The sequence below is a fragment of the Phalacrocorax aristotelis genome, chromosome 2 (genome assembly GCF_949628215.1).
Source record: "Phalacrocorax aristotelis chromosome 2, bGulAri2.1, whole genome shotgun sequence".
Lineage (NCBI taxonomy): Eukaryota > Metazoa > Chordata > Aves > Suliformes > Phalacrocoracidae > Phalacrocorax > Phalacrocorax aristotelis.
Genome location: NC_134277.1, coordinates 120,560,954 through 120,694,462, shown reverse-complemented (window position 1 = coordinate 120,694,462; position 133,509 = coordinate 120,560,954). Strand labels below are relative to the sequence as shown.

At 42.9% G+C, this 133,509-nt stretch overlaps 1 protein-coding gene across 1 annotated transcript; it reads left to right on the top strand.

Moving 5' to 3' along the window:
* The first annotated feature begins 66,786 nt into the window (after positions 1-66,786).
* KLHL14 (kelch like family member 14) lies at positions 66,787-133,228 on the top strand. The gene is made up of 8 exons (XM_075084953.1): positions 66,787-68,999; positions 83,829-83,950; positions 115,618-115,707; positions 120,233-120,311; positions 126,684-126,874; positions 127,030-127,188; positions 129,903-130,060; positions 130,533-133,228. Exons 1-8 carry the CDS (start codon positions 68,062-68,064, stop codon positions 130,671-130,673), a joined length of 1,878 nt encoding a protein of 625 aa, XP_074941054.1. The 5' UTR covers positions 66,787-68,061; the 3' UTR covers positions 130,674-133,228.
* Positions 133,229-133,509: the final 281 nt, after the last annotated feature.

Below are 133,509 nucleotides of genomic sequence, written 5' to 3'. Positions count from 1 at the left end.
AACACTTTTTTGGTGAAATATGGAAAGGAGTACCTAAAATGTTCTTACAGATTTTATTCGGTATCCATCCTTTCTTAAGAATGTTTACCATACACACAAACCTCTTACAGAATTTATTAGTTAACAGCTAAGAGATCTGGGGACTTTGACACTGGAGACAGATGAAAATCAGGAAAGCAGCATCAGGAGACTATGACTATTTTCTCTCACACACTGGCTTTTCCCAATGCCCCAGCATGGTTATAGATTATAACCATTCAACCTTCAGCCTTTCCCACTACAACATGCCATCATATCCGTGAACATACTCACGTTCCCTCCTTCGAAAGGAGGCGAGGACATGGTGTGTCCAGCCACTGGGCATTGCACCAGAGCACTGCTCTGCCCTGAGAATTTTTGCAGCCCCCTTCTGTACATCCTACATATTAGTCTGAGGAAACACAACAGCGCAGCTCACAGTTAGGACACCTCTGTGCTTTATACACCAAGCAGCTGGGCGCTACCTCAGTACTCACGAGGATGAAGAGAAAGTTAAAAGGCTGTCCTGTAAGAAATAAAGCCTGGGAAGACCAGGAGTCATCACCAGGGGTGAAAGGGTAAAGCAGTACAAGTGGTAATCAGGTGCAGCAACTTGTGTAGGCAGATTCCCAATAGATGCTTTATGAGGCTATGAGGACCCATCAGAGGAGCTGTAGCTCCGTCCTCCAGTCTCCTGCTCATTGTGGCTACAAATATTACCAATAAGAACTACCATGTGCGTGATAGCAAACTGCCAGAAAAGGCTGAAGAAATAAGCAAAATCTTTGAAAATGCAGGGCATATCTTCCTCTGATACATCACTTTATCAATGCAAGAGTAATGGATGTCATCCTGAGCTAAAGTTTATGGTCTGTATTAGGCAAAGACCAAGTGAAAATGGACACATCTTACTCCTAAGGACAGACCTTCAAATACAGAAAAGATGATTGACTGAATTTTCTGTGGATTTCTGAGATCATGGCAGAATTTTCGAAGGAGTAATTTTCTGGCTGAAGTTACCAAGATCATGGGCATTCTCAGATAATGATTATTAATTTAAATTAATCTGGATCAGGCCCCTCAGTGAACATTGGGAAAGCTCCCTTTATTGCATTAAGTGATAACTTAATTATTTAGGAAGTTACATAATTGTCATGAGATGGAAGAATTACATAGAAAGCAGTTTGACTCCCTGTTACTGTCATTTAGATCTAAACTGCATTACACAAGGATTTTTGACAGAGAAGAGAAGAAGGTAGGAGAAGAATGAGTGTGATTTATAGAAAATAAAAGGTTCACCTGTTTCCTGATTATGGTCATTAACAGTGGTATAATTGTGCATAATCATTGGTCTCATTCCTAGTGTTCATCGCTAGGGGCTGACTAAACTTTGCATCTGCATAGAAATTAAGCTGCCAATATGAGTTCATGTTCATTGGTATGACTAGTGTAAAGTAAACAAAGGGTATTGCTATTCTATATTTAAGGTTGAGAAACCTATTTTGTGAACAGCATGCTATCAGTGAAGACTTCACAGTTATTAAGTAACTGCAGAAGGACATGGTCAGGTCAGTGATGGGTAAGGAAAAAGGTATATATAAAGAGCAGAGCAGTGTTGGGTCACTGATAGGCACTTGCGGTTGTCTCCATCTGGGAAAACTACAATAATTCTCTCTGTATCACGATTCCTGTGTTTTAAAACAAAACAAAAGATGTTGTGTGTATGGGGAAGAAGGGCTGAATGCCAAGCGGTAATTTTAGGATGAAGAATATAGAAAAGTCAGAGCAAAATGGATGATTTAATTTCTCATCATTATTCTACTGAAGAATTAAATTTGCAAGGTCATGTTGCAGCTTATTCAGTCAGCAGCATATCAGTGAAGGTAACTGGATTCAGATGAGTTCCCATCCAAGAGATATTTAAAGAAGCGACTGTTCTCTAAATATATGTACAAAACAGTGTTGTCTAGACTCACATTGCATATTAAATCAAAGCTTGGCTTCCTGGAGTTAAAGGACCTTGGTTTAGGCTCTCTACAAAAAGCCAGCCCAAGTCCTGAGATCTACCTTCCCAGATTTACTTGATGAGATAACACTGTATTTAATTTTCTGTGGCTTATGTACTATGCATTTACTGAACATATTAGATGAGTACTTTCTCTAATTCATGTATTTAATATATAGCTGTATTTCAGAAGTCTTTGCAATCAAATGTGGGAAGAAAAATTCGGAACATGGAAGAAAGGAAAGAAGGGCAGTTTAATTATTGTAGAAAAATTCTTATAGGATAATTTATGAAAAATCTATACTGTAAATATTTCAGGTACTAACAGATTTCCCCTATTAACATTCACCTTTTATTTTTTTATTTTTCTTGACTCCTTCCCTGAATTGCAGAGAAAGGTACCATTTTAGATCTTTTGAACTACTTGAGAAATGTCTGTCAGCTGATTGTGATTGAATTTGTTATTAACAGCTGACAGCCTTAGCTTTAGGAATCCAACTGTGATATGTAAAAGTGATATCTCAGGTTTTCCTTTTAGCCAAACACCTAATTTGCAGAGTCTTAAATGATTCAGTTCTTCCTTTTTTCTTTTTTTTTTTAATTTTTTTTCCCCCAAATCTATCCAGAACTGCTGGTAGAAGAGCAGCCTGGGTACCTGCAATATGTAGAGAACATCTAGATTTTTATCATCTCTCACAGGGAGAAGAGTTTCAAACAAAATCCAGGTTAGCCTCTGAATGAAAAGCAGAATCCATGTAACAATGAATAGGTAGAAGGGGATGTATCCATCAACTTTATTGCTCTGTAACATCTCCTGCTATGCCCTCATATGGCTAAAACAATATAGAGCTTTGGGATAGTTTGTGGAAAATAATATACAAATTCACATGGCAGAAAAAATGCCATGGGGGCAGGAAGTCTTTTTGTCTGTGAGAAAAGGCTGTCTGACAGCAGTGTCCCCGATTCAAGGGGTTCAGGTCTTTCCCTTGTCAAGGTCAGACAAAGGTTTAGCAAACAGCTTTGAAAAACAAGCAGTTGTGAAGGACTTGCAAAACAGAATGATACCACTTCTTCAGCTACCACGTGTATTGTGAAATTTAGTTTGCAAATGATGAGAGCTCAATTTTTTAAGATTACTTGGTGTAAAAATTTTAATCTTAAAAATGTTATACCCATTTGATTTTGTATATACGACAATCTGGCTTTTTATTTCTGTTTTTTAAAAAAAGGAAACATTGAAGTGGGGTTATAACAGCTTCTTTAATTTTTTTTTTCTGTATTCTAAATTATGCTTATTCACCCATACATTCCCTCTCTGAGTATTCATTTAGAAGGAAGGTTTTGCAATAGTCACATTTAATTTATCAGGGTGCAATAATTTGTGTTTCCCAATCATCTTGCAGACTTTGGTTCATTATACTATTGTTTCACATGAGTAAGTTAGCAAAGTTTGGATTGATTGACTCTAATTAACTAAAACTGGTTCCAGGCTGTGCATCTATTGTCATGGTAGCTAGCCACAAAGCCCCAAACTGTTCAGTAATGGCAATATAACGTATTATCGATATGAAAACCCCAGCAAATGTTTAATGTTGGGCTTGTCAGTGAATGAAAAAAGCAATAGTGGAGGAGGGAGTAAAGGGACATTAGGACAAGCATGTCTCCTAAGGCTTGGGGGAAATGCAGCCTTCCAGAGCTGCTGGTGCCTTGATCTTTTCACTTATTGTCATCTGGGCCTCTAACATGGAAAGAAATGCAAGCCAAGCTTGCACACCGCTCTGTAAAAGAAAAATCCAGGTTTTTTTCTTTAAGAAACCTCAAAATGGATGCCTAACTCTAGGCTAAGACCTTCTTGAATAATGTACGTGGACTTCTCCCTCTGTATATTTTAAAGGTAAAAGTATTTTCCCTTGTTTTTGTTAGTCCACTTGCATGAAGTCAGAATCTATTTTCTCTCTATTGCCATCAAGGAGGATCTAACCACTATTAAATGCATCCCCTTACACGTGACATTGGAGAACCTGCTGCACTGAAAGCTTAGGCTAACATGCAAATATTCCTCTCTTGACTTGTTCTTCAGAGTCTTTCTGAAATTAAGCAAAAGCAATGAGGACCTTAGAGGATGAGCTGCCTCCGCTGGCAGTGGTGTGTGGCACATTGGCACGTCCAGAACGTGTAAGTCTGAAAGTGTAAAAGCTTTATACCATCTTTATACTATAGGCTGTCTGCTCTCCAGAGAGGCATCACCTGAAATATCAGCGTCTGTATATCATTACATGGAAAATTATAGTTAGGAGAACACTCGCTGAAGTGCCAATGTCAAGCAGAAAACTCGGCAATGCCACGACCAGTTTCCTTTGCTCGACGTGCCTGCGTGACTGCATTGCTGCAGCCTCCAATATCTTGCTCGGGAGCTATTTCTAAGACAAGACCTATGGCAGTCAGTGTTTACTACTCCCAAGGAGCAATTCCTCAGTGTGATGTTTAGTCCTTACTGTGCAACATGGGGCTGTCTTCCCTACTTTTAAAGCATGTGATTCAAACAATGATTCAAGTACTGATACGCCAATAGTTTCTAATTTTCCATGTCCTGTAACTGCAGGATGTGCCATAACTGCACTCTTTATGGCGGGGAGTGCAGCCTTCCTTTTACTGATGCTTTTTGTCCCAACCTCGCACTCTTTGCAGCACCTGCAGCCTGCACCTGAACAGAGCCAGTTTCACTTTGCGGTGCCTGGCTGCCCTTGGGGCTGTGCAGGAGGGTCACCCCATCGTCCGCCAGGTTGCCTGCCCCTTGGCAGACTGCGGCAGGCCAGAGCCCCGGCCTCATCTGCTCGGAGGCTGAGTCCCCCCTGCACAGGCAGCCTGGCTGCCTCTCGTCTCTTGTCTTTTTTTCAGGCAAAAATTTTCTGCATTCCCATTTGCCAAAATAAGGGCTTGGATTTTCATGGCACAACCAGTCTCAGCCTTTAACACGAATAGGCACTAGGGCGAGCAGCACCTGTTATTTTTCCAAAGCGGCACAACTCGTCACAGGCCGTTTCCAAGAAGCTCTTTGTAGTTTCATTTCATCCCCAGCCTGGACGGAGGGATTGAGAGCAAGGCTCGCAGGTAGGAGCTGCGGGGGGCCCTTCGGTCCCGTCGGGCACACGCACGCAGCTCCCATTGACTTCAGTGCAATTTACGTCCCTGGGAGTGATGGAATTGGGTCCCGGAGCCTGGTACCGGCCCCGCTCTGACTCACTGTGCGCCTCCGGGCGAGTCATTTAACACCAGGCTGTGATACCTCTCATTGAACTACACATTACACCAAAAAGGGTCTTGTGGAAGTCAATGGAGCTACTTGTGGAGCGCTTGTACTTAGTAAGTGTGTCACAATCTGGCCTTCGCTTAAGTTTCCCCTTTTGTAGGAAATTACAGACTCATTTCCAAGGTTGTGGGGCTTAATTAGTTTATGTTTGCAAAACACATCTTATTGCCGGTGAAAGGGAATAACCATTATTATGATGATGATGTGTTCAGTGCATGGCAAGGTCTTGGGTCTGTCTAGGCTTTGCTTCATTTATTCTGTATAAAATAAAAAAAGAAGTCCTTCCTTTGCAATCATTTGAAAACCTATTTCTAGGAATGGAGCACTCATTCTTCTGTCAGCAGTGTTAGGGGGGGAAAAAAAAAGCAAACTCTTCTTGGGCAAAGTTCCCCGGAGCCTGAGCCCAGGGCACAAAGCCAGTCGCCGCTGCAGGGCGACGGGGACTGACCTGCAAGTGTGGTTCAGATTGACTTGCCGTGCGACACTTTCCCAAACACAAATGCCATTCCCTTTTCCAGACTCAGGATATATTTTTTTATTAACCCTAACATGCATCAGACCTTTAAAACTTGGCATTAGCAAACAGTTTGTTTTCTCATCAGCTGTAATCGGTTTTTTTGAATTCTGTTTTTTGTTGGGTTTTTTTGTTTTTTTAATCCAAGTATGGTTCTCATGGTGTAGTAAATGACATTAGGCTTTTGTAAATTCTTGCAGAATATAACAGATCATTGGTTTTATAACACAGTCACTGCTTTTGCATTCTGATGAGATTATTAGTAGCAGCCTAGAATACAACATCCCTGCATACTGTTAGTTAAAAAAAATAAAAGTTTACTAAATGGTCTCTTGTCAACTGTATCTGAAAATCATTATAGTTTCTTTGGTTTCCTTTACATGGAGGGCTTCTTCTGTGAGCTGGTGGGTTACATCAGTATGAAGTTACAGAATTATTGTAGAGATGCTGTTTATTTCTCTATAGTTCTGTTTTTCTACAGAAAACCAGTTTTTAAAGTATTTATAAATTGGTTGTAAAAATTGTTCACATGCCCAAGACAAGCAATATGGTATCTGAGCTCAGTAAATATATTTTTCCTTTCATATTTTAACTGCAATTACATTAGACATTTTTATCTCATGTCAAAGCAAATACAAATCAAGCCGTTTTCTGATCTTTTCACACATCCTGTCTTGCAGCCCTTAGGCAGTTTCATTTGCCAATGAAGACACGAACCATCTGATTTTTTCAGGCCAAATTCCCTCTCTTCCACCCTGCATTGCAGCTCCCCGTTGCACATCCGGCTTGTGCCTCCCCCCGATCGCGAGCTGGTGACCCACATGCAGCACCGACCTGGGGCCACTCTTCAGACCCTGCTTACCGGGCAGCGGGGAAGGGAGAATTTTAGCTCAAATATATTTTTAAGAGGATAAAAATGCTGGAATTAAAAGCTGGCTACTGAAATGCAGCATTTTCTCTGCTTCCATACTGTTATTAACATACATCTGTATTAACGCCATGACAGTCCACCCTACAAATTGATACAATACCAAATAAAGAGCCTGCACTGTGCACTGTAATGACTCTACAGGAGCCATTACATCTGATATAGTCAATATTATACATTTTTAAAAAAATGTATGAATGCATATTTAACTGAGACATCTGATCTGCTCCAGCAGTTCTGGTCTATCAGAAACATAATATGCATTTTAAAAAACGGCTTGCATACATTTTACATTTTTACCTGAGAAGCTGAACACGAGGTCACATACAAACACTTTATTTTCTATGCCTGCCCATGACTTGTTTGTTTCAAAACAAAACAATAAGTGGGAAAGCTGATGAAGTCCTGGCTCCGTTGCCTTGCTTTGCCACCAACAGCTCTCCCATCCCCTTCACACCTCCTTCCAGCAGATTTTGCTCCATGTCCCTAGCACGGCATACAGGTATGTTTGGTTTTTGTACAGCTGTGAGGAGTGACTGACCTGCGCCTCAGCAGAAGGAGCATTGCCAGGCCTCTGCTGATTTACACTTGTGCAGCTCACAGCCGTGCCACCATCCGCCCGCACCCAGGGCGAGCAGCGTGCACCCACATACATGCACACAGAAAGTGGGGGTGTGGGATGACACCAGCGCCCACAGGTTACTTGAGCTGTGCAGGACAGGGGTGAAAGGGAGGGTAACTCAGCTGTAAAATCCCAGCAGATGCATTTCTCTCTTGAATGAGATCATACCCTGTGGTTTTGCAGATAGAGCAAATGGTGACGTGGCCACATACTTGTGGGGTACATTGGAGTAGGAGCAGCTGATCTGGGGAGATGTTTTTGGGATGCCACGAACGGCATCATCCCAGGCTGGGGTCTGGACTTGAGCATTGGGCTTGCTTTTGCACACATTGCTGGTGGGAGGCCTTGAACAGTCCCAGGCACACCCAGCTCTTCTGAACGTGCCGCTGTTCTCCACTGCAACTGCTGGTCCACTTGACCTATTTTGAGTGCTGTGAGCAGAGGACATACAAGTTCAGACATCCTCATCATGAGAGAAAGGGTAGAAAGAAGGGGTAGAGAGAAAAGGCACCTACACATTTATATTTTGAAAAGCAACCTTTGCTTTTATTGCTACTATGAAAATGTTTACATGTTAAAAATACATGCAAGCAGTCTCACTCTCTTCCCCACCCCTATATGCATGCACAAGTGTCCCCGTACTCTCACCAGGCTAACGCAGAATGCAGTTGAACTCGGTGACTTCCTGGGGACTTGCAACTATTCCTTGTCCTCAGGAAGCATTCCTCCTTCTCGTCACAGCCCTCTTTGGCTTCCTCCTTTTTACCACTATGGAGCTTTCACATTCTCACACACATATGCAAAAGTACTAAACACTGCAATCAGTAGAAGAACATACGTTATTAATTATTCCTATGCATCCCATGGATGCGCACGGTAGTTTTGAGGCTAAATGTAGCTTACCCACATAACTAGGATTTGGACTGCAATGTCATCAGCGTTGCCAGCTCTGTCACAAATCTTACCCATGGATTTTCCCTTAAAGGACCCGTTTCTGGAGTCAGGTGGTTATGCGAGCATCTTGGGTTTCTAAACAAAAGCTGGTTTCTGTCACATGCAGCTGTGGTTTGAAAACATGTAGCTGAAAAGCTCTAGTATCACGATATTAAGAGTCAGATATGCCTAGCTGTGTTTGTGGTTCTTTCATCAGGCAACATGTGGAGGGGTATACAGGCACACTTTAAGGGGCATGTGGAGGTAACGTGTATACTGTGGGCAAAGTAGGCTGGTGGAAGGCATGCCACATCAGCTCTTCAAACACGTACAAAGGCATATTTCAGAACAGGCTGGCTGGAGATGACAGCTGTAGCTATTTCAGGGACTGTGGGTAAATGTGGATTTCAGAGAAGCAAATAGAGGTGGTAGGGGATTTGGGGGCAGTTTTGAGTGGAGGTGCACTTTCTTAAACCCTGTGCTTCCTTTGCTTCCTGGGTGAGAGGATCTGGGTGTGGGTGCACATGCTATTGGGATATGGACTACTTTAATACTATAATAAAAAAGGTACTAATGCAAGTGCTGAGTGTTTGCTCAGTGCTGTGTAAGACTGAAGGATGACTGTCCTTTACTGACAGAGCTTCAACCCAGAGACGGCTACCAGCTTAAACCAGTGAGCAACTCAGGACAGCACAGAAGAAACATGTTTTACAAACAGTCCCTGATCTTACAGTTATCTCCCGTTCTCTTATCAGAAGAGTAATTCATTGTGCAAATATTATTAAAGAAGAAATGTATGAAATAATGAGGAATAATTTCTGTCAAATGAATATAAGATGCTAATTGGTGATGTACTGAATCCCAGAGATGCTTGACATGCAAAAAGTGAGTGAAGTACGGCAGAGCATTTGTATAGGCCATCTGGAGATGTACACCATACTCTACACTTGATGAGAAAGTGGCATTAAACTGAAATTTGTGATTCCAAGACCTAAATATGCATCACTCCAGGCTTCAAATTTCATAGATTGCTGGGAAGATCACAGATAAACAGCAATCTGGCACATCTCCGACTAGAGGGAGAGAAATGTTTTGCGCTCCATTCCTTACAAAATTATTAATGATTTGAAGAACTTCCATAAACTTAAGAAGTAAAACTTCAGAGCTCACGTTCCCATTTATGCACAGTTCTGGCTCCTGGGGTAATTTGGCTGTGAAGTCTCTGTGCAGACATGGATATCCAAAATACTGTATCAGCAAACAACGGTACCATTACAGAGGGAACAATATGCAAAGCACAGCCAGAAACATCATAAAAACCTGCATGGTGAGGCCCTCAGTTCTTTCATGACATCAGGATGTCTCTGGCAAGAGAAGGTATATGTTGTAAAAGCAGGTAGTAGCAGTAGTTGTTCAACAGCTCCTGTTTCTAATTTCCAGAAATCTGTAACTTATGTCACTAAACAATGTTTGTTCTTGCTAAAATTTGCTCTTACAAAGTACTTATATAGCATATTAAACCTTAAGATGATCCAGATGGTAGTGTCGAAGACATTATATTGCAAATGTATACACTGCTACTTTCTTCATACATTGCCATCAATTCTTTGCAGTGCTGTTGTCCCTACAGGGTATATATGTCCTGAATATTAGACGCTGTACCAACACAGACCTACGAGTGATTCACAGGCCAGATAGCCCACAAGCTAAGAAGAAAGGGGCAGCACATGGCTGGAAGATGCACAGGGCGGGTCTTTCAGATACAGGCAAAGCAGAGCTCTCAGCATAGCAGCCATAGAATTAGTGCCACTTTTTATAGGTACAGGAGGAAAAAAGCTTAAAGAGAATGAAGTGCAGTGTGGCTGCACTCATCAGGAAGCTTCTCTTCTTCATGTGTGTGACCTGCATAGTTTCATTATATCAATCCTCTCCACAGTACATATGCTCTGTGGGATGTCACTGGGGGCAATGGAGGCTCTGGTGTTATCCACGTGTTCATGATGTCCAGCTGCCCACTCCACTAGATCAAGATCTAATCATCTTCTAACCGCAAGTGCTGAGTGAACCAGAAAAGCAGCTCTGAGAACGCCGAATTCAGGTAAGAATTAACTGTACTGTACAAAAAAGCAACAATTTCTAAGGAGCTAGTCATAAAGGTGATCCTATATTTTATTATGCTGTTACCAGTAGTATGTGAGGCATGTGGTCTCTGAATTATACTCAGTTCCTCATCCCTCTTGAGTACCTAGGTGGTCCAAGGTTTCCAGACAACTGGCCTGTATTTGCCCAAGGCAGATTCATGGCAATGATTGATGCAGTCCAAAATACCCCACCACAGTCCACAACCTACACATCATGCAGAACATGTTGATCAAGGCCTGCCCTAAAGGCTATTCCAGGTTGGCTTCCAATCAGTTTGACCTTTCTTCTTGGAAAATATTTGTATGGTTTGAAGTGGCACAGTATCCATAACTAACAACTTGTCCTATCTTTAAGACCAAACCTTATTTGCAATGGCCACGTCTCCTGGTGGGACTCGGCATAGACCTGGCAGCATTTGGAGGCAGGGTATTCTTGGTGCAAGGTCTGTCATTCTGGCAGTGGTATTATAGCGATAATTCAAAGAAATTAGTAGATCAAGATAAATTAGATATTAGACCAGCTGGTATGTTCAGAGTAAATAGTCTCTGAAGTATTCTACAGCTCTTTCTCAGTATTTTGTGTTGGGACAAAATATGGTGCCAAGTATCTTCTCATACAGCCTCTGGCATGTTGTAAGGAATCATTGTCATAAGACTGAGAGATATTTCACTTCTCCAACATGTTACGGTGTTTGTTTGTTCTGAATATGCAGTTTCATATCTGGTTCCAAAGTATTTGTATCACACCTACTATGATACAAAGCACTGAGCCAGCACAAGTTCATTCAGTTGCTCCAAATTTGTTCACAACTGCAACATAACCCAGATCCTGATGGATCAGGTACTTATACACTGCTCTAATTTTATACTGGATCAGACGTTATCTGTCCTCCTGTGCAAAGCTGGTAGAAACATTGTGTTGTGCTTTCAAACCAGGTCTACAGGAGTGCAGCTGTGTGCTTTGCCTGCTTCACATCTGACCTTTGCAGTTTGGGGATCTGCTCCTAAACTGATCCAGGATTAATTAATGTAAAACCATGCTCTATCAGCAAGGACGGCACACTAATGACTCACCAGCCTGCCAGGTGGAAGAGCTCCAGAGATCACCATGTCTGCTCCTCTGCCACATGACGGACGAGTGAAACTAGAAAAAAAATTGGAAAATTTGCCTGAGTTCTTCTTTAAAATTCCCCAGTGGTGGCAACTCCATAATTTCCCTGAACAATTTGTGACTATGCTTCACTGCTCTTGTTGCCAGCAAGGTTTTCCCAATGTCTAAGTGTAGTCTTCATTAATACCTATTGAATTTATCACTTCCTGTGGTACCAGTTAGGTCATACTCTTAGTATTAGGCTTTGATCATTTATTGTTAACACAGATTTTAATGGATTTGTAGAGTTGTCAGACACAGTGTTTGTGAACAACTTTCAGTTGGGTAATTAATCATTGCATCTCTTTTCTGTTATTGTGATTCCAATTCTGCATGTGTATACATGATTGATTTTTAGGCACGCAAATGGTCCCATTAAAGACAATGACACTTGTGAATTTACAGCTGAGCACATACCTACAGGCTTGCAGACTCAGGATTATGGTAGTAATTGTTTAGTTGCATTAAAATACTCTAACTTCAGTCCTGGACTTCAGTTATCTCAGGTTATAGGTAGTCCTTCAAACCAGAAGTGCTGAAAAGTCATTACTGACATTCAGTAACTTTAAAAGTCAGCAACTGGTTTATGGCTACACCAAAATGATCACGGTACTGATACTGCCTCAGACAAAGGGTGCTTTGACAGACACGATCATCGTTAGTGGGTCAGTATATGTAAGAATAAATCACAAAGTATTTCACACTTAATATAGTTTTTATATAGATGATCTACTAGAGATACTCAATATTCCTCCATAATAATTGCAGAAAACATAAAACTTTTGGAAATTAAATATATTATTAAAGGCTGATTTAACTAAGACAAAAATAATATTAGGTTATGACTTCAAATTAACACTTTAAAGTGGCTGACTTCAGGGAATGGTTTTGAAATATGTTTTATTTGCCCATTCCATGGGCATTGATTAAAAAGTATTCAGACTATTTAGGAAAGTTGCTGAGAGAGATTATTATAAAACATTTTATTGCATTTTGAATGAAGAATACAATTCTATAATAAAATTGCACTAACTGAACTGTCTATTCACTACGCTTTTTAAAAATCTGATCATAAATTTTTAATTTCCTGAGAATCCTAGGTTCTTAATCCTGGTGAAATTTGTCCAATTAATAATTTTGTAGCAGATGCTACGAATGGTTACAAGGTTAGGCAAGGTGCAGGTGCCTTGCTCCCAGCTCAAGGATATAAGAGTTAAACGCCACAGGGAAAAACAAAATCCTGGAGAACAGAAGGGATGTACCTGAGAGTGACCCTGATTTTCTTTGCAGTGGGCTCCGTGACTCCTCAGAAAAGGCCCACCCTTGAACTGGAAAATTGCTCAAAAGGCCAAAGAACAGTCAGTCTAACGGCTGATTTATTCAGGGCTTAGGATCTAAATCAGAGATTCAATGCGTTGGAAGTATCTGCCACTACACCCAAGAGAAACTGCAAGAACTTGTGTTTCTGCGCTTTTCACTTCTCTTTCAAATGCAGGCTGAACCCTTGCCAGCAGGGAGGGACAACACCACAGTATGCAGCAAGGAGCCAAGTCCCTCCTAATCCCCCCAGTGAAGAATGTGGGAGGGGAGAGCATGTGGTCAGTGTTGTTTTCTCCACGTTAAGGACAGGCAGCTTCAGGGGCTCTTTTACTGGGGAGCTGCCTCACTCTCCCTGACCTCAGCTTCCAGCTGGCCAAGGCAAAAGACAATGCCATTTTCCTGAGTTTCAGGACGTACCTCTATCTGTGCACCAAGATGTGTGTGCCTTTGCCTGCGGTGAGCTTCACAGAGCACGTGAACAGCCTATGCTATTTGTCTCTTGGCACCATAGTACACAGCAGCATCGCGCCGCAAAAGCACCTTGCCCCTCTCCTGTGGCTCCAGGACATTCCCGCATGGCACCAATGCCACAGCCCCTTTGCCCTGAATGGGGTGAAGGATGTCACTGAGGCTGAGGAATTAGTAGGACTAGCTACTGCCCTCTTCTTTGGGCAGCACTGATGGTGGCAGCAGGACACACTGAACCCAGTGTAGTGGAGCTTGGGCTGAGCTCCTTGCTTTCCTGACAATTAGCCTGGAAACCATCCTATGCTGATCATCTGCTCCCCTTATTAACTCACTGCAGGAGAAAAGCTGAGGGGAGAGGGAGAAAAGAGCAAACTGCTGTTTCTCTGTGGCTGTTCCCTGCCCCACGGGAACCCTGGCAAAGCCCATGTCCTTTCTTGGGCTGGCTGTTGTGGGACAACGCCAACTTCTGCCAACCTCTTCCTGCGAGTTCTGGCACATAGCTGGAGTCCCCATAGGACCCACTGCTGGAAGACATGCACACATAGCCAGAAGCAGCGCAAGGCACATCCTGACTCGTTGCCTCTTGGTGGAGACCTTGCAGCTCACCAGCTGGTCTGCAGGTCTCTGAATTCCCAACACAATTTCTGCACAAGACCTGCAGGAGGGACAAATGCCATGGGGGCCACCAAGTGCAACAGGACTCCCACCACCATCTCCCTCCAGGAAAGCACTGTCCCAGCAGCACTGAAGGTGCCAGCCCTAGCGGTGGTCTGCCCATCTAGCTAATCTGCTCAGCAGCAAAGACAACCCCACAGCCACATCCCCTCCCCTGCTTGCTGAGATGGTGTCCTATCCCCTCCTGACACTTACTAATTTGCTTTTATCCCTGGTTTTCAATGCTGTGATGGATATGACTGCTGCTTCCAGCTCCCTCAGCAACACGCTACCTTGGCTTTCGATAGTCCGCTGCTGAGCTAACATCTCCCTGTGAGAAAGGGGAGAAGTCTGAGAAAACAGAGTTGAAATGGAGAAAGAAAACTGGTGTTGCCTATTAAAGCAGATAACATACAAGATTATGTGAATGCAAAAGGCCAGGTAATATAGAAGTTAGGCCCCTCACTTTTAAACAAGCAATAAATAATGTATTAAATTGCAAAGTGGCAATACAAAATATTCTGTCCATCTGACATGACCTCTGTTCATCCATTACTTTGGTACATGTAAGTGAGGCCAGGAGGAGAATCTCTTGGAGATTTCTGTTAACATTTCTTCTTCTCTCACCATCACTCTTTCTGGTTTTATTCTGATGTCTTTTATACTTGCCATTTTCTTGGCAATAGTGGCACAGCATCCATACGAGATTCAAAAGCAAGCAGTCTGACAGCTTTAGATACCTGAGTTCACTAATAAACATCTACCCTTTTTTGGTGAATTGCACGGTGCTACATGCTTCATTTGGATATGCTGGATTCAACCTTGCTTTGGTTAAAGAGGTGTTTAATTAAAAGGACAAAATGTTAGCAATTCAGTAAATATCAAATTAATATCAAAGACTGTAAGTACTAAACATGCATTAGTAAAAGAATCATAAATTATACTCAGAGTTGTTATTTAAAAACTTGCTTAGCTCTTAAGAATGATTTTACAGTGGTTACAGTTTGTCTTGTGGTAGACACATTTCAAGCATTTTACAGTGGGTCCCTGTTCATCGCCATTCATCAGACCACAGCATCTGGGGTACATCAGTCCCTCCACTCTAGTCGCCATTAAAACCTTTGCTGCCATGGTGCCTGCAGTACCTGCCAGGCTGCCTGCCTGCCTGCAGGTCCCTTCCTAGCACAACAGACACGCTCCCAGTGTTCCCAGCAGTGCAATGTGGAGGGGTGCTGTGAGCAGCGGTAAAGATTGCTGGTGAGGACAGGATCATGAAGGTGTTAACAGTGGCATCATAGCAAGTGTGAGGTGGTTATGTATGGGTTTCTTAATGCTGCTCTTCTGGAAAAATCTGACATAGTGATGCCTCTTTCCACAGAGAGTTTGCATCACCCTATGTCATTCCAGAAGAAGTGTGTGATATAAATGTTGCTTGGTTCAATAGGTTAGCTTTTCAGTTCTCCAGAATTTAAATAATTCTCTAGTAAATCCCATCTGTTATTCAGAGTAATTTCTATTGAATCCCATTGGTTTCACCCCTATTATCTTCTCCAAGTTCCACTGCTCATGGTGAGTCAGCATGGTCTAAAAGGCTGAGTGCAAAGAGCCAGAAATGAGACTTTTTTCCAGGAGGAAAAGTACATAAGCAGGATGTCCTTTCCAGATGCTGAGTTAGGGAATTTCATTTCGCTTAGCTAAATTCCTCTTGCTGTTTCTGGTAGGTACAAAATTTTCTTTATGTTCTGTCATAAACTCCTCTTCGGTTGTGCACTGCTGAATACTTACCTCCAGCTCCAGGTTGCATTTCAGTGGTAAGAAGAGTCATGTTTGTTTCTGTTTCTTTATGTTTGTAAATGCTTTGGAGTCCTTCTTCATAAAAGGAGCTGCATAAAGTGTAAACTATATTTTAGTATTATGAGCACCATCACTTGCAGGGGAAGTTCTAAGTATATTTCACTCCCATTGTAGTCTATCAAATTAATGTAATGATGAACATTAAGGCTTTTTATATAGAAGCTGAAGGATGCAAATATTTTTTTCTCCAAATCATATAGAATTTAATAAACCCAAATGCAGAGATAGTCCACAAAGCCCCATCTTAGTCTCTCTAAGATGTCTCTCTAAGATTTTTGTTGCTCTTCTTTTTCTTACAAAAGTACAAAAAGACATGCAGTGGTAGTTGGTTTACAGTGTGGCCAGGTAGATGGCAAAAAAATTTCACCTCTGGAATTCTCCAGTACAATCCTCAAGGGTGAAGAGGTTGGGTTGGGTTTTGGGTTTTGGGTTTTCGGTTTGTTGTTGGTTTTGGTTTTTGGTGGGTTTTGTTGTTTTTGTGGGTTTTTTTTTTTGGTAAATTGGGTGTATTCAATTCTGTATGGTTTGGAGAAAAAAAACTCATTACCCATGGCCAGCTGAGGATGCAGAAGTGTGTATTTGAGCTCTAGCAATTTTTCTATTCTGCCAAATCTGTAAGCAAGTAGGAGTAACCCTCTTGCTACAGGTTGTTAGAGACTGTAGAGATCTTAGAGACGGTAGAGATTATGCTCAAGGTGGTCAATGGCCCCAGAGTGTTTGAGAGCGCCATGTAATAGCTATGCTGTCCACCTGAAGCGGAACCCTACATGATTTGCTTGGGCCACATTTTTTACAGCTGAACTTGATGCAAGTAAGGGATAAGGTTGGTTTATGACAGTAAGAGGCTGAAGAAAGCTTGAAGAGCTGTATGGGATGACATGAAAATGGCTGCTAGGACTCAGGGCAAATTCAAAATCTGTATTCTGAATAAAACAGGCCAGGGGCTGTTCTCCAGTCCCAGAGCCACACAGAATGTCACAGCTTGCATCCGCACACCTGGGCTCTCTCTGCTCTCTTGTCCATGCAGGACAGCATGGCTGTACCCAGTAATGGCTTCTGGCTCATGATACGACTTCAACTGCACTGGGGGACTGCCTGGAAACGCACTCGCTAGCATTGCCCTCATGCCAGAGAGCAATGAAACATGATGGACAGGAGTGGGTAGTGCTTGAGCCAACACCCTGGCTCTGATTTAATTACTGGTACAGACAGAGCTGAAGTGGACTTCAGTGTACTGTGGAGACCTTCCCTGGTCTCTGCACAGTGACAATGGATAGTTTAGAATAGTAAAACTAATGGTATCTGTGGGTAAGATAGCCAGAGCTCTTGGTAATGGGGTAGACTAAGGAAGCAGCAAACCTCTGGCAAGACTTGAGGGAAAAGTGATCATGGCACCATGATGCACTGCTGCTTTGATACCTCCTGGCCCAAAGCAGTAAAACAGCAGCTTCCCAGCTGTGCAAGCAGGTCAGTGTGCTACACAAGTACTTGTCATCCTTGAAATCTGTCAGTTTTTTCATATCCACCCTATACTTGCCTGCTCCCTGATAGTGCCCTCCCCCAGTACAGGAAAGACATCATCAAACTGGAGGAAGTTCAGTGGAGGCTGGTTGGGGGCTGGAGCACTTGCCCTGTGAGGAGAGGCTGCCAGACCAGTGCTTGTTCAGCCTGGAGATGCAACAGCTTCAAGGGCATCTAACAGCAGCCCTCCAGTACCTATGGGGAAGTCATCAAGAAGGTGGAGCTGGTCTCTTTATAATGGTGCATGGTGAGAAGACGAGAGACAGCAGCCATGAGTTGAAAGTATGACATCTTCACACTGATATAAGGAGAAAAATTCCCCCAGAAGCACAGTAAGGCAGTACCACAGGCTTCCCAGAGAGTTTGGGGCTTTTCAAGACCTGACCAGAGAAATCCCCAAGCACCTGATCTGGGCTTGTGGCTGAGCCTGGCTGAAGAAGAAAGTTGGACTAGAGACCTGCTGAGGTCTCTTCTGACCTAAATTATCCTGTGATCCTACTGAAAGCTTCTTCCTGGCAGAAGCAGTAAGACAACTGCGGCAATAATTATGGCTAAACAGACTGCCACATCACGTTTACAAAAAACATTTTCCAGGATCAGGAAGGTTTCAGAAAAATTTTCTTTCTAAAACCCTTTTTTGTGACTTGTCGAAACTTTCTAAAAAAAAAAAGTTCTTCTGTGAGATGAAATGGAAGCTGTGAGAAAATTGGTTTGCATAGAAAGAGGGGGGCAGTTAGAGGAAAACCAAGCACCGGGTGCTCAGCAGGTACTAATTGGGTGGTTAGTTGTGAAGAAACTGTTTCCCCCAGGTACTGGGATAAGGCAGCACAGAAATGACTTGAAATATGGATGTGACCCAATACCTCCCTTTTAATTCAATCTTTTTCCAGCCCATCGCTGGAATTTACACAACGTTTTATTGACTATGGTATCAGAAGCTATCAATTTGCTGCAGCCTCATAAAAATAAAATAGTGATACAGAAGAGAAACTGCTGTGTCAGACACACTTCAGCTATTCCCAGCTTTCCTCAACCCCTTCATCTACCCTCTCATCATAAACATCACTATTCCGTTTGCCTCTTGCTTTGCCTAACCATTAAAACAGGCAAACAAAAACATAGCCCAGAAGCTGTTAACACAAGACCCAAAAATGTGTCAGATATTCCGTGTCTGAAATATTTGTTGGCATCAACTAGTAGGAAGGAACAAACAAGCAAGCAAATGGCATAAAACCAGGTGTGTCTGTGGGTAAGAGAGAGATAAAAGCAAGGCTATATATTTAAAATGTAGCAAGAGTGTTGTACCATACCATGATTGCTGTGGTAATTACCCATTTTAACGCATATTAGTGCAAACAGCTGTGCAAAATTCATATAAATGGTGGAACATAAGTAATACTCTTTAATTTAAAAAATTACAAGGTTTTTCTTTTTGAAGGAGTTAAATGTATTTTTGCTCATCGTGCTTCGTCCCTTATGACATTAATATCTCAAAGGAACAGTAACCAGGGGTGCACAGTAACCATTTACCTCTTGGTTTAATTCCACATGTATTAAAAATACCTTGGTTTGGTGAATTCAGTAATATGTTTTGGAACAATACCTTTGTTTTGGCCCTGAAAATCATAGACCTTCTGCATTACCAATGTAGTTTACCATACTTTATGCATGGCCACACATCAAAGACAGAGCATTTAATGAAAAATAAAATAACTTGGGTTTGGGGGAGTTATAATGTTTGTGTTGTGACCGTGCAAAGGGGCTTTGGTAAAATATATTTAATAGCAGGAGCTCCAGGTATTAGCCCTGGGTGACTGGAAGCCATGAGGAACCACAACATATTATTTTCCATAAAGAGACAAAAATGTTTAGGACAAAACATAAAATGAGATCCTAAAGGTATATTTTAGGGTCTGAGCCTAAATAACTTGAGGGGAAGCTCCAGAGCATGGAGCCCCTGTTAACCTCATCACTCAAACACTTGGGCATACAAACTTCCCCAGGAAGTTTCAACTCCTTCAGTGCATGCATTTGCTAATGAGAATTGTTCCCTTAAGTATATGCCCAAAGAGATAAACTTTTTGCTGTATGCCAACTTTATGACGTGATAAAAGTTTGTGTTTGAGGTACCTTACTCATTATCTATTAGGTGGAAGAAAAAGAATAAAACAACCAATTAAACAGTAGCTCTTGCATCTGTATCTTAGCTAACCTGGTAATTGAAAAATGGCCCCCATTTTTCCCTCCCCCACCCATTTCCATGTAGCATTTCAAGAACTCTGTCCAAGAATATCACTATATGAAAAAAATAATCTCAAAATTATTAAAATCTCTGTGGGAATTCATGATTAATTTTAAGGCCTGGCAGATTAAAATACATTATTATATACACTCTAGTGCATCCTTTCAGATATTTTCAGAATCTGATTTTGCTCTCTTGATACACACCAATGATTCTACATGTATCTAGTAGATTGCAAGGAATAGATTAGCATTAAAGAGGCAGTATTGTGTTGTTAGGTTGTTATGTGTAACTTGTGCTCATACATTAAGAAAAATGTAGCTGGCATTCCCTTGGACATGACCAGACCCCTTAAAAAAAGGAAAAAATTATTAATAGTTGGTTGTAATGCGTTTGTAGAGCACTTCTGAAATTTTGACCTTTAGTACATTAACTGGCTGGTTTTATCCAGCTCCCAGGCGGAGTAAGATCTACAGTAGCCTGCTTAGGAAATGGAAATAATGGGCTTATTAGTAGGACTTGTTAAACCTTCAGTTCCTGAACGCTCTACCTTTAGCTCTGAACCTAGCTTTGCAATGGATCTATTGCTCTAAACAGCAAAACCAACAGCACTCAATGTCAAGAAGAGAGGAAAAAAAAATGTTTTTTATTTGGGACAGACTGACCGAACCGATCATTACTGCAAAGACATTCATTCACAGTTTAGATTTATAAATGTTAAGGATCTAGCTTTGGCTGCAGCAGCTGGGTCCTGTTATATGCCTGACTAGAAGACTGAGGACCCATCTAGTATCAGTTTTCCACCATTCAGAAACATCTTTGTCCTCCATCCTGACAAGGTAAGTAGACAGAGCTCCTTAAGTCTTTCTTATTAAGGCATGTTTTCTCATATAATTCAATGTAATTATCTTTGACACTCTTTCATGTTCCACCTACAGCTTGGTATCAACCTGTCTGATTTGTAGGCACATAAACAGGACAAGGGACTTTAATGGCATTATGGCTGACATAACCAAACCCTCTGCCACTGCAGAGTCTCCTGTTTATACGCTCAGAGACCACACTGGGCGTGGGACCAGACTGGAGTTCATGCTCAGTTGACCAGTCATCATGATACCCACCTTTTTCACTGTCACTGTTACAAAGGTGTCCCCTCTCTTTCAAGTATTTTCCCTCAGATTTTGCACATACAGCCTTACAGAAATTATACTGTTTGTTGTACTCGTTGTCCTAGCAATCAGACCATCCTGCAGCAGACATCTCTCCAGTTCATTATTTAACATGGCCCCAGATGTCACGTCATCTGCAAATCTTATTGTAATGATTTAATGTTTTCTTCCATGTCACTGATAATGTTAAGTGATATACAGCCAAGAACCAATCCCTGCAGAACCCCACTAGCAACAAACATGGACAGGGGTGATTGGTGCTTATAATTACATTTTGAGACATACCCTTGAACCAGTTTTAATGCATATAATATGTGCCATATTGGTTTTGTATTGCTGTAGTGTGTTGATCAAAATGCTTTGAAGTATCAGGTCAAACACTTTACAAAAATTGAAGTATACTATGTCAATATAATTATCAAATAAATCAGTATTCTCATTAAAAATGTTAGAAAGTTAGTTTTACAAGAACCGTTTTCTATAAAACCATGTTAATTGTCACTAATTACACTACATTATCTATTAATCAAATCCTCTGCCAATGACCCCATTTCAAAACTCTGGACTGACAGCAGACTAAGAATCCTGGAGCTAATGGGATCCTAGTATTTACTCTTTTAAACAGTGCCACAACACTGCCTTTCTGTTCCTCTTCTGCAACATCTGCATTGTTTCAAAAAATACTGAAAATCAATGTTAACCATCTAAAGTGGTCCTTGGCAAGCTCTAAATAAAACATCTGATGATTTTAAAGATCTAACCTTAGTAATGGCTGCCTGCCATCAGCCTGACATGCTGTTGGGAATGATGGGATTTCAGCAGCAATTTCATATCATATGAATATAGATCTACCTCTTTCCCAAAAGAAAAAGAGAAAGATTTCTTTAATGCTTCCACCCCTTTATATTAGAAATGTTTATTTTAACATTTCCATCTTCTTCTTGAAAAACACCCTTCAGTTTGGATGCTTTTTATTCTTCAAAGTCTAAAAAGATCTTTCTTTTATTTTTTATTTTAACTCCTCTATCGGTACATTTCCTCTTTGAGTCCACTAGCTTTACTACTCAGTTTTCTGTATTTCTCTGCTTTTAATGTATGTTCATTGTTATTGGCATCTCATTTTTTCCCTTTTTGTTTTGGTATTTATAGCTGTTTGCATTTCCATGCTTTCTTAGCTCATACAGCCTTTCTTCTGAGGACTTATGTGAATTTGGTGAGGTAGCTACTTCTCAGTTTACAGTTATTCATATTTTTCTGCTTAAATTTTTAGGCTGTGTAAAATACACCTTTTCTATTGCACCAGATAGATGTATTGGGGGTTCAGGCTGTGTTCTGTTTTCACATAACACAGCCAATTTAGAATCCTGAGCAGCTGTCAGATTTTATTTCAGACATAAATTTCTCTTCTTCTGTTAGATAAGCTCCAGTATAAATTTCACCATGTTGGATACAACCAGCATGAGTTTTTTTTTTTTTTTGAAGTTATGAAGTTGTCATCCATGCTTTTAAAAAATTCTAAGGATATTTTAGTTCTGCCAGCCAGATACTTCCTGCACATGTCAATCAGATTGAAGTCTGTTCCTCTAATACAGCTTTTTTTTCCCCCTACATCTTATATATAGTAAGATGTTTAAAGGACTGGCCTTCTTGTTCTCTTGTGTGATTTGGTAGCCCAGAGTAGTTGTCAGTTGTCACTTCATCTTGTTCCTTCTGTGCTATACCTTTGATCATGAGTATTTGAGATCATTTCCTTTAGAGCTGCCAGTAACTTAGAAGCAAGTACTGGTGTAGTTGATGCAGAGTGCTTTTCTTTCTATTCCTTTGAGTGCTTTTCTTTCTTTTTTCTCCTTTGTTCATCTGATTCTTCCTAAAAAAAAAATTTAAAAACCCGAACAAACAAACAAACAAAAACAAACCAAAGAAATCCTAACATACCAGGGATGAAGTCCTTTCTGTTTCATAATAACCACTAGGTCAAATAAAAGCGCTATTCGGTAAGAGGACTGGGGCTTAACACATGTGCTTTGATCTCATTGCACAAAGATGTAAGTAATAGCAAAGTGCAAGACAATGCAGAATCAGGCTAAAATGTGGGTAAATTACACACAGTGTTATTTTCAAAGGTGGCTCCCTCTCTGAGTGCCTCAGTCCCTGGTATGCGAGCAGCATGAGAGTATCTACACTGTCAGAGGCACTGCACATCCCATTCCCCCTGTAACTTATTAAGATCTCTGAAATGCAGCTGGACTTCGCTCCCTCCTTTCTGAGCCTTAGGTGTTCTCAAGGTAGAAGTCAAATACCAGCTATTTGAACTCCACCTCCAATCCCTACTCATGAACCCAGAGACTGTTTTTGCTAGTGTGGCTGTTTTCCTCCCTACACTTCAATGCACCTGCTTCTATGAAGCAGAAATGGCGATAATGGTGTGGAGACTGTACTGTAAGGGCTCTGACATCCGGAGGGATGAGCACTGTAGAAGTATGATTATGGGACATGCTCCTGCAGCTCCAGTGGTACCTTCTGAAAAATGTATAATGTCTCCTGCTGTGAAGGTCAGGAGTGCTGATGACACTTAGCATCTTGCAGGAACTGACCTCCTGTCACCCAATAATTTTTTTTTTTTGCTTTCCATTACCTTGGAGATAAGTTGTGTCTGTGTCTTACCTAGTGCAGATCTGAAGAAAATCTCTCCCTCCTCTGCCTTTCTAATTGCCTGAACCTTGGAGGTCAGTTGGGTAGCCTCAGCATTTTGGAAGATCCCCACAGCTAAGCAGATAGAAGGGGCAAGGCATCTTTGTATCTCCCATAATGACCAGATTGACTGTGTGGGCAAAAGCAGGGAAATAGCCTACGCCTCTTCAGTCAGAGAAATAATGTATGTATTCCTAATGAAGGGGTGGAGAAGCTACTCTGCAAGGCATCAGCTCTTGGGTTAGAATAAATCTGTGACACTTGCTCGCTACCCAGATCTGAGACTTACATCCTTACTACAGTTGTTAAAAGAAAGACAGAACAGCAGGTTGATGGGCTGATGCAGTATCCTGCACCACAGGGCTCATCTCACCAGCAACAACAAGAGAACTAGAAAGCCACGAAAAACAAAACGGCAGGGCAGTGATAAAAGGTCAGTCTAGACACAGGAAAGAAAACAGAAAAAAATCGACAAACAGTTGTAGTGGTCACTTCTTGAGATGTGTCTGAAGGTTTGCTTTTGAGCTATACTGCAAATTAACTGAAAAGCTCTTTCTTTTCATTTTCTTGCTTATGTGGGTCAGAGGCTGAAGAAATGTACACAAGAAAGTAAGAGGGAAAACTGAATGCAATCAGTCACAAAATGGAAATGAAGATTTAGAAGAGAATCACATGAGAATCTGCCAATAAGTCTTAAAATCACTTTGATTTATAAAAAAAATAATTCTAGCATTGGTGTATATTTTGTTGCCCTTGAAATATTTTGAAGATTTTTTTTTCTTTTTTTTTTATTAAAAAAAATCCTGCAAGAACTCAAACAGTTTGCAGTCTGGATTCTTTCCTCTGCAACAAAAATGGCTGAAATTTTTTCTTTGTGGAAAAACCCAAATCAGGTGTTGAACCATCTGTCTGCTGCATCTCCAGGACTCTCTCCACCTCAGACAGACCTCCTCTTCCTGCCAAACATGTGAGACCTCATCTTATCCACCAACCTGTCCATGCCTGGGTGGGAGGTACCATTATTTTGTGCTGCTGCTTTGCACCAAATTTGAACCTCAGTTTCATCTGCCAGGTGGAAGAAAGAAGTCTAAATATACAGCATCTGCAGTGACTCAATAGGTGCATTTAGTGCTTAGCAGCTTAAATATCTCCACAAGGAGTTTCATACTGGGTACTTATCTGTCAGTGACCCAAATGGACTAGAGAGGAGGGATTTGGGCATAGAGGAGGTCAGGGTGTGGAAGTTATACTACTCGTGTCAGGAGGTGATCAGAAAGCTGATGCTGTGCACTTTCCTGCTCCTCAGTGAACTGATTCACTTTGAATGGTTCATTTATTTATGTGACCATCTAGGGGGAAAAAGTCTTTAATTGCAGGCTCCATAATGTGTTCTTCACATTAAATTCCAAAGTGCTGATTTCAGTTGATTCTGTTTAGAGGTCCATATAGTTTCGTTGGCGAGCTGTGCTCATTCTTTAACTCTCTTGGTTTTGGTGACATTATATTCTTTATAACAACATAAATCACCTCTGGAAGTCAGCTAAATATTATTAACCCCTTTGTACAGAGGAAAAAGAAGTTTAAACACTTAAAAAAAGTAATGTAAATTTGCCCCAGTGCTATCTAAGTAGGGATAAAGCATAACTAAATATAGGAATGAGAAGCGAATTCTGTGTTTTGGAGTAGAGATCACCTTATTAAGCCCTAGTGTTCATGAAGGAAGATCCATATTTTGGCAAGGGTAGATATATTTCCTTCTTTCGTGAGCCAAACTTGGATGCATCAAGCAAGACTTGTTTCTCAGAGGTGACCTGTGATTAGTTGCTTTGAAATTCCTCCCATGAGCACTTGAATATCCAGGACCTGTGCAGTGCTGTTTCCTCCTCCCTCTTCCCACCCTTCAGGAAGCTGGTTTTTGGCCCTCAAAGATATTATCTTCCCACTGCTTTTGTAGATATTCTTACAATCACCAGGAACTACTGTGCAAAAAGGTCATCCAAATATTTACTGTCTTTTACTGCAGCCAGAAATCAGTCTCCAGGGTGCAGAAAGACCTCCATGAGGACTGAACTGGAAGATCAGGCTTGGAAGATCAGCTTTTCCCAAAGTTAGAGATTAGTCCTTCAGGAAACAAAGTCCTGCCAAAGACTGTTCCAGCACAAGGATGTTTATTAATGAGCAAACTTGCTCACATCTCTTTCCCAGAAACCCAAATGTTGTATATGACACGTGACCCACCTTCTAGGTTGTGAACTACACTTAAGCCTCTTTCAGAGGTGCTAACCTCAAGGGTGACAGGAAAAACAGTAAGGTGATCTTGCTCTGCAGCTCAAGATTTTGAAAGCATAATAACTGTAACTTTTTAGATAGTCAGAACTTAGTGAACCATTGAAAGTGACCCAGTTCATTGAGCGGAGCTGAACAGATGGAATTCCAGCCTCGCCATGCTTGGGTGACTCTCCGAACAATACAAAATCTTCTTTCAAAGCCGTCTCCACCAAGCTTCCTGCCTCACGCGCGTAACATTTGGGGATGTTCTGGTCACTTCTCAGTTCAGCTCACCATGTTTTGGGGTAGAGTAGGTGACAGACTCTTAGCATTGGACTGTTGCTTGGGGTTTTTCATTAGGGCTTTTAAAACTTCTGTTGTTTTGTTTCAGACTTAAAGAAAACAAAAAGAATCCTATAGTATGGTCTTTGCTGGAAAATGTCTCACCAGGCTCTAGCCCCTGAAATTCAGTGGCTATTTTCCCTTTTTTCATTTGACTTGCCTACCACCGAATACTGACAAAACATATTTACTGCATTTTTTGTGATTTACAAATCACATGTGATTTACAAATCACATGAGCCCCTTGCTCAGCAACTCTGAGGGACATGGTGGCCCCATGGCTGCCAGACAGAAACCACCAGCACCACCTGTGAGCTGGCTGCTACAGCAGGGAGATGAGAGGGAAGATAAAATAATTGTGGGGAAAATAGGAATAAATATGGCCAGAAAGCTGCCATCACTTCTTATGGGACAAGAGCAGAGAAAGATGATGGATGGAAGGCTTTGGGTAAGGTATTGATTTGCTAAATCAGAGCTGAGTGCGGCAAAGTCCTCCTCTTGGAGCTGTAGTATTGCAAGTTCTCCTAAGAGCAAACTGTCCAGGGCTCTGATGCTTGTGGACTGACAGCGAGAAGCAAGCTTGGGTGAGGCAGGCTTCAAGCTAAGTGCAGGAAGGTGTGCACAGAAATACTGTAGGGCTTTAATCTTCCCACATAACTCAATACCTTAGAAAACTGGCTCTATTTCAGATTCATTTTGAAGTGCCTCTAGCAAGCTCTCCACTTCTCTTGGTTAGAAAAGTTTCAGGGGCTCAGTGTTTGTTTCTTTTATAATAAACTGGGAGCTTATTGATTAGATATGGCTTGGGAAGAGAAGAACCTGTATTAGTACAACAAAGAGTGACTACAAAAAGCCAGTACGCTGAAAGCATGTAACCTGGAATGTATCAGATCAGCAGAGGAAGGGCTGTCACTCAAATGCTTTTCACCTGCACTTTGTTCACTGACTTTAAGTCTGTCTATGTGGTAATGGGAGACAGCAGAGGTACCTGTAATCTAAATAACCCCAGTACCAACAGTTGCTAATAACCTTAACTAGGTCCTTGGCATCTGGGCAAATTTCTACCTTCCTGGAAAGGTTTTAATCAACTTGTACAAGTCTCTCCTTCTCCTGTTCCACTTTGTGTGTACAAGACTTAGGTTACAGATAGCTCTGCTGTATGCAAATGGCTGCAGCCACATCTGTAACAGCACTGTTCATCGCACAGCCTTGGTCAGCAGCCTGTCCTCGGACAGGCACCCAATGCTGAGTCATGAGCACATCTGCTCTTTTTTGGAGAGTTGGCAGAGATACCTGCTGTATTACCTCCTAGCTGAACCAAGAAGGGAAATGAAATGCAATGAACTTATTGATCATCAAAAATAGTAACTCACAGGAGAGGAATTCTCCTCTGGTAGCTGACAGCTCAGACTATAAAACACTGGAGGATGCTCCAGTGGCTGGGTGGGTTTTATACCCATCCTCTGACCTCACCAAGTACTCCTCTTTGGGCTACTCCGGGATATATAAATGGTAGGTGAGCCACACTGTACCCCTGTGGTAGGCAAGGATCATACAGGTTTGTTACAATACACTGTATGGTGTGGCAAAGCTGAGGGTAATGTGGCCGGACAGGTTGCTGGTCTGAACCAGGACACTTGACAACAGGCTATCCTGGCTATGCTGCTCCATGCAGACCCTGAACCTTGCAGCAGGCACCCTGCAGTCTGGGGGCAGCCATCCCCTGGCCCCCACCATCAGCACAGTCGGGGTTCAACTCACCGGCTCATAACCACTTGGATGTGATTTCCTTGCCAGACAGAGGGGAGGGGAGGCAATACCAACAGCTCCTGCCCAGGGCACCTTCCCCTCTTGGTAAGCTGTAGATTCTCTTCTGGAGGCAAATAATCTTATCTGAGCCTTTGCCCCAGCCACAGTGACATCCATTTAACCGATAGAGAGATGCAAAAAGCAATGAACTTTTTTGATCCAGCAGGAAGTCGGACAAGGAGAAACTATCCCCAGTATATTAATGCCTGGCATGAGCCTAGTAAGTGTTATAATTATGTGGCATTAATTAGTGCTGGAAGAGACTGTCATGTTTTATACCAAGCCTTTGGTTAAAGGATAGGAGCAGAATACTTTTCTTGAAAAAATCCCATGTATATTTTCTTGTTTTACTAGTAGGGATTTTTAATCAGTTGAATGAACTTGTATGTACTAGTTAACTTTGCTGGAGTTTAGTGGTTGTATTTAAAGCAGATTTTATCCTAGAATGATATTAATTTGATAGGATCCCTGATCTGTAAAACCATTGGTTATCTTGGTCTCTCCTGATAAGAAAAAAAAAGTGCCGAGGGTTTCCAGTTGGTGAGCACATTTGGGCAGAATCTTTCACACGTCACAAATTGCAGATGGGAGGCAGTGATCTCGAACATGCAGTCACATTGCGTGACCATCTGACACCTTCCATTTAGAAAAATAATACTTTCCTCACAGCATACGCTCCCTGCTGCAACCAGCACCAAAAATTATGCCTGGGAGAGCTGTTCCTCCTAGACTAAGGTCTTAAATATTTCTTAGGCTGCTTTTAAAAGATTCATGCAGCAGCACCACCTCACTCACATCCTGCTAAACCAGAGAAAATACTGAAATTCTTCCCCAGACAGTGTTAATCACAAAATAGCTGAAAAGAACAAAAGGGGGAAAAAGACAGCAGGAAAATTATATACTCACACTAGCGAGGTGAACAATGGAAGGCTCTTGTTGTGTGTGTAATTCAGACATGCCCATGTAAAACACTGCATGGAGTTATTTCCTATCACCTCCAGTTTCTCAGCTGCATAAAATCCCACAACTGTGGGGAAGTTCAGCTTTCAAGCACCCTGGTTTTGTGCATAATTCCTTTTGACAATGTGGTGTACTGATGCTCATTCATTTGAAATAGCAATGACCATTTCAGGGTGTCCTTTGCTATATATTGAGGTGTCAGTAGTGATAAAAAAAATATCTTTACTATTTAAGGACAAAGCCGTGTGAATTTAAAGGCTGGCATCTCCCTCTAGCATATTGTGTCCTCTTTGTTACTATGTCCTAGTAAATACCAAGAATGAAAATTAACCAATGTACATTCTTTCTACCCAAATCACAAGACTGACTAGGAACACATTTTTTAACCCATGGTTTCATCAGAGTAAGGTGGTGAAACCCAAAACAGGAGGCAACTCCTGCTGTCCTACCTGACCTTACCAACTGTAGCTATCTTAAAGACTGGGCCATGCTTTCCTGTTCATCTGCCAAGCAGATGTGCCCCAGCAGCCAAGCACTTAATTTCTGCAGAGTGCCTTCCTCCCCACATCACACCATCACCATCCCGTATCTGTGTTCAGTCTCTGTGTTCCCAAGTGCCATTGCTATACATGAAAAAGAGGTGCCTGTGTGGCTGTTAAAATGTGGGTATCTTCCTTAGAGAGCGGGTACTGGTTGGTTGTTGTAGTGGTGAAATTTAACGAATTGATGGTAGCATAAATATATCTCCCTGCTCTAAACAAGGATATGCCCCTCTGGCTGCCATGGATGTGACGTGAGCTGTGGCATGGACCTGCAAGTCTCTCACGCCCACCTCAGAGGGCTAAGACAGGCCCCAGGGCACATCTCCTCCCAACACCCTAGCAGGGACTCCTCCAGCCTCTGGTAGTTTCAATGACAGTTTTGGCTCACTGCAGATTTCTGGCCATCAGGGCTGGCCTGAACCCACCAAGCAGTGTTACAAATACCCATCATGCAGAAATAGCAATTAGTGTCTGTCACCATGGGCCAATTTTGAACTCATGAACCAGAGAAGAAAGGTTCTATCCTCTCTCCTGTCTTCTGGCACAGCCTTTCAACACCCCAAGCCCTGAACCAGCTCTTTGAGAGATTAACTTCTCTGAGCTCCCATCTTGTACTTTCCAGCCCAGGCCTCCATAGACCTCCTTCTTCCCACAGCGTCCTCTCCTGCGAGGTCCTGCTTGCTAAGCAAGTGCAATGCTGCAGCTATGTGAAGAATTTGTGCTACTTCCACAAGGCACATGTGACATCTGGGCACAGTGTAACCCCCTTCCTCACTGCTGGCTGAACTCACAGGATGGCAAGCATCCTCCTTGGCAAAGCTGAGCGTGCTGCACCTCTAGTGCTGAGGCTACGTACGGTGTATAGGTCTGCACCAGGATGTACAGGCTAGGAAAGTACCATGCATCGAAGCTGGGAGGACAGGGAAGCTCTAGTTCATGGCAGACTGCCAAGATCAAAGTGAGGTAGGTGTGCAGCTGCTTAACTGCTCCTCTAGCCACTGCTGTGGATGTGCACACCACTGCATCTGATGCCAGCATGTCTCCATGCACCCTTGCAGGTTGGTCTCACCTGTGTGGTGTCTGGCAAGACAGAGGCCCCTTCTGCCCTTTCCACCAGCAGCCATGCTATATATGCTGCTTCTTCCTAGCCCCACAATTAGCTCCTCCATCTAACTACATGTTCACGGGACTGCCTTGTCCAGCCTTCTCAAAAAGGAGATGTTGCAATTGTAGGGTGTTGCAGGGCTGATCAAAGGGTCCACTTTGGGTCCCAAGACAATATTTCTCCCCTTGGAGCCAAAAGCGTCAGGTCCTGATGCATCTACCTCCTGGGAAAATTTAAGCAGAATATGGACCTCAACTTTTTTTTTAACAGTTTATAGGGACCTACTTAGATCACCACAGCCTGTGATTGTTGCCTAGTGAGGATTACAGGCCTCAAGTTTAGTTCCCAAAAGCAAAGATCAAGTGGTGGTCGTAATGCTCATCAGAAAAAAAAAAAGACCTAGTGACTTCCCAGAATGAACCCTCCTTCCCCCTGGTGGTACCTCCTGCAGTGGGGGGCCTGGGGGGACTCAGAATGAGAGATGAGTCCTCCCTATGGCTCAGGACAGCCTGTGTTATTCTGGGGCAAATGGTTGGATACCTGAAATCCAGACTTTTCCCCCTTGAATCCCACTTTTGTGATCTGTTAGCTTAAAAGTTGTGACCTGCTACTTATATCTCATCCTTGTGCCTGCCAGGAGTCACCGCCGTGTCTGGATCAGTAAGGCTGAGCCAACTGGTGAACTTGTCTCATTATCTCCTTGCCGAAAACTTACAAGCGTTACTTATTCTTGGATACTTGTAGTATTTATGCTTTTCCTACCCAGAAGATTAGCTCAGGCATAGCAGAGCTGAGAACACAAACCCATCTTTTGGCATTAACTTAGCCTGGGCTGGCTGTCATTTTACAGTAGTTGCACAAGAAGAGTAACTAGCAACAGCACTTACAAACCATGGACTATATTGTATTAGTTTAGCTCATATTGTTTCCTTTAAATTTATATTGTGCTTTAAATGCCAGCCATTAAAATTATTAGGGAAAGGCTTGTCCTCAGTTTATAGCCCTTCTCTCCAGCAGCTCCTAAGAGAAGATTGTCCTCATCTCTCTTTATTTGGGCACCAGAAGTCAGAAAAAGTGTCCAGAGGGTCATAACACAGCCTGGAGCTGTTTCACTTCCAGACAAGATTTCCATTGGAAATCCAGGTACAGAACCAGGCAAAGTGCATTAGAAAGCTGCATTTCATCTGATCCACCTATTCATCCTATCCTGACCCCCACCCTAAATCTTTGATGTCTGTCTGGGTGCAGTGATGCAAGAGGGAATAAGGGACTAAAATCGGCGGTAGATTATTCTGGGTTGCCATCTAAGACTAAGGAAAGCCATTCCTTCTTCTAGAAGAGTACTTTATTAATGTATTCTTTTTGACTGTTATTATTCTCTCTCATGTGTTGCTTTGCATTTTTCTAGCCTGTCCTCACATTTCCTGTAAAACACAGCTCTTAAATAGCTTCAGCCGTGCATAAGAACTTGCTGTGGATGTTCTTAATCTGTGAAAACAAGATCTGTAGCAGGAAAACTAATGCAGCCCTAAGCCGAGAGATGCCGGTGACACTTCTTCAGGGCCTTTAAACTGGTGAATATGATCTTATTTTGGCTTGTGGCAAATCCCAGTGATAAAATGTCAGCATTGTTTACACAGAAGTATCCCTACCATAAACAGTGCAAAATTAACCCTTTCCAGCACCCCTGTGAGGATAGAACAGAGCTGTTATTTTCTTCTGTGAGGATCAGGCTGGTGGAAAAGGAAGAAAGAGCCGTGGAATTATTGCCGAATGCCAACCTGGAAGGCAGAGACCCTGTGAAGCTGACCACACTGTGTGACAAATTGAACAAGATATGAGTTTCTTGAGTTGTCCTGGGCAGAGTTTTCCAGGCACACCTGGTGAGGGCCATGTCACAATTTGTCCAGAATTGCTCGATAGAAGTTTGAACCAAAATCACAGTTACCTTCCAGGCTCAACTTTGCCATTACATATGTGATGCCGAGAGCTCTCAGCTTCTGTGGCATAGTTTAGGTGTGAGACAAGGCTGGACAAAGTTTCCATGGGAAACTTGAAGTTTATTTTGCCACATAACCCTCTGACAGTGCATTAACAGCATGCGTGGTGGTCTAGGAACATAAGGCAGACATATACCATCTCAAGGAGCAGGCAGCCCTAAAGAAGATAACAGGATCCTTCTGTTAGAGGTCCTGGCTTTGTTGAGTATTAGGTGTACAGTGTATGTTATATCACTGCAATGACTGAAAAAGTCGGTGAGAGAAGCATGTGCAAGAGCAGGGAGTGGGCAGCCAGAGCTGAGCAAGCTGGCAGACAGCAAGATGGGAGAAATACACAAGTGGTAGAAAAGCATAAACACTTCCCTCAGGAAGAAATGCATCAAAAAGGCCTAGAAGATCCACTTGTAAGAGAGCCAGTGGATGTGTCTGAGTCAGGAGAGCTGAAGGTGTCTCCGCAGGGGGAAATCAGCGGGTAACAGGTACAATGGTGTCCGATGTGAGCTTAAGGTAAAGGGGGAGGTAGGAGAGGGAAAAACCAAAATGTTTTGGTGAGACATGATGCAGATGAGAACTTCTTGTAACTGCAACAGCAGAAAAAACATGAGGAAAGAAGGAGTTTAGGAGTGTCAGGGAGGGTGAAAGAATGGAACTAGTCCCTGCATGAGCCTGGGAGAGCAGAACAAGGACACCCCAGGTCTGTACGATGGGAAAGCACAAGCTGATGGCAGCAGCCCAACCACACGGATGAAAAACTCCTCTGTTGTCTCAAGCCTCTTGCTGGAGGTGGAGATGGAGCTCTGGCAATAGCTTCAGCTGGAAACTGTGGTGGAAAATCACAGAACCTCTCCTGCACTGCAGCAAGAAAAGTTTGTGAACTGTGTCACCCTGAGGTCAGGAGATAACAGGAGCAAAGGATGCCTTGCACAAAAGGGAAAACTTAGGGAGGCAGAAAGCCTTGTGCAAACTTAACATTTTATTGTTGCTAACTCAAATAGTTGTAAAGCTGAATTGTAGGAGTAGGCCAGCTTTGCGCTGATGTCCCAGTACTTATATAGGTTTATAGGCTTTGTTGCTTTCTTGTAGGCTTTGGTTGGGGCAAAGAGGAGTGCTAGCTGTGCCTGGGAAGCTGTGGTGTTCCCTAGACTGGCAAGGGAGGAAAGTGTTAATGAGGGAAAATTTACTTAGAGCTATTACCCTGGGTCTTTCAGAGACTTTATTACAGCATCACCATCTTTCTTCTTCCAGATGAGCTGAGCAATTATAGTTCCTGTGAAAGTTTAAGGTAAGTACAGGCACTTAGCTGCTTTGAAAATTATGCAATATCATAACCCTTATGTGACCTCAGTCCTTAAATGCTGTATGGACACAACTGCCCTATGCCTCTTGACTCTGAAATGCAAGCTGAAACATCAAATGCACTTTAGATTACAGTCTCTGTGTCTCAGCTCATGCTTTGGCAAAATACAGGTACCTTTTACACACAGACAAGTGTGAAAAGACATAGAACTTCATGCTGATGCAAGACACACTGAAGAGCCAAAAAAAAAAACAGTGAGAAGAAAGAGAAAAATAGCAACAGGAGGTCTGACAAAAAAAAATGGGTGAGAAAAGCAGAATGAGTGTATTGAAAAAAAAATATTCCTGTATAGGGATGGAGGACAGGCACAGATAAGGGGCAAACTGGTGCCAACAGGATCTTGTTGAAATGTCCCATACACTTTTCTCTCCCTTGCCGCAGTGACTGCTCCAGTGAGCAGGGATCAGGCGCTGCAGGGGCTGAAGCCTGCTGCAGGTGGGCAGAGCAGGAGCTCAGGGGCCAGCGGCAGAGCCCGGCTGTGCCTGCTGGCTGCCGCGCGAACAGTGCTTTCCAACTGGGGTTAGAGTCAGGAGGCAATTCACTCTCGTGGGTTCATTAAATTGTGTGGTTGCATATCAAAAACATTCAACAAATCCAGCCAGCGTTCTCTGTGCTGTACAATGTCACAGGAGAAAGAATAGACAAAAATGTGTTAAGCTGGGGACAGGAGGGGGCTAGTTGTTCCCTTCCCGACACACTCTTTTAGGGCTTTGCTTTAGGTTTCAAATGCCCTTTATATAGAGAGAAACTGCAGTCCTGTTCCTGAGGCTTTTGAGTATCCAAAGTCCTCTCTCCTTGCTTTTTGGTCACTGGTTGTGTTCCTCGGGGGCCATTTCGTCATGTTGTAAGGTAAGACAAGGCTGTGACCCAGATTCTGGTCTCTTGGGTGCTGTGGCTCAGCTGCATATACTAATGTTGCTTGGGGTTTCACTGTTTCCGCCCTTCCTACTGTTCTTGTAAATTTGATTTCCCACTGCAACACATAAAGAGCAACAATACATGCTCCGAGGCATCGTCTCTCATCTCTTTGTCCTCAGCCATGAGAAAAAGTCCCTTTTAAAAACACTTTGCTTGTATTCATTTGGCTTCTGCTTTTTTCATATTATTCGATATTTTTGTTGCATTTTTTCTGGGGTCCTTAGATAAACCACAGAACACTAAACAGAGCTGCAGTTGCTTCCCGGGACAATAAAAGCTTAGGGTCAAATGAAGAAGAAAACGTTACTTCAAGGTAGGCCTATAAAATCTCATGCATTTCAGGGGCAGAGCGGGATTCTGTGGTACAAATGTCTGACTAACAGCTGGTTGCCATGTCCTACAAACACTTTTCCTCCTGCAAGCACATTGGAAGGCGTTTTAAGGCCAGTGCTGGCTAGGGAGAGTCAACCCAACAGGCAGCACCGAAGGATCACGGGAGTCCTGAATGCAGAATAATTCTCAGAGGAGCCTTTTGTATTTCACATGTCACAGTATTCTTCAGAATGTCATAGTGCTTTACACTAAATAACAATATATTTTGTATATATGGTATTCTACATTTTTCACGGTTTCCTTAGAGGGTCCTCTCTGTCTCTCTCTACTTGTTTACTCAAGGGCAAGCAACTGGAATTACATAACCTTTGCGCTCATCAATCTAGAGAACAAATTATTGCCTGCACCTCTTTCTGGTTACCTATAGAGGAATGAGAGCAAAACGAGCCTAGTGCCAGGCAAAGCATTAGAGGAGAATTCCCCTCTTTAAAGCCATGGTCGACTTATTTATTGTCATGACAGACAATAATAATGCTAAAGGTGAAACAGACATTGTGATGACAGCTTTGGTTCCTTAGAAAGGGATAAAGGATTTTAAAAGATTCTAAAATATTTGCCAAAGAAATCACTTTGCCCATGACAGAAATGTGGCAACTGGGGTGGTAAGACACCACAGCTGAGGAATAACAGCTCACCGCTTCATTCCAGTGTCTGTAAGGGACATGTGACCATCTGATCCCATTTCAGCAGATAATCCTCTATGCAAATATTGTCTATTTGTCATTTCTTTCTTAAAAAACAGAAGGGAAGCTTCTGAATGTCACATCTGCCCCACACCAATATTTTTTAAAGTCTTGAAGGTTTCTGCCCGACGCCTTCTCTGCGTGAAGTTCCTTTCTTCAGACAACTCAAGAATACTTTGCAAATATTTTTATTGTAATTCCGGTGGCCACAGCATAGGGAGTATTCAGAAGGATGCGGCTCGCTGGACTGGAGCGATGGGGAGGGTGGAATTCAGCCCCCTGCACACTTCACCAGGCTGTGCCCTGCCAAGCTTTCTTCTGCCTTGCCTCCTTGGAGCTGCCCTGTGCTTGCAAGTTAAAAGAAAACTGCAGCCACGTTACAGAGGCCAGCAGCATGAAAGTACAGTGCGAGAAGCACTTGTCAGCATGAATAAACAGTGAAATGCATTTTTTTTAAAGTTGCTAATTCCACTTGGCATTTCTGAGCCTAGCGTTGGAAACATCCATCTTGTTAAAAAGTGGTGTCATTTGTGACACTAGTAGTATTAGAAGAGACTGCAAACGAGTTTTCAACCTGCTTTAATAATGATTTAACAACCAGGAGAATAATCAATATTTTAGGGATAAATTTTCCACCATGCCTCTAGCAGACTCCATTTGTGCCCATACAGAACCGTGTCTACAGATCTGCAGGTGAAAATACCTGAGTGCACGTGTCAAAAATGTACACATGAAATATTACACCTGCAACACTTACTGCCCAACACAGAGTTTATATTCTGAACTGAATTTAAAATCCCTTTGTCTTTCCCCAGTCCTTGATAAAACCAATCCCACCTATCTCTCTGATGAATCTATAAAATTAATCTTTATACCTGTTTTCTCTTACATATTTTTGTGTTTAAAAACAGCAAAAAACTGGGGAGTTTTTGGTATAGCACAATATCTAGCACAGGCACCATAATGTCATTTACTGATAGTATTGGATGACATTTGGATTTCACATCCTGGTCACAAAATGAGATTATGGCATTCTAAACTGCTTGGGTAATTGATGTGCAGACGCTTTTTTAAAAAGTGGATAATCCAAACTGATTGGTTTACAAAGAAAAAAAAAATAAAGGAAAGGCGCTCGGGTTTCTTCCTTTTTTAATGCTGATTCATTCCATGCCACTGAAAGCAGGAGCCTTTGAAATGGCTTTGGGGTATTATTTGTTTGTCTGTTTTTGCTGAGTGAATTGTTCTTATGTAATTTCACTCCTACATAGGAGATATTCTTACAAGATTATTTAGTCACAAGACAAAATTCCTGAAAATGTCATAGGTTAAGTGTGGAATTTACACCCTCCTTCCTTGGGAGAAATAGACTTGTATTTTCTGAAGTAAGTAGCAATTAGATTATTTAGGGTCTTTAGTTAGGCTTTTTTTTTTTTTACTGAATAGATGCTCTGAATTTCCAAACCTGAGTCACTAAAACCTTGGTCTTGCAGCAAAACTCTATGTATGACTTCATTTCCCTAAGGGTCCTTTTAATATATCACCAAGCTAGATGACTTCACTTTAGGCTCCAGAATACTCACGTTATTATTGATAGTAAGTCATACTAATGCTAATAGTAACAAAATGAACTTTGGTTGCTTTATGAGAAGCTTAAAATAAAAAGATTATATTAGATAATCTTTTAGATAATTAGAAAATAATTAGACAAGGTATATCCAAAGGGTCAATTTTTGAGGGGCCTTGCTCCATGTATGTTCAATTAATTAAGTCACATTCCCACTCTGAAGTTAATGGGAGTCCCTTTATCTATAGCAATGTAGGATTTGACCCAAAACTGTGGACACCACAATACTGATCAATAATTTTGCCCATCTTTTTGTCACAATTAAAATTCTTGTGGGTATTTGGCCAGTGAATGTCTTGTGGCAGTAATGTTTAAAATTATACCTTTATGTCTAACAAGAATAATAGCTACATTTTCATTTTAGAGCACATGTGATAACCATGCCTTTGGGAACTGATGCTTAGCTCACCTGGAGCTGGATTAGTGACTATTATTAGCGACAAGGCAATCGGATTACACCATGCAGGAGCTGCTCTGAACTTTAGCTCAAAGCTTGTTGTCTTATACAATAATGTGTAAAAAGAACTAAATGACCTTTCACTTCTCTTTTTCCTCAGACCTTCTCAGTCTGGAGGTAGACCAGGTGTCATGAAACACAACTGGGGAAGCCAAGACCACATGATCGGGTTTATGACAGGGGGGCTGTGAGGCAAGGGAGGGGGTGGCAGAGCTGCTGGGGATCTGCTGGAGTCCCTGCCTTGGGATGCTGGGCAGAAAAACCTGGTCCAGTCTGCAAGCTGCAGGTGGGCAGTCCTGGGCCAGGTGTGGTGGAAAGCTTCAGCAGTTACGGGAAAGAGATGTGTGCTCGGGGAGGGCACTGTGTGCCTCTCTGTCGCTGCATGGCAGTCAGCTTTGTGAAGAGTTTAGGTAGGAGGAGAAAAGGTCCCTCGCCTGCAGGACAGATATTTGGTGGAGCAGCATTTCTTAGCAAGTGGCAGAAATGAATAGGGAGGTGGTGACCAGCTGTGGATAGAGCACAGAACAAAATGGAGTCAAACTGCAAGTGAGAAGTGAAAACTGGGAAATCCCAACACTGAGATTTTGCTTAATGATGTGCTACAGGAAAAGCTAGCTCAGATGGGACATCTGAGATGGAAGTTGACAGTCGGAGTCCCAGAAAGCTAAATGTTTTCTTTCCTCTAGTCTTTACTCTCAATTTATCTCAGACTTCATTTGAAACCAGAACAGTATGGAAAGGAATATGCTTTTTCTGACTACCTTTCACTAATCCTCAGAAAACAATGGCTGTGACCCTACTAGTCATTCAAGATATTATTGTCTTGGAGGATTTGTGTGTCCATACACAGGCGTGCATGTGTGGAGCTGGTATGAGATAGCCTGCACTCCCATCCCTAGTAGAAAGCACCAGCCTGATATTTCTTACCTGCCAAATTTGGAAATCTGTGAAGTAGAGAAAGTGTTTTCTTGTGTGTTGTGCAGGGAGACCCTTTTGGGAAGTTGAAAGGTTTAGGCAGGATGTCATAGGTATGAATGTTTCCAGGTATTTGAGCAAGTGTCTACTTGTACTCTTACAAAGTATTCAAGTACCATCTTCTCCAAACTCAAGATTGGTGCATCCCTAGGAGGAAGAAGTCAAGCAAAGGAGCCAGGAGACCTGCATGGATGAGTGAAGAGCTTCTAGGAAAATTTAAATGGAAGACGGAGTTTTACAGTATGTGCAAAAGGGACTAGCCACTTGGGAGGAATATAGGAACATTGTAAGCGTATGCAGAGATGGAACAAGGAAGGCCAAGGCCCACTTGGAACTAAATCTGGCAAGGGATGTCAAGGATAACAAGAAGAGCTTCTTTAAATACATCAGCAGTAAAAGGAAGACTGGGGATACAGTGGGCCCACTGCTGAACAAGGTAGGGGCCCTGCTGACACAGAATGCAGAGAAGGCGGAGCTCCTGAATGCCTTTTTTGCTTCAGTCTTTACTGCTAAGGCTGGCCCTCAGGCATCCCAGCAGCAGAGGTGAGACAGAAGATCTAGAGAAAGTAAGGCTTCCCCTTGGTTGAGGAGGACTGGGTCAGAGATCATTTAGGTAAACGATCCTTGCAAATCCATGGGCCCCAATGGGATGCACTCATGGGAGTGCTGAGGGAGCTGGTGGATGCTGTCACTAAGCCGCTCTCCATCATCTTTGAAAGGTCATAGAGGACAGGAGAAGTGCCCGAGGACAGGAGAGGTGCCCAAGGACTGGAGGGTAGCCAATGTCACTCCAGTCTTCAAAAAGGGCAAGAAGGAGGACCCAGGAAACTATAGGCCAGTCAGCCTCACCTCCATCCCTGGAAAGGTGATGGAACAGTTCATTCTGGATATCATCTCCAGGCACGCAGAGGACAAGAAGGTTCTCAGAAGCAGTCAGCATGGATTCACCAAGGGGACATCATGCTTGACCAACCTGATAGCCTTCTATGATGGCATGACTGGCTGGGCAGATGAAGGGAGAGCAGTGCATGTTGCTTACCTCAACTTCAGCGAGGCTTTTGACACTGTCTCCCAGAACATCCCCATAAGCTTAGGTAAGCTTACCCATAAGGTAAGCTTAGGAAGTGTGGGTTAGATGAGCAGACAGTGAGGTGGATTGAGAACTGGCTGAACGGCAGAGCTCAGAGGGTCGTGATCAGTGGAGCAGAGTCTGGTTGGAGGCCTGTCACTAGCGGTGTTCCCCAGGGGTCTGTGCTGGGTCCAGTCCTTTTCAACATATTCATCCATGACCTGGACAAAGGGACAGAGTGGGCCCTCAGCAAATTTGCTGATGATACCAGACTGGGAGGAGTGGCCGATATGCTGGAAAGCTGTGCTGCCATCCAGTGAGACCTGGACAGGCTGGAGAGCTGGGCCTAGGGGAACTTAATGAAATTCAACAAAAGCAAGTGCAAGGTCCCGCACCTGGGGAGGAACAACCCCATGTATCAGTACAGGCTGGGGGCCGACATGCTGGAAAGCAGCTCTGCCGAGAAGGACCTGGGAGTGCTGCTGGACAGCAAGCTGACCATGAGCCAGCAATGTGCCCTTGTGGCCAAGAAGGGCAAGGATATCCTGGGGTGCATTAAAAGGAGTGTGGCCAGTAGGTCGAGGGAGGTTATCCTCCCCTTCTACTCTGCCCTAGTGAGGCCACATCTGGAGTATTCCAGATGCATCTGGTTCTGGGCTCCCCAGTTCAAGAAAGATAGGGAACTACTGGAAAGAGTCCAGCGAAGAGCTACCAAGATGATCAGGGGATTGGAGCATCTCTCTTATGAGGAAAGGCTGAGAGACCTGAGTTTGTTTAGCCTGGAGAAGAGAAGACTGAGGGGGGATCTTATCAATGCTTATAAATATCTGAAGGGTGGGTGTCAGGATGATGGAGCCAGACTCTTTTCAGTGGTGCCCAACAACAGGACAAGGGTCAATGGGTACAAATTGGAAGACAGGAAGTTCCACCTGAATATGAGGAAAAACTTCTCTGAGGGTGATGGAGCACTGGAACAGGCTGCCCAGAGAGGCTGTGGAGTCGCCTTCTCTGGAAATATTCAAAAGCCACCTGGACGCAGTCTTGTGCCTCCTGCTCTAGGTGTACCTACTCAAGCAGGGGGGTTGGACGATATGATTTCCAGAGGTCCCTTCCAACCCCTACCATTCTGTGATTTTGTGATTCTGTGAAAGAACAGCATTCAAAACTTGAAGCTGGCAGTGGCACTTGCTCCTGGCAGAGAGGCTGATGCAGCAGCTGAGAGGTGCACATGGCCCTGGTCCATGGTGCAGGCTGCAGCACGGTGCCACTCTGTCCTCCCACCCAGCCAGGCTCAGCAGCCAAGCAGGGGGGCCCATGGATGGGAGGTGATTTGGGGATCTTTGGTGCACTGTGATGCTGTGGAAGCTCCAGCTTCCCACTGAATGGGAGAGCGATGCCAGGCATAGGGTGTTGCCCTGGTAAGCTATGCAAGCCATGCACAAAAAGCAGATGAAAATGAATGTTGGGTCTTCACACTGGGCTGGTGGGGCTGTCCAGTCAACCTAACACTGCAGTATGATATTCCAGTCAGCCAGCAATGGTGGAGTCTTATTTGTCCCCTGAAGAGCCCTGGAAGAAGTTATATTGAAATGTGTGGTGGGTTGGCCCTGACTGTATGCCAGGTGCCCACCAAAACCACTCGATCACTCCCCCTCCTCAGCTAGACAGGGAGAGAAAATATAACAACAGGCTTATGGGTTGAGATAAAGACAGGGACATATTGTTCACCAATTACCGTCACAGGCAAAACAGACTTAACTTGGGGAAATTAGTTTAATTTATTACCAATCAAATCAGAGAGAGGTAATGAGAAAATAAAACCTAAATCTTAAATCACCTTCCCCCCATCCCTCCCTTCGTCCTGGGCTTAGCTTTACTCCTGAATTCTCTACCTCTGCCCCCTGAGTGGTACAGGGGGATGGGGAATGGGTGTTGCGATCATTTCATCACACCTTGTCTCTGCCATTCTTTCCTCCTCAGGGGGAGGACTCCTCACACTCTTCCCCTGCTCCAGCGAGTGGTCCCTCCCACGGGAGACAGTCCTCCATGAACTTCTCCAATATGAGTCATTCCCCGGGCTTCAGTTTTTTACAAACTACTCCAGCATGGGTCCTTTCCATGGGGTGCAGTCCTTCGGGAACAGACTGCTCCAGTGTGGGTCCCCACAGGGTCACAAATCCTGCCAGCAAATCTGCTCCAGCATGGGCTCCTCTCTCCATAGGTCCACAGGTCCTGCCAGGAGCCTGCTCCAGCGCAGGCTTCCCAGAGGCTCACAGCGTCCTTTTGGGATCCACCTGCACCAGCATGGGGTCCTCCACAGTCTGCAGGTGGGTATCTGCTCCACCATTAACCTCCGTGGGCTGCAGGGGGACAGCCTGCCTCACCATGGTCTTTGCCTCCTCCCTCTCCTTCTTCACTGACCTTGGAGTCTGCAGAGTTTTTCCTCTCACATATTCTCGCTCCTCTCTCCAGCTGCCGTTGCTGTTGCACAACAACATTTCCTTCTTCTTAAATATGTTATCCCAGAGGAGCTACCACTGTCACTGGTGGGCTCGGCCTTGGCCAGCAGCGGGTCCTTCTTGGAACCGCATCTTCCAGCAGCTTCTCACAGAAGCCACCCCTGTAGCGTCCCCTATTACCAAAACCTTGCCACACAAACCCAATACATTATGAACCTAACCAGAACATCAGCCAGAGCAGGTTTGCCCTGGAATATATTACTCCCGTGACTTGGCATCTTCCTATAAAACATGCCCTAGAGGTCTTCACTAGCTTTCCTACTTTATGTTCTGAACATGTGAACCCACAGCCTCCCAAAGCTACCCATCTGCCCACGTTCCCTCAGTCTACCAAGCAAAACATCTGCAAAGCACTTTGGAAACCAGAACTTCAAAAAAAATTCTTTTCTGTGAGAAATAAAACAACACAATCCCACACCCCAGCAAGCACCCCAGATTGGAATTTTTCATTTTTATTTGGAATAAGAAGCATTTTGAATACATAAGCATCCCTGCATGACTCTGTTGTCAACTTGGAGGCAAATTGGGGTATTTCAGATGTCATTATTCTTAATATTTATGTCATGTATGTGTCCTAAAAAGGAGGAGTGAGTATGAAGAGGAGCAGCATGTCACGCAGACCTAGGGGTTCACTAAAGGGCAGAGAACACTGTGGAGAGGAGACAGCTATGGGACTATACAAATATAGACCATTAGTTACAGGCTGCAAGGTTCCTGATGTGCTTCCTGTCATCTGATTTTGTTGAAGGTGTGCTCGGCCTTTGAAAACCTGAAAAGTACAGGAGCAAGGGGTGACAAATGGTTTAATGATTGCAGGACAGTACACCACATCACATGTTTTTGGTCCTCGGCCTGACCCAACTCCTGACCCGTTACACGACTGTAAGCAAATTCTTTTACTGTTCCAGTCCAAATCCTTCAGTCTGCATCCAGGCAAAACAGTCACTGCAATAACATTCTGTCTTGCTGAATGTTTTATGGGTAAGCACAATAACACTGTTTCCTTCCTCTTGCCCACAGCAAGATCTTCTAGTACCATAGTCCCCTGAGGGACAAGGCTAAATGTGGCATGATTTGGCGACAGGCTGTGATAAAAATCAAATCTGAACACCAGTGTATAGCAGTAGCGACCCACTTTCACTCTTTATTTCCTCCTCTCCTCTGTGGTTCTCGAAAATCACTTGCCTCTAGCATTGTCACATCTTTAACTCCCAGCCTAGAAGATCTGCTCTGCCAGAGCACCCCATGACTCAGAGAGATCCAAAAAGCCTGAGCTTAGCAGCATGCCTACTGAACTGAGACAAATAAGATGAGCAGGTCAGTCTGACGAGCTAATCAGAACTCTCCTCTAGGAAAGATTATGCTTCCAGGACATACTCCACATATTGCAGAAAGCATGTGGAATGGAGCCAAGGCAGAGATACCAACTCCAGCATAACCCATGTTCCCTCAGTCTTGCACATCCTCAAGGACAGTTTGTCTTTTGACCTAATGCTCAGAACCTTTGCAAGTACAAAATCTCTTCCCTTCTCTTCCTTCTCAGCACTTTCTCTGGTCCCAACACTGGGGATTCTGCAGCTACTGAAAAAATGTCTCCAAATGCCCAAGACAGAGTAAGTACAAGAAAGACTCTCTGATATTCCTAACGTTACCATGTGAGACCTTAAAGCTTATATTTGTGACCCTAGTGAGCCTTGGAAGGTTACTTAGCAATGGACTGAAGTTACTACTTCAATTCTCCGTCTCAGGCAGGAAGAGCATATGCTGTGACAGAAGAACTGAGAATGATACCTATTGAGTCTACACAGCTTCATGGATGTCAGTTCAACTTCAATTCCAGTAACATTGCTGAGGCAAACATCCTCAAGTCTGAAACTCATCATCCCTCTAGTTTATTTTATTCTTAGACACCCTATAGCACATTTCTCAGTCCTGAAAGCAAAACAGAGGATCTCTGTTGAAGAAGCAAATAAACTGTTGATTTACATTCCCGTATTTTCTAATCTGAGCTCCCCTTACCTAGAAAGCCATAACAACATTTACTGTTTATCACTAGCCTTGTTCAAATATAAAAAATACAGCATATTGGCTGAATGGCACTCTGGGACTGACCCATCGTTCAGAGCTAGCAGCAGTCGTATCCATTCCATGCACGGTTTGGTCTTCTGTGGCTTTGGGAGAATGGCAGATAACTGATGAACAGCAGCCCCCCTCTGCCATGGTGCATACTGATCCACATACCTCCAGCTACTGGATTTCTGAACCCCTTCAGAAAACAAAAGTCACACAGCCCTTCTAAGAAGAGCCATTAAATGAGGTGGCAAGATTTTGTTTTGTTTTGCTTCCCTTATGTTTTGCTTAGGAGAATTAGTGCTAAGTCTCCATTTCAGAATTTCAAAGATTGCTATTTTGCTTTGGGTCACGATTGAAACAGCCTTTTTTAGTTCCATTCTTCTTTATAATTTTTGCATTGGACAGGAATAGTAAGACTTTGCAGATCAATACACACATGCTAAGGGAAGATCCATAAGAAAAATAATGTTGTTCTTATCTGCAATATGCCTTTTTAATAAGACTCACCTACCACTGTTCTTCAGTTGTAGTAGCACCAAATTCACATGCAGGTCGAACACTGAAAATAAATAAGCAGTGTGTAGTATGGCAGATACTGGGGCAGATCGTCAGCTGGTGTAAATCAGCCTAGGTCCATTGACTTTAATGGAAACTTGCCAACTTACCCCAGCTGAGAATCTGATTATTGTTTTGCAAGTTCTTGCATTAAAGATATGCATTCACATTCTGCTCTGCTACACCGGTGTAAGGGGGAGTAACTTCACTGAAGTCTGTGGAAAGCAGAATTTAGTTTGAAATCTTAATGACAGTTAAAGCAGTGTTTACCTCTACTACAATTAATCCCTTCCTGTTTCCTTAAGAAGGGAAAAAAAAAAAAAAGGAAAAATAAAAAAAGGTAAAAGGAGGAAATATCAGGCTGTCATGAAAATTCTCAACTAAATCTTTTTCCTCTGACTCTCATTTCCAGGCTTTGTGTGAATAGTTTATTTGATTTGACACCTACTGCACAAAAGGTTGCCCCTTCTGTTCTATCAAGGCTGGTATCAAGAAAAGAGAGAGAAAAATCGCACAGCTGGTAATACAGAGAACCCAAAAATATACAAAGGCGTACCGGAGGGAATAGTCATCAACATAAAGTGAACAAGCACCCAGACTATTGATTACATGCTGCTCACAGAACACTAGGCATTTCTGCCAACTTCTTTCCACTCTTACACTGAGCTGCAGACAGCATGTTGTACTTTGCATCATCAGTTTTGATGAATAATGCACTGATAAACACTGCAGCCAATATTCTGGAGGAGCTGAGAAGCCAGATGTCATCTGGACCTCCAATAGTTTTAACCCCGGGTCTCTGACAGACACTGAAATAAGCACCAGAAATGTACTGCAGAATGGGCGATGCCCAAATGCGAGGTTAGGTACAATATTAAGCTGGCAGGCATATGAAAAGTGAACGGGCATTGTAATCCTTTCATGAACAACTTCCAGAGATGCTGAGATAGTGAGAAAGCAGCATCCCGGCATGAGCTGCTCACTGGAAACACCTGCCAGGCGCAGCATCCCTGTGTAAGAAGGGACACCCAGACAAAAGAAACGCTATTAGCTGTGTCGGCTTGGCCCTGCGAGCCACTGCCAGGCTCCATTTTGAAAGGAGCAAGTGAAGGGCTCAGCAAACTCGCCCCCTTGGGGAAGCGGGATCCCCGTTTGGAAAAGCAGACGCATTCTTCCCGCAGCTATGGGCTGGATGTGTTAGGATGGCAATCAGCTGGGCATCTTAGTCATACACCAGACCTTTTCTGCTCATGGGCAGCAATGCGTAGCGAGGTTTCTCAAGCCCTTAAACATCATTTGGTATTTATCTTACATGTATCCACACCAGTGAGGCCTGGCTTTTTAAGCAACCTCTGGGCCCCCTTGGTCTACCCACTGATAAGGTCAGTCCTCAGGGGACCTCAAGGACTGTGAAGGTTTCATTTCATTGAGTCTCAGCAGCACCAGGTACCCTTTAAAATCTTACATGGCTTAGCAATATCATCACTGAGATTATGCAGTTTTGGAAGTAAACTAGTCTACCCACCCATCTCAATAATCCAAGATCTCAGCATGCCATGTAGGAGTAAAACTTACTTTTTTTAATAAATGAAGGGAAAGGCTCTACCTTCCCCAGAATTACAGTGTAAAGGCCTCATTGCTAACTCAAAATTCTGTTTAAGGAAGATCTGCTTATATAAAAAGCCAAATTAGGCTCTCGAAGGCTCAGCGTATGCCTAAGCAACGGAAGAGTAGTTTCTCTCTGCTGGCACTGCAACATTGCTAGGGTCAGGAAGCCCCCTCATGGTTTGCTCACCAGGAGGAGTGTTGTATTATTTGAAGCATCTTAAATGTTCTGCTTTATTTTACCACCAGAATTTCCCAAGAAAACCTGCATGTAGAAAAGAATATACACCACTTAAATATAGAGGGGGAGTGTTTTCTTTCTATTTACTTTCTCCACTTTCTTTTGCACCTGAGCAAAAGAAAGTTGGTAAATGTTGTAAGACATGCTCTACTCCTGCATTGAGGGGAAATCCAAAAATAGGTAACATGCCTCTTATAATGCTATTTCTTTTCCATTCAGCTTGTCAAATAACTGACAAATGTGAAGCATGAATAAGGACCTCTTAAAGGTATGAAACAATCCAAGAAGAAAACTGGCATGCACCTGGGAAGTGGTTAAAACAAAGTAGTAGATCAGGAAATGTTTACGTAGATAAGAGGTAAACCGTAAAAAGGCAGATGCAGTGACTATAGTGGAATTTCAATTATACTGACATTGATGGGCATAGCAGTAGCGGAGTCATTAAGGATGGATGCGTGCTTCTGAGTGTGGTACCAAACTGTTTTTTCGGTTTGAGGAGCAATCAACAAGACCAGGGGCTATTTTGGACTTAGTCCAAGGAAATGAAACTAGGTGAAATGAATAATATAGAAGATAATAAACCCTTAGGGCTAGGTTATAATATCATCAAATTGGAAACACTTCTGAAAATATTTGTGAATGGTTATAAAAGTACAATAATTTTGAGGACGGAATGAGTTGAAGAAAGTTGATTGGAATCAACTGTTTGTGGACAATAATGGAAAAGCATGCAGTATTTAAGAAATGGAGACACTGCTATTTCTATTCAGTTTATTAGAATCAAAGTCAAAATGATAGCAAAAACAAGCTAATGTGGCCTCAAAAAAATGTAATAAAGGTATCAAAATGCTTTCCTTATTTAAAAGGCCAGGCATCCTTGAAAAATGGGAAGGTTTGGCAGTTTTAAAATGAATGAGAACAACATTGAGAGAATACCAACAATGAATAATATCCATTAAATATTTCAATCAAGACTGAAGCCAAGTTGCTCAAGTGTATGCATGCAATGTAAATGGTAAAAAAGAAGAAGATGAAAAAAAAAAGAAATATGATAATGAAACATGGAGCACTCGTTCGTATCTATTTTCACAAATAAAAGGACCAGTGCTCAGGCTTTCATTCAGAGTGCAGTTCCCGTGGCCGTGGCAGAGTGAGGATATGAGTTAGGGCTATTCAGGGAGTGCACCCTTAAGGAAGCTGGTGGCTGCTGGAAACCAGGATAACAACTCCTGTGCAGAAGGACTGATCCCACTCTTGAGGAGCTGAAGACCACTTAGAAGTGGCTGCATCGGCGTTGGTGCAGGGTCTACCCTGGAAGCATGGTGGTTATCCTCACTTGCTGTGACAACCTGGAAGATTCAAGAGGAAGTACATCTTGATCCATACAAATTACTCCAAGGACATGGTCAAATGATCAGAGAGGGGGTTCAAGCACGTGCATTTCATTTATCACGGAACCGCCTTGCCCAGACACAGTTGGGCACTCTACCTCTCCTGGTATGGCCACAGCTTGCAGTTGAGGGGGGTAGCAACTTCTCCCAGTAAGCTAACTCAGTCCTTCCCAGTTTACCTATGTTTACAGCTACCATTTCTGAGCAAACTCTGTGTATCTTCTCCCAAATGCCACAGTTTGTCACACCAGAGAAGACCCTTTTTACACTGCTCAACTAGTGGAGGAAGGGCCAGAGTCACCTGGATAAATCTTGGATAAATTCCTGGGAGGGAAACCAAAGACATTGCCTAGTAAGAGTCTCATCAGAGAGATGGACAGACGACAGAAGCTTGTGAAAACAAGAAGCTGTGTGGTGGGTAGGAGGAATGTGCTGAGGAAGGTACTTTGCCTCTTCCTGCGGAGAAACAGGATGTCCTTGGTGAGAGCATGCTGCAGTCAGCAGAGAGCCTGGCCAGGCAGAGACGGGGCTGGCCATGCCTGGCTGAGCAGCACTTCATGCCCCTGTAGGGATGTGTTGTTCAGCTGGCAGCGTCTCCTGCTGCTGTACAGAGCCTGTTACAGGGATTGCTGCTTCTCCCAGAGAAGGAAGTTCCAGAGCCTCCTTCCTTCCCCACAGCCCTGTATTTCTCAGCCCACATCACCAGCCAGGTGCACCATGAAGTTGAACTCCAACCTTCTCCAGCATCCAGAAAGGATGGAATTATTTATTTCAGTTCAACCTTAAAAAGTGGAGAGCTCAAGACGCCAGGGTGCTTTTTGTATTCCAGATTTCAAAGCAGGCCTCAGGCCTAGCACCCAAGCTCCAAGACAACTCTTCTTATTTTCCAGTGTACTTAAGCTGAGGACAAAATGGTGAATTTTCCTGTGCTGCACTGATGACTCACAAACAGTCTCAGAATCTAGAAAAGGACCAATTTAAGTGGTTTTTCTTCTTCAGCTACAAATTTTGTACTCCATTCACCAGGTACACTCAGAACACAAGACCGTTGATAAGAAGAAAAAGGGCTTTTCAGGAGACACCAGCTCTCACATGGGTGAACCTCCTTGTAAAATGCTGAAACCATGTGTGGATGAATCCTGAAGACACATGGTTTCTGGTTTTCGTGGTTTGAAGGACCTCTAATGGCTGAATCTCACAGTAAGCCCCAATCCCAGGTTCCTATGATGAATGCCAAAGGCAAGAGCAGGCTGAGAAGAATCACGGATGGTTTCTGGACCATATTGCCATGGTTCACTGGGTATTAGGAGCAATATTATATTTGACAAAGTTGCACACAGAAGTAAACGTGGTACAGGACAGAGGGATTAGGCACTTAACCCACAGACTGGCAGAAATTGTGGCTTTGACTTCAAAGATAAAGATGAAAAGCAGTAGATTTTGTCCAGTTACATGTTGCAGAAATGAATTCAGCCCAAATTAAGCTTACCAGGTAACTCAAATTGTAAATGGTGACCTTGCAGTTTTGGGCTGTGCTGTTAAACGTGTCCAAATTTGAGCAAGATCAATCCTTTGCATGTCATCCCTCAACCATCAGTGAGACTCCTTGGAGGGAGAGAATGTCCCTGTGTGGGACTAGAGTTTATTGCCATGAATTGTCTCTCCTCAAACACTTTGGCACCTACCAAACCCAAAGCATCCCCCATCTCCCCCTGCAGCCTCCTCTCCCTGCAGCTGCTGCACCACTGATTCACACGCCCCACCGGAGCTTGCAGGACACCTACTAGCCTCTACTGTAAGGTGGCCTGAGGAGATGGTTCACACTGTGCTCACAAAACCCACAAAGCTCGGTGGAAATTTCAGCCCTGCGATAATGATCCAAATTTCCATGAGCCCATAAAGCACTCTAAAAACTTACTGGGGAGAGTGCAAGATCATGCATACCTGTGCAGAATTACTTGTTGCCTAGGCAGGGAATCAGAGAGGAGGATGTAAGAGGAGCAGGAATAAGTGCAACAGCAGCAATGTTGCTGGGGCTATGTGTTTCTCTCTAGAAAATTCAGAACTACAGACGCACAAGCAACTGTTCCCAAAGCAAATGGTCACTTTTTTTTTAAGCTGAAGGCTGGAGAAAACAAGACTGACAGTGAGCCATAAAACGCTGGGAAGCTTAAGTCAGGGTGTCCTCCTTTTCTCTAGGCATTCATATAAAGTGAGGAACAAAGAAAGGATTGCACAAGTATAAAAACCAGTGTAAATGATGTTTGTTTTTAAAAAAATCCTACCACACAGACCAGCCGCAGAGAAGAGCAAGCCCCAGCCTTTGTGGTGGTAGAACCCGCCACATATTTGCCCTGGGTAATGAGCTCAGAGGAGGAGATTTGAAAGAAGACTTTGCATTGTTTGAGGAGGCTCTGGAGCAGAGGGAGGGTGGAATTCCATCTGTTCACTTCCATGCGGTTCAGTGATCTGCTTCACTTTTAATGGTTCACTAGGCTGTGACACTTAGCAGAAATTACGGTAAATGTTTTTTAAAACCTTTACATTATCATTTAAGAAGCCGCATGACAAGATCACTGAAAAGCTAACCCTTTGATCTCTGTCTCTTGTGAGGTTTTTTTGCCTGATAATGGAGACAATGCACTATGTGCCATTGAGGCTGGATAACGTGTTGGTGTTAAATGTTCACTTTGCCCCCTGTTTTAATGGCATTCTCTATGGTGTTTTTTCCATGCCATTGAAAAAAAAAAGCAGATTATTGCCCTTAAAATCTATAGCCATCTCAGCAGGTACCATATAGCTCTTCATGTGATAGGAGAGCTGACAAACAGCTCACATGCCAGCTCAGATAGGAAGTACCCTATGTTACCGATCAGGTGGAATTTCACTTTGCCTGCTTGAGTGACTCTTTGAACAATGTAAATCATTAAGTAAGTCTTTGCAATGGTGCAGAAAGGTGATGGGGGAAGGGAGCTGTGTATCTGGTGCTTGTTCAATGCAATTTCACAGGAAGTCTGCTTATTTTACATAAACCTTTGAAGAAGACCAAGTGGTAGCCAACAAGTTCAGTTTGACTTGAAGACAAGGATGGGAAGTCATGGTAAATTTTTGTGCGCTTCTGTGTTTAATCAGCATTTAGGACATTTTTTTCTCCCTATATTTTCTCCTTACCATCAGTTTTCAGCACTTTCTTGCATAAATCTATCTTTTCCATCTGCAGAAAAGTCTATGGAGTGTCTAGAAAACCTGGAACAACCATTGGGATCTCTTCACTGCTATAGAAATTGGTGCTTTAAGTACCAAGAGAAAATACTTATCTTTTTGCAAAGAAGGGAAACACATACAAATGAAGTCAGACTCCCCAGCGATCCATGGCTTGCAAAGCTTTCTGCTGCCTTTGTTCTAGTCAAATGAAATGGTTTAAAGCTTCTTTAGACAGGCCAAGCTCCCCTATCCCCTACACTGCACGGGTGGTATGTCTTGAAAACAGGCAGCCTGAAAAATGAATGGAGGCTAAGATTCCAGCCCTTGGAGATCATTCTTACCTTTTCCAACCTTCATGAATTAAATACTAAATCCTGTTTTGGTATTAGGGGCCAACTATGAAGCGCAGATTTAGAACCATTTTTTCCCTTTTATCAGTTTTGTCTGATCTAGGCTATGGGCATGAGTTCACAGTGTGAGTACAAGCCCTTCACTATGAGAAGACATCCCATAGGAAACAGGTATCTCGAAGATATAGATTCTGAACTGGGTTGGTATCCACACCACTGTCTTCATTGTGCTCATATTTTACCAAGGAGCATGGTCAGCACACTTTACAAACAGGACTTCAGCCATCACAAAGAAAAATTCTGAAGTAAAACATAGTTAAATGACCACAGTGAGTTCTTGCTATAGCTCTGTTACTGTATGGGTCCTCTTGCTGAAAAATGTCCATTTTCCTTCTACAAGGTGGAATTTACCAGAAGGGCAGAAGGATTCTCAGACCATTTAGGAGAAGGCTGATAACCACACGCTGAGAACAGACAGAGAGGTCACCAGAGAGGGGGAGGGAGAAAGAAGTAAGGACTGCAGCTGAATTTCAGGTAGAAGGATATGATCCTTTCGGCAAGCTAGTAGTAACCAAGAGGAAGGAAGTAGATAGGCTGGCTGGGATTCCAGTTGCAAGCAGCTTCATGTTGTCCCCTCTAGCTGCCAATTTGGTAAGGCACTACTGACCTTGAAAATTTGCCTGACATCTAAACCAGCATAAATAAATTAAGCAAAAGCAAGCAGCTAAATATTGGCACCACAGACGTGTTTTGCATTGTTCCCTGCATCACATCTATGCTGCACTCTGCCCACGATCCCAGATCGCCATCACAGAACAGGAACATCCAGGCTGGGGAAGCCCTCACATCCAGCTGCTCATACACTGGTTGCCTCTGGCTGTTCCTGACTTATCTCAAAAAGGAACAGAGACAGTGACATCTCCCCCTCCTCCCCCCCTCAACTCTGCTGTAAGTCCAAATATTCCTTTTCAAGCAGTGTCCAAGTCCCCGTCTTTTTCTTCTTCCTTTCTTGGGGATTTGAAAAAGCTCATTTGAACTCCAGTGTCCCTGTACCAGCGCAGTGGCCAGTGAATGCTTTATGTTACAGGGACATGCTGCCTCTCAATCTAAACGTGGAATCCTTCCTGCAGAAATATCCATATCTCATGAAGCTGGAAAAGCATGGCCAATATAGAGTAAATAAATCTATCTGCATGTGGACTTCGACTGGTATCAAACTGGCTCATTTATTGCCACAACTCTTTGCTGGGAGATTTTTGTTCTGCTGTAGAGCTGCTAAATTCCCCTTGAGTACTATTAGTGTTGCTGCTTTTTATGTCTCTCTCCATGACACTACTCAATGCAAGTTATAATTAACTCAGAGGAAGAAGAAGGGGATGGACTCTGTTTAGGGGGAGGTGGGTACAGAACAGGAAAACATAATGCCAGATAATCTTTGGGCTTTCTAGTATCTGCTGAACACTTGGGCCTTGGTTATTTTTAGTCCTCACCTTTCTACTGAGAGGCAGCCCAAAGCCTGTTGTCAGCTGCAAACTACAGCAATCAGGACTAATTTTGGGGGCTGAGGGAGGAATTGAATAACTTCGCTTATAAGACCTTTGTACTGGCCTTTTGCACAAGACTGGTTTTTAGCCTTAGAGAACTACAGAAGCCACCCCTGGCTGAGATCGTAGTATCAAAGGTGAAAATGTGTCTGTTTTCCAGCAACACCAGATAATCCAGAGAACAATTTATTGCTTAACTATTAAAGATTTAGATGTCAAATGCAAGACATCTCCTGACCCCCGTAGATCCCCACATTTGTGCAAACACACAAGCTGTAGGGCTAGTATGCAGCTGAGGCATGCAAAGGCAGGCTGAGAGAGCATTTCTGAAGGTGTGTGCACTTAAACAGGATCCTGGCAAGGTTTTCTTCATTTTTTAAAGTACTGTACTGTGGAAGAAGAAAAGAGCAGAAGAACTAGCAAACTAGTGATCACACTGCACGTGCTTTGAACACAGAAATTATTCTCCTAGCAGCAAATAGTGAATGCTAATAAGATCTTAGTGATCAGCTCACAGAATCCTTGGAAGTCGACAAGAAAAAATAAAGTGTCCTTACTGACTTTGACGTCTCTCCTGCAAGTACATACAGCCATAAGTAACCTTATACAGCTGAGTAAACCTACCGAGTTCAGCAGGACCACTCTCGTGCACATTCCTCACCTGGGTCTCAGTAACGTACACTCACAGTCTAAATAGTTCATACTTTTGAACTATTCAAAAAGTGAGTTTCTGAACCAAGAAGCCATTTGAATAACTAGCATGCTATTTTGATCTGCATTCTAATTTGAAAACTCATCATTATTTACATGATAAACATAAATGGTGCATTTGGAGTTGTTATGGTCCATCATGTAAATCCGTATTTAAGCATTATGAAAAAGCGGATTTGTGACTCAGTAGATCACATTAGCTGTAGAGCAGCTATTCCTATTGATCAAATCTATTTTCTTACTGCCCAACATGCATCAAGTCCATGTGATAAAAAATCCTTATGACATATTTATTGCTGTGTGAAATGATGTGGTCATTTTTAATTTCTTTGTATTTTTCCTATAATATTCTAGGCAGCTTGACATTCTCTCAGGAGAACAGCAGTCTTACTCTAGGTGGCTCTACTTTGATCTCAGCCAGGTGACCATGAGTGATGAGCTCACGCAGGTTTAACAAAGGTTCTCCCAATTACTTTACCCCTCACTCGATGATGCCTGCGATGTTCTGTGGGCATGTCTTCCTCACAAAAAAACATGCCAACTCCATATACTCCTTTCCCAGCCAGAAAGCACCAACTCGTTACTCTCATTTCCCATTTTGAGCCATTATCCCATGGATCCATCACACTTGTTCCTCTCAATAACTTGGTAGCATTTAGAACTGGTCTCCTTGCCGAGCAACTGTTTTGCAAAGCTGATTCAGCAAAAATGAGCTTGGTGGTCTCTTGTCACCATTGCTCCCTGTGGTGCTTAGTTCTCCTGCCAACGTTACACCTACAGTGGTGGCTCCGACGACTGCTGAGTGTGCCCTGCTGCAGGAATAGGTAGTCAGAGGCAAACTAATTTTTCCTTCTGTTCCCTAGGTTGACTGTCCCATGCAGACAGATAAAGGTATCTCCCAAATGCTGGAAAGATCTATACAGCTTGTGCCGAAGGGAGAGGCAATAGCTCTTCTCTCTGGTGCATGGAAGTACACACTTTTCTCACTCCATGCTGGGCCAAAAAGACCAATTTCACTCGTCTTGCTGCTGCTGTCAATGCTGCATCAAATACATGTGCATTCAGAGAGGGCTTTAAATGTAAAGTAGAAAGATCAGCCTTAGCATTTGGCCACGAGCTGGAAATTTCTTCTTTCCACCCCATATGCAATCAAAAGATATCTGCGATAACTGTGACTTTATTTATACAGCACAAAATTTTTAGGGACTCTTAATGAGGAAATGCTTTTAGGACACTCTTAACTGCCACCATTTTATATATATTCTCCATGTATGCTGGGCAGGGATAGTAAGGCATGTTTTTGTCTGCTCAACTCCCTGCAGCAGAAGTACTCTTTATTCTTTCCATTCTCTCCACTTAGGTCATGTTTTTAAGGCTTTTAAGCTAAGAGGAAACAAACTTCAGATCATCAAAGATTTCTAGAACCCAATATATTTAAGAAAGCCAATGCTTTGTTATTAAAACTATTATCTTTATGAAGCCCCAGTGCTTGTTGCTGTTAGCCAAAGTTTGTAGAAGACCCCCACAAATCCTGTTTCCATCTTCAATGAGGACAGTAAATAGTGGGGTCCCACCCTACGTGCTGCTCTGCTTTTTTACCTTCTTCGGTGAAATCTATTGCAGTCTGAAACTGGGAGATGAGTCAGAGAGAATTGGAGGAACAAGAAAAAGTAAGACAAATGGAATGGCAAAATAAGGGCAACGCTGTGCCTAGCAGATGTTCGGTATTCCTACAGTCTCATTACCTTTGTTTAAATGTTTGAAGCAATGCTCTTAGTTTAATAAACAAAACAGATGCAAAATTTGCAGCTAAGTGTTAGGAGTGAATGTCAAGGCACAGCGAGTGATCTGCATGTCCCCTGAGAGTGTGTTTTTTGGTCCAGGATGGGAAACCTCTTGTTAGAATTGTTCCCAGATTATATCCCACTGGCCCTGATTACCTTGATGTTGGGGAAATGTCTCGAGGGATGTAAATTGCCTAGAATCATTTGCAACAGCTGCCAGCGAATGCAATTCTATGTTATTACAAAAGCAATCTCCCTTCCTGGGAATTTGATATGCAAAAATAGAAGAATTAATAGAAATAGAAAGGTTTTAAAATAAGATCGGTTTCCAAAATCCAGGAGCCCTTTTTGACACAAGTATCCCTTATGCTCTCAAATGGGAATAATTACAGAAGAGACTGTCACAAGATGGTACCTGCTTATGAAAAATAAATCTCTCCCTTGAATTTAGGCAGACTCGAGTCAATATTTCTTGCAGAAGAAATCTCTCCTTTAAGCTCAGTATATTTTCTGGAACAATGGATATTGAATTGTGTCTGTTAATATAATCACTTGACATCTACCGTTTTGTATATTTCGTGTTCCAGTGAAACCTTCTCTGTATTGCTAATGAAATAATTTTTTTATGTTCTCAATAATCATTATTCTCTTTAATGAAAAGTTAGGGCAGATCTTTCAGTCCTTACATGTGGGAATAATTTCTACCCTCACATTACTTTCTTGAGTAACTTAAGCTGACTTGAGTGAATTGAAGTTTTGTAGGGATGACTTGTTCATAACTTAAGTGCTAATTGACATCTATTTCAGAACATGACATTCCGGAATAAACCCTACTTTAAGACGTTAATGCAATTACGGTTTTTATAACAATTAGTATAACTATGTTTTGGGTAATAACTAATAAGTCATTGCAGTGGAATGTAAGGTAATGTTTCCTGCCAGCTGCCTTCAAAAATCCTCTGTCAGAGACAGTGAGAAATATTTGTCCTGAGACACATAAAGCATCTCCCACAAACACAGTGAAGTAAGAGAACAGGATACATAATACTTCTGCCTCTTAATTTTCAGGCACGACTAATTCCAGTGCTTGGAAATTTTGGAGTTCTAGTATCAAGAATGAAACAAATGGCTTCATTTTAATGCCTTTGCGTTAGAGAAAGAGTCAGGTCCAGATACAGTGGTGAGTCTAATACGTGATTAATAGCTAAAGTGAGCCACTGGTACTTTATTTCCTATCCCCTGTTCTGCCTCCTCTTTAACACTCAGGTAACTGTCAGAAAGGGACCCAGCTATTACAGATGACAAGGGGTAAATGCCTTCATGTTGTCCTCCAAAGGTTAAGGTTTACCAACCTCAGTTGGAAGCCACAATCTCCAATAACCATTAATCTACTAAACTCCAGTACGAGTGAACGTATTTATGGCTGCAGTCACTAAAGGGTGAAATAAAGATTAGTTTTTAGTTAGGAACGCAAAGCTTTTTAGATCAATACAGACCCGCTGCTGAAATCAATCTAAAGTTTGGAATTTTTAAGTAAAGATTTACTGGGCTTCCTTGTACAGTTAATTTTCCAAAGGGGGAATAGTCTTAGCAATGTTACATAGTAATCAAGTAGAGTAAACACTAGTCAGTTCGTAAACTGACCTCAGTTATGCGCATAGCAAATGAGTGTACAGCAATAAAAACACACATAATGTGGATAGTAAATTTGCCAATAAACAGGTAAAGCCAAAACGCACATATAGACTAACATGATAAAATATTAGTAGCTACATTTGCCTATTTGAAAACATAAATAATCAATAGACATTAATAATGAAGTTGTTGGTGCGTTTCTTTACTACTGTGCATATTAAGTGTTTCAATTATTTCTACTTAGTTTGATAGATAAATGTATATGCACATTTTATGCCTTGAAAAGAATATAGGATTACTCTTCAAAACAAAAGCTACTGTTTAGATGAAAGAACAAGTGGACTGGAAATACACAGCTTGTTATACCCCTCTGCTGTTCATGTTTGATGCATGTATACAATTTATTATGCAATTTCTTGAGATTTGACAAAGTAATTGTCTGGCAAACCATAGCTTTAATGATGGTTTTTCTGCTTCATACAAAAGGTCTGAAGGTAGTGTAGGAAAATGACTTAATAGATCAGTGTCTATAAATGCTGTTAATGCGTATTATATATATATGTGCAATGGTAACCCAAGTTATTTTCTGAGTTACCGCACAATATGTTGCGAGATTCCATGTGGTAAATTCATTTTTTGTCATCAGAGCTACTGCATGAAATCTTATATGTTGAGCTGTAACTTCCAAAATAACTCGGGTCACTGCCCTAGCTTTAGTCTTGGTGTCTGTCACTGGGAGTTCTTGACAGTGGACCAAAGGCTGTGAAGAAGCCTGGGTGTTATAATAGTGCCATGGTAGCTTAAAAAGACAGAATTTCCATTGTTAATCCTGTTTTAAAGGGCTTGTCGCTTGGCAGTTAAAATCCATTCAGGTCTGAAACCAAAGTCAAGGTGCAATATATAAATTTCCTTTTAATCATATTCATTTTAAATCATTGCGGCTATTCTTGAGATAAGGAGCACAAAAATCCTAGAGTTTTATTATTTTTAACACTTTTGCAGTCTTTTGTAACTAAAATATGTTTAATTTTAAAAAATGAAATTTCTCAGCAGAGGGATGTTCTTCATTTTGGCTGTCTCCCTGTTTTATCATCGGAAAAAGACTATTGGCCAGATTCATAGCTTGTGCGAGCGAGTACTGGGTCCACTAGGACTGTCCCTTTATGTTAGCAACGAACCTTTGTCTGCTGATGAGCTGTACTCGAATGAAGTTAAAATGGAAAACTTTTTCATTTTCCTCTGGTGTCATTTCTCAGCCCTAGGATACTTGGGATGTTTATTTATACCTTGTTGTAAATGAATATGAGGCATTGGAAGATGTTATCTCATGAGCAATAGGTACCTGAAAATCACCCAGGCAACCTGAGCCAAAGAAAAAAAAAAATTAGATGAAGTTCTGGTGATTGGGCTCCGACATCAAGTACCACTTTATTCTACTTCATCCCTTTTTTTAATGAATTAGTCATATCTACCCTCATACCTGCTTTTTTGCCTCCCATCTACTGCTCATGAATGAGTTTGTTGATAACGGGGAAGACTAAAGTCTCCTTTTAATCCTTTGGTACAACAGAAATAAAGGTAGTATTGATTTCCTCACATTCCCCACTTGGCACCATGGAAATATTTGAAAAGGTGAGGGGGAAACAATTTCCAGCTGTGAACAGTTGGCATATCCCTCACACCAAAGCGGACCACAGATGATCTGCTCATATTCCAAGGCAATGTCACTCAGAGCCAAACACAGGACATTTTTATTATGTGAACTAGATGCTGGCCTGAAACACCTGGCTGGTCACACATAGAGCCTTGCCAGCCATGCAGCGATGACTTCTTTTTGGTTCCTACTGCCTGGGCCAGATTCAAACCAGGAAGCTGGACACAACTATCCACTTCGCTAAGAAGCAAAGAAACACTTTAGCAAAGGAAAGGGATTATTCTCCTCATTCAGAGTATCTGCTACCAAAATTATACCTTCCCTGATGGAAATGTATATTTTCACAATGCTACACCAACCTCAGGTTGCTATTTTGCAGTCGGACATAGCGGAGAAAAGGCAGAGGTCCTTGTTTGTCTGGGTAGCTAGTTGGGTTAAGGAGTTCACCAAAATCACCCTCACCAACTAGTGAGGGTCAACACCAGTTAGAGGAATAATACTTGACCTTCACTGGCTGCATAAAGTTAAGGATTACCTGGTTTTAATCTCACAAAGCCCTGTCTCCATGTTTTGTGTTTGGGGTTTTTTTGTTGTTTTTTTTTTCTTTTCTTCTCACAGCAAACTAGCTAACTTGAGTTAGCAGGTTGTGACTTTAAAAGTACAGTGTGGAATGTGGAGGAGAAGCAGGACATCGACTATTTCACAAAGGTGAATAGGTCTGGTTACTGAGAAAGAGATGACACACGATCGCCATAGAGAGATCACCTCTTTCCTCTCTGCCACAGAACAAGGCTGTACTCTTTAAGCACAGCCCTACTATTTTAGCAGCCAGGTCAGAAGGTGCTCTGTGTTATCTTAGAAAGATGGAATAAAGCAAGGGGAGACTGTAAACCTTAACTCGCATTTTCTTTGCTTTCTTTATACTTACGTTTAACTTATGGCCCCAAAATTATGTTAATGAATAAGTATCTTGGTAGTCAAAGTTAACGCCACATTTTATTTTAAATCATTATTTCCTCATGAGGGAGTTGACACCCAATGTGTCCTCTCTGCTACATCCAAAGGGAGGAGATGATTTTGGGGCAGCTGAAATGGAGCACTACAGGAAAGATTTCTGTCCCCAGAGCACTTAGCTGTGATGGAGAACAAAAGTCTTTGTCAGCAAACTTTGCTTGAAAGGGAATTAAAAATTTTTCACAACTCTTCTCTCCCTTAAAAACTGTTAGTGCTCCCTTGGGGCTTGTGAGAGCCATGTTAAACCTATGGATTATATATTACTTCAGTACAAAAATGTACTCTAAACCTAGCCACTGCAATCCAGCTAGTTCCTGTTGCTCTGAAGCTTGCCCTTTCCCCTCTGTGTCTCAAAATGCTGCCTCAAGAAGCCAAGCAACTGGGATGGAGCACCGTCCTACGTGGGGATGTCCCCTTACAAAGCTTGGCTGTGACTTTAGAGTAATTGCAGTGCTACTTACCACCAACGTATCCTCCTCCTAGTTTTGCAATGAGTCTTGTGTGCACCAGGCTGGGAAAATTCAGCCAACCTGAATGGTGAATGCAGACACACGTCCCACATCAGGAAAGCATTCCCTTTCAAAAGAGCTCTTAAGAATATGCTTTAAGAAATGCTTAAATGCTTTCCTGAACAGAAATGGACTTAAACACAAGAGAATATCCCTTAATTGGGAGTACAGTGCAGACACAATCACTAAAGCTCGTATTATGTGCCTGAAAATCGAGTCCCAGAGCGTAAGCTTTTCCGAGTGATGGTTAGAGGGTTCCTAGTTGTAGCATGGCTCTGTACAGAAGGATTTGCTTAATCCACCTTGCTTTTAGATTGCAATTTCCCCAAGCTTAGCTGCTCCTTTTAACAGTTCTGAGTTCTACCCCCCCAAAGTTATTTGAATAACTCTTTCAGAGGCAGTACCTTATATTCTGATTTTTCAGAAGCTACTGGTTTTCTACAAACTTTATTCATGTCATCTTGATTGCACAGCATTGCTTTGAACAACTTTTTTATTTTTTATGTAGTTTACCCTATTGCCTTTTTGGGGACTGGGAGAGGAGGAAGAAAAATTTGTCTTTCGGTTCTTTTAGGTTCACTCATTTAGGGTCCTGTTTAGCAGCTGCCAATCCACCCCTACCAGAGCTTTGGGTAAGCAGGGAAAAAGTGTGAATTCGTAATGGTATCACAACTCGTTACAGCAAAAAATCCTGCTCTGTATACATTCAGGCATAGAAACAATACTTCACAATATGTCTGTGTGTATAAATCAAAACAGTCGGTATTCCTGGAGGAATCTCAAAGCACTAGGTAAGCATGGATTAACCAGGACACAACAGAGGTGATCAGGATGCCTGTGACACCTCTGGGGCCAGTTGTGCCAGTCCCCAAGGCCACACGGTTGCGGCAGCCACTCTCATAGCAAGCCTAATAGTAAACGCTCAAAAATACCCAGCTGGGGGTGGAGCTGGGCAGATGTGCTCAGCAGGGCCGATGGACCACAAACTGGGAGAGCCTTGGACTGCGCTAATGAAAACCCTTTTCCGCATTTGTTAACTGAAGCACAGAGATACTAAAGGATGCACCTGGGTCAAGGTTGTTACATCTATATAATTAGACCCAAGATAACTTTTGATTTCAGATCTCTCTCCCTCCCAGCATCTTGAAATGCCTCACATCTCCTTGGTTTCCAGGGAAAGCCCTACTCAGGGAACAAGGCACCTGTGAGCTCTGGATGGTTCCCAGGCTCTACCCTCAAAGTGTGCAAACCAGTGTAGGTACAGTCACTGTGTGCCAGTGGTGGGGATCCAGACACACAGACTCGTGCACCCTGGCTCTAACAACCACCACCGCAACCTCCTGAAATCTTCCGTTCCTGCCCTACTCCTAGACTGACACTACCTGGCAATAGATGAAGTGAGTAGTTAATCTGTACTCCAGGAACAGTGCTGCTGTGATGCCAGGTCTTCCTTCAGAGTGCGAGCTTACAAACTTCCACGTCAGAAACTTTTGGATGGATTAAACAACAACGTTCTGCATGAGTAGCAATGTTACTGGTAACAGCCAATACTGCCACAGTACAGTACTTGTACTACAAATAGGACCGGTGTGCTCAGACCTGTCCAAACACCTGGTATGGCATGTTGCCCAGCAAAAATGATCCAGCTTACGTGTAGTCTTTACCTCTTTAGAAGGTCCCCAAGAGACCTTTCTTTTCCCGTGGTGAGAGATCCCATCCACATACAGGTGGCTCTGGTGAGCCCTATCATCTGTGTTCTACCATCTGAAATGCAACAGTGGCAGAAATGCAGGTTGCTGAGAGAGTTCAGCAGGCCAGGGGACATGCACAAAGGCAATTTCTGTGCGCCAAACAGAGGAGTCAGCTGAAGCTCTGATTCTGACAGCAGTCTCAATGACAAAGGGGCAGGTGTTCAGAATTTACACTTATTTTTGTTCTCAATAATTAAGATACTCCGCATGTAACTTGATTTCTGAGCTGTGCCAGGAAAACTGCAAGAAGTCCACCACAAAACATCAGTTTTGCAGAAATATATTTCATATTACAAGCACGGATAATAAGGGGGTTCTAAATGTCTCTTTTTAATAAAATTACTCTTACTTGAAAAGTAGTTACCTTCTTATTTACCGAGTTTGTTCCCTGGGACTTTAATGATGATGCCTTATACTATACCTTCTTGATGAAGGCCTCCTCTGCATAAGGGCCTCTTCCTTTAATTACAAGATGTGATTTTGTTCCTTTTGCAGTATTGACCTCCCTACTACAAGTCTCTGCAATAAGGCTTTGGTAAGTTGAGGAGTCTGCATAGAAGGAAGATGAGCTACGGGAAGACAAGTAAAAGCACAACATCTGCTAACCTCTGGCTTTGAAAAGGTGAAAGCGTGGGCACTGCCTGCTGTTCTTTCAAAATCCTGCTTAGGGATAGAGCCCTATAGCTACAATAGGGAAGGCTCAGGAGTCAGTATATGTTCAGTGCCTCAGGGTAGATGCTCTTCACTCCCAGTGGTTTCCCTGAAGTCTGTGACGGTCTTAGGCTTATAAGCTAGAGACATGAAGTCCCTGCTTAAACCAAGTGGCAAGTACATCTAGTTTTGCTCCACAGAAGAAAAGGGATAATTTTACATGATGCAGGTCAGGGAGTGACCACAGAGGAAAGAAAACACATGGCGTTTTCTGCTGACAGCTGGTGCCTATAAGAGAGGAACTTTAATTTTCTACTTTGTAGATACAATGTGTAAACTTTTGAAGAGCACCCAAGTGAGTTAGAAACTTTGAAGTCTCCCAAAAGTACCCAAGCCCATTTAGAAAATATGATACCCAGGACTTTTGGAGATATTTGTCCAATGTAATTCGTAAGTGATCGCAAATCATATACATAAGACTGAACTTTATTTCAACTTGAGTTACTGTAGCAAAGTTAAATAAAAATTAACCAGGTCTTTTCACTAACAAGCAAAACATACCAGTATACTAGTCCCAGAAACTTGCTACACACTGGCACAGACCTATTTTGGCAGCTTACAATGGTATAGGAGTGTGTGACACATCACTCAGTGAAAACTGATACAAAACCCCCTGGGGATTATTTACAGCCATTACAGCAGTAAAGTTCAGCAGCACAAGCATGATATAAAAATTGTTCTTCCCATCTACTACAGTTGGAAGACAACTCACATCACTGAAGGCACCAGCTACTATCGAAATGGAGGCGTCTTATAATTCATGTTTCTCTTCACCTGAACAGGGTCAAAATCTGGGTGGGCAACAGGGTCCAACAAGGGGAGGCACAACAGGAGCAAAACAAAGAAAATGGTTTTAGAAGTAGCATATGACGGTGTCACTCTTTTGGGCAGAATACCACGCCCTAAAACACCAGCTGCCTAATTTCTCTTGGAAATTCCTTGCAGAAATAATTGATGTCCAAGGGAGGACGAAGGGAGCTATCTGTTAATGAAAATGGAAAGATTATGGCAGAATTTCTTTTTTAAGGTCATCAGAAAATAAATAAAAGCAAAGACTGCCTCGATGCCTTTCAGTTCCAGCCCTTTGCATTTGTAAGCAGTCTGACTCCAACTCTGTAAATGCATTGGCATCCTTGGCCAAGTCAAAGACCATGAGACCTGGCATTCAAAGTCCCACTCCTGGTGTGTATTTTAATTAATGGGAGCCTGAGTATTATTTGGGAAAGGGGATGGGGCTTGTGGCTTTCACACCAGGTAAAACTTTCTCTAAGTGCTCGCTCTAGTCTCCTTCCGTGTGCATTTCATTCAAGGGCATACATTCCATCTTTTTTCTGTTTTTTTTCTTTTTTGTTTTTGACAATTGGAGGTTTGACAACAGAAGAACAGAGCTATAAATGTAAGGATGCAATATATCATGAGATAAAGTGTGGAGAACATGTCCTCTACTAAAATGCCCCTCGGTGGAAAGAAAAAGCCCAACATGCCTACAATGAGAATTCCCTCTGCTCGTTGCAACTATAAAGGAGCAAAAACCAAAACAAAGCCCCAACCCAAGGGCTCTGCTGTGCACGTTTCTAGGGCATCAGCTCTGGCAGAAAGTTGAAAGGTTACGTTTGTGAAATAGCAGCTGCTTTCCTGCCATTTGATTCAGGCTTCTGCACTGCAAAGTCTCGAAACCGAAAGACAAATCTGACAATATGCTAATCTTCCAATAAAAAAAAAAAAAAAAGTGACTTCTGAACCCTTATCTGTTGAAGAGCTGACAGTGAAGTTCAGAGACGGTTGTCTAACCAGACAAAACGATAGAGAAAATATGCCTTCAAACAAGATCATAAATCTTGAACAGTGCAGGGGAACAAATGTAAAGGGAACGTTTTACCACTAACACCATTTAGTAGCCTCAGTTTCTTTCTCTCCCCTCCACCCCTCCAGCCTCATCATACTTGCAGGGAAGGAGGATGTATCCTGTCAAAGCAATAATATAAACACAAGGGGGGCGGGGGGGTGTGAGTAACAATATATATTGGGTACTGAAATCAGACATTATTTCTATCACATCTGGGTTGTGGGGGGAGAGGAGAGACACAAAACAAATACTGTGCAACCTGAATACAACAGACTTACACCCCTCCACCCCCCCACCCAGCAACACACACACACACACAAAAAGTTTGCATATTGCACAGGGCGCTTGAAGATCATAAATCTATGCATGAGAAAGATGTAGTGGAAATTTTTGGGGGGATTAGAGTTTATTTTTGTCATCTCTGTGAGACAGCTACTCATTCATCCAGATCACAGCTAAGAAAAAAGCTGGTCACAGAAATTAGCAGTTTCAGCTCAGCAGCAAAGTCGCCAGCCTGTGAAGGCAGAGAGAAATTGACTAATTAGCAATGCGCACTAAAACTTGACGGTTCTTTATAGAGAGAGAGAAGAGAGAGGGAGAGCGAGAGGGAGGGAGGCAGAGAGGAGGGGGGGGCTCGCTTTTTCCCCTTCTTTCTTCCAAAGATGTTTGAAATCGCAGTCATTTACGCTCGACAATTTTTACAATAGCCTTGAGCCATAATTTTGCGAGTCTCTCCAGCATCCATCCCCCTGTATGGTCTCTCTCCACCGGCCATGCACGACCGTTTCTCTCCCCAACCGTGGATTTCCTATTACTCTCGTTACGACTCACTGAGCCCCAGGCCCAAGGATAATGATGTGTTGTTTCTTGGTAGCATAATTTGTCACACGTACATTTTTTCTTCTTCTTCTCTTGCAGAAAGCTCTGCGCTCTCTCTCTCTCTCTCTTTCTCTCTCTCTCCTTCTCTCTCTCTCGTACATTTTCTTGCTGTTGCTAATTCATGGTGATCAAATGATGTACGACAAAATAAATTGTAAAGAGTGACTGCTCCGAGTTGGGAACCAGAAGGTTTTTTTTTTCCTTTCTTTCTTTCTTTTCTCTCCCTCTTTTTTTTTTTTTTTTTTTTTTTTTGGAAGGAGCGAGCAAACCTTTAAAAAGGAAGGACAATTGATTTTTTTGGGGGGGAGCTTAAGTGAACCTTTACTTTGGCAGCTGGTTGTGGAGCAGGTAAGTTTCTGGCCTTGTGTCTAACCGTCTCTGTGCATTTTCTTGTGTCTCCTGATTTGTTTGTTGTTGGGGGAGAGGAAAGGGGTGCCTGTGTGTGCGGGTGTGTGTGCTGGAAGTGTGTGCGGGGGGGGGGCAGTTGTGTAACGAACGCGTTTGCAGAATAAACTCCGATTGCAAGAAATGGGCAAAACGAGGAAGAAAGAAGGGGAGGGAGAAAGAGGAGGAGAGAGTGTGTGTGTATGTATGTGAGTGTGTGTGCACGTATGTATGTATGTATGTGTGTGTGTGTGTGCGGTGGGGAGGGGGGGATTGACCGGGTCCACTTAAAGGGAGAGGCTCCGGGAGGTTTCTGTAGCCGGCGGCGGGGCGCGGAGCGGGGCTGAGCGGCGCCGGGGCAGGGGGAGCGGCTGGAGGGAGCCCCGGGCTCTGCCGATAAATGGGGCGGGGGGGGGGGGGGGTGAAGGGAGGCAGAGGAAGCCCAGCGCTGGCAAGGAGCGACTGAGCGCGCTGCAATGGCAGGAGCAGGTCTCGGCGGGATCCCGCCGAGGAGGAGGAGGAGGAGGAGGAGGAGGAAGAGCGGCGGCGGCGGCGCTCCGCGGGGCGGGATGCGGCCAGCGCGGGTCGGTGGCTGCGCAGCCCCCGCAGGTGCGGCCGCAGCTCGGGGCCGCCCCGCCGACTCCCCTCCCGGACCCGGGGGACGCGGTGGGGCCCGGCCGGACCGGACCGTACCGGGGCCGCCGTGCAGGGCCCTGCTCCCCGCCGCCCCCGCCCGCCTCCATCCCCCGTCCTTCCCCCAACTTGAACTTCACGTAGTTACCGGAGTTACGGCAGCGGCGCCGTCTGCTGCGAGGAGAGGCGAGCCGGGCAGGACAGCAGCGGGCGGCCCCTCGCCGGGCCCGGGGCTGCCGCTTCCCCCCCTCCCCCCCCCACCGCCGCCGCCGCCTCCTCCGGGGTGCGAAGCATTTCAACTCCCCCACCCCACCCCCGTTGCGGCGAAGAAGAGGGGGGGCGCTCAACTCCGGTGCCGGCTAGCGGCGGTGCCCCCGCCCCGGGCACGCCGCCCCCGGCCCCGCGGAGGAAGCGGGTCCCGGCGCCTCCGAGTTGCCGAAGAGGCCGGGGGGGGGGGCCGGGGGCTGGCACCGGGCAGAGCGGCGGGGCTGCTCGCCTTCCCGTTGGAGTTTGTCACTTGGTAGTTTCTGTGGGCATCGCGGAGTTTACGGGGGGGGTGTGTGTGTGTGTGTGTGATGGTGGTGGTCTTATTTTGTATGTGATTGCTTGGGTGGGTTTCTTTGGGTTTTGGATTTTTTGGGGGGCGGGGGTGGCTCAGCTTTAAAAACGTCCCCGGCTTCCTCGCTCCTCCCCTGGAGAGCAGCCCGTTTTGCACTGAGGGAGGGGGAAGGGGGGGAGACCAAAAAAATAAACCTCCAGCCCTCGCACGTTGCGGCCCCTCCGAGCGATCCCGGCCGCGCCCGGGGCCGGGGGGGCGGCTCGGCGGGCAGAGGGGAGCCCGTGCCCCGGCTGCGACCCCCGCCGCCCCTGCGCTCACGGTCGGGATGCGCCCTCCGGGCCTCTAAAGCTCTTCTGTTTATTGTTGTGTCGTCCCGTGTGTGTCCCCCCCCACCCCGCTCTCCTCCCCACCCCTCTGCCCAGGTTGGAGGAGGGTTTAAAAGGCAGGTGTGTCGGAGGCCGCTCGCCATGTCCAGATCCGGGGACAGGACCTCCACCTTCGACCCCAGCCACAGCGACAACCTGCTGCACGGCCTCAACCTGCTGTGGAGGAAGCAGCTCTTCTGCGACGTGACCCTGACGGCCCAGGGCCAGCAGTTCCACTGCCACAAGGCCGTGCTGGCCTCCTGCTCCCAGTACTTCCGATCCCTCTTCTCCAGCGGCGGCGGGAGCGGCGGGCACCCCCACGCCCTGGGGCTGGGGCCCGGCGCCCAGGACGGGCTGGGGGGCCCGCCGAAGGAGCCGCCGCCGTCGCAGCCGCAGGAGGAGCCCGGGACCCCGTCCTCCTCCCCGGAGGACAAGCTGCTGGCCAGCCCGCGGGCCATCAACAACCTGGTGCTGCAGGGCTGCTCGTCCATCGGGCTGCGGCTGGTGCTGGAGTACCTGTACACGGCCAACGTGACCCTCTCGCTGGACACGGTGGAGGAGGTGCTGTCGGTCAGCAAGATCCTGCACATCCCGCAGGTCACCAAGCTGTGCGTGCAGTTCCTCAACGACCAGATCTCGGTGCAGAACTACAAGCAGGTGTGCAAGATCGCCGCCCTGCACGGCCTGGAGGAGACCAAGAAGCTGGCCAACAAGTACCTGGTGGAGGACGTGCTGCTGCTCAACTTCGAGGAGATGCGCGCCCTGCTCGACTCGCTGCCCCCCCCCGTCGAGTCGGAGCTGGCGCTTTTCCAGATGTCCGTGCTCTGGCTGGAGCACGACCGGGAGACCCGCATGCAGTACGCCCCGGACCTGATGAAGCGCCTCCGCTTCGCCCTCATCCCGGCCCCGGAGCTGGTGGAGCGGGTCCAGTCGGTGGATTTCATGCGCACCGACCCCGTCTGCCAGAAGCTGCTGCTGGACGCCATGAACTACCACCTGATGCCCTTCAGGCAGCACTGCCGGCAGAGCCTGGCCAGCAGGTGAGGGGGGCGCCGGGGACGGGCGGGGGGGGAGTCTTTCTCTCACAGGCGCCCCCTTGGCGGCTTCTGGCCGCGGGGGAGCGGGGAGCCGACGCGGGGCCGAGGCGGCGGCGGCGGGGGCCGGGCTGGGCCAGGCGCCCTCCGGCGGGGCAGGGGGCGGTGGCTGCGGCCGGGCCGGGCGGCGGGAGCCCGCCCGCGGCGGCTGCTGAAGGGAGGGCGGTGGCGGCGGGGCCGAGTTGCCCGCCCCCAGCACAGCCAAACTTTTCGTCCCCTCCCCTCGGCCCGGCGGGGTCGCTGCGGGCTCCGGGGGGCTGCGGGGCCGCCAGCGCGGTGCTGGGCGCGGGAGGCCTCCCCGGCGGCGGCTGGGCGGGGGTGGCCGCCGCGGCCTGGGTCCCGGGACTGCCCGGGCGGGGGGACGGCTCCCGCCACCCTCCCCGGCCTCCCTCCCGGGGGCCTGGCGGCGGCCGCCGCGCCCGCAGCCGTCCTACCGGGTCCGCGGGGCTGGCTTGTGACCGGCAGGCTTCGTCGTGCGTGGGGCAGCCCACGCCCCGGGAACCTGTTGTCGTTATTTATTACAGGCCGTAGTTATTTATTCCGCCCCCCCCCCCCCCCCCCCCCGTGTTACTCCTTAACAAGGAGTTGCATCTTCAGGGCATTTTAAGCTGTAATACCCGAGCCCTAAATCTAATTAATTATTTTCGTAACTACGTTATTCGTGGACACCCTGGTGTCTCTGATGTGCAGGTGATGTCCGTATTGTGCGTGGAAACTTGTGACTTCATAGTCCTCGCATCTATGACATGTCAGTTATTTTCATTTAATAAGGTAATGAATCATGATGTCAAAGATTGACAATATGAGGTTGGCATTAGGAACTGAAAGCGCAGCATGTAGTTTAATGAGCAGTAAATATACCCGAAAGGAGGGGGGTATTTATTTTACTCCTTTTAAAATACGATTATACTTCATTTCATTCAAAAATGGAAAGGTAATACCGTCTTCCAAGTACAGCGGCACGGTAGCGCAAAAATCAAAGCACACTTCGTATTGTTCAGCTTTTTAACTAATAGGTGGATATTATTAATGACTTAGCAGCAACAAGAAAAACTAGTACATTATTATATATTTTAGGTAATACGCTCCGTTAGCATTAATGCAGGGGATTCTTTATATCTTCATGTAATAGGTACCCTGATGATTTAACTTTGAAAATGCTGTGCCTTCTTTTATTATCTCTGGCTGGCTCGCTCTGTTAGTGTTTTGTCGTGCTTATCACCTTGCTGTCTAACCAATTCTCACTCCGATATCCTACCGTAAAAAACGAATACCAGCATTTTGCAGTGTAAAGTATTTTTGAGACGCCGCTGTCGTAGCTGGCGTGTACCCTTTGCATTTCAATATTCAAAACTGTTGACTTTCAAAAATGCAAAACCCACCACCTCCTCAGTCGAGATTCTGCACGCTGCCAGGGGCATGCCAGGGCTCGTGTCCTGGTGGATTGCTGAGATACCAGCCGGCTTGGTTCAGTGAAGATGCCTTCCAGCTTCACTGGTCCATGTCATTTGAAGGATATGTAGTGGTGTTCTGACCACTGAATGCTTACAAGTATCGTGGATGCTGCAAGAATCTGATACCCCTGTGCTGGGAGCTGGCTGTCCCTGTAAGCGGGAGCGTACACAAAAGGATCGCACTTTAACAGGACCTAGATTAGATTCTAAGTCATGCTTCCTTAATGACTTATGGGGGACTCCAAATACCACAAATACCACATTTTTTATTTGTAGTAGGTCTGCACATCTGTGGAGACAGTGGTGTTTCAGAGACCCTTAACCATAGCGGGTGAAAACATACCATCACCTTCTCAACTTTAATGTGTGTTTAATGATAGCGTCATAACTAGCTTCTCTTGACTGGGTTCTTTGGTGGTGATGAAATCGGAGCAAAACCGTTTAGATTTCTCTTATTTATAACCAGGCATTAGAACTTACTCAAGATACTGGAGGTGTTGAAATAGTCTGTGATACAGAATACAGTTGGTATATTTTCGTTTTGGGTCTTGGATGGTATTCCTGGGAATTCATAAATGTCATGAAGGCCTGTCTTTGAATCTTAATCATATTAAGATTTCATCAGGCTGCCTAAGTGTACAAATGCCTTCTTAAACAAAGAAACAAGAGAAACATACCCAAGACTGGAGAGATTTCCAGACTTGTCCTTCCTGTTAACTCATAGTTTCTCTAAAGCTGCAATGACAGGTTGACATTCATTCAGTAAAATTCTATTTTAAGAAAGAAAATCTGCAGAGAGTTTCTTAAGTTACTAATTTGCAGAAGGAAATCTTAAAAGTAACTAACAGTTAAAGTACATGTGCAAATAGATAAAAATTATTAGACAGAAAAAGACTTTAAAATGTTGATTACCTTTTCTCTGAGCAATGGTGACCTTGGTAATTTGGAGTTTAAAGTTTAATGAAAGGTCGTTCACAAAAGATTCTAAATGTCTTTAGAAAGAGAATAGCAGCATGGGTTGGTGAGAAATACAGGCAGCAGCACAGTGCCATAGCCGCCTGCTTACCGCATATGGAACAAATTGGGAGACTTGCACTCAGGATTAGCACTTGCCAATAACTCTTCTGCGTTTTTAAAAAGAACATGGTTTTTTTGTAACATGCTACTTAAAACCAAAGTGTGTACACATCCATGCGTATACTCCTGCTTTGGAGTACTTTGGAAATGGGGCTACTTACATTTCTTAAACAAAATGAGTGTAATTGGAAGGTCGAAATACAGTGATTCTCCTCTGAAATGTAACTAAAAATAGCACTGGTTCTTTCTTTAGGCTTGTTTTTTATATGGTAAATCACGTGTGCTTGCTTTTCTGACAAACACAAGTTTCTGCTGTTGTCAGGCCTGGAGGAAAGCGATTTTGGATCATAAGAGCCAGTCTGTGTTATATAAGCAAAGTTACTTATAAAGTTTGTGCTCCAAATGCAGATCCTACAGCACAAGTGATGCTGGGGCTAGAAGGCACCTGGGTTGTCTTTTGTGCCACAATGAAAAATGCTCTTTACCTGCAGGGAGAGGAGATCTTTCCTTCATGAAATTTCCTGATGGAAGGTTACACTTGAATGCCTTCATGCATTTTTGCAAAATTATTTTTCAAAATACAGCAACTAAACGATTGTAGTTTAAAAAGTTAAGGAATGATGTTCCTGACGTGAACCCTGCCACGCACTCTGAGGTTCAGGACTTTACCATGGGGCTGTGTGTTTTGGCTCTGACCTGGCATTTGATCAGGTGCTCAACTCTAAGCAAGTTAGTAATTCTGTTGACTTTGCTCTCCCTTTTTCAGGTTAGTGCTGGAGCTTTCTGGCCTCTGGGATCCTCACCTACAGTAGGGCCTCAGCACGCAAACTGCTATTAAAGGCTTTTGAGGCACAGTCAGTGTTGACATCAGTAGGAAAAATCCTAGCTGATTTCAGCATGGAATGGGATCAGGCCCATTATGGTGACCCTGAACATTAGGCTTAAATGATATCTGTCTCTCAGGGACAGACAGACAACTCTGTGCTGTGTCATGTTCTCTGTTGTTCTGGGAAGAAAATGCATTTAGATAAAGGAATGTTCATCTTCTAGTTACTTATTTGACTCTCGGGACTTCACTGGAGTGTTGAGTTGATCAAAATGTCTCTGTGCTTTATTGTGTAGTATAATATATTTTGTACAATACATGGTATGTGTTTTCAATTTTTTAAAAAGTTCTGGGTTAGAGCATTACCGGCTGCTGGAAAGAATTTCACTTTTAAAGATGAGTGAACTAGTGAGAATTATTATTGCTTCCATGTTTATTTGAAACAATGAAAATAGTTAAAAATGCATCACTGCTATGAAACACCTAGCTTTTAACTTTAATTTTGCTTATGCTAATGCAAAATATAGCTGTAGACAGAGAATGGAGCACTATAGAAAAAATATTTAAATTATGGGGCTGATTATTAAATGTTTTACCTAAATATTGTTGCCTTTTTATAGAACATTGCCATGACTTTATGGTTTCGCTTGCCTGTAACTATTTACAATGATTTCTGTTCCAGAAAGACGTGAGAAGATAGGCTGGGTGGGAAGAGGCAGCCCCTTACGGCCTGGGAGTTGTTTGTCGGCTGCAGGACACATGCAGCTCCTCTCAACATCAGTGGTTTAAGCTGGTCAGCTCCTTCCAGGATTTGCAGGCAGAGCAGCGGTTAGATGTCTGTACAGCTGCATCAGGTACCTGAAGGCAGAGGGGAGTGAGGAAAGTCAAGCTGGGAGAGAGGGGGAAAATGCAGAAAAAGGAATAAAGATACTCCAGGGGAGAAACAAGACATAAGTAGCGGAAGCAAGAAGGTACAAATGAGGGAAAACGGGAGAGAAAAACAGTTTTGAAGGGAGAAAAGTGAAAGAATAGGATACCAGACAGGAAAGGAGACAAGCCAAACAAAAAAGACCCCAGCAGGTAAAGAGAGGGAATGAAACAAAAGGAAAAAACCCTAATTCTTGGCAGCGACAGCATCTGTTGTCAATAACAGCTGAGTATTTCAGTTTCTGGAAAAGCTATTTCAGATGTGGGGGAGGAAAAATGAATGGGGATCAACCAAGTGACCTGAGTGGGAAAAGTTGTAGGCAGGAAATTCGTAATTAAAGAGTAAAAGAGAAAGGAGGGAAATAAAAAGGTAAAGACAGAAGGCTAAGCCTGACTGTGCTGTTTTCTGGGTTTGGTGAAGTCCCAGCAAAAAAACAGACCCAGCTGTTTTTCTATACTTTTGTTCCCTGGACCTTGGGGAGATTAGAAGCACAAATTCTGGTCCTGCTGAGCTAATTGTAGAGGTTTTTATTTTTCTTTAATTTCAGCAGGGAGAGGGTGTCATCCAGACTGTTTGGTGTTAGGTGATATTAGTGAAAGTGACAGCAAATTAAACAGTGACAGGTGATGAAGATGATATGACCAGTTTTCCCTCAATAGGAAAGTGGTAACTGTTGATGAAGAAGGAAAATGAAGTGATGAACAGTGTGAGATGCTAGCATGTCTCTGGAAGAGGTATATGCCCGGTCTGTTTTACTTTCTGCAGAGGAGATTAAAAATTTGAAGAAACTGGTTACATCCCTTGGCAATTCAATAATTTCCTGTTTGTCTACAAATCTCTCAGACTGTAGTTCAATCTGACTTCTTTTTCTGCTAAGATTTTTGTACGATCTCAGTAGGGCTTGTTTGGTGGTTGTAAAAAAAATTGCTTGTTTTTTCACTGAAACACATTGTTGTATGTTCTAGTAACAGCCACCTGCCTGTCCTTTTGTGATCCTGACACCAATATTTGGATTTTTAACTAATATTGGTACTCATGGTTAATTGCAAGTGAGAAATATTTCAGACCCCAAATTAACATGCAGATAAAAACCCTAACTTAAAATGTATGTGAATTATTAACTTATGCATTACAATGTGGTTGAAGTGAAGATGAGGCTCTGGTTTATTTTAGTGGGCTTTGGATCAGGTCTTCTGTGCTTGAATTAATATCAGGAAATTGTACCTGTGCCAGGATTCTCTCAGCTGAGCTGCAGAAGGGAGACTGACACATCAGAGACTGCAGGGAAGTGAACCACAGACCTGTAGTCAGTTTAATCCTAGTTAGTCTCACCTACTTGCCTTACTTGCCTTGTGTGCATTCATTTGCCTTTGGAGACAGGCTAGTGCTGAAGTGTAAGTGGGGAGATGTCAAGCATCCAAGAGCAAGGGAGGCCTGGAGCTCAGGTTACAGTTGGAGGCAGCCGTTGTCCTAAAAAGTCTGCTGTGGGTCAGGACAGTCCTTGGGAGCCTTCTTAAAGACATGTATGTCCTGGCTGGTAGAATCCTTGAGAGCTGCACAGATGATAGCCAGTTTCTTGGCCCAGTTATAGTACTTTTTAGGAGAAACATAAATTATGAAGAGCATTTAATGACCTTTCTTAGGGGCAACCATCTTTCCAACAGCTGTAGATGAAGATGGGGTGCCAAGTACCATGTGCAGGTACTCCCCCTGCCAGCCAGTGTCCCGGTCAGAGGTCCTAGTTGGGATAGCCTCCTTTGTGAACTGCCAGCCCCTCCTGATTCACGTCCTTAAGCAACACGTAGTCCTAATACCTCCAGCTCCTTCCCTACCTCCTGCCCGCTCTTGCTCCAGAAGCTCAGTTTCTAAAAATCCCCTACTTCAAGGCCTTTTGAATGTCTAAGCTACTCATTTTCCCTTACCAGTCTGCCTCATAGGCTCCTCCCTGCTCCCAGGCCACTTTGCCAGATAGGGGTCTTCCACAGATCCAACCTACTTGAGCTTCACCCCCACCTGTTCCTTCTCTTGAATCCTCTGCTACCAGGGCACCTGGCCCCACAGTGCCCCTTCCGCCAGGCTCCCTGCCTCACACACACCAATGCCGACTGCTCCAGACCTCTCAGCTTGGATCTCCAGAGGCTGCTGCAGCTGGTTGGGCTGTGCTGCTCCTCAGCTTTCCATCACCCTGCCCCTTTTAGCACTTGAAGCAGCTTCAAGTATCTGCATCTCCAAACTCTCTTTCCAAGAGGGGAAATCTTTTACTGGATTTCAAGCTGCCTTGTTCTAGAGTGAAAATTGAGTTAAGTTAGAAAAATAATCTTTGCACTCAAACTGAGGGCAAAGTGCCTGTGAAAATGGGAACTTCCTCCTCAAAGGCTGTACTTCAGCAAAAATGCCCCTTTCCAGCACCTGCAGCATATTTACGAATCCTGTAGGTCCCTAAAAAATGGAGCTGTCTCCCATGAGGTCCTGTGCTGTTCTTGCCCGTGCTTTGGCAACACGATCAAGGACTGTCCTGTCAGGGAAAACATAGGTCACAGGTGGTGGCAGAGCCTTCTAGATAAGGAATTTCCCTCTCAAAGTCCTCCTAGTGTGATTTATAGTTACAGTGTACATTTTACAAATGGAGTGCTGTAGGATCATGGTGATCTGTCTTGGCTGCCTGTGTGTCCTGTCTGAGGCTTTTCTGTCCACTCTTTGCCTGATGTGCATCCTCTTCACGTGGAAAGAGGAGGTAGGAAGGAGAGGGTCTTTGAAGGCACGTTGTGGCCTGGGGTCACTATAGTTTTTTTCCTTATAGCAGAAGAATACAGAGGTTCCGAGTCTGTAACTGCTGAGCAGTAAATGGAACAGAGCTGCGACAGTGTAATTGTTCGGATTTGTACTTGAAGAGAAAATACAGCGAGCCTTGGGGGCAAGGGGAGTGAGGAGAGCAAACGTAGAACGCAAAATCAATCATATTTGCTGCCTTCCTGAAATTTTCTTTAAAGACCGTCATGCCTGGTACTTAGTAGTCGACACTTCTTGCTGTATTCTTGGAAAGCAGACAATAAACTTTGAGCAAATATTATCACCTGCCAAGTTCAATGGAAACAGACAGTTTACACTGAAGCTGGAAGTTGATGCCGCAGTTGGTTCTTCTTATCTTCCCTTTCAGGGGAAAAAAAAAAGGCAGTGGAAAAGGTAACCAGTCATTGCTTGGGTGAGACAGCAGCAAGTTGTGTTTCTCCTCCCCAGCTTCCTAAGGAAAAAGAGACTCATCTGGGGAGAACACAGCCTCTGATGCAGAGACCTCCTGTTGTCATGGTCATCTGATACAGAATCAAACAAAAAAAGGACCTTCCTGACTATTCACAGCCTAAAATAAAAGAGTGATTGAAATTTCCTGGGGGAAAAATATGGATTTGACCACCCTGAAGCATTCTATAAACATTTCAATTTTCCACCTCTGCCTAAAACAAACAAAAAAGGGGTGGGGAAGGGAAAGCAAGTTGTGAAACCCTCTAGCTTTGTTTTCTTTAGTTTTATTTTTAAAAGTATTCAGGATCAAGGGAATTTCTTGAAGGTTTTCAGAACTTCCAACGATATAGAAAATCAGTTGTTTGCATAGTTTTGCCAATGAGATTCATGACACGGGAGGTTTTGTGACTCATTTACCAATATAAGCTTTGGTAGTAAAATACCTTTGATTCAAATCCCTTGCAATGCTTCAAATACTCAGTGATGCTAGTAATGGTATCTTTAGCATTCAGATCTCGGTTCAAAAATGACTTATTTGTGTAGATATTCTCACTGTAGAAGTACTACTCATGATCTCACATAGGTGACACATCTATTAAAGCCTTTCTCAAGCTATAAGGAACAACAGTGTTGTATATGAATACAGCAACCTTGGCAGGACTCCGTCTGGGAAAGCTACTTTGTGGGGAACTGTACCAGTCTTCTGTCAACATGAAGAATAAGCTGACAATACAGAGAGACAAAGATGAAAACAACATTCCTGTGTGTTCTAACCAAAGGAACACTGATGGTAGGTGCCACTCTTCCAGGATAGTTGCCCACCCCTAAGCTATCTGTTAGTTCAGAGGCTCTTATCCCAAAAGGAAGGGGCATTAAGTTTAAAAATCTGCCAGCTAAAAAAATACCCTAACTCTTAAAGATTTATTTATACACAATTCTAAACTAGTAACAGCAGTGGGATTGCATTCATAAAGAATAATCAGGTATTCAGAGCTCCAAACAGATTCTAGGCTATTTTAATACAGGGGATGGAAAATTGTCTGCAACTGTAGAAATAAAGGAAACGTTAACTTGTCAGGTAACTTTGCAGCAGTTGAGTGTGGCCTGTCAGACTCTGGTCAGATTCACTTAGCTTTAGACTTCTGCTTTTTAGATAGAGACAAAAAGGAAAGATTGTTGGAGCAGCGGCTCTCCTTTTTTTCTATGCATTTGTTTAAAAAAAAAATGCATTGGACAAAAAAACCAAACTAGTAGATTCAGAGGATAAAACCAACAATTGATATCTGCAGCAAATGATTCCCAACTTAGTATTTATGTTCCTAAACTTCAATCTGTCAGTGGTCAGCAACATGTATTAAATGAGCAGGAGAGTGGGTGTCTCTTGGGCATCACTGAACCTCCTCAGTGAATGTCATGGTGATCTCTGCTGCAGTGAAGACTTCTACCTGGGGCCTTCTGCTAAGCATGCCGACACTGAGGATGAAAAGTTTGAAAACCAAAGTCGTCATGGCACTAAAGTGAATGATAAGACTGGTTTCCAGCTACAGTATCAATAGAAGGTTTTTTCACATTCTTTCAGGTGTGCCTTGGGCAATATGTATGCCTTAGAAGAGTCAGAAAAATCCACTCATAAAGCAATATTCATACATTCAGCATATCTTTGAACATATTTTGAACTTAAGAATGAAATAATTTCTTGGCCGTTTGCAAGAGACCTCAACATGCTTTAGGTTTTGACAAAACTGAGATATTCTTTTAGGTCCGTGCTTTGCCCATGAGGAGAAAGATATTCTTGGTGGGTCAGAGTTCCAGCAGAAGTCTGATCTGCAGCACTTGGTCTGGCAGCTGTGAGAGCTCAGGTCCTTCCCCGGCAATGCTATAGGGTTAGGAAGAGATTGTGGATGCCTATTAGTTGTGATGTTCATTAGTTCATTTTATGTGATAACAAAACCTCACAAAAATTCTCCGTCAAAAATAAATTTTACATTGTATCTTACAGCTTTCATCAAGTTCATAGTTAAACTTCTGGATAATGATATTTTCTCTCTATTAAACATGTGTTGCTAATTATGGCTATCTTTGCAGTCAACTGCTGAAGCCAAAATCCATTGAAATAAGCAGTTTTCATATGACACTTTTGTTGCACTGAAATGCCTATCCAGGAGCAGGGAAGGTAATTGTCAAAGATCTCATCACATGTTCTGTGATGGCAAAACAGTTTCTTCAGTCACGGGCAAATGGATGCCTGCAGCATCAGTTCGGATTTGCAGACTGCAACTAGATTCTCCATTACATTTTTGTTGAACACAATACTCCTTCAGATGCCTTTTTAGAAGAAAAAGGTTACTAAGGACCATCCTGGTTTCTGAAGATTAATTTAAGTCTTTAATGTTAACAAACAAAAGGTCTGCAACTGAAATGGTTATTGCAACATTGTATTTAGCTCTTTGTGTATTACCTTGAGGTTGGTATCTAAACCTCACTGCAGTATTTTGTTTCGGCTGCAGGTTAATACAACCACTTCTTCTGAGATTCTTGCTATTTCTTGTTTTGACAGTATGCGTCGGCTTCCACTTTCTCAAATCCTTTCATGGATTTGGATTTGAGGATGTAAGTAAAATTCACCACCCGATCACCTGCTGTTGCTGGATCTGGTGTGGTGGTCTGGCTGTTTCTGTTTGTGCCTGAGTTCAGTGAGCAAATACCTGAAGTTTGACTTGGCTCTGCTGCATTTAAGGTCAGCACTCAAGCAGGAGTGAGGCATCCCATGTCTGTGAGGTCCCTGGTCTGAAGAGCCACCTGACTTGCTCCATGCTCAAAGACAAAAGAGAATTAATGATCCAGGTTTTTTGTTTTATTATAGCCCTGAGTTAAGAGGAAAGTACAGTTGAATAGTCTTTTTTTTTTTTTTAATTGATTACCATGATCACCTGTATATCTTAGATGCAGTTTTCTTTCTGATGTTTAGCACTACTCTGAATGCATTAAGAACCATGGGACTGCCACTGCATCGTTGTATTCTTTCAATTTCTCTGCATTTGCTAATGCAGAGAGAGGGGAGCCTTACTGCATTGTTTCAAAACTGGAATAGTCTGGAGAAAACCTGTTGTTGTTGGGGCTTGTTTTCTTGCCAGCCTTGGTAGAATGAACTTCTACTAACTGCCCAGATAAGGAAAACCCATCAGTGCAAGATTGATGGATATGCTAATAATGAAAAAATGTACAAGAAGAGTATTGCCCATTCATATATTTTCCATTAACATAAGGTTATCAAGCTTGCAAAAGAGCTTTGGGTGGTTGTCAGGTGTATTGATGTCTGTTACTCTCTTTTCTACTGATTCCTTGTGAGTTGATAAACAATCTTGGGCTCAGCATTTTGCCCTGTGTATTCATGGTTAGTTTAGACTATGGGCAAGTGAACTGAGTTTTAGAGCTGATGCACATCGGCTGCTGCCTTTGAAGTGAGTAGGATTTAGGTATGTTGATGGGTATTCAACATCTCTGGAACCAAAGCCGTTTATACGAGTTCTCAAATTCCTGGGTTGGTGTGCCTGAAGGAAATGATACAAGTTTGAAAATGTTGACTTTAAAATATAATTTGGTTTCCAGTCTTGTAAGTAGAGAAATTTCAGACCACATGGGGTACTCGGGAGCTTAATTAAGGTGAATTAAGTGTTTTAAAATCTTTGCAGAACAGAAACTGCAAAGTGTGTGCAGAATAATAACAACACATGCATGTTCATCAACGAGAACTAGAGTTTTGGATTCTAGGTATAAGAAATGCTTTCGGGATAAGGTATGGATAAATTTTTCTCAGCTTTTTGCCATGACATCAGCCTGCCTGGTCACGGTTAACATTATTTTAGCCTTCCCTGACCAGGACCCACTACTGTTAACTGAACACAAGGAGATCATAATAGCCTTGCCAGGGATACTCTGAACCACAGTAAGTAACTGAATAGTATATTACACTGTGAAAGAAGGACTATGAAAAGAGAGCGTTTCAGACATAATGCAGAGCATTTCACGTGGTAATCCTGAGTTATCCAAATAGCAAACATGCAATAATGCAAGAAAGGAAGAAACTTTTATCTTGCTAAGGTATTACACATATTTTTAAATCCTGCCTTCATCATAGTGTTTCACTGAATTACATTTTTATTAATATTTGGAAAAGTTTTCTGCATATAAGCAGTGATCATTTCCATGTCTTTCATATTTTAGAATATATTTCAAGATTTTTACAGTTCCACTCAGTTCAATATGAAACACAAATATGATAAAGAATTAAATTTTTTTTTTTTTTTCAAAACCTAAGATGTAGTGATTCACACCAAAACTTAGAAAGCACAACTGGGTCCAAGAAAACACATCAGTTTAAAACATACATATCTTCAGTCACTGTATTGTCTTTACTTGGTTCACTGGAAGAGCTCTCAATAGAGATGTGTAAGATACTTCAGGTAAAGAACCCACCTCTTCTTTGCCATGTTGGAGTTCCTTGTGCTTTTGGTAGAGACTGTGCTGGCTGTTAAGTTCTTATTCAACTTTCATTAAGGGCTTCTGTTCATGCTGCTTCCCATTTTAAACATAACAAAATGCTAAATATTTTTTAAACATTCCCATATAGCAGTGCTGTTCCTTCTCAAGAAACAGTAGCTTCTCAGATTGTTTAGCTGAAAAAGTAATGTTAAGGATAGTTGCAGCTGCCAAAGTCTGGAAACTCAGAGTTACATCTGACATTTCATTCTTCACCTTAACTATTGAGCCTTGGCCATTCATTGGTTTTTCACAGTGCTTTGGAGTTAGAAGGGAGTTTTACAGATGAAAGATGAAAATCAAAATAAACTCCTTTATCAAGTAAACCTTGCAAGGGCATTCTGAATTTTACAATACACAGGGAGTTGATTGTGATATAACATACAACACAAGAGGGTTGGAATAAACAATTTATTCTCTATCGTTAGGGATGACCATGCATAACTGACTTATGGCTCTGGTTTGCTCTGCCACTTGTTAAGTGTGCAGTCATCCCTAACTCATACCAAAAATAGTTTATCATACTCCTGTGTTGCATAGTTTTTGTCAGATGTTCTCTCATTAAAAACTTTTCCAGGGACATAGAATGTTTCAAGATGCTGGCAATGCTTATGAAAGCTTTCCCCAGGGTTTGGTCTCATGAGTGGAGTTGGTGCTGACACTGATCATGAGATGGTTCCTGATACCCTACGCAGATAGAGTCTGGGGCAGGTAACAGTGATCATTTAACAGTACGTAGCAGGTTTAGTGCAGAGGTCAAAGGCTGGCTTTTCATAAAGACTGAAGGACCACAGGGGATCCCACTAAGTTGGGAGTGAAGTAGGGGGTAGGACAGCATGGGAGAATATTGCAGTGTCATTGCCCCCACAGTGTAACTCCTGCCTCTGCAGTGAGGGTTTCATTTCCTCCGCTGTCAGTTCAGGACCTTCCCTGAGCCCTAAATCCATCTAAAAACAAACAAGGCCATCTGCCAGATAATTCCCTGGGTATTCTTGTGATAGATGTATCTGCAGTCTGTAGTTGTCTTTTGGATAGCCATTTGAAAGATTTTATTCCTAAGCATTGTGTGGATTGAGCCTTCAGCTGCATGCTCCCTTCCTGAAGGAGGTTCCTTTTGGATTGAGCGTGTCTACAGCACGACCTAGTTCATTTTGCCCAGTCTTCTGAAGAGATGATGCAATACTGGTACAAATGTAAATTGGATGGTACCCAACACTGTCTAGGTAGTCATTGGAGCTAAGCCACTGGTGTGCCTTGGTGGTAAAGCACCTGCTTCTGGAGTGCACTGCTGAGGTTGGAGCTCTTGGGCGGTGGTTTTACCCTGCAACGTGCAGTTGTGGTGGTGGGCGGCTTTGGTTCGTGTCATTCTGTACCCTTCTTGACTGGGAGCGTTTGCTGCAGACTAACACACAGAATGCTACAGCGATGTCGTCATGCTTGGAAAAATGCTGGTGTTTGGCAAGGGTGCTTTCCATCAAATGCATGGTCCCCCTGCACATTTGTTCATATCGATGCATTTTTAAATTTTTTTTTTTCCAGGCTACGTCACCTTGCTACTTCACGGGAACATTTTGAGCATGGACCTTTATTTCAGTGTTATCACACCCAAGCTTAGTATAACTGATGAAAGTTCAATTATATGCGAAGTGACTATTAAAGCATCAGGGCTCATCTGGGGGTCTGGGCCTCCCCTCCCCTTTTCACTTACAATGGTGCTAAATCCCTTAATGTTGCAAAGAAATTGTACATTCATCAGGTGGAGCGTTGGAGGCCAGGGTGCAGATAACCGCTTTTACTGCATATGAGACATTGCAGTCCTGTTCTTAAGAACTGCCAGGCAGATTGGGAATCACGGTCACGGTTAATAGCAGCGAATTGCCAGCTCTTGATGGGTGGGTAGTCACTCCTTTCAGTGGTTGCCCCCTGGGGGAGAAGGTAGAAAAACAGAGGGAGGGAATTAGAGTGACTTTGCACAGTTGAGCAGGTTCATGCCGCTGGATCAGTGGCAAGCATTGGCAGGGCTCCACTCTGGGGAGGCTCACAACAACATCACAGTCTCATTTTTACCAATTGGTGTTGCTATAGCCAGTGGTGCACAGGGGGAGAGCAGAGAGAAGGGGGGGCGGGGGGGGGAAGAGTGAAAGCAAGAGTCTGGATTAAACAAACAAAAGTGCTTGTAAGTAGCATTTAACCCATAACCATTAGCCCAGTGCTGCTAATTGTACTAAACTATATATCTGAAGTTCAGTGTGTGATTAAAGAGTTGGCTCACAAACTCTCTGCATAACCTTAATTTTTTCAAGGTTCTTTGAGTGTAGAATGGCTTATAATAATGATTTTGACTAATACGATTTTTGACATGCAACTTTAATGCTTAACCTTAGTACAACTCCAGAGCATTTCATGTGTATTCAGCTGTAAAGAGTGATGATTTAAAGGGATAATATAAGAAAAAGGTCGTTCTAGAATGAACCTCTAACAAATTGCATAAAGGAAGCTTATTATTCCATGAGTAGAGAGATATGCAGCTTTTCTGATCATTTTTCTGCTTGGTTCAAAAAATTGTTGAGACATGATTGGGGAAAGACACACAAAAAATGAAATAGAAAACTGCAAGCAGTGAACGTTCTTTTGATGGTTATGATTTTGTTGCCACTAAAAATGCTCCTCAGTAATGTGGTTGTTCATCTTTCCTCTTGTTTTGGGTGAAGAATTCGTTCCAATAAGAAAATGCTGTTATTGGTTGGAGGATTGCCTCCCGGACCTGACCGGCTACCCAGCAATTTGGTTCAGTATTATGATGATGAAAAGAAGACGTGGAAAATACTGACAAGTAAGTGGTTTATTTTTGTACAGTTGCCTTGATGAATTTAAAAACATGGTTAATCAAATTAGACACTTTATTGATTTGTTTCTCTTCAGAGATTTGTTTATGTATCACAGGGGGCTTCACAATGGAGCAATAAATTGAGATTGCAGAAGATGCTAATTTTATAATAGGATAGGCCTAAATTAACATTGGCTTAAAATCATTCCAGTAAGTTTTTTAAGTAAACTTGTAAGTCTTTTCATGCTGCAACATGAGTACATGCATATTTATGTACATATGAATAAAATCTGGTTTAGGGGGAAAAAACAAAAAGCAATGTTTGAGACAGTTTTCCCAGAGTCAGATCCCTGGTAAGCCATAATACTAGAGCACATCTTTGATTCTCTTGCATTTTCATTTCCTTCTTCCAGCTTTATTTGTTGTCCACAATCATTAAAGAAAGGTTTCCTCTGTACTGCTCTGCGTCCATTGCTGACAGAAGCATTGGTGGAATATATCAGCTACAATAAACAGTGCACGGAGGCTCCTATCACAAAATTCTTTCCCACCTTCTTTTAAAGGTTGATTGTGTTTTAGAGTAAGTATTTTGCCTCGAGCATCGAGATTTGGAACTTATTGTTATGTTGGTTGCGATTCCCAGTCTGACTTGGTCATGGAATCAAATCATAGCTTCTTGAGTGCAGCAGGCTGTGTGTGCATTAGTCCCCTTGTGGCTAAACTGGCTGCGTTGGTCAATAAAACTAAATTTTAACTGTCAAAATTGCCCAAAGCAGTATAGATAAAATAATAAATGAGCAATTTTGATCCATAAATCAAAGCCATACTTCTACAACTGGACAACTGGTAAAACCTGGATTTCCTAATAGACCTGCTTGTTTTCCCTAGTAAAATACATTTTACAGAATTCTGTTCTCCATCCCTTATCCAAAGCCCTTTAATGGGATACATCCACATTAATATTATATGCACAGGTTAGGATGAAAAAATAATTTAAAAGACTGCTATGATGCAGGACTTGATGCCTCTGCAAATTGCTTTCTCCTGTGGAAAATTCAGGATTCTTTCTCAAAGTGCTGCAACATAAAGACTGCTTAGGTGTAGATGCCCTGGACTAATAGTCCGAGGGTATTGTGTAAGAATGGCAATTACAAAAGGTCGTATGGACTGTCTACAGCATCTGTACTAGGGAACACAGTATGCTTCACATTTTCATGAGATATGATACTCACCTGTATGCTACTTCTAAGAAAATTCTGAAGATGATGAGTCAGTGAAAAATCAAGGATATTACGTATGGCAGAAGTGTTCAGGTTTTTTGAAGTCGTTTTGTCTAATCCAGTGGCTCACCAGGATAGGCAGGAGAAATGGATCTCTTGCTTCAAGATCTTAACTCTCCACTGAATTAAAGTAAAAGAACTTTATTCCAAATCTTACCTATCTGCAGATGTGTCTGATTTTGTAAGAATGAAGTTTATTCAGTTTTTGGTTACCTACATTGTGATGCCATCTCTAGGACTGTGGGAAACTGGACCCAGAAGCATGATACCTAAATGCTCTGGTGAAAAATCCATCGCTAGTATTTGAATAACACCACAGTTTGTGGTGGTGTTGGGGAGGTGGTGTGTGTGTGTGTTTCTGAATAATTTTATGTAATTTTATCAAAAGTGCATAGTCTTTTCTGTGTTACCTCTAACAAAATAGTAACAAAAATTCTCTTTCCAATCTGGTTACTGCACGTAACCCTCTGTGCTGTGATTAAAAGATAATGCATCTGTTACAGTGCAAGCTAGCTCATGTTCAAGCACTTGGTGCTCAGCAGTGGAAGTCCAGAAGGTCCCAGGATCTATCTGTGTTGGCTGTCAAATACACAGCGCTCTTATGACATGAGTAATCCTGTTCTTACAAAAACTGTTAGAAAAAGTTGCCTTCTTGGCCTGGACTACTGTTCGAAGATGTCTTTTCACACTGAAAAAAGACTAAATGTTATCAAGCATGGTTTCTTAGAAAAAATTATTACTACTCACCAAATGACTGCAATAATTATTTTTTGAAAAAAGTTGAAATAAGAGTTTCAAGCATCCCCTGCTTTATTTTCTATCTAACATAAGAGAGGATGGGAAGTGGAGACAAGCTGGAATAGAACTTTTGTCCTGTCCTCTCCATAAAACATTGAAAGACTACACAGCTAGGAGTGCAGGGACTCGAAGAGGTCTGACTGAGCAGTTTTAGGGAAGGCCACAGACTAATCACATTATAACATGGTGATAGTTCAGTGCAGTCATGGTGTTATATAAACATACTATGACATTTGCGTGTGTAGGAATTTAAGGACATTGTTCTATCTTTATTTTTCATGTACATTTTGCAATTTAGGAAGAAGTACATTTGTTTGCTTCCTTTACCCTTTTACCTTTCTCCCAGTTGTCCACAGTTTTGGAAAATAGTTGGTCTGTTTATTCTCATCGGAGATGTACAATCTGCAGCAAAGGAGAAAGAATTTTTTTTCTGTTTGTTTTTCACTTGTTTAGACAGTGCTGTCAGTCATGAGGTTGCAGTTCACCCCCAACTCATCAGCAAATTAGGAGTTTGTTCCCCAGTGAACAGGGACAGAGCAAAAGTTGTGTCCTGCACATAAGGTTCTGTGACAGAAAGAATCTTAGTCCTTGTAGTCTGGTATTTTAGGGCATTCTTACTATCACTTTAGGTGTATTTGATTTCTTCCTGTACTAGCAAACATTTACAATGTCTTTCCTTTAACCGCCTGCCCTCCAATAGACTCTTCCATGCACCACAAAAAGCCAGGCTTTGCACTTAGAGGCTTACTGATCCAATGTAAACGTGCACCCCTTCCCCTCCTCCAAACCCATCTTCGTTACTTATTTTCTGCTCTCTGTGCCAGTGGCATTTGGGGGTAGGGAAGGTGAGAAAGAAGCTTGCAAACACTTAGTCCTGGGTGCAGTGGCAGGGCTGTTGAGGAGGAGATGGACGAGAGGAGACCAAATCTCCTCTTGTCACCCTCTGCTGAGAGGAGCCCCAGAAGTTACTCAGCAGGGCCTGCAAACCCATTTGAGAGGGAGCTGTTTGCCTGTTGCCTTTTTCCTTCTCAGCGTGGAGAGTGGCTGTTGCAGCCACTCAGTTGCTTAGGACTCTGTCCTGCCTTGTGTGATGCATAAGGAACAGAAGATCAACCGTCAGAAACTACTGACTCCATGTAAGCTGTGGCACTTGCAGTTGGAGCTATGAAGACAGTTGCAGGTGGAACAGCACAAGCTATCGAGTATGACAGCTCAGCAGAGTAGCAATCTCATTTTGTTCCCGCGACAAGACTAGATCTATTGGCAGGGGATACTGCCCACCTCTCTCTGCCTGGCTAGCCAAAGCACCAAATGCATCAGTACTAATGGGAGTAATTCTAAAGGTATCAGGAAAACAACTTGCCTTGTTCATAGATCCAGAAGAGGAGGGGAAGCATGCACCCATTTCCAATCTTTTAATGTCATCATCTATAGGCAAGAATGCTATGGCTCAAGGGATCGGTAGATTTTTCACAGCCTAGTATTACTGTGTATTTTTCCTGTCTGCTATTTCTCAAGAGAGTTATTTTTTCTGTGTTGGCAACAAAGAATAGAGGCAGAATAAATAAAAAAAAGGAGAAAGTGAGTGGCATTTCACAAACATTTTCTGCCACCTAATTTTACTTGATGTGGGCACAACCCTAATCTGAGATTCGTAACGTGCACGTTGCTGTTTAATTTGAAACACTACTTATTGCACAGTCGTGCCTGAGAAAAGTAGAGGCTTTTATAGACTGTATGGCAAAGTACAGTGAACAGATCTTCACTGCGTGGTTTCTTCTAGGGCTTGCCTACACATGCACAAACACCAGTCCATTTTTTAACTGGGAGCTACCTATGTCACATGGCAGCAGCAGACTACCGCTGCCGGTGACACAAACTGAACAGCTGATGGGTTTTTGACGGTTCTTAGTGGTGGCAAAAGTTCTGCTCTGTTAGTGGGGTTTCATTGTGCCGTGATATTTGGCAGTCCTCATAACCACTTACTGGATACGGGGCAGTGGGGGGGGATCTCTGTGTAACCACCTCATGGCTCACTGCTCAGAGCCAGCCACTGCTGCTTCAGCTTTAATTACCAGCTAGGGTCCTGCCAGGAGTCCTTGTTTAATCCTAGAACTCCTTTGGTTGGTTGTTTTAACTGCAACGTTTAAGATTAATTAAACTTTAAGGAAGTGAAACAATGTTTTGTTTATTAGAATTATTCTATAATAATTGCAAGTTTCAAAATCCAGAGCCTGTAAAGATTTTTTTGTGTTCAGAATTGCATAGCTCTCCCAAAAACCCTACTGCTAAGGCAATGATGTATTACTTTCACTTTCATTATATGTTTTTAATCAGAGCGTGACTTCACACTAGACAAAGCGATGCTTTATGCATGGTCTCCCTTGTTTTTTGCTAAAATCTTTTGACATGATTAATTTTACTTTAATGCTTTTGTCTTGTTGTAATGGTAAGGATGATGGGTATAAACCAGGGCAAAAAATACATGCTTTTCTGTCATAATGCCTCTAAGCATTTAAAAAATATATTAAATGAAAGAAAAAATATCACAAGAGACTGATCCAGCTGGAATTAAATTTCTTGCTACGTGAACAGAGAATGCAAGAAATAAATAAAAATGATGCAGTCATTGGTTTTTTTTATTTTATTTTTTCCATAGCAATGTCTGATTAGAAGCGATGAGTAGGAGAGAAATTCTGTCTTACAGGTTTCTAGGTATACAGTGAATCCTCCTTTCAGTGCAAAATTCCTTTTTCTCTAGAGCACAAAAGGGTAAAATAGTGGAAACGTCACTGAACTCCTACATGGCACGTTCTATCCATGTGAAGCTGCAGCTGCAGCAGATCTTTCTTTCGTATCGGTACTTTGTTTTTTGGTAAGATGCTAATTGTAACATTCCTTAACCTCCGTAGCTAACCACATCATCTGCGTAAACCACAGAGAGGATTCAATGAGCATCAAAACAGTGGCAGATACATGTATGGGCAATAACACATTTATGCTTAGGTTTTGCACTAGGTTTGAATTTTAATCCAATGTAAAAGCCAATGTCATTGTCCAATGAAAAGTATAATACAGGTGATATATATTTGGATAGGAAAGACAGGGAAATGTCCAGAGGGTCACCAGACTGAAGAGTTTAGTCAGGATGGCCAGCACCCCATTTCTGGCTACTTCTTTTCCTAGTTATCCCATAGTCTTATTTTAGTTACCTTGACCTTTCTGCCCTTTGCTGGGTTTATTTATGTCTGTTGTGTTTTGTCCATGTGTAAGGACAAACAATGAATCAAGCACTTCGATTTCCTTCTCCATCTCTGTCCTTCATGCCAGCAGCAATCGCACAATATCAAGGAGTTGTCATTTATTTGTCTTCCTCTGACTCGCTGATCGTAACAAGCAGCCGGTAACCTTTTCATCTTGATGCTATGATAAAGGCAGCCCACCTTCCCCTTCCTTCCCCAGGTTGGCTGTGCTTTCATTTTCACATGAGGCCATCTCCACTGCAGGTAGTCTGGTCTGAATGCAACATCTTTTTATTTCTGTCATTCTGACTTTTTAAATTTCCCTTGAAGATGTTCTGTGACAGGACAGCCTCCTGCACAGCAGTCTTCTGTCTTCAGTAACAATGCTTTGAGAATCAGCCAGCACTTAGGCATACTGGTGGTTTTAGAAACTCATTCAGCATCATTATTTACCCATTTTACCCACAGGGGAGTCAAGTAAAAGGAAGGTAGAACAGGTTGCTTCATATCATAGTCACCATCAGAGAACCCAAACTACATTGTTTCTGCATGTCTTTCTCTTCTGTTTTCTTTGGCAATTCTGTGATGCTCCGTTGTGTCAGCCTTTCCTATACAGAATGATACTTTGTCCTTTCTGGGCAAATCAATAACAGAAGTCCTGTACCTCTGTTTTTCTGCTATGGCTTTGGAGTCACTAAGAGTTTCTCGGTCCTTCGTATGTTGGAGTGCTTTATCCAGTTTTTTCTTTTCCAAGCTGGTTACTTACAAGACAGGCAGTAGGATTTATATGCTCACAGCAGAGGTTTTTGGGAGAAATTTTCAGAGGTGTAAATGTCAGTTTAAGTACCATAGATGCCTAGTGCATATTGTGCCTTTGGAAATGTTATGTCTTTTAAGTAAATAAATTCATCCACTGTAGAACTTGTACTTTTGAGAAGAATGCTAGCGTGTTAGAAGCAAAGGTTTCCTCCTTCAATTTACCTCAATCAATTGGTAACTGAATAAAAGTGGTGTTTGCAAAAAGTGAGTTGAGTCAGATGGACGGGTTAAATCTCTTGACATATGCCAGTTATAATTTCTTCCCCCATATTTTTTTTTAATTTGTGAGAATAGTGCAGGATTATGTTAATCAAAAATGTGTCTTGATGAACACTTCTTGTCAGCCCTGATAAATTTCATCTCTCTTACTCCGTTTATCCAGCAGTCAGGGATGCTGCAGCTACTGCTTCATTGCTGTGGTGAGGATGGTTTCAGTACTGCATTGAAAAGCTTGAGCAAGCATTAGCATATTGCTACGGCAAAAGTCATGATATTATCCACTAGATAGATTTAATAAATGTGGTGGATGTATGTAGAAGTTGTAGAAGTACATGTACACATATATACGCGTCATAGATATCCTCCTCCTTAAATAAACACACTGATTGCATTAAAAGCTAATTTTAAACGTTAATTCCATCTGTATTTTCCACTCATATATTTAGCCGCTTTTAAAAGGTTCAAAACCAGGAAAATACAGTCACGAAAGAAGAGAGTTTCATACACAGAAAAGGTGACTGATCAGAATGACTGTCCAACTTTAAGCCTGGATTTAGCAGATTTATTCAGTGTGGTCAGACACATTGCCATGCTTTACACATACAGGGAGGTGAGAATATAGAAGTGAGAAACAGAAATATAGTGAAGAGTATTTTTTTACATGTGGCATGCTAGAGGTTAGCCACAACTCCCATTCTGAGGGTGATGCATGGGAATTCAGGTATGCTAGCGACATTAATGGTGCATGCCTGCATATCTAAGAGCAAGACAGAGATCTAAGAATAAGTGAAAATGTAGCATGTTCTCACAATGAATACTGTATTTTGCCTTAAATATTGTTTTCTTCTGCACTACCATTTGAGATAACTTTCAGGAAATGTTAGCTTGCTCTCTGTGCATTTTTCTTTTTGATTACAATGTTGTTAGCTTCTGCTCTTAAACAGGTGTTACTTGACTGTGTGTATCTTTTGTGATAACGTCTGTACTCTGTGCCTGGCTTGACCAAACAACCTGTTCACCTCAGAGAATGAAGGGCTAGTGTAAGTAAATTGTTCCTTTTTTTTTTTTTTATCATTTCAGTTGAGACTTTCTGCTTATTTAAAAAGCAGATAGTTCTGCATATTCCCCTCTTATTTTTAAGTGTGACATATTGTAGATTCTGGATAGCTTTCTCTTCCTGTGTTCCAGTCCCTTTATATCTTGCTATTCTCTGTCTTTGAAATGGCTGTCTTATCACTGCATTCAGCCTGTGCTAAAGCTCTCAATAGACTTTCAGCTTCTCTTGGCTACTTTCTGCCTTTGTTATGGACTTGTGAACACCCACCTCTCTGGAAAGCAGACTGTGCTCATTTTCTTCTGCATATACAAAGATGCCTGAATCTACTCAACTGCATCCTCAGAAACTCCACCGGCAAACAGTTACTTTCAGGTAGAGTCCAGAAGTGTTACCCAAACAGTGTCCTGTTCCCTGCCTCTGCTCAGTTAGGACCATTTGTGGTTGAAAACCTGAGTGGGACAAGAGAACAAGGCACAGCCCTATTCCAAGACTTCCTTAGGCAGGGGACCGAGACAGTGCAGAGCTGAGCTGTGGGTGGCCCTAATATGAAGGAGGCAGGTGCAAGACAGGTGAGTTGTTGGATGATCTGTGCCATTTCCACAGCAGATCCTGATGTCAGGCCTCTGTGGAGACATCTTACAAAGAAAGCTGTTGGTTCCTGGAGATGCCACTCCCTGCTATATCTTTGCAAGTACATCAAAACCTTTGACTCAAAACCTTCCTTCTGGATCACAGGACTTATCTTTTTGTGCCTCATCTTTCAACTTGAGTTGCACTTCTTTGCAGATGGCTTAAGGATGACCGATGCATTTTGCAGCAACTTCTGCAGCTTTGTTCCAAGGCAAAATGAAAACAAATTCCTTCAAATGTTTTTGCAAAACCAGTGTTGTATCAGAACATCCCTTCTCATCTCAACAGCTCATGTGGGGTGGGGAAGAGGCAGGCAGTTGAGGTTCATGGCCCTACTTTGCTTAAGTCAGAGTACAGTTTTTTAACTTATGAATCCCTCAAGTATGTCCCAATGGGTATTTCACAGTCCCACCAAAGGAAGTTTTGTCTAGCTTTGCAAGGCTAACTGCAAACCAGAAACTACATAGCTACAAATAGCAAGTTGCTATGACTTCACTGGTAAACCCAGGTAAGCAACAGAGCATAGGTATTTGGGCTTAATGCAGCCCTAGAGGATCTGTAACATTTAGTCTCATCCACAGTCTATGAGCAATGTATGTGCGCCATGAATACGCATATCCTGGTACAGGAGGAACTGGGTGCTGCATTGCCCTGTCTTCTGTCTAAAGCAAGTGTCCCACCTGGCTAGATGCAGATATCAGTAAAGTCACATAATTTCTAGTGAAAGTAAATACTGTCACAAATGTTCTCACCAGATCTTTTTGTGTAGGTCCCTTAATAATAAGAGACCTACTGTCTCTGGTTTAGAGACCACACTCTCTAAAAAATCAGCCAACTGGAATAACTTCCACACAAAACTATGTGGCGTTGTGTGAATTTAGTGCTCGCTGCAAACATAGCTTTCTCTTCCTTAGGTGACTTCAGGTAAAATTTATGTGTTTATTCTTATCTAGTTGCTCTGGGATTTATGTAGCATTAATGGGAGCTAGGCATGTATGGAGACGAAAATGAACTCTGGTGTGTTTCTAGTTGCTTACTTTAGAAAGCATTCCCTTTTTTCAGTATCTAATGTGACATTTTATTTATATACAAATGGGTTGAAAACAGGATGGCAAAGCACCGTTAGCTGGGCATAATGTAATCATAAAAAATTCTCATAGAAATCCTGAGACTTTTTTGAGAAATTGATACATGGTTTATAAATCTTTTCCTCTCAAATATTCCTAAAATAAAAGGCAGTTTCCTTCCAAGAAGTGTTTTGTACACCATTATTTGCAATACAGGTTTCAGAAGCCTGCCTTAGCTTTCTCAGTTTTGTAAGTGCTATTAATGGTAAGAGGTGCACATTTTGCATCCTCAACTTTATTTTTTGTTGTACGTCCTTACTGCGTTGTGGTGACTCATTGTTTGTAGGAAGTCGTTCTCTTTTCAATTTTCCTCTATTTTCTCACAGCTTGATTAAGTTCCTGTCTTCCGTTCTTTCCACATCCCTTCCCCCTTCCGTACTCGCCTCCCTACTTCTGTACCTTCCCTCTGTTTAAGACAGAAATAAAATTTATTACAGACTTGAGAGGGTTTTTTTCTAAGCTTTCTGTCTCATACCAGGTGTTGTATGAGCTACTGCTTTCATTTAACTGAATGCTGGAGTAAGTATCTGCAGGAACAGACTAATATGTCTTAACGGGGATGGTTTTTGGTATGTTGTTTTGTGATATTTATATATTGTGATTCTACTCCCAAACGGGGATTGTGCTACTATAGGGTATGCAACTGCAGAATGGCTGTTCACACCGAGAAAAAAAGTGTTAACAAATTGAATAGTAATGAATTAACCTGCAGAAAAAGCATTTTGCCCTAGTACACAGAAACCCTGCATAACTAGAGCATATAATTTTAAATGAAGCAGGCTCTAGGAATGCCTCAATGGGTGTGATGTCGACGGTAGCTCATAATTCATGGATATGAATTATAGCTGAATATCAGGAAAAAACTTCCTGACATTGAGATCTATTAGGTTGTGGAATAATCTCCCATGGGAAATGGTGGAAATCCCATTGCTTAAGATCAGACTGAGCACTAGGAAAGGTACAAATCCTGGCCTGGCCTCAATCTTTTAGGGCAAATGAATTAATTGCTTTAACATATGCCTTCCTTTCAATCTAGACGAGTGATGTCCTCTAGTATTTACTGGGCAGGAGCAACAAAGGCAGCTGTAGTATTGATCTACCTCACCCTTGCCCTATGACTGTACCCCCTATGTTTGTGAATAGATCACCCCCAGGGGTAAAAAAAATACATGACTTTGAGCCCCCGAGAGCTACCCTGGGGAATCACTCTGCTGGCTTCACGGGGGCCTTGGCTTGGGACCTGGGGCTCCCTGCTCAGCTTGCAGCTCCGCTGTCGGGGGGCTCACACCCACCCTCTGGAGGTGGTGCAGGATGCCTCCGGTCCTCGGCCTGGGTCTCCTCCAATGCTGCCCTAAGACTCCTGCTGCTCTTGTGAGTTCCATTAAGTTAATGTGCATGAAGGGGTGGGAGCTGCTTTCACAGGCTCTTTATAACAGAACACCAAGGCAGGGTGTCAAATACAGAATCACAGGTTGGAAGGGACCTCAGGAATCATCTAATCCAACCTTTCTAGGAAGAGCACAGTCTAGACAGGATGGCCCAGCACCCTGTCCAGCTGAATCTTAAAAGTATCCAACGTGGCCGAGTCAGCCACTTCCCTGGGGAGATTATTCCATGGTTGACTGTCCTCAGTGTGAAAAATTTTCCTCTCATGTCCAATCAGAATCTCCCCAAGAGCAACTTGTGTCTGTTCCCCCTATCCTCTCCATGTGACTCCTTGTAAAAAGGGAGTCTCCATCTTCTTTGTAGCTGCCCCTTAAGTACTGGTACATGGTGATGAGATCCCCTCTGAGCCTCCTTTTCTCAAGGCTGAACAAACCCAGTTCTCCCAGCCTATCTTCATATGGCAGGCTTCCCAGTCCTTTGATCATCTTGGTGGCCCTCCTCTGGACCCCTTCCAGCCTGTCCACATCCTTTTTGTATAGAGGGGACCAGAACTGTACACAGTACTCCAGGTGTGGCCTGACAAGCGCTGAGTAGAGCGGGATGATGACTTCTTTCTCTCTGCTGGCGATGCCCTTTTTGATGCAACCCAGCATCCTCTTGGCCACAGCAGCACACCGTTTGCTCATGTTGAGCTTTCTGTCTACTAGGACCCCCAGGTCCCTTTCCACGGAGCTGCGTTCCAGCCAGGTGGATCCCAGTCTGTGCTGCACTACCGGATTACGTTTTCCCAGGTGCAAGACCTTACACTTGTCCTTGTTGAACTTCGTAAGGTTCTTGTTGGCCCATTCTTCCAGCCTATCCAGATCTTCCTGCAGAGCAGCTCTCCCTTCTGGAGTGTCTACTTCCCCACTCAATTTGGTGTCATCAGCAAATTTCATCAGGCTACACTTGATGCTGTTATCCAGATCACTTATGAAGATGTTGAATAACATTGTGCCCAGTATCGATCCCTGGGGGACCCCACTTGTGACAGGTCGCCACTTTGAAAAAGAGCGAATTCCCCACCCCCTGCACAGACCACTTGTCTAGGCCATAACACGTTAATTTCTCCAGGAGGAGGCCGTAGGGAACCATATCAAAAGCCTTGCGGAAGTCCAGGTAGACAATGTCCACCACCCACCCCATGTCAACCAGGCAAGTCACTTTGTCATAGAAGGCCACCAGGTTTGTCAAGCACCATCTGCCCTTAGTGAAGCCATGTTGGCTTTTCCCAATCACATGCTTCATTTGACTTGTGATGGCCCCAGGAGGATTCATTCCATAACTTTCCCAGGGATTGAAGTAAGGCTGATGGGCCTATAATTACCCGGATCCTCCCTCGAGCCTTTCTTGTAGATAGGGGTAACATTTGCCTTTCTTCAGTCCTCTGGGACATCCCCTGTTCTCCATGACTTCTCGAAGATTACGGAGAGTGGCCTTGCAGTGATGTCAGCCAGATCTCTGAACACCCTTGGGTGGATGGCATCAGGGCCCTTCGATTTGTAGGGGTCAAGCTCCTGTAATAATTCACATACTAACTCTTCCTTCACTGATGGTGGGTCTATATTTTGATCAACTGGGAATTTTGTTCCCAAAGCCTGGGACCCGACAGTGTTGGTAAAGACAGAGGTGAAGAAATTGAGAAGAAGAGGAGAAGAATTGAGAACCTCTGCCTTTTTTGCGTCGTTGGTGACTGACTCTCCTTTTCTATTTGACATTGGGCCTATGTTTTCCTTGTGTTTCTGCTTGCAGTTGACACACCTGAAGAACCCTTGTTATTTTTGACATCTACAACCAGTTTCAATTCAAGCTGGGCTTTTGCTTTTCTAACCGCATCTCTGCACACTCTGGCAATGCCCTTGTAGCTCTCAATGGATAATCCTCCACTTCTCCATCTCTGGCATGCTTCTCTTTTGGTTTGGAGTAGACCCCAGAGCTCATGGTTGATTCAAGGGGGTCTCCTCCTCCGCTTACTTCCCTTTCCTTTATAGGGGATAAACTGGTTTTGTGCTTTCAAGAGAGTTCTTGAAGAACTCCCAGCACTCACTAACTCCTTTATCTTCCATGGAAGCATCCCATGGAATCCCTCCCAAATGAGCTCTGCGTGAGCTGAAGTTTGTTCTTCTAAAATCTATAACCCTTGTCTTAGTACTGACCTTGATCCTGAGCTCCACAATACTGTGGTTATTGTAGCCAAGGCTATCACTAACCAAGATATTACAAAGCAGTGCCTCATTCCTGGTTGGCACATCTAAAATTTGTATGAGGAAGCAGTCCTCTACGCATTCCAGGAACTTGGTGGATGACGTGCGAGCTGCCGTATTGTTCTTCTAGCAAATTCTGGGTAGTTGAAGTCACCCATAAGGACCAGGTTCTGTTGGCCAGAAGCTTGCTTTAGTGCCCCAAGTATCGCTTCATCGGCTTTGTTGTCGTGGTTAGGTGGTCAGTAGCGGACACCCACTGTGAGGTCCTGCTTGGATATGATCTCTCTGACTTTGACCCAGAGGCTTTTGATGGAGCAGTCACAATCACCATAGTTGACTGCGATACATTTGAGGTTTTCCTTAATGTAGAGTGCGACTCCTCCCCCTCTGCAGTAAGTCATGTCACAAGAGTGTTTGAGGTTGCAAGGCCTAAGCAGGTGGTGTCAGTGGACTGGGGCGAGTGGCAAAAGCCTGACATTGGGTGGTCTTGTCTGTAGTGCCTGCGAGGAGTAGTGTGTGAAATAAGCTGGACTCTATTTTTGGCATGGAGGAGGGTGGCTGTTTTCCAGCTGAGGTGCCCTGAGCTAACCTGCACCTGTGTGAACTGTGTGTGAGGGCTGAGGCATGGGGCGAGCCCAACACCCCAGCCATTTGGCACGAGAAACCCCCAGTCAGGCTTCTCGGGAGCTGGTGAGAGGGACAGCAAATGGAAATTGGGATCTTTTCCACAGTGTGAACGTCTGTTATCCTTGAACCTGGGTAAGCCCACCCAGACACTTCCTGAGCTCAGCAAACACCCAGAGCTTCCAGTGGCTGAGGTGAGCCTGTGGTTTTGAGTAACAAATTATCTGTGACTGAATAATTTTAAAATTTCCCATTTTTTTTACAAGTAGATAATGTATTTAATGCATACAATTTAGCTTTACTTTAGGAGGAAAGAAGTCCTCAACTCTGAGATGGCTACACGTGCAACTATTAAATCATGTTTGTTTCCTTGTGAGTAAAAGCTAAATAGATGTGAGTGGTGTGTTTTGCCATGATAATGAGCACCTTAATGTATACACATAGGCCAAGGCTTTGAGTTCTGATTATTTAAAAAAAGGAAAAGAAAAAAACGAGAGGGAGAACAAAAAAGTTTGACTCCAAAACTTGAAACTAGGACATGGTAAATGCTCCTCCCTAGGTTAGGCAGGAAAGGAAGTGAGAGAGATACACTTGCATTACTCTCAGGTGGGGGGGGGCTTGGCAAATTATGTAATTAGAAATCATTAAAATAGATTTAAATAAAATCACCATCAATAATGATGTAAGAGCCGCAATTCTTCTCTTCCCATCTGTCCCCCCAAGTTTTACACGCAGGAGAACAGAGTGTATGGCTCTGATCTGTGCTCACCAGCAGCTGCTTCCTTGCTGGTCAAGAATTACAGCTTCTGTATGTGCACAGCCTTAACAAACATATATACCATATGTAAAAAGATACTTTTCTGATTGAAATGACATGAAAGGAATGTCAAAGAGCTGCCAGATCAAAAAGAAAGAATCATTAAAGACTAACAAAAAAGAAGTCCAATTAAAGGTCATGGATAAATCTTCTGCCCTCATGCATGTGAAAGGCATTGTGCAGGCATAACTAAGGCAGCATTCATTTGACTCCCAAATTAACTCATTTGCTGGATGCAAAACCGAAAGAAAATCCTTATGACCAGCTTATAAGTGTATATAATGAAAAATTACAGCAGCAGAAAAATGTATTTGTATCATATCTCTAATTCAGCAAAGTATTAATCACACTGATGTTCAGCAGTGTGTTTAAATACACGCTTAAGTACTTTACTAAGTACTGCCTGTAAACAACTCTATATGATGGTGCTTTAACATAGGACAGAGTTTATCTATATACTCTCTCCAGAGAACTACAATTATTTTAAGCACTATGGCAGCCAGTAGCACAGAGCTGGATGAATTGTGGTGTCCAAATCCCAGCCTTCTGGCTAGTCCCTGTGTAGTCCTTGACTCCTAGCTGCATTACCACTAATGTCTGCACAAGCTCGTTTAAACTTTGTTTTATTCAGCAGAATCACAACTGCTGGAATCATCTGGGCATTTACTGGCTCCCATTAACTTCAGCTGCAGGAAAGAAAGATACGTCCAGGGCAGAAGTGCCCTGTATAAGGGTTTGTACAGCACTCAAGCCTACAACTTAAGTCTTGTTAATATGTGGGGTGTTTCAGGGACTTTCTGCACTGTGGCACTTTTCACCCAGCAAGGTTGGAGTCACTGTCCTGTCAGCTCTTGGGCTGCCTCTAGTGCAGCTTCAAGAAATTATAATTTCAGTGCTCTGAAGTTTGATTTTTCTTAACTGCAAAGATTTACAACAGCAATAAAGCCCTGACATAGCATCCGTTTTCTCCTGAAGCCATGATTTGTCTGCACTCCACCTGCTTGATTTTAACAGCTTAGCCTCCTCTCAGAGAGGCAGGGCTGCTGTGGGAAGGGGTTTCCCCTCAGGTAAAACAATGCTGGCGCCCACCTGAAGCAGTTGCTGCTACTTGAGGACTTTCATCTGAAACTTTCAATACTGGAAAATAATTCATTGTCCTCAGAGAAAATAACTGATTCCTTCGAGCAGAGTCCTCTGGCTTTACATGCCACAAAACAGTAGTGTTCAACGGGAATCAAGATACATCTTTAAATAATAGAAGAATTTGTTTGAATAATGCTAAACTCACTGTTTCAGGAGACGATGTTTTTATGCAGAAAACTTCTATTGATCTATCACCTTAAATCAATTTCCACAAAAAAAAATTCTTCCAGGGCTTGTCATTTAACTGTAGGATACCATGGTTATTTGCCTCTGCTTCTGAAGTCACTAATTACCTTTTTGCAGTATGCAAAAAGTGTTCTGGAGAGCTCTGCATTTCCCCTGATGCTCAGAGGCTTTGTGGGGTGCTGCAGGGTTACACAGCAGGGGGGTGGTGGAGCTGCCCGCGGGTGCACAGCCAGGGATGGAAAGTCTTTGCAGAAGCAAGGCTGTAGAGGTAGCATGTGAGTACTGGAAGACTAACGATTGCACACTAATTCTGGGTGTAAGGAATCCCATGGACAGTGCAGGCGGGGTGAAGGAAGGGCTGGTTTTGGTTGGATGAGTTTGTTGGGGGTTGCGTAGTTGGACACCAGAGCTGCCTGCTGGGTCTGCAACTGGAATTCATCCTGGGTGGGCTCCAGAGGCTGGTGCAAAAATGTCATGCAAGTGTCACAGGAAAAAACCACAAGCAGAGGAGTCTGGGCTATTAGAGGTAAAAAAAAAAGAGAGCTCTGTGGACCAAATTCATACCACCCCATGAAATCTATGGATGAAATCTATTATGAATTTAATGTCTGTTCTACTTAAAAATCACAGAATCACAGAATCACAGGTTGGAAGGGACCTCAGGGATCATCTAGTCCAACCTTTCTAGGAAGAGCACAGTCTAGACAGGATGGCCCAGCACCCTGTCCAGCTGAATCTTAAAAGTATCCAACGTGGCCGAGTCAGCCACTTCCCTGGGGAGATTATTCCAATGGTTGACTGTCCACAGTGTGAAAACTTTTCCTCTCATGTCCAATCAGAATCTCCCCAAGAGCAACTTGTGTCTGTTCCCCCTATCCTCTCCATGTGACTCCTTGTAAAAAGGGAGTCTCCATCTTCTTTGTAGCTGCCCCTTAAGTACTGGTACATGGTGATGAGATCCCCTCTAAAGGCTGAACAAACCCAGTTCTCCCAGCCTATCCTCATATGGCAGGCTTCCCAGTCCTTTGATCATCATGATTCGTGTTTGTCCACAGGAGCAACCCACAGGTTTTAAAATCTGGAAAAAAATATTTGATTTACCTATTTGTTGATCATTTCTATATTCCTTTGTAATGTGTTGTTTCCTGCCACCAGCGTATACAGCACTTGCTGAACTCAGGCCCCGGACCAGCTGGGACCTTTAAAACAAAAGAGAACCTGAGAGTACAACAGCTGGGGCTAAATCAGTAGCATGAAGTTAGTTCAGGTATTGCTGTACCATACGGAATCAACTTCAGTACTCAAAGTTCTACCCCAGGACTATCCCCTCAGAGCGCAACAATAATACTGCCCTTTGTCACGTGTCTAAATAAAGCCTAACTGAGCACCTAATTCTGATTATTTCAGTGAAGTTGCTGCAGAGTTACATTAGCAGCGTTGCCAACAATTATCTCTGATCTTGCACATTTAGTGTATTAAGACAGAGCTTTGTGATTCAACTGATCATTTTTTAAATGGGAGGTTTTGATCTTATGGTTGAAAATTAAAAGTAAATTGAAAGTAAATTGAAGAAAGTAAATTGAAGGGGCATCATCAAGCATATGTAGTGTCTTGGATTTAGTGGTCTGGATTGTAATTTTTGAAAATGTTTTGGGTTATCAGCACTTGTACTGTAGAATAGGGAGCAAAAAACTAAGCCCGCAAGATTTATAATGTGATTTGAAGACAAGATTTTTGCAAAAATGCTTAGTATTAATGTTTATCAAAACTACACTTATGCACCCTGGTACTGCAATAGGAATTAATGCATTTGTGAACGTCCAGTGACATTGATTTCAGCAAGTGTCCTAAACAGGTTTTTGTAATCACTCAGAGGTTCTACATATTGCAGAATGCCAAAAAATACTTCTTTATGTCAGGAAAGAAAAAAGTCAGAGAACTGACCATTTGAAAGTTTACATATAGCTGATCATACGGAGCTGTCTTTGCAGACTCAATGTCTAAAATTTGGCTATAAGGACTCTACAGAATTTTAGCGAAGGTATTTCTCTAATAAAAACACCACGCTGCTTCTTGGGATATGTATAGTCAGTGCAAAATGTCAGTGTTTTTGTACTGTGTAAATAAGGTACGCTGCCATAAGGAGTAGGCTGATTTCACCATCTCATTTTGCAGGTAGTTGCTATTATTGTTTGTTTGTCCTCTGTGGAATTTCTCTGAGTAAAAATCTTTCGCAATTTTGTTGTGGTCAAAGGATTGCAAGAGATCCAGCTCATGTACTGTTTTTCTCCAAGGTAGCACCCACTAGTTGAGCCCCAATGCCTGCTAGTGCTCATGTTCCTAGGTGGCTACAAATGTAAGGTAAAATGTGCTCTTTTAAACAATCTAATCAGTGCTTGAAGGTAGTTTAAGCTAGTGGCTTTTTCTAATTGTAAGAGGGTAGAAACAATTACTGCAGCCCAGCTGATAAGTGGTGACTTTCACAAACACAGTGCTAAACCAAAGCAATTGTGTTGATCATCTGTTCATGCTCTGTAGTATGAATCAAAACTGTTTGTATCAGTAGTAACCTAATTTGTGTAAAAACACATTTATTTTAGCCAGATGTGGATCAGTAGTGTTCATATGAATATATACGAGCAAAGGCACTGCATTTGGGTTTATATTCTGTCTTTATTCATTTTTAGGAAGTCTGCAAACTCCTCAGACAGGATCAGTCTGTATTAATGCCCGGTAATGATGCACTGCGCGTTTTGTCAGCGTTTTTGCAATGAATTAAGAAAAGAACTCCTCAAGTGCACACTTTTTTAATTTCCTTTGTGTTTCTTTTTCTGCAACATTTTTTTCATCTGTTTCTTATTGTGAAAATCCAAATTACTCAGGAATGTCATGCAGGTTATGTGACAGGACATACTGTTGGGCAGCACAAATCTGTCTGCCCGTGTTCGCCTCCCAGTTCACAGCGAAGGTGTAATCGTGCCTAATAAGTGCTGCATTGCCACTTGGGTCACCCCCTGTGTGTGGCTCTTTCAAGATGGCTTTTGAGACACCAGCAGGGATACAGGCCTGTGCAGTGCTGGCTGTGACAGGCTGCAAAATGCAAGTTATCCCGTTGCTGGGGTAAAGAAGAGAACTGGGGGTGTGCTTACCCCTGTCAGTACTGCTGCCCTGTGTTAGGGGCATCCCTAGCAGCTGCCCTCAGGTAGTCTTCCTCTGCTGGGTGGGAGGAGGACTTTCTTGACCCATGCCAGATAAGCAAAAGAAAAGAGTGAATTCAAAATGATCCTGGCTTTTTGCTGTTCTTCTCTTGGCCATGGAGAAGAAGAAGAGGAGTCTGCAGAAGCTTGCAAGGCTGGGCTGGGTCACGAGAAGGTGCTGTATAGGGAATCTAGGATATCTGTAATTTTGTGGAAGGATGGAAGAAGCTGGACGTTGGGAAGGAGCGCTTGGTTGTATTTTATGTACAGGTCTAATAATAAGTAGTGTTACTGGGATGGATGATGCCTTGAGAGGGACAGTTCTTCTTGTAAGCAGTTGGGAAAGAGTGTGAGAAGGTGAGAAGCCATGCGTACGCAGGTAAATACCAGTCCCTTCCCACATTCCTGATGGAATAGGCATGCTTCAGCTTCTGCGTGCCTTCCCAAAATAATCGTTCTTCAGGGAGACAAGAAGAGCGCTGTGATTTGGCCACCTTTATGCAGTCTAATTTGGGATTAATCTTGGGTAAAGCACTGTATTTCCATTGGAAAGGAGTGACTATTTTGGAAAGGATTCTTTTTTTCCTGTAATTCTGTAGGTTATTTTTTTTTTTGTATCAGAGTTTCCTCACGTTCTCTTTCCCCTTCCTTACCCCTGTAATGAGGAAGCATGCTCTTTGTCAAAAGCGAGCATGTTGTTTTACCCAGCTTCCAGATCATTATTAAGAGAGAGAGGGAGAGAGATTTGGCGGCGTATTGGTGGGGAAGGGAACTGTGCCTGCTATATTTCACTGGGACTGGCGTGTGGAGTAGAAAAGCAGATGTGTGTGGACTGCCAGAGAAATCGCTGACTGATCCTCGCGCAGTCTGGGTTCGGGGAGCTGAGACAAGACGAGGCAAAGCAGGTATGACTGATACCCGTGCCAGAGCCTGAGCACCCGCCATGCCCATTGCAGGCAGCGGGAGCCGAGGTGGCTCAGCATCCGCCAGGATTGATGCGCCGAGCGTTAGCTGGGGTTTGCGTACTCCGTTTGATTTCTTCCCTTTCACGCCGAACATGAGGAACAAGCAGAAGTTAACTGCTTGGGAGGAAGCTGGCTATGTCTTTTTTTGTGCTGTGTTTCACCTCTTTGTTTTTTGGTTGGCTGCAAAACCTGAAGCCAAAAGATGATTGAAATGCTTCTCCCGGGGGAGGGGGGAGCCGAGCACACCGCACCCCATCTAGTGGCTTAGCCTCAAACTGCCAGCCAGAAGGAAATGCGGCAGCAGGAGGAGGAGGAGGAAGGGCTCCTGTAACTCCAGCCATGGGCTCGATAGACTTCGGACTCCACAGCACCTATGTGGGTGATCCAGAGATGCTGAAAAAGCTGCAGGATAAGGCAGGCTTTAGCTGTCAAACCTAGGGTGGATCACACACAAGGGGCTTGGACCAAGCTTGAAAAGAGTGTTAAATGGTGAGGCCAAGCCCTCAGGAGTTAGGAAATGTGAGAATCGAGCTGCTTCTGCAACCTTAATTTGGCCTCTGTTTGCATAAGCATTAAGATACGATCTCTAATGATATCACATACTACTCTTTGTCACATGTCAATGCACAGAAGGGACTGTACTGAATTTCTCCTCACAGTATTTTGTTTTCTCTGTTGTTCAGCAAGTAGATCCTGTCTGTCACATGCTACTAAAATCCTCTGAAGACAGAATTTTTTCACAAGTTTCCTTTATAGTGTTCACAACAACAGGGGCCACCTGCTTCATTGGCATGTTATGGTATTTTTGCACCGTCCTCTTTGTGAGGAACAGTCTGTCATGGTTCTCATTTTGCAGATAAGGAACAGAGGTGCAATGAGGTTAAAGTCAAAGGTATCCTTTATTTTGGAGTGCCCATTTCAAGACCCCTCAGACCATGCTTTCCAGACTGCCTTTCCCACCTACTTCAGTTACAGCAGTGAGCACAGAGCACTCCTATCAGACACAGGGATCAGAGCAGGCTCTCTGAAAATGAAGCACACATAATTAATGTTCTCAGAACAGAGGAAACGGGTAGCTGTGGAAAAAAATGGCTAAAGGAACTTGTCTAGCACCACAGTAAAATCTTGTAGCAAAGGCAGGGACAGAATCCTGTCCTCCAGCTTAGGGCACAGCTGCCGTAACTGTAAGAAATCCCATCTGCTCCTGCAGCCCTCAGCCTTTCCCTACACACCTTCCAGAACTGAAGCATCCTCTGCAGTCAGAGGTCTTGTTCACTGTTACCTGGCTCATTCGCAGGGCAGCTTCATCCCCTGCACGGCCATATGGTAGGTGAAGCTGTTGCTGTTGTTTCAAGTTCCTTTCCACCCAAACCTCATCCCATGGTCCTGTCTCCTCCTTCATGTCAGCGCTGGAACTTGTTTGACTCCTGGGTGAGCCTGCTGAGGGCATTAAACAAAAATGAAAATACACTCTCTTGTTTTCTGGGTTATTTTTCCACCAGATTATTACTTTGAAAGGGCTCACTGAGGGATGCCGAGGAGAGACTGTGCTGGCACGAAGAGGGGCCTGGATTGCCCTGGCTGTGAGAGGAGCAGGGCCACAGCAGCACTGGGTTAGACCCATTCAAATGGTGTAGTATCGTGTGCTGAGGTAGTTTCACAACCACAATAAGCTGATGCAAGCTGCGCTTCTGCTGTTACATGAGTCCTTCCCTTCTTCTCATGGCCTCGCGCTCCTGCTAACTCCAATTTGTGAGGCCAGGCAGGGAAGCTTAGTGGGGAACAGGTCTAGGTTAAATTCAATGCACCCTAAAAAAAAAAGGCATGGTTTCTTGCTTGTTTATTGCTTGGCTGCATGCATGTGTCAGCCATCACAAGGAGTGATGGGACCTGGGATAAGAAAGGGCAGAAATGTTTCTTGCAGTGGTAGCTTCTGCAGGTCTCTGGTGTTCATGGGACTGAACCCTCACCAAGACAGGCAGTTGGGAAGTGTCATGGTTAGCTGCTTAAGGACCATGCCAGCATAAATAAACAAACATGTGCTGGAGGAGATGTGCACTGCAGCCTCTCACAATGGCACTCCGTAACTTCTGAGTGCCCTGCATCTCCTCAGCTTTTACACAGACTTGGAGGTGAAACTGCCTTTTCAAGGTATGCTGAGAAACAGTGCATCATGTAGGTTGGCTTTATAGATCTGCCATACACACCTGCGCCTTCTGAATTCAGGCGGTTGCTGGTGACAGAGGAGGCTATGCGCCCCATTAACCTGGGGGAGTAAACAGCACAAGTGTCCACCCAGATATGCTGACAATGGAGGAGTTTGAAGAGTGCAGGTCCTGGGACTCTGGCTCAGTACATGGTGCTGTGTTCACAGACTTTGCCTTCTCTTCCTCCAGTGCTGGTCCCTTCTGCCGTGTCCCCTCTGACCTGACCCAACCCATCACTGTCTGGTCATTTCAGTTTCATTCCCTTCTTGAATTCAGTCTCCACCAGAACCCAGTCCAAGCCATGGTTACTAGCACAGGGAGCCCCAGTTTCGTTCATACAGACTTTCTGTCTCAGTCCTCACTTCCCTTCACCTAACCAACTGAAAATCATACTTTCATGAACAATACTGTTTGCAAAATTAAGTTCTTCAACAAAAAACACAGGCCAGTTGAGGATACTTAGTTATGGCTGGCTTAAGTATTTGGGATTGATCACAATAAGTTTAATTTACTCTACTGTACGTGTTGAATCCTGCAGTCCCAGCATGGCCAGTGATTTAAATTAACCTGACCTTTAATCCTGTTTATCAGCAGACCATGACCATGCGCTAGTGTGTGATTCGTGAATTATTTGTGATTCTGTGTGAACATTAATTCAGCCCATGAATTTTGACATTGCTTGATTTAAATAGCAGCTACTTGTGCTGTGATATTCAGCTTGGAATTTAATTTTAAGACACATGGTTTTGCTTCTGTTTCCTGACTGGATGCTTTCTATATCCACAAAGAGTTTTTGAGGAGACAGAATAAAATTTCTGGTATGAGTGCTCATATGGAGTGAATTTTTCTGATTGTTATGATTAGGCATCACAACCCTTTTTCCAGGCAGTTTTTCTGAAAATATTAAACAGTACTGTTATTATAGAAAGCAAAAGAAAATTAACATAAATTTAGTCCAAATCTATTAATGAATTTTTTTTCAGGTGTACATTCTCATTTCACCTTTTGTGTATAGATTTACAAAGTAAGCAATCTGTGCCAATTCTACATAAGTATGTGGTTTGCTGCCCAGGTCAAGTTTCTTTCCCTGAATTTGAAAGTTGTCTGTGGGTCTGCCATTTCCCTTCCTTGGGAGCCCATCTGTGGGGAGAGGTGTAGGAGAGCAACATTTCTGCCTGGTTTCTGTTGGAGAAACCAGTCTTTGGTGTTACCTAATTATGTGGATTGAAACCTGTATTTCCTTCTGTATTTGTTTGGCCAGTGGTTAGTACATTTTAGAGTGGGCTTTTATTGCCCATCCTGTGCAAAAAGAATACTGTAAATTGTATTTGATTCTGTCCACCATGGAAAAAGTGTCAACAGTAAGACACTCATTTCATGGTACTTGAATGACCATTTTGGTGGTGATGAGAATGTTAAGCTCTGCCGGCGCATCTCCACATGCCTTTTTTTTCTCAGGGTGCTGGTAGGGACGCACAGAATTGAGGGAAAATCTGGGCTGCAGTCCTTGCTCAGACAGCAACATTCCCACCTATGGGATGTGTCAGGCCACAGTGGGGCTGGTGGCTCTATGAGGACAGACCTCAACATGGGTCTAAAGTCCATCCAGGAGAGAAGGCCAAAGACAGGACTGAAGACATGCTGCAACGTACCTACACGGGGTCCATCCAGGCCAGGTCTGGGTGCCCAGGCCTGAGCTGAAACGGGGCTCCTGCGCCCATGGGCAAGTGGTGTGGGGGGATACCCCAGGCTGGTCAGGGCCACTAAGTCCTGTTGGTGCCCTCAGCACCCTGATAGTATGTTGTCTGAGTGGTCTGTGTGTTAAAGATTAACTCAGCCTTCTTGCAGTCTTTGGCAGGCACTCCTGAGCTTTCTTTAGGCAGCCTAAGTATGTTAACGTGATACTACTTGGACATTTCTACTTCTGCATGCTGTGCTTGGGCATGCTGGAAGTTAGGCATGTTGGAGTTTCAGACTTTTCTTCAGATGCCTTCAGATACCTGGATTTCTGCTGGGAAAGAAGCATTTTTTTAAGCTTTTTTCCAGGTGATACACATTGGACAGATCTTTCCACCCTCCTCTGCTTTATATCTAGTGCTTTTGGTATGTGCTGGACTTTCTTGTAAACAAAACCTTTTGTTTGAAAATACTGAAGTACTTGAAAAGTCAAAAAATCTGTAGCAATGCAATTCTGAAGGTTTCAATTTATCCAATATGAGCGAACTTAAGTGTAGAGTAGAACCACTGTTCTAATATGGTGAAATATGAGTACATCACTCCTCCATGTGGAGTTTTCCAAATGCAAAATCACATTTTTCTTCTTCTCTTGGAATGACTTCAAGATTTAATGAGAAGAAAAAAAACTTTTGGTTGCTCTAAAATATGTTAGTCAAGAGTGGAGAGCGGCATAGGAAGTTCTGAGGCTGAGAGAGGAAACAGCGAAAGATTCGTCTTTTGGGGCAGTGGGGGCCAAGTAAGATCTTGCCACATGTGATGAGTTCTTTTCAAGACTTGGGTCCCTGAGCAGCACCAACAGGGTCTGGCCGGGAAAACACAAGGCATGGTTGTGGTTGTCCTGAGCTTGGAAGGTTACCTTCTGAGGAGACCAGGAGGATGTGTGCATCTCAAGGTCAGGTAGAAATTGAGCCATGAACAGATGCAACTGGTCACAAGCAGTTGGGCTTTAACACACCACTCCTGGTCGGGGTCTTCTCTCCTGTGGCTTTTTTAGAAAAGGGAGTGCATGTCCTTCAGCTCACGTCTTAGAGGACCTGAAAGCCTCCAGTGGAACAAAACAGTATTCCCTTCTGGAGCTTTCTGGTAGCTCTGCTGTGGTTTTCTCCCATCAGGGACTATTCATCATTTCCTCCATGAGGAGATTTTGTTGTGCAGGATGTCACACGTGGATGTTTCATCATGAGGCTGTTACAATGTGACAAGGTGTCATTCCCCAGCAATATACATGGGGCTCTACTTTAGAGACCGTAGATCCAGGCCTGAGTAGGTACACAGCATATTCTACTGGGGAGCATCCATCACTGAGGTAACATTGCATAACTCACGGTAGTGGACAACAACAAAGGGTCTGTGGGAATTGGTGGGGCATCTGGGTGGCGGGGGCAGCCTTCAGCAGGTTGGTGGATAAGTAGGGGATAACAAAACAAGAGGAGCTGTCGCTTTGAACCTTCCCACAGGACCATGCATTACATCCCCCTGCTCCGCGTCATGCCAAGAAGTTCGGTGTAATCACTTACATGTGCTTCTCAGATGCCGCATCGGCAGTTTGGCTGCACGGAGTCATTTCCACGGGGGAGGTGGCAAGCGGGCACAGCAGAGTACACATAGGTTTGCTATACACAGCACGGGGAGGATTGTGTCAGGATTTTGGAGCATCAGTTTTTAAGGTAAAAATGCAGTATTTTCCTACTTTATCCAGACACTGTTGATATGATCAGGCAGCTTTATTTTATTAGTCAGGTGAAATCCAAATGTATGCTTGCAGCTTGGAAAATATATGGGTAAAATTTGTTCTTGCAAACAGCCAGATACACATGTTGCTGAAAACCCAGTAAAACTTTCTGCCATGCAGTGAGTTTCATTCATGGAAATAGACAGATCTATGCTCAGAACTTGCATCCAACTAACTTGAAAACAATTTCTTTCGGGAGGGAGCTGAGCATGCCAGCTTTTCCTGATGTTATGTTTGCCTGATCTGGTGCTTCAGCATGAATTTAAGTGTCTTACTTTAGATGCTCACAAACGGGAAATTTAGCCCATTAAAACAATTAAACTGAGAACCCCGCTGAACAGGTCTGGCTGGTGTTATTCCAGAGAATGTATCAAAATAATAACTCCTGACATTTGAATGAAAATGTGATATTTTCATTAATAAGAAATATCTTCATAATGTTAAATGCCTTGATTAATATGAAATACCAGTCACTATGTTGTGAATGATACCAAGGACTTTCATCTGCTCAGATAACTTTTTCATAGTGCTTATGTTATCTTGAATTTAGAGTAGGTATGGGGTGGCATTTTACCTTTGCTTACTTGCAGCCTCAGGTGAAGTAGGGGCTGTGTCCTAGATGAACTCTAGTGGCCTGTGTCCATATTACCTGCAATGGCTTGAATGGAGTTGCTGCAAAACTGGCACGGGGATGAAGAAGTTGTTAAATTTCTGGCTGAGCTGATGGAGATCTCTGTGGTGCAGCTGGACCAGAGCTATACCAGTTATTTGTTCTCAAAGGTGACTTTTGAGGCACAGTGCTTCACCCTGATCCTTGTAGGATTTTCTGCTTATCGTGACTGCTGTGAGATTGTCCCAGGTTTCCCCCACTGAATTCAGCTCAGGCTCAAGATCGGCATTGGAGTTACTAGAAAAAATACTTTGCAGTATTTGCTTGAATTTGAGGTGACAAGGTGCAGTTTGGCCACAGGAATTTTAACAGAGGTATTTACCATCTGCTGTTGATTGTTCTCCTTTTTAAACTTTGTTTCATTACTGTTTGAGCAGAAAATACCAGCGGGGAAAAAATCCAATGCCCTTAAAGTCAATGGCAAAAGTCTCACCATGTTCACCGAGGCTAGAATTTCATACTTATTGTGGTCAGTCTTTCCCCACAGTTATTAAATAACAACAATTGAAGGGAACAATTTGCAGAGGAATCCTAGCATTTATTTATATAACCTCCTTGGTGAGAAATAACAAGTCACATTCAGTAATAAATGCATAGTCTTCCTGCAAACAATGTATGAGCCAAAGAAAGCTGAACACTATCTGATATTCTGTTTTCAATAAATAATTGGACCAGCTGTGGTCTGGCCAGCATTTTGGGGAGAGGGTTGGGAATGAAATGAATATTGTGGCTCTGCCATGAGCAAATCACAGTCTCCTAAAGTGAGGTTATGGGTGCCTTCTGTACTGGAAAAAGACATCTTCTTACATTACTCTGCCCTCAGGAGAGCCATGGAAATAACCAGTTTTCAAGTAGCAGTAGTTGAATACTATGTAGCCAACAGGTTAGACTGTTAATACTGTGGAAGGTCATTATTGACTCCATATGTCCTCCCCTAATCACATCCTGGTTCTGGAAACACAATCTTCTCTTGCATCATCTGCACAGGTCATTAGAGATGATAAACATGAATTCTTGGTGTGTACTGAATCTTGAAGGGGCTATGCTCAAGATGTACAGTAGCTGAGGAAGAGATTTCTTGGCTTCCTCATGGTACCTCCTGTATCCCAAGCTGCTAAACAGTTCAGGGCAGTGAAAAATCTATGGATTTTGTTTAACTTCCGAGTAGAAGAATCAAATGCAGTTTCTGAAAGTTTTTAGCAGAGCAGGGGAATGGCTATGGTCTGTATCACAGCTTTCAGGTCTCCTGAGACCACACCTCATCCCTCCTGTCTTGAGAAATGCCATTCCTGTTCCCCCTTCTTCCCTGCTAGTTAGTGTTGCAGTAACAATAGACGGGAAGGTGGGTTGTAAGGAGAAGAAGGAACTGATGACCCCTTGATTAATGTACGGAGAACAACCAGATGCTGTTTCCTAAATGTGCAATTGTTGGCAGAAACTAAGCAAAAACTTGGTAAGACAAACAGCACGCATTACTGTTTGTTAGGTGAGTGAAGTCTGTCACTGTCACCCCCATACAAAAGTCAGAGGTGCTTCTGGAGCGTCATTGCATCTGGCTGACCTCATAGGCATTGTGGTTGAGAGTGTTTGGTTTCATGAGCATTTGGCTATAAGATGTAGACTGTCTCTGAAAGTAGGTCCCAGAACATACCTGGTGCATTTTATTAACTAAGGTTTGGCACATGTGAGGAGTTTTTGCCTGGGACAGCTATCCTGATGTGCAGAGTGCTGCTGTGCCTTCCACCTGCGTCTGAAGAACGTCCATGAGTGTCACCTCCTGGACAATGTCACTGACATTTGTGTAGTGAAGTATTTCTTAGCAAATACCACTGCAGTCTTGGACTCCACAGCCTTCCAGATAATTCTCAAGTATAAATCACCCATTTGGTTTTGAACTAGAAAGTTCTGCATGTTACATATCTGCCTGAGAAATTGCCTCCCACCTTACCAAGGGTCTGCTACAGATCATACATAAATTGCCTGGGAAGGGAGCTGGTGGGGGTGTTGTCCTCTGTAGGGCTGCTTGGACTCGTTTGTGCTCTTGGTCCAGGAAAGCACAAGTTTGTTACCCATGGGCCTCCCAAGCTTTGGGAAGTCTGTGTGAGGGGCAGGGGCTTAGAGGAGGTGGTTTCTGCCTGCTCTGACTAATCTGTTTATATCTGTCTAACATAATGCTCTGGCACGTATTGCCTTGGTAGGTAAGCATGTTTCTCAGATGACCATGGTTCTTTTTCATCTTCTGCTCTTTTCTCGTTCCTTTTAAATCGGTCTTTAATAAAGTTGAGAATTCTTGCACAGGGTTTTATAAACATGTGTTATTAAATTTTAAATCTGTTTTGAAAGTGCCTCTATCCTACTCCCTCCTAGAAAAGTGACCTTTTTAAATGGAGGGAAGTGGGTTTAGATGACAGTCATGATAAATGCGGTCATGTTCACTCAATAAAATAAGGCCCAGTGCATTTGAGGATAAATCAGTGAAATGTACAGCCCCACCTGTCTGTCTCCATCATTCATTTCCACTGTCACTTTCACAGTGGCTGATGGATCACAGTTGCTGTAAAATTAGACAGCCTTTAATCTCATTTCATCCTGATTAGCTTCTCCTTACCCTTTCCCTCTAACTCACTGACTGACACGCTAAAAACTCACACCAGGCTGTGTTTGAGCGTGGCGTACAAACTTCTCTTCAAATACCTTTTTTGCGGGGCAGGCAGGTGTTCCACTGAGTTGAAATCGAAAAATGAGGAGATGGGATTTCCACATTATTAAAGCAAAACAGCAGACAAAGGCTTATGTAAAATTAATCAAAGCAGCAGCCTGGCCAGACTGTGCGATGGGCCAAATTCTTCCTGTTAGACCCTGGCAAGCCTAGTGAGTTTAAGAAGATTGTTCCTACTAGAGACTGACTTTAGCGTGCTCGTTGCCACATAATTTTGACCATAGTTATGAAAAATTATGTCCTATATGGGTGTGTGTTCATAAGGAATTGCAGTTTACAGGACAAGTTTTCTGGTGCTTTCAAGGGGTGTTTTATAGCTGTAAAAAAAATTGTTCATTCCCATAGTTTTGATTTCTATGTGTACCTCATGATTCTGAGGGACCCTGAAAATGGCCAGGGAGAAGGACTGCGATGGTGGTGATTTCACATTTCAGTGACAAAACTTCCTTCCTCTTCAATGTCCACAGCGTTGATCTGTCCTCCGTTTTGTCCAGCCCCCTCCAGCCCCATGGGCAAATTCATGAGACCAAGAACAGTTTTCCCCAAAGCTCTGTGAGAAACAAAGGTCATAGTAAAGGTCTGCAGTGTTTTGGGGCAGTCACCTTTCCTTCTGAAGCCCAAATACTACCCTCCTGTCTAAGGCAAGCTTCCCTTTAGCTTTCCCATGAGTTACAGATGGTAGTTTGGGTCATTTGGGCCCAATCCCATATCAGTGGGAATGTTGCCATCAAGCTAAGTAGGAGCCAGGATTAAGCCCTTAGTTTTCAAGGTTTAATTATCATCATCAGTGTGGGAGTCTTATTGCATAGTTTATATGCATGGGAACAGCAGAAAAGCTTAAAATATAATTTCTTCCTCTGCTGGCCCTGTTTGTGTCAATATGGAGGATAAACAAACAACCGTTTGTAAAAATGAAAACACAACATGTGAAAAATATGCATGTGTGCTGCCTGCAGACAGTTCTCAGGATAAATGCTAGATCTGTCCAGATTGACCAAAGGAGGAACCTGGTTGAGAGTACAACCACTGGCTTGGACCTAATTTGAAACCGTAATAGAGCATTGGATTGATGTAAGAATTGAAGCCCCTGCAGACTGATCCTGGGGAGTCTGTCCTTGAGAGGAGGGGGCCTAAAACACATCTAAGGAAGACAGCAAGTTTCCCGTGGGGGACCCAAGTTCATTCTGTAGTAAAAACATCCACAAAATCAAGGAATGTACTGGGTTTTTTGAGAGAGATAATTTTAAAATGGGAAGATGTCTGAGATTAAAGAATGAGATAAATATGATATGGGGCTAAGAAGATAACAAAAATCTTTGCATTCTGTGATCCCACTGTAGGAGCATGTAGGTAGTGTAAAATCTTACGCAGTGCCTAGTATAGGATTACTTCCCAGTTACATAAAGTGTACTAGTAACAAATAACCTTAATTAATGAACTTTCACTGTACCTGGCTGCCCAATTTAAGAACTGCTTCACTTACATGACTTGTAAGAGCACAGACTATGAAAATGATATTCGACCTTTACTAGAAACTAAAAATGTGCCTTACTTATTCATCATTGCCTTGGCAAAAACTTCAGCAAGAAGCTTAAATGAGCCCACTTGATCTTTAAGAAAATGTGTCCTAAATAACAAAGCTGTGCGTATTTCTGCTTATTATTATTTGCATATGCTATACTGCACAACTGCATTCTGAGAAAAATAAAAGATAATAAAACAAATGAAATGAGAGATACATCACCCAAAATAATCCAAGTGTGAGATAGGCTGCTTTTTTTTTTTTTTTTTTTTTTTTTTTGGCATTGGCAAAAGAGCACAAAGTAAAAGCTGGCCCTGAGTCATATTGATTTCCCACTGCACTGGTTTCCTAAGTGCTCTGTTGATCCGTGTCAAGCAATAAGTTCCCTGCCTGTACATGCACATCACCTCCCCATTTGTCCTCACCTAGATTTAAGGTGCCCATATGATGAGCTGAACAAGGACATCATTTTTCCTGCTGGTGTCATTGGGCCAAAACTACTCTATGTGGTATGATAACTAATGCTGTGTAAGTTTACATTTACCATATAATATCACAATAGTGCTGTATGGCACGCCACAATAATATGTGCATATTATGGGTGTACAAGTTCTTATTTTTGTGTCTTAGCATTTGCAGTGGAAAGTGTAAATTTAAAAAAACAGATTATTGCAACTGTAGTTGGTCCATAGTAATCAGGACACCTCCAAAAAACAGGGATACTGCAAACCTGATGCCACAGTTCTGATCTTTGTTAACAAAGGGCTTCCTGATTAGATGAATAGAAAATGTGTGATTGTGCTGCTAATGACATTGTACAGGAAATTAAGCGTATACATTTGGAAAAGGCATTAAATCAGCAGGACCTTAATTTAAAAACTTAAAACTGTATGGAAATGCAGCTTGTTCATTGCTGTGTAATAGAAAGCTACTGAACACACTGACTCTTCTTGTGGAAACATTACCAGCAGAACAAAGCTGGGATGAGGGTTTTTTAATGTTTCCTAGCATACCGGAATTCCTAGCATCTGCTAATTTTCAGGGGAATATCAGGCAACTTCACCCCTTTTTACAAGTTGTTTTTAGAGTAGCATATACAGCAGTTGGGCAGGTGGGGGGCACTGAGGGACCAGAATTCCAGCTTTTTTCCTCAATTATTTGCAAGAGTGAATAACATGAGATTAGTAATACGTGGCTTTGTCTGCTGCTAATTCAGTGGACATAAGTGCTTGGGGTGATGTAGTCCCCTATTATTTCATACAGATGTAATCCCAGTCTTGTATTTTGTACCTTTGGAGATATTCTATGGAATCAGTGCCCTGAGCTAACAAAGAATTCTTGCTTTACTTGCAGTTATGCCATATAACAGTGCCCATCACTGTGTCGTGGAAGTGGAAAACTTCTTGTTCGTGCTGGGAGGAGAAGACCAGTGGAACCCTAATGGTATGTGTAGAACATTAAAAGGCACAGGCAGCATCTGCCTTCCTCTGTCCCTCTGTCCGTCAGGTCAGCTGATGTAGTCATTAGCAAGGGATTTTGAGGACCCTCAGCCTAATTGTTGAACCTAGTAAAGGCTACTTTTAGATATTGATGTAATAAATATCTGTTACTTTGGCATTAGCATCTCCGTCATTCATCAGCTCCCACATCCCTTGAGAAATGCCACAGGCAGCAGAACAGACTCTTTCAAGTGCATGCACCAGGCAGCAGCTGTTAAGAATTTTAACCTTCATTTCCAGTCTCCTTCCAGTCATAATATACTAATGCAATTGCAGTAGATGAATGCTTCCTTTCTATTGTCAAACCAGATACTCGCAGCTAAAGTTGTTAATGTGTTAATTATCTAGACTCCGAGATTCTTAAACTGGTCCTTTTTTTTTAGTCTTGTGCAAGAGCTTCTCATATAGATTATCTGTTGCTACCTTCTTTGATTTGATTACTTCATAAATTTACCGCAAAGAGAAATTAAACAATTTAACAGGCTTCTGAGCAAAGCAAAAGGAGAATACCATGCCTTGCAAAATTCACAAAATTGTCAAGACATTGTTAAAAAGCTTGCACACGAAGAAAGAGTTGTAGTTGTAGCAGTCTGTGTAACAGAGATAATTATGACTGAGAAACCATAAAACAGCTTGCAGGTACACATTTTTACTTTAAAACACCAGAGGATCCAGCTGAAATTACATATACTGCATATATTTTATTGTGAATGCCCCATTTCAGCATCTGCACTAAACCAAATTATAGAAAATTGTTACATCTGTTCACTTCCTAAAACCTGAGACAAACAATCCAGTCCACCCTATAAGCATATTTCTGGTGTAGTTAAAAATATCACTAAATGTCGTAGGAGAAGAGCCCTTCAGTTCTGTCGGTGATCTCCTTTATATTAAACAGGAGATAGTGTGATATCATTAATGATAATTATTATTAAGAGCATCAGCCACATCCAACAACTGAGGGCCCCTGTTGTGCTTGGTGGTGGGCATATGGATAATAAGAGGCAGACCTTGTTCCAGTCAGTTTATAATTAAATAGCCATGTCACATGAAGGATGAAAGAAAAGAAGTATAATTACCCACAATTTAAAGATGTGGAAACTGACTCACAAGATGGTGGAGAGATGTAAGAACAGGTACATACCCTGCATCTGAGACAGGAGTTGAGCACAACTCTGAGATGGATAGTACCGTAGGTCTGAGGACGGCTAGATCAACTTCTGAGCTAAAGATGTTACCACCAGATGTTTAACAGCTTCCTTGTTCTGCGAATACCAGAGCTATGATTTGTCTGTAAGAGAAGATAGGAATAAAAAAGGTAGGAGCATTGCTGATACCAATCTCTATGGATTTACCCCAAGAGAAGTGGATCTTACTTGTCATAAAAAGTGGACCTGAAAATTATAAACTGCACCCTGTGCTGTTGCTGGGCTAGTTCTTTCTTGAAACTGATTTGCTTTAAATGTGCAGCTACGTGGGAACTGCTTGCACCTACCCACTTGAATTTATGTAGAGGCCTTTGTCTGCTATCCTCATAGTACAGAAGGGGCTTCATGTGGACCTAGCTGGAACTGTCTTGCCAAGAGCATTGCAAGGCTTTTGATTTGAGTGAGAATGTGCCAGGTCTTTTTCCAGTGGACAGAATTATCCTTGAGATGAGGGCAATGGAAGAAGCGCCATGCATTTCTTTAGCCATCAGACCCGCAGGTTCTTGAGAAGCTGGGTGGACCTGGAGGAGCACTCATGCACCCTCTGCGCTGCTCCTGCGACTTCCTGATAACCTAGAGAGTGTGGGAGGCATTTTTTCTCTTTTTTTACATCCTCCTATGTCCATGTCTTTCTAGTCACAAGGGATCCCTGCATGAGTAAATGCTGATGAGAGCAGGTTGCAGAACACAGGCATGGGTTAAGACCAACCTTCATAACCTTCAGAGCTACTCACCTTTTGGCATGGCTGCAGAGACCTTCCTGTAGAGAGCAGCGAGCAGCAGCATCTGCCTCCTTTTGTCCCATCATTCGGATTTGCCAATCCTGATTTCTGATCACTTGTTACAGTTTCTGCATTCAGAGAGGTGCTTCCTAACATGTGTAAACCTCCTGACTGATGAGCAAGGCAAAATAATACATACAGTTGTCTTGCAAACTGAATTCCAAAATTAAACTGGAGTCAAACCAGTTACCAGACACGTTAAGTAGGTCATCAAGTCCTTTTCCTGTCATCACAGGCAACACGTAGTCACATTTTGTAGATTTTCTAAGCTCCATTCAAAAAGCAGTTGGATTTTTAGACCCTGCTACTCCTGTTGGAAAGCTGTTACAGAATCCAATTGCTCTAATGACTAGGAGCCTTATTCTAATTTCCAGTAAAATGTATTCTTTGACTGTCTAAATCACCTTGTTCTCATGCCAAAGTTGGCCTTTAGCTTAATAGTTTTTCCTCTCCTGGAGATTTGTTCCTCTGATGTATTACAGACAGTGCTCCTATCCCCTTTCAGCTTTTGTTTTTCAAGGTGCAACAAGCCAAGTTCTTTGTCTCCTGCCATAAGGTAAACTTTCTGTTCCTCCTGTTACCCTAGTAGCTCTTCTTTGTGCCCGTTCTGGTTTGATTTCATCTCCCTTCCTGTGAAGTGACCAGATTCGTTTATCCTGTATTCCCACTGCAGGCTCACTAAATCCTTGTCTTTCTACCCTGCGCTATACAATCTTCTACATATGTGGTATTTTTAGCAAATATTTGTATCACACATGTTACATTATGAGGCCAAGGTCCCCAAATTGTAGGTTTGTGTGACAACAATTAAAAAGCTGCTGTATAACCAGTGACTACTGAAGTCCCCAGTAACTCTGAAAGATGTAGTGAATATGACAGCATTAAAATCTCCTACTACAAGTCCAAAGTTACGATTAATACTTATATTGTTTTGAAATCCTGCTTTTTGAAATAGATTAATCAATGGCCTAAGTAGTGAGACCTAGGGCCAGTTAGATGCTTGCTGTTACTGTATTACTGTTTATTGAATATATAGCTCTCAGTGCCTCTTTTTCTAAATCGGCTGTATAGACTAAAGGATTTCAGATGGGGACCAAGAGCAAGGCCTCGCTTCACTAAACCCAGTGGCAAAATGACCAGTTGCCCTTAATGTATGGGGATCTCACTGAATGTCTTGAGATGTGTTCAAGTGGTGCTCAGCATAAAGGCCTTTGGTCCTCGTTAGGCACTGTGCTGGATTTAAAGGGAAATGCTGCATTATTCATCAGTCTTCTGCTTTACCCTCCTCATATAGAAACATGCTTATAACATAGTGAGGGAATGAGTTTGCTTCCAGACAGAGTGGTCAACACGGTTTCTTTCCCTGTTTTCTTCTAGAACATGATCTTAAATTATTACGAATATAAATTCTAGCTGTATCGTTATTCTTCTCTACAATCTTGATGGTCCATTTACACATGCTGAAGTAAGAGTGGAATGAAACAAGCAGAGCGAGCCTATCATACAGAGGCTTTTCCGATGCAAAAATACTCACCTTGTAGAATACCCAGTGACCATTTATAGAACTGTGACATATGCAGTTGGGTTATACTGCTGGCCTGTGAAGCCTCTAATTCAATTTTTTAGTCACACATACATAAACAAAGGTTTCTCTTTCCAAGATCCTTATCTGTTGAAGTCTCAGGTGTTAAAGGAAATTGCCATACACTCTCTTGCTTCAGTTTTCTTGCTTTGATGTCAATCTGCATGTAAAATAAGGTGAAATCTTAATATCGTGAAGACGTGAATACGATTCTTGGGCTTGACAGTAGGGATAAGCTAGTTAGCTGGTGTATGTTGCTCATGTTTCATATTTTAGCTAACACACTCGGAATAAAACTCTTAAGAGTGTATTCCCCCTTCGATGCACATGTGTAATTCCTTCTAACTTACACTGAAAGTACATGGTAGAATAAACCATCTAGTGCAAACACTGCATACCCCATGTTGATGGCTTATGCAGCTCCTGGTTATTTGCACAACGTTTTTTTACCGCGTTCCTTATAGAGGTGATGTGAGGAGAAAGAAAAGCACATGTCCTCCCTTTGATTTTTTTACCTGACACAAAATACTCTAGTCATAAAAATACCATGGGGATGCCCTCTTTTGGGCAGTAATTTTGTTTAGTGCTGTGATTTATTGTGGCTGTGAAAGTACCACAGCATCTATAAGTAAATTTAAATACACATTTTCAAGATCTTATTACAGAGAGCAAGAATAATCTCTGTCTGCTTTTACTTCTAACAATTGCTAATTCAAACCTTGCAGTGCCCCATTTGTTGAATGATTACTGTACACATAGTGTAATCATACATTGTTGTAAAAGGGGGAACCCTTCATAAAAGCTGTCAACTTGTGAAGTATATGTAATATATATTACAATCGTGATGTTAAATACATGAAACAAACAGCTGAGTGTCAAAATAATCTATCTTTACAGGGAAACACAGTACAAACTTTGTTAGCCGATACGATCCCAGGTTTAACAGCTGGATACAACTTCCACCCATGCAAGAGAGGTAAAAACCTGCTACGTGTTTTTCAATATATGTTTTATGATCCTAGGAGCAGCTGAGGTTTGGCTTAGTTCTGGGAGTAAGGGCACCTACAGAAGCATTGAAAATACTGAGATAAAATTGCAGCATGCAGTCGCTTCCCATTTGTCTCCTGATTTTTTTTAAACTTTCCAAATTCATAATTCCAGATGCCAAATCCTTCAGGGCTAACCTGTGCAAAATAACCATGGGCTTTGTGCGGTTACTGGTTGCCTGAGTATGGTCTGAAGGATTTTTCTGAAGTCTTCATAGTGTCCTGTCATGTTCCCTGACAGAAGCGTCATGATGAGTTTGCAGGAAACAAGCCAGTAATTATAGTCAGATACTTTTTAGGGAACTGAAACCTTCACATGTTGACTCCATTCTGTTTCACCACACCAGCCATGAAACGCTCTCCTCAACATGTCTCACCTTGTCAGAGGACTCTTAATCCTAGGTGGTCGTTAAGTGAAGTTGCTGTCAGCTAATGCATATTACAGTAGCATACATTTTAATCTTAACTGTGTGCCGAAGAGCAGAGGTGCACGTAGACTTGAGCAACAACTGGTAAAGATTGCATAAACTTAACTCTGGATCTCAAATCCTACCTTGGCAGGTAAAAAGTCCCCCAAACCTGAACTGAATGATGCATGTTTCCTAAGAAGAATCTCAAAGGCAGAAGATCCAACCTTATAATGTTGTTTTATGAAAGAGCATTCAATGTCCATTCTTCAGTTCAATACCCATCTTCTCATGCATCCGATGTACAAGAGATCTCACACCACCTTCCTAAGACACTTTTGTTGTTATTCCATGTGCTGTCAGTATTATAGCTCTTTTTCTGTTGGCTGCCCCCAGTGTTCAGGTGTCTGGCAGTCATAAATACATTGAACTCAGTGCAACCTTGCGATTCAAGGTGTGTATTACGACGTGCAAGGAAATATGGCTGTCCTTTCCAATTTTCAGAGGTAAAATGTCAGTCTATAGAGTTTTTGAAAGGCCTTTGCTCAGGATTCAGTTTGATTGACCTAAGTCCATATGCAGACTCACATGCAATGCTTGTCACCAAAAAATACTGCATTGTACCACTGCATGAAAAAGCACAAGTGGACCAGACCTGATGGGGTTCGCTGTTGGAGCTGAGTGAACTGATAAAATTAGCCATATAAATGGAGATAAAAAAGAGCATCACAGTTCATTATAGTCTCTGGCTTTATTAATAACATCATCCTTTACTTTAAAAATCTTTTACTAAAATTCCCTTTTATTTTTTAGCTGTTAGTAGAGCTAGTCCAACAGCAGGTTTTCGCTAAAGAGGTGGCCCGGCTTTGGCAGACCCCGCTTTCTCCCTCACTCCTGCCAGCACTGTAGAATAACCTCACAACTGGGTTATTTACCTTAAAACAGAGGGATGCCTCCCCCTCTGGTTCAGCTAACCGGGCTGAGTCGCTGCTGGCTCACGTGTTGGCGGGGGAGACAGGAGGCGTGCGTGAGATTGCACATCGCTGTGCAGGTCATCCTCAGTGAACTGGGAGGCTGACTGGTGTTTGTACGGAGCCTGAAACTCTTCTGTGGAGCCTAATCTGTGTCCTAATTAGGCCCTCTGGGTATCCGCAAGCAAAACTCCTGAGGGGCACGTGCGGCTGGCTGAACAGTTGGGCTTATTTGGCTGACAAAGCTCAGAAGGCAGAATTAGGTAGTTGAGGGCTGGCGAAAGCAGACAGTAGGAGCTTTTCCACCTCCACAGTGGCCAGTTGTGTTTCACAAGAAAATCGGCTTATAATTGCAGGTGCGGAATATGACTTGCCTTGTGCTCTGGTGGAAGCTGCTGCCCATTGTGATTGCTTAGAAGCTGCCCAGTAATAAACTGTAATATATTAGCATCTCAGCTCCTTACGGTGTTATTTAAATGTAATGGTCCACTCATACATAGTTCCTTCTGCAAGGGGCTTTACTATGACAACGTTAATTGTCACCTCTTTTGTTCAGGATACATAACTCATAGGCTTGCCCGTTATTTCTCTATAAAAGGCTCCTAAGCACTGGAGCTATTGTTGGAAAACAGGGATTTTCAAATTGCTTTCTAAAATGTTTTTAATGGTTTATTTTCTCATCCCTAATGACTTCCTCAGAGTTGTTGCAGCCTTTAGAGGTATGGTCTGGCCCAGTTTTTAGAAGATCATACAAACAAGAGAGGGCTTTTGCGTGGTCTCTTTTCCCAGCTCCTTTAGTCAGATAAAGTTCCCATTAAAGTCAACAGGCTATTTTTTTCCCTGCAAGGAATACAGGGTCACGCCCTGTCTCTGCTGGCATAATGCAGGCACCATTGACAAGACAGACTGTTTAATGGGTTCTTCTGAGTCATTATGGTCCATCAAGTCAAAACCTACTTAGGAGTTTTAGTCTGAGAATAATTGGCTGGATAGACTGTAATAGCTCCTTTGAAATGACTGCCAGGTAAATGTGGGTCTCATTCACAGGCAGTATATTCTCAAGTTGAAAATCTGTATGAAATACTTGATGAGTAAACTTTTATCTCATATGCTAAAATCCATATCTGATTGATTTTACTGTATGAGCTATAAAGAAAAGTCTAATCCCATTATGGATTCAGAGCCGTCAGTGTATTTTCTTTAAAGCCAAGTTTAGTTTCTTTTCATTTGAAGAACATCTCACAAATACATGCTTTTGAAAAGTATGTACTATTTTCAGGCGTGCATTGTTTAGAGAAGCAGCAAATGACTCATCGGCTTTTGAAATACACATCTGCCTGATGATGCAATAGCAGCATGATGCTTTTTGGAGACCAGTTAAGTTAGATTAAAATGCCTACTGAAGGAGTGGTCTTTGTAGGAGATGTATCTGAATTTGTGGCCTGAACCTCAGCTGGACACCTCAGTCAGTAGTGTTGCATCTTGCCAGCTCAGCCCAGAGCTGGACAAGGTGTGTGGAACATAGTAACATTTAAAACATCATCTTTTTTCTTACATTCTGAGTTAAAATTTTTCGTTTGAAGACCAGCAAAAAACACGGCATTGTACCAGAGCCTGAAGAAGCACCAGTGGAAGTGAGCAGGTCAGCGTCCTCACTGGGGCTGAGAGAAGTGAGAAAAGAAGCCGCAGAAAAAGCGATAAAACAATTTCACATTTTATTTTAGTCTGTGACTTTAACAATAGTAATGTTAACCCTTATTAAGATTACTTTAGTTTTTAAAAAGCAAAGCATACACTCTAACAATGACCCTGAAATCAGGTCCAGATACTGCGATGATCAATAATAGCATTGGTAGTTTAAAACCTTAGACTGGCAGTTGTGTTTCTTGTTTCAGGGCATAAATTCATCATCTGTGGAAATCAGAAAGAAATTCTTCCCTTTTATGTGTGTGTACTGACGAGAAGTTAGTTGGGTTGATTGTTGAGTGAAGGGGTGTGGAAGAAAAGCATTTCAGACTAGTGAACGTCAAATACTTGCAGTCCTGTAGAAAACCACAAAATAATTGTCTCACTGTCTATATTCAGATCCTGAGGTGGTTTCCATTTATCTCGTTAGAGTGGATAGTCTCTTCTCAGTTTTGTGGGGAAAGTTGTCATGCAAAGATTGCTGTATTGTATTTTAATCTGAATCATATTCTGAAACAGTTTAAAAAGTCATCACTTAACAACATGCCCCTGTACAACAGACTGTATCACTGAAAAGTTAAAAAAAAAACAAAAAGCTTAAACTATTGGCGCCAGGAGCTACTGAGTGAATATTCACATCCAAGCAGAAGAGTGAAGCGTGCTGACACTTTCATTTTTGCTCCTTATAGTGACACTGTGTGGATGAAACCAGGAGTACACGTACAGAATAATGTCAGTGGAATCCTAGTTAAAATAGTTAATGCCTGCCAGTTGTACCTACCTCTGTTTCTTAAACCTGAACTAAAAACCACGCTGAGAGCAGTTAGTTAACAGCTTTGTCAGAGGAGGTGTGCGAGGACAGTCAAGCGGACGTGTGAGCACCCCAAGCACTGACGACAGGCACCCTGTGGGTTCGTGGCTTGCAGCTGCCAGACACAGGAGGGGTGGAGAGCATGTGCCCACGTGGCTCTGCAGGCTCTCTGATGTCTAATAGGATGTGACCTCTGCAGCTTTGCCTACTTTTGGGGCCACTGCAGGCTGTCTTGCCTCTGGCCTGTCACACACTCTCAGGAAGCATATAGGCACTTGACTGCCTCTAACACCTATACCCTCTGTCAAATTAGAGTGAAATCAGCCAGCAGGTTTTTGTTGAGGAGACAACACTCAGACAGACATGGGTACATGTACAGTGTAATCAAATAAGCTTTGTTTCCATAGAAAATGAGGCTAAAAACATAGATGCACAATTTGCTGCCCGACCATGCAGAGCAATATATGCCATCAGCTTCTATCTGCCCATTGACAGATAAATTAAATGGTCTTATTTAATTCGTCAGCTGAGCTGGAGGCACTTAGCAGCGTTGCTGTCCTCCTGTTTCTATCTTCTTTCCGTAGCCTTACCCTTGTGCCAGTGTTCCTGCTCCACAAGGGGTGCTGTCCCACACCAGCCAAGTTGCCCATATGCAGGCAAGATGAAAGCAAAGAGGTAGACAAGAGGTGCTCCGTGATGCAGCTCCTCACCAGCCAGGGTGAGGAGCCCTGTCAAGTGTGCACCAAATCCAAAACCTAAGGCCAGAAGCAGGTGGCATTGTGGCAGATCGGTTCCCTGAATGCCCAGCCAGCCCTGCTGTTTCTGCCCGACCTCTCCTCCAACTTACAAACCATCAGCCAGTCTCAACCGCCTTTAACAAAGAGGGAAATTTCTTCAAAATGTTAAAGCACACTACAAATTTTGTGAAAATAGGCAGCTGGGTAAAGGAGAGAGATCTTACTCCTGCCTTCACTGAAGGAAATGTTCCTGAACGCGTACCTGTCTACACAGCCAGTTAGAGACATGGCACAGCAGGCTCAACTACCTCACCTGGTCGTGGGATGACTGTAGCAAAGCCTGGGGAGGAGTTGGGAGATACCAGAGATGTTCGTTGCAGGGTGTTGTGCTCTGTACGTGGACCACCACTCCTGAATGCTTTGTAACGGTCTGTAGGATTGAGCCCTTATGGTGCAGGTGACCACCAAGCTCCCAGGATTGACCGTGCAATTCAGGAGTACAATATGCACCTGCTCCTAGATTCAAATCCGTGTGCCTGGGCAGGAACCGGAGTGCATTGTGTCAGCCACGGAGCAGGGTTTGGCAAGCTGCAGCCACGCTCCAGCGTGCCTGTTTTGCAGGAGCTATCGGAGCTAGACCGTGCCCTGCCTGCTTGTCTCTGGGCTTGCATGCCACTCCTGTTTCACCCAGGAGAAAATCTGAGGTTTGGGACTGACAATTCTTGTCGTTCAACATTCTGTACAGGTCTTCATCCTAGCCTAGCTGTGGCCTTTTGCAGTTTTATTTCTCATATCATTGCAGCTTAAAATTAAAGGCCTCTACCCTAGCAAACCTTCCTGCTGCTGAATAATACAGGGAGCTTTCCCTGAAAGTGGATTACACCAAACAGTGTCTCTCAGAATCGTCTACTGCTCTATTGTTACGTCAGCAACAGACACTTACAGTTAATTTTGGAGGCACAAGGAAGACGAACTAATACGTGCCTAGCAGTCCTGACCATAAAAATGAACTATTTTCATGCATACCTGAGTTGCATGTGAAAGCAGACAGGTGGCTAAAACTTTTCTCAGAGTTTGTTGGATGGAGACAGACCACTTTTGAATTAAAGGGCGGAAATGTAATATTGTGCCTAGCATAAGGGAAGTTGTTCTGTTTGCAGTACTGTGGAAGAAAAAAATGATAATTGAAGAAAAATTTTGATGATGTGGTTCTCTTAGTAAATTGGGAACAATGACCCTTGAAGGACCATAAAGAAAGTGAATGTCAAGATAATTTATTATTGTTACATTATCTACCTCATTTTTCACTTTGTCTTACTGAGTTGTTATATCCCTTACAAGGTAATGCCCCAAACATTAATGAGCACCTTTTTTCTCTTCCACGGGTGTGAAAAAGCAACAAACAGCTTTGAAAAGGGGTATTTTATGCCAGAGTTATGTGTTCTTAATTGTTTTGACACCAAAAATGAAGTATTCATTTAATGTGGAGCATGTATTTGATTAGCAGAGCAGCCACAGCCTCTAGGATAGCTGTAAGCATGTGAAGCTCCTGGACACTTCTGTCTGAAGTAGCATTTGAAGGAGCTGCTGTCTTAGTTCAGGGAGTCAGCTGGAGAGAGAAAAAACATGGTTGATGTGGCTAATTGGTTTGTTGTTGGCTTGTTTTGTTTTGTTCCGTCCTGTCCTCCAGGAGAGCCAGTTTCTACGCCTGTCGCCTTGACAAGAACTTGTATGTAATTGGTGGAAGAAACGAAACTGGCTACTTGTCCAGCGTGGAGTGCTACAATCTGGAGACAAACGAGTGGCGTTACGTGTCTTCATTACCGCAACCTTTGGCAGCCCATGCGGGAGCTGTTCACAATGGCAAGATATATATTTCAGGCCAGTGTCTTCTATAATTCCTGCTATATAACAAAGTATAAAAACGAAATATAAAAAACCCTGGAAACTCAGAACTCAAAATCATAGAGCTAAATTCTTGCTGCAGCGCAATGTCTTTATTTACATTGATTAAAAGAAGCATATTTACTTTGCAGGAGGTGTTCACAATGGAGAATATGTCCCCTGGCTGTACTGCTATGACCCTGTGATGGACGTCTGGGCCAGAAAACAGGACATGAACACAAAGCGAGCAATCCACACTTTGGCCGTAATGAATGATCGACTGTATGCAATTGGAGGAAACCATCTGAAAGGTCACATTTTTAATAGCAAAAAAGCATTTCAGTGTCCCCCGTCTCCTGATAAAGAATATTTTTGTTAGACAGTCATTGTTAAATGCATTAAAATCCAGGCAACACAATTTAACAGGACACTTGAGCCAGCAATTTTAAAAACATTTTATGCAAATTATTTTAAAATTATAACAGTACATTAAATATATGAGTAATGAATGCTTTAGATAATAAAAATGGGAGATTCCATTACTCAAAGGCACATGGACAATTTGTCATTACCAAGAATTCAATGAAACAAACAGATTATTCTTTGACCCGAAAGTACCAGCAGTATTTTCCTCTGTAAATCATTTTCCAAAATGTGCAGTTAGAGAGAGCTTTATTCAAAGCAACACATAAAAACAAGCTCCTGATTTAATGAAGGAAGAAAAAAAAACTTCCTGCCATTAAATATTAGGACTAGGCTCTTTAGATCCCTTTTAAGTATTAAATGTAGCTTGTTAATTATAACTCTTTTTAGAGGTTTCTTGTTTTCATCTTTTGAAAAGGTCTCATATTAAAGTAACTACTGCTTAGGCATCTGGTATTTTTGTCTTAATACCTACATGCCGTTGCTTTTACTGCTAAAGAGATTCTGCTTAATCCAGCCACTTAGACAAAAAGCACAGCTCCTGCTCCTTTGTCCCCTGACAATATTTGACAGTTTATATTCCTTTCTCCTTCCTTGCTTAAAGGAAAAAAAAAGCCTCACAACAACAAAGAGGAAACTGTAATGCAAAAGAAAAAGTGATGTTAACTGCAAGGAACACCAGGACGTGTGCCTGAATGACTCTGGGGCACCCAAGTCCCTGGGAGGCTTTGAAGCCACATACTGCTTTTGAAGATCTGAATGTCTGTGGTGGAGCATGTAGCAGACAAACTCTCAGATGTGTTTTTGTCCCTGGTAAATAGTACTGGTGCATAAACCCCTGCAGCCATTTGCAGGGCTGCTGTGCCTCCACTCCCCACTCCCAGTTGTGATGGGTGTTCTGGACTGGCCTTTACAGGATGAAGGGAGTACAAGCTGCCTGCACAAGTGCACCTGCAAATTTTGTAGAGGTTGCAGAGCTCCAGTGTTGGCTTTTTCTGCTACTAAAGTAGAAGTCAACATGCCACACCCCTCCTATAGCTAAAGCACATGCTTTGGTTTGAATTGCTTCCATCCTGCCTTTGTTTTTTTCACCCAGTTTCACCTACCATCCTCTGGAAAAGAAGGAACTTCTAATAAACATTGCATTTTTGCCTCTACAGCTGCTGCCATAGGTGCCTTTGTTATGTATGGATTGCTCACTGTTGTGAGAGGTATTTAACATCCAGGCTTCTGGAAAGCTGCCGGTTGTCTGGTAGAAGGGCTTTTTGGAAAACTGGTTTCTTCTGTACCGTGAAACAAAAGCAAAGGGAGGAGGGAGACGACTGAAGTGCGGGTGAAATGCTACAAATTCTCCACCAGAGAGGGGAGTAGCAGGGCTCCGTGGCAAAGCCCTGCTTTGTGAAGCTGGATCTGTATACTGGTGTCAGCAGTGCGTTTACCACGTCACAGCTAGTCGTGCGCATACTGCAGTTTATTATGGGACTTTTGACAGATTCTGAGCACACTGTGGTTGCCTTTCTGTGGCCCCTTGAAAACTTTACAGCAATGGAAAATTATTTCATCACATCTATTTGTTCCTGACATAAATAATACTTGTACAAGCAGCATCATTGTGAAGTACCAATATCACCAAATGCCCTTTTCCAGAAAATCTTAACTTCTCTTTTCTGTTACGCCTGGATGGAGAAGACAGTAGTGTCAAGTAAGGCATCCCAGCATGTTGAGAAAGCCGCAATTCTTTTCTGTGGTGCTCTGATAAAGAAGGTGGTTTGAGACAGGGAAATGTCTAAATACTGGAGCAGGAACCAGGACTCCTGGGTTCTATGTCTATGTTCAGCTTGCTCAATTGATACTACAGCTTGAGAGTCTTGAGAGTCTTGACCCATCTGCGCTCTGGTGATTACAAAGCAACAGTCGCATGAAGCCTTTTTTGGTCAGGGAAGGGTGGGACCACCAGTTTTTTTGGTTACGTTTTCTGTCACCTCAAAGACTTCGTCACATCACAGCTGCATGCTGAGGGCACACCTTAAATCAGCTTGAAAATTGAAACTGGTCCTGAACAGCACGTGCGTTGTGCTAAACACCTTGTCCCTCTGGGATGAAATGGCATCAGTTGTCTAAGCTCTACCTTGACTCATTGGACATTGATTTCTAAGCGAGATTTAATCTGTTGATTTTTGAATAGATTAGATCTGCTGACCTTTGAGAAAGACCGCCAGGACAGGCTTTTCCTACATGTTCAAACTTGCATTAGTGCTGATAGATGAGGAGGAATATTGCTTGAATCTCCTTTCACCATTGATGGGTTATTACTGAGTGTTACTTTCTGATCTGTTCAGGTTTTATATGTACTTGTGATTTGTAGAAGACTGTAGAACTGTAAAAGCTTTCAGCAGATTTATTTGAACTGAAATAATGAGACATTAACATTACAGAAGGTGGCTTAAATGTAAATGGCAATATTTTCTAGAACAAAGTTTAACAATGAGGTTATAATTGTAATAATATAATTCTAACTGTAATTTAATAAATTTAACAGTAAAACAAATAACAAAACGGTATATCATAACACACATTCTCTTTTCTCAACGCCCTCATCCAGGTTTCTCCCATCTCGATGTAATGCTTGTGGAATGCTACGATCCAAAAGGTGACCAGTGGAATATCCTCCAGACTCCTATTCTGGAGGGTCGCAGTGGCCCTGGCTGCGCAGTCCTTGACGACAGTATTTACCTTGTAGGAGGCTACAGCTGGAGTATGGTGGGTACCTGCTTTTTGCAATGACCCTTCCATTCTTCCTGGGCTCCTGCGGCCAGTCTGTATGTTACTCAGATGGGATGGAGAGGAGACGAGGAATGAAGTAGCTGCAGGGGCTGGTTTTGGTTTGGTTTTCCAATTGTGGAGAACATGGAGTATTTGTTCACCTTTGTGCATTTCTATTTAGATGAGTTATTATCAGACTGTATTCACTGATATGGAGTAATATAAAAATCAGATTAAATTTGGCAAAAGTGATTGACGGGACTGTATGCTTATAGCTCTGCTTATAAGGTACTTGTAAAGGTGCCTGCTTTGCGGAGGCTGGGTGTTCAGCCCATATGAGAATCAAACCTCTTGAAGGGCCCTAAATTAGAGCTCAAAAAGATGAGTCACTTTAAAACATCTTCAAAGCTGATGTGTGACTTGGATTTTACCAAAACCACATTTGATATGACTTCTTTTTCTATTACAGGGAGCCTACAAATCTTCTACTATTTGTTACAGTCCTGAGAAAGGGAGTTGGACAGAACTGGAAGGAGACGTTGCTGAGCCACTTGCAGGACCTGCTTGTTCAACTGTCATATTGCCAGCCTGCGTACCGTACAACAAATGATGGTCAAGGCGCACTGACACGAACACTGATTGCGTTTGGGAAAATAATGACGGGTGACGTAAATATTTTATTAGAACAGGATTCCTGTTAAAAAAAAAAAAGCTACCATAATTGACCCCTTATTCCATATTAATGCTTTAGGAGCAAACTAAAAGAAAACAAAAACCAAGTGTTGTCCCAGCTCAGATAGATGCCGGTGTCTTATGAAGCAAGTAGCTAAATACACCGAACATTACATGCTGACAGACTGCCATTTCAGACTGATTTTAACTTTTTCTTGCTGCAGAGATATCCCTCACATCAAATTTAACTTAAAAAAAAATGAAGGCTAAATGTTCAAATACAGCCTGAAGAGACAAGATCAGTATTGTGCATTGTATCTACCTGCATGTGATCTGTGTTGAAGTCATGAGGATGTTGTTTTCATGAATGCTTCAGAATTCAGATAGTGAAAAGCTCACACTGCATTGCAGAATTGTCTCCTCCTCTGTAATCCTAACCTACAGCTACTTCACATGCTCTGCAAGCAACACAGCATCAGAAGATTATAAAAGGTAAAGAAATATCATTCAGTTTTTGCACAGCTTGGCAACTCATACACTCTGCCTTCAAAGTCCCCACGTGAAAGTGCAGCAGAAAGCAGACTACAATGAAAGCCATGCTTTACAGAGCACTTCTTGCAATAGCAGTTTAGGGATTAGGATCAAATTCTTCTAATCACACTTGTGTAAAGTCAGAGTCATTTCTCTGAAATCACACGGAATGACTGTTTTTACATTAGTATAACAGAAATTTGGTCCTACACCTTAAGTTCCGGGTTCATAAAGTTACTTCTATGACCGCTTAACGAAGCCCCACTACCCGTTAGAATAGGAGCATCCATCCCAGTTGCTTCTAAAGACAAGAAGACTGCATTTAACTCTTAAGTGTATTACTTTGGACTCTTAAATGATTATGCACAAGTTTGGAGAGACACTGGTAAGTAGTTAAAATACTTGTCTGTGGTTGATCTTAAAATGTACCCTGAAAGATTTTTACTGTTGATCCAAAGTAATATGCGGCTAGACTTTCCACTGCCTTACGGCTTATGTAATTATTTCCACATTACAAAGTGAGTTCAGAATGCTACCACATGGGACCAGTAGCATTTAGGACTCACTTCATGAACCCGTAGTTGTTTGCACAAATCAGGCGGTCCATATTTTGAGCTTATGTCTTTCTGTCCTGGAAGTGACAAAATCCGAGCCTGATTCTTCACCACCTTGCAGTTAATGTAATCATCTACACCTCAGCAAAGTATATGCATAGCTCTTCCATTGTGGTTTACTGCTGCTGCATCCATTATGCTCAGGACCATCCTCTTTGCTGGTATAAACTGACATTGCTCCATTGAAGCCAATGGATGTACTTTGGTTTATGTCAGCTAAGAATCTGGCCTTTAATTTGCCTAGCTGTAACTGGCTGCACCAGATAAAAGGCTAAGGAGACTCAGATCCTGCGTTTTCCAGCCTGTGCATTTCTTTCATGATCGGACTTAATGCTAGTGAATTAAGCAAGGAGCAGGCAACTACTGGAGGTTGGTTTCTGCTGCAGAGGCAATAGATGGGAGAAAGAATTCAGTATTTACTTTGCAAAATAGAAAGAGGGTGAATGTACACAGAAATTACACTATATATTGAGGCTTGAGAGCAATATAAATAATGGAGAGCAAATACCATGGCACTGTTTCTCTCTGGCATCAGTCCAGTTTTTTTGCAGTGCAACTCCCTTGCTTGCAGCAGAATTACACAGTTGTAAAACTGGAGTAATGCAGTAAAGACTGATACCATACAAATGCAATAACCCAAATGATGAGGTAGCTGCACGCCTGGAAAAATTTTTTAAAATAAAATAATTATCTGAAGATGCTAATATTTTAATGTACCGTTGGGGAGTTTTCCAGTGAGCATCACTAAGGAACTCATAAAGGTGGAGTGTATATCCTGAAATCTCAATCCATTTCTACTATATAGTGCAATCTTAGTTGGTTTTCTATTTATTTATATTGTTCAGATCCAAGGGATCCCTTGTAAAATATATTTGGTGCAATCATGACTTTTTTTCCCTTTCCTGTTGAAAGTATATAAATATAAATATATATAAAAAGGAAACTGTTAAGATACTAAATGAGGAAACCTTGAATGACATTTAAGATCAGGATAAGGTCTGCCATTAAACCTGTCACCTGTCTCTACTAAAACGTACCATTTTTAAAGGATATTTGTTGTCCTTTTAAGTGGTTCTTTTTTTTACCAAGATAATTTAAAGATTTATGAGGACTGTATGTAAATCTTTCTTTCAGGAAGGCATGACCAAGGAAAGTGCTAACTGAATAAGCCACACAAAGAATGTAAATTTTGTACAGTACTAGACTGTGTAAATGAAGCTTGCTTGTAGGGGGGAAACTTTAAATAAAACTTTATGTACTAATTCAACTGTCTGCCATATTCCTACTTATAAAATGTATGTACAAATAATATCTACATTAAATTCTTTGGAACTTTTTTTATCATGTAGATGCGTAAACTTCTTTTATTTGGTGGCGTACACAACAGCCTCGTCGTTCTCCAAGTGTCATTACTCCGTGCTTGTAAGCGCAGCGACGCGGTAAAATGTAGTGAGTCAGGGTCTTCCCCTGAGCGCACGTGCCTGGCCTGCGCTTGAAGTGGGGAAAGCCCCACCTGCGTCCCCGCGGGCAGGGTCCCACCTCAGAAGCCTACCGATGCGATCGTATGCCTGTGCAACGCCTCTGCCTCGCACTGCTTAGCCCGTTCCTCCGTCCCGTGGCGAGGCAAGC

What these genes read in the sequence shown, in the direction of transcription:
- KLHL14 (XM_075084953.1), top strand. Translation starts at nt 68,062, where the DNA reads ATGTCCAGATCCGGGGACAGGACCTCCACCTTCGACCCCAGCCACAGC. An exon ending in GACGTGGAAAATACTGACAA is followed by an intron (nt 83,951 to 115,617) that starts GTAAGTGGTTTA and finishes CTTTACTTGCAG; the next exon opens with TTATGCCATATAACAGTGCC. An exon ending in CTTCCACCCATGCAAGAGAG is followed by an intron (nt 120,312 to 126,683) that starts GTAAAAACCTGC and finishes CCTGTCCTCCAG; the next exon opens with GAGAGCCAGTTTCTACGCCT.